Genomic DNA, 108,322 nt, shown 5'->3' on the forward strand with positions numbered 1-108,322 from the left:
ATGTCCAGTTTGAAAGTTTTTCTTTGATACGTGTGTCTCATACAACTACTAAGCTGTAAGACCTCTTCATGTGTTCACTACCCTTGTATAAAACAGGTGCAGCATAGTTTTGATGTTTCGTTTTCCCTTCTGGACAGTTCCGAGATATTCGTAGGGGATATTGGTGCTGCTGGTACCTGATGCCCTTGCTGGCCACACACCCATGTCCTACACACTCCTGAACAGTTCCCAGCTCCTCAGTTCCCCAAAGAATTGCCCTCTGCTGAAAGGAGGCAGCTTTGTCCTAGAAGCTGCCTAGGATGAGGGCACAAAGAGTGGCCCCTTGAATCAAGGTGGGGTCATCCTTTGGTGCAATCCTAGATCTAGAAGAGCTCCTAAAGGGACTAAGCTGAAACCAGACTCATGCTGAAATAGAATCTTGTTTAACTTCTTCCCTTGCCTTGCCCTGCTTCCCTTCCTTTCTTTCACCTGGAAGATTCGTTCTGCAAATCACTTTATCCAGACCTCATTAGGACTAGTGGAGAGGTTCAAGTGGTAAGAGTGCCTGCCTTAGCAAATATGAGGTCTGGAGCTCATGCCCCAGTACTACAAAACAAAACAAAAAATTCTCGTTAGGTTTTTCATCTAAGGAATCCCCTCAAGACGTAAGGTACTAATGTGGTAACAGAGTGTGAGGTAAGGACTGCATTAACTTTGTTGAGGTTAAAGATATCTCTGGGCCAGGCACAGTGGTGCAAGCCTGTAATTCCACCACTTGGGAGGTGGAGGCGGTAGGTTCATGAATTTGAGGCCAGCCTGGGCCACATAGTGAAACTCCACTCAAAAAGTACCGAGGGCTGGGGATGTAATTTGGTGGCTGAGTTCTTGTCTTGCATGCACTAGGCTCTGGGTTTTATCCAGCACCACAAACATGAATGAATGAATAAATAAATTAAATAAATAAGTAGGATAGCTCTGGGTCAGCAAGTCACTGTCCTACTCTGTTGCAATGTGCACATTTAGGAGGGACTAGCTCAAAGGAGGTGACAGAACAATGCAGAGAAGGGAGCCTTTTAATAGCAACAAAACAACTTGTCTAGAAAATGACACTCAGGTGCTTACAGTTGATTAGAAGATTATCAAAGCCTTGCTATTAATTTTCTTTCCCTGTAACATCTCTTATTTACAACCATTTTGCTCTCTTCAGTTCTTTTCTCAGTTACAGACAAGTTAAAAGAAAGGAGAGAGCATCCAAATGGCTTCTTAGGCACACATTTTTAAATGTTGGCTATTTTGCTGTATAAAATGTAATGAACACCTTTAAGTTTATGGGATTCTGTTGAAAGGCATGGTTTTGTAGACAAAATAAAATGGGGAACTATGAAAACTATTCCAGTGTCTTCAAAGAGTTCTGTGCACTGCTGGAGTGGCTCATGTCATAGTCCACAGGCTTAGCACCAGGCACTGAGTTCAACCTCCAATACTATAAAACAAACAAACAAGAATGACTTTAACATTACACATACTTTGTGACTATTAAAAGCATATTCATACTGGGTGTGGTGGTGTATGCCTACTTGGGAGGTGGAGTTCAGGGCAGCCTAGACAAAAAATTAGTGAGACCCCCCCCGTCTCAACCAATAAAAAGGTGGGCCTGGTGGTACACAACTGTAATCCCACCTACTGAGAGGCACAGGTAGAAGGATCAAAGTCCAAGGCTGGCCCCAGTCAAAAATTCAAGACCCTATCCAAAAAATAACTAAAGCAAAAAAGGGCTAAGGCTTTGGTTCAGGGGGTAGATTACCTGCCTAGCAAGCATGTGGACCTGAGTTCAAACCCCACTACTGTTTCCCACTCCTTCAAAAAAAAAGATGTAAAAGCAAATTTAGTACAATAGAAGGTAACTATCTTACCAATCATGTCCAATGTAGTTATATTTCAAATTCATAAGCCCTATGGAAGCAGCTTTTGGAAATGAGAGGTAAACTGCCTCATGGACAGTGTCTCTAAGAACAGAAGTCACATTGACTGTCATGTGGCCTGGCACAATATGCTAGTTATAAATAAACTTGGGGCTGGAATTCCTGGTCTCTGGGAATCATAGAGGTGCTTCAGGGAGTTGATATTATTCAAGGTGGTAATAATCCCACTTTCTGCATCTTTCTTTGCCTTCTCCTCCTCCTCTCCCTCCTCCCCCCACCTCCTTCTCCTTCCCCTTAGACAAGATCTCTCTATGTACCCTAGTCTGGCTTCAGCCTCCTAAGTGCAGCACCACACCCAGCTTGTTGGTTTCTTTTCTTTTCTTTTTTTCCTTCTTTCTCTTTCTGTTATCTTTATTTAGTAAGATCTTCACTTTCTATTTACTTATTCATTTGCTGTACTATTTTCTTGAGTTTTTGAAACAGTTCTTGCTGTTCAATGCTTGAACTCGTGATCCTCCTGCCTCAGCTCCAGAGTGCTGGAATAACAGGCATACACCACCACAAAGATCTTACTTTAGATTTATTTGCTTCTCTTTTCCTAGTTTCCTGAAGTAGAAACTTAGATCAATATTAGATTTTTCTTCTTTTTTTTTAAATTAGTGTTTATTAACACTGTGACCAAAGATTGAAGTTCTCCACAGGATGTCACCGTCACTCAACAGTGCTATTTTTTTCTTGAGGAGACATAAAATTGTCAATGTGGGAATGTAAATATCTCAAAGTTAAAAAAATTTGTTCCTAATAATTGTACATATTTATGGGTCACATACATATATATAGTGTGTACTTATCAAATCCAGGCAACTGGCATTTCCATCTACTTATGTCTTTATGTTAGGAGCCTTTGAGCTTCTCTTTTTCAGTTCTTCATCAAATGTGCAATAGGTTATTGTGGGTTATTGCCACATTTACAGAGTAAACCTGTGCTTACTCCTCCAGTCTGTTTTGACACCCATTTTCTAATTTCCTTCTTCCCTTTCTTTCTCAGCTTTGAATACTTACTATTCTACTTTCAGATAGAGTTTTTAACTTATGCACATGAGACAGAATATGTGGTGTCTTTGCTGGGAAGGACAGGAATTCATTCTTTCTTATGACTGAATAATATTCCATTCTGTATAAATGCATTAATTTTCTTTATTCATTTATCCATTGATGGACACCTAGGTTGATTCCATCTCTTGGTTCTTGTGAACAGTACTGCAATAAACATGGAAATGCAGGTATCAATTCAATACATGGATTTCATTTCCTTTGCATGTATACCCAGAAATGGAATAATTGGCTCATATGATAGATTTATTTTTAGTTTTTTTGAGAAAACACCATAGTGTTTTTCATAATGGGTATACTAATTTACTAATTTATACTCTTACCAACAGTTAATGAGTTCTCTTTTCTGCACATCCTTGTCAGCATTTGTTATTTTTTTATTTTGATAATAGCTCTTCTGATTGGAATGAAAGGACATCCTTGTTAAGGTTTTCATTTACCTTTTCTTTCTCTCTTTTTTTGGGGGGGTGTTGGTACTTGGATTTGAACTCAGGGCCTCAAACTTCTAGGTAGGTGCCTACCATTTACTTGAGCCATGCCTCCCAGCCCTTTTGTGTTTTCAGTTATTTTTCAGGTAGGGTCTTAGATTTTTACCCAGGGCTGGCCTTAGACCATAATTCTTTTACCTGTAGCCTCCAGAGTAGTTGGGATTAAGCCATGTGCCACTGCACCTGACCCTTGATTTGTATTTCTTTGGTAGCTAATAATGTTAAGCATTTTCTCCAAGTACCTGTTTCATGTATTTGTACTTTTTTAAGGGGATAGCACGGGGGTTTAAACTTAGGGCTTCATGCTTGTAAAGCATGCACTCTACCACAACAACTCAAGTTCATTTTGCTCTAGTTATTTTGGAGAAGAGGGCTTATGAACTATTGCCCAATTTGGCCTCAAACTCCCCCTGAAAATAGCTATTGTGAGTGGGATTACTGTCATGATTTCTTTCTCAGGAAGTTTGTTATTGGTGTATAAAAATTATACTGGTTTTCATATGCTGATTCTGTGTGCTGCAACTTTACTGAATTTATTTTTTAGTTCCAAGAGTCTTTTGGTAATGTCTTTAGGCATTGTATCATGTTACCTGCTAACAGTGATAATTTGACTTTCTCCTGTCCTGTTTGTATGTGGTTTCTTTCTCTTTTTAATTGCTCTGGCTAAGATTTCCAATAGTATGCTGAATAAGAGTGAAAAGTGGAAGTATATATCCTTGTCTTGTTCCAGAACACTTTCACATTTTCCTCTTTCACTATGGTGTTGGCTGTGGATTTATAATATATACCATTTATTGTGTGAGCTATCTTCCTTCTACACCTAATTTGTTAGGAGTTTTTATCATGAAGGCATGTTGAATTTTGTTTTGTTTTTTTGAGACAGGGTCTAACTATGTTACCCATGCTGGCCTCAAACTTTTGATCCTCCTACCCAGCCTTCTTAGTAAGGTGGATTATAGGCTTGCAGCACCATGTCTATCTGAGATGTTGAATTTTATCAATGCTTCTTCTGCATCTATTGAAAAGATCATATGATTTCCATACTTTATTTTGTTGATGTGATATATATCACATTTTTTGATTTGCATATGTTGAACCATCTTTTGCATCCTTGGGATAAACTCCACTGGATCATGTATAATTGAGTTTTTGAGATACTGATATGTAGGCTAGGGTAGCCTCAAACTCATGTTTCAGTCGTAGCCTCCCAAGTGCTGGGATTACAGGTGTGTGCCACCATAACCAGCTGTAAATGATGGTTTTGATTTGTTCCTGGATTTGATTTGCTAGTATTTTGTTGAAAAATTTTGTGTCTATGCTCATAGGGGATATTAGCCATATTTTTCCTTCCTCCCTTTTTTGTTTCTATTTTTGACTAACAGAGAAAAGAAGTTTATTTTGGCTCAGTTTTTGTGGGTGCAGGATAGAGCGGCTACATCTGGTGATTGCCTTCTTGCTAGCAGCATCCTGAAGTAGTGTAGGGCATCACAAGACAAGAGACAGTGAGTGAGTGTGTGTGTGTGTGTGTGTGTGTGTGTGTCTAGTTTTCTGTTTTTGTTGTGTCCTGGTTTTGGTGTAAGAGCAATGCTGGCTTAGTAAAATGAGTTTGGAAGAGTTCCCTCCCATTCAGTTTTTGGGAATAGTTTGAGAATTGCTGTTTGTCTCACTTTAAAATTTGATAAAATTTAGCAGTAAAGTCATTGATCCTGAACTATTCTTTATTGAGAGAACTCATTGCTATTTCAATCTCATTACTTATTATTGGTCTGTTCAAGTTTTCTGTGTTTTCATGTTCAATTTTGGTAGTTTAAATGCATCCAAAATTTTTCTATTTCTTCTAGGATTTCAAATTTATTCTGTAGTAGCAGTTGTAATGACTTTGTTTTCACCTCTGATTTTATTTATTTAGGTCTTCTTTCTTTAAAAAGATAATTATAGCACCAGAAGTATGGGTAACACTTCTACTGCATATAAAAGTATATTGGTTGTCTCAAAAGCACTGTGACCAGCTTGCTAACCTGCTAGGTTTTTTAAAGGAACACTATTTTTTATTTAAAGACCCTTCTAATGATGATTATTCAGACTTGAATATTTGGCATACATTTTCTTATGAATTAAAAAAGAAGCCTATCAATTCAAGGAAAACAACTGACATTTGTTGCCAGTGCTTAAAATCCAAGCTCTCAAGCACAGAAATTTGGAAGTATTGCATTCACTATTTGAATTTCACAACTTTCTGACTCATTAAGACGTCTGATGAAATTCCTAGTGATATTAGCAAATGGGATGGGGGAGTTGCTATATGATAAAGTCACATTCCACAATGCAACTAAGCTTTCAAAACTACTACTTGTTGAATTTAAATCAAATTTTCTTATACACATAAACACACGATCATAGATTGAGTGCAGACTCAATCTAGGACTCCTGGAGAGCGGATAAGCACATAATGCAAGTCGTCTTATTATTAATTTTGAACAATATAGTTTTCATTAAGATATTTATGCAATGGAGTTTTAAAATGAAACATTTTCCAGTTCTAACGTCCAATACAGTGAATATCGATATTAAGTCATTGAAACAAAAGGTTCTTTGAGTACCCAGTTTTTAAGAGCTTTATACAGTGACGTAAGTCAAAAGTTTGAGAACTGCGGTTTGTATGCCTACATGTGAATTGGGAGAACCTGAATCTCGGTGGGACCCTTCCCAATGTCAGAGCGACACAGGGCAGAATGTACCCGGGTACTCATCCGCGCCCTGGGCACCGGCGAGGAGAGCGCCGCCCACGAACCCCCGAGAACTGAGGGTGGAGTCGAGATCGCGTCCCGGGTCTCTCTGGAAATATCCTTCCGGGTCCGCAGGGCCTGGTTTTCGTCCCGCTCACTTCTGATTGGAGCAACCTGTCAGTGGGCGGTCCGTCTGGAGAGGGGCGGGGCCTTATCTTTGTCGGGAGGCCGCGCACGTGAGCGTGCTGACGTCACGCCGGGCTCTGCTTTCTTAAAGCGGCTTCTGTGTTTGCCCTCTCCTCGGGGCGATTGCTCTGGCCAGTCCTTTTGAAAGGACTGGGGTGGCCAGCAGGGACAGGCTAGAGGCCTGGAGCCGACGTCCTCTCGTTCCTCTTCTGGGCGGGTATTTCCCGGTCCATCCGTGCAGTCACCATGGATCTGATTTTAAACCGAGCGGATTATTTACAGGTAAAGCTGAACAGTGGGGCGGTAGCCGCGTTGGGCTAGTTCCGCTCCCATGAGAGGATTCGTTTCCCTGATGCAAGTCAGTTGGGGTCGCCCGGAGCAGGGACGGAGGCCGAGGCGGAGGCGGGCAGCCCCAGCTGGTCCGTGATGGTCTGCGGGATTTGGAGAGAAGCCCGCGTCCCTCGCTCCCGAGGTGCTCCAAGGGTCCCGACGCGGACCCCGGCCCTCCCCGCCTCCTCCCCGGCGCCCGCCCGACGCTTGGTTCTCACTCTCAACTGGACTGCACTAGCCATATCCCAATGGAAGCGATGGCAACCGTTTATTGAGCAGTTAATCCCATAATATGTACCATACATAAATGCCTACTCTAAATAAAATTATTCAAAATAGGTTATATTAGAAATGAGGATTCGGAAGCTCAGAAAAGGTAAATAATTTGCCGAATAGATAAAAACTACAGAGTTGCTATTTGAATCAAAGTCTGGGACTTCAGAGCAGTGACCTTTCTGTTACATCACACAGCCTTTCAGGGTTTCTTTCGGCCCTGGGATTATATCTTCCAGTTCCCCATCTCCGTTTTCAGCTGTACAGTTTTAGCTGATGGTACAGATGTTTGCCTACCCATAGGTTTTCCTAGGAGTTATACTATGATGTAGTTCCCACCTTAATATCTTCCGTACCCAACCACTTGCCACATCTTGCTGCTTTTATCTCCCAACTATCTCTTGAATCTCCCATTTTTCTCCATCTCCTTCATTTTGGGTTCTCATCTTGCTTGGAATATTGAAGTAGTCTAACTGGGCAAGCAGCCTCCATCTTCACCTTCCTCCAAGCCATCCTTCATATCACTTGCTAGATTGATGTGTTAAAAATGCAAATCTGAAAAAAATCATATCTAAACAGCTTACTTTGAACTTCAATACTAACTGAAATCCAGAATAAAATCATATATCTGTATTGTATGCAAGTTCTTTCATGATCTGTTTTCTTCAACTTCTCTCCCATTAGTCCCATCCTCCTTAACTGCTTACCTCCAGTGACATTTCCCTGATGGACAAGACATGTTGTTTTCATCCTGTGCACCTTTTGTAAAATCATAATCAGTAACAGCGTCATCACTTAGATTGGATGTTGTCACCATCACCATGTTTGATGTTTCAGCAAAATTTTTCTATGCTAGATTTTCAATAACCTATTTTCAAAGTTTTTAATTTTTTTTTGGTAGTGGGGCTTGAACTCAGTAGCACACACCTTGAGCCACTCCACCAGCCCATTTTTTTTTAATGTTAGGTATTTTTGAGATAGGGTCTGTTGAACCGTTTGCCCTGGCTGGATTGGAACCTCCTGATCGCTGCCTCCTGAGTAGCTAGGATTACAGGTGTGAGCCGCCAGAGCCTTGCTTCCAAAGATTTTAATCAGTTTACAAAAAAATCTTCAGTAACTACATGAAATTGGAAAAGACTTCTAAAAAATATTTTCTGAAGCACCTTACCAGTAATGCCATATATACATATAATTGCTTTTAGCCTGATAAATTTATAGAATAAATTTTACTGTTTTTGTTTGCTTTCTATGTTCTGACTTTTGTGAGAGTTCATTAGAAAATGAGTTTATCACTAATAGGAAGAACTATATTGCTTATGTCATTAAAAATAAAGCTCACTCTCCTGGTCCTTTTTAATTTCTGATATAACTTCAACTTACAGCATATCAGAGAGCATTCTAGGTGACTGGTGTGTTTCCTTAGGTGGGCGTGACCTCTCAGAAGACTATGAAGCTGCTTCCTTCCTCAAGACATAGAGGTACACAAAAGGTACTGTATAGGTATGATTTCTCTGCTTCTCCCTTGCTCTGACAGTGGAGAGGCTCACATTTCCTTCTTTATTGGTAAGTTAAATCTTTTTTTTTTTTTGGTGGTACTGGGGTTTGAACTCAGGGATTTGCACTTGTGAGGCAGGTGCTCTATCACTTGAGTGACACCTTCATCCAGTTTTGTTCTGGTTATTTTGGAGATAAGTTATCACTGTTTGTCCTAGCTGGCCTGGACTGTGATTCTCCTGTATTAAGCTTCTCGCCATCTCTGTAATGACAGACACATGCTACCATGCCCAGTTTTTTTCCATTGAGATGGGGTCTCACAAACATATTTGCCGGAACTGGCCTTGGAAACACAATCCTTCAAATCTCAGCTTTCCATGGTAGTTTGGGATGACAGATGTGCATACCTTGTTATTGGTTGAGGGGGAGAGGTTATTACTATTAATTTTTTTGTCTTTTCTTTTTTGGTGCTGGGATCGAACCCAGGGCCTCACGCATGCTAGGCAAGTGCTGTACCACCGAGCTACATCCCAGCCCTTTGTTATTGGTTGAGATGGGGTCTTGTGAGCTATATTCCCTGGGCTGTCCTGGAACCTCCATCCTCCTGATTTCAGTCTCAGTCTCTCACATAGCTAGGATTATAAGCGTGAGCTAAGTTAGTCTTTTAATAATACTAATGTCAAAAAAATAAATTTCTTTTAATTGATCATAAGTTTGAATACCAACAGACGTTTACACATAGTAATTTTCTTAGACATTAAAATTATTATGTACAATTAGTAAATTGTGTAAGTAAACTTGTTAAAAACCATACTCTTTGGGCTGGGGATGTAGCTTAGTGGTAGAACACTTGCCTAGCATATATAAGGCCCTTGGTTCAATCCCTAGCACAACAAAAACATGAAAAAACTGTATCCTATTTTTCTGGTAATAATTTGCTCTCTGTGTACCAAATTGTGTATATGGAAGAAGAAATATAAAACACAGCAGAATATAGAGAACACCGTTTCCATAAACTTTCTCATATTTTTTAACTATTTGATGTTGAACTTTGTGTTTAACTAATAATACTGATTTTTTTTAAAAAGAAATATTGGGTATGCCTCCATAAAACAATTATAATTTTGTGGTATACTACTGGATATTTTATTATTATTATTATTATTACTATTATTTTGGTGGTTCTGGGTTTGAACTCAGGTTGTCACATTTGCTAGGCAGGCACTCTACCACTTGAGCCAGCCCTTTTTCATTTTATTTTATTTTAATCTTTTTCTGGGATTCAGGGCTTCACTCTTGCAATGCAGTACTTGCAGATCAGGAGCTCTGCTACTTGAGCCACACTTCCAGTCCATTTTGCTCTGGTTATTTTGGAAATGGGGTCTTGAGAACTATTTGCCCAGGTTGGCCTCAAACTGTGATCTTCCTGATCTCAGTCTCCTAAATAGCTAGGATTATAAGCATGAGCCACTGGCATCTGGCAGTAGTAGGTATTTTAATTGCTGCAAAATACATTATCCTGATATATTAACATTTTTTGAGATGAATCAATATATTTCTGATTGTCATTGTTTTCAGTATACTAAATTAGTACTTTTCAAACTTTTTGGTCTTAGAACCCCTTTACACATTTAAATTATTGAGGCCTACAAAGAATCTTTGTTTATTTAGGTTACATCTATCAATACTTAATTGAGAGATGTAAGAAATGTTTAAATATTTTGTCTTAAAAATAATAAACCCTTTATGTTTTTACATAAATAAGACATTTTTATTAAAAGTATTATATTTTTGCAAATTCTTTAATGTCTTGCATAAGCAATGTCAGATGGGCTCTCATATCTGCTTTCTGCATTCACTCTGTTGTAATATGTGGCTTTTGGTTGAAATATATGAAGAATATCTAGGTACATAGGTGAAAAATAGGGAAAGGTATTTAAATAACTTTCTCTGGTAATTATGACTCTTCTGTTCCTATTTGATGCTACCTTTAAACTTGATGTAGTTTCTTAAACATTAGTGGAGTCTAAAACCATATTGATGAAGTTTTTGTAGTAGCAGTAGTAGTAATTTTAGATTCTTGTCAATCTATTACAGGTGGTTATTGGAGATCAAGACGGGGTAGTTATGTGCTTTGGTATGAAGAAAGGAGAAGCAGGGGTAAGTGTAACTTCTGTAGGAGGATAAAAAAGGTTTTCAGCAGGCAGATGCACTACTTACTGAATACTCCTAAGTTAAAAATTTCCTAATATAGAGACAATGGAAAGTGGTTTGTGAGGGAAGTATAGTCAGCTTGCTATATCTGTGGATTTCACATTTGAGGATCAAAACTATTAGAAAAAAAATAGCATCTACACTGAACATGTATAGAGTTTTTTCTTTTCATTATTCCTGAAACAATATAGTAGAGCAACTATTTACATTGTATTAAGTATTATAAGTAATTAGAGATGATTTAAATTACATGGGAGGATGTGCATAGGTTAAGTGAAAATATCATGCCATTTTATATAAAGGACATGAGCACCTATGGGTTTTGATATTTGGTGGGTCCTGAAACCAATCCCTATGGATACCAAGAAACAGCTGTGGTTGTATGAAGCATGAGGCTGTGGGCTAGCATAAGTCATTTTCGAGTTTGTTGAAAACACCTTTAGCAGCCCATGGTAGTTAGTTTTCTATGCTGTTTAACAAATGATAAAACAAACACACATCTATTATGTCACAATTTCTGTGGGTCAGGAGTCAGGGCTGCAATGTAGGTATCAGCCAGGCAGTTTCTTTCTTTCTACAGCTTAAGGGCCTGTGCTGGGCTCATGTGGTTCCTTTCTGTTGTAGTATTGAGAACTCCGCTTTATTTCTGTCTGTAAGCAAGGGACTGTTATCAGAAATTCCCACAGGGCCCTGACATGTGGCCTTCTTTTAGTCCGTCTTACAACATGGGAAACTAATTCTTTAAAGCCAGCAGGAAAATTTCTAGTGTATTAAGATGGAATCTTATTTATTTAGTAATATAATAAATCACAGAATTATTATACCTAACAACCTTTGCCACTTAATGTAACCTAATAAATGACATAATTGATTATTATAGCATTATCATGTTCACAGGTTATAGTCTGTAGTCTGAAGTATAAGCTCTGAAATTCATTGTACATTACATAGAATTTACAAAAAAGATGAAGAGAATTAAAACTACTGGAAATATAATGTGTCCATTATTCATGTATTCTCCTAGAAATTTTGTTCTGTATAAAGTCATGAGAGGGGAGAAGAAACTGGTGGAAATACTAAAGTGGAAAATAATCAGGAAAAAATTAGTGTTAAGAATAATAGTTTTTATTAAAGATGTGACTAAGGTATTAAGATATACATTCACATTTCCAATAAATTCTGTAGCCCTTTACTACTAAAATTTATAAACATTGTAAAAATTCAGGAGAGATTGTTTCAAAAACAATTGAAGCATACAAACATGTCCATTGAACTTAATTAAAGAATTTGCCAAGTGGACTTTGCTATAGGTAGGAGTATTAATTAAACCAGTGCTTCTCAAGCTAGGCATAATAGCACCACCTGTAATCTCAGCTAGTCTGAAGGAGGAGGCAGGAGAATCTTGAGTGCAAGGCAGCTTGGGAAAAGATAAGACCCGATCTCAAAAACAAAGGACAAAAGGTATAGGGGTACAGCTCAACTGGCAGAGCACTTGCCTAGCTGTGCAAGACCCTAGGTTCCCCAGTTCCACAAAATAAATAGACAAACCAGTCCTTCTCATACTTTAAGGGGTATGGGAACTACCTGGGGAATAGTGTTAAAAAAATGCACATTCTCATTTAGAAGATTTGGTGTTGGGCTTCAGATGCTGCATTTTTCTTTTCTTTTTTTTTTGTCGTTACTAGACTTTGAACTCAGGGCTTGTGCTTGCTAGGCAAGCACTGTACTACTTGAGACAAACCTTTAGCCCTTTGTGCCTTTTTAGGTTATTTTTCAGATAGGGTCTCGTTTTTTTGCCCAGGCCAACATGGGACCACAATTCTTCTACCTGTGCCTCCTGTGTACCTGGGATTACAGCTGTATACCATCATGTCTGGCTTATTTGTTGAGATGGGGTCCTAGATAGCTTTCTGCCCAGATAGGCCTCAAACAGTGATCCTCTCAGTCTCTGCCTCCTGAGTAGCTAGGATTATAGGCATGAGCCACTGTGCCTAGCAAGATTCTGCATTTTAATAAGTTAATGGTGCTAATGTTGCTACTCAGTGAACCCCTACTTTGCATTGCAAGAATTTAGACTTTAATGATATCATTAAAATATATGTGGAAATAAAATTTTGAAATTAAAGGTTATCTAGCAAAAAGCCAGAATGTAAAGGTTTTTCTATATAGTAGAACTATAATATTTTGTAAGTTTAAAATCATAGCATTTTTTTTATGGTAATGGAAAAATGTTAACGATAAAATAACTTGTATACTTACTTTTTTTCCCGATTGACTTTTGTAGGCAGTGTTCAAGACTTTACCAGGGCAGAAGATTTCGAGGCTGGAACTAGGAGGGGTTCTTAACACACCTCAGGAGAAAATTTTTATTGCTGCAGGATCTGAGATTAGAGGCTTTACAAAGCGAGGAAAACAGTTCCTCTCTTTTGAAACAAACCTCACTGAGAGCATTAAAGCTATGTATGTTTATTGTTCTCTTTTATTTTTACTTATCTATGTTTTGCATAGCTGTAGAACATCTGATTAAATATATCTTAATAGGTTTTCTGAAAAATAAAATTGGCTGAAGATATTTTATTGTCAGAAACTAAATTTGACCTAGGATCAACACAAAATTGATTGCCTGTTGAAATGTCTTCTTTTTAAGAACTTCACATTATATATATGTGTGTCTGTATGTGTATATGTGTAGAGGAAGTATACATAATATATATATGTGTGTCTGTATGTGTATATGTGTAGAGGAAGTATACATATGTATATACAGAGATATATATGTACAAATACACATATTCATATTTTATTTTTTGGCTTTTTTTAAAAATTGAAACAATGATCTATTGCTTGAGTATACCAGTCAAATTTATGTCACTACGGCAGAGGTTGTGAATGACTCATATTTCCAGTTGGGGTAGGACCAATTTGGTTTTAAAATACCAAGCCAATCAGCAAATTTGGCTGTCTGTCAGTGTCAAAGCTTAGCATCTTTATTCTTTTTGTTCCTCTCAAGATGCTTTTGGACAGCAACTGCCTTCTTATTTAGGAAGTCCTGACCTTCTAAGGAAGATCAGGACCAAGTTCCTTGAACTTAAAGATTTTCAAGACTTTGTTGCCCTGCACAAAATGTACTTGTGCAGTGCAATGTGAACCCCTCAAGATCGTATTGATTTGTGAGGGAGCCAGGCCCTTCTTGGCCATGTCCTCTGTCGTCAGAAGTCAGCCTCAGCCAGGTGGGGATAGGGCTGAACCAACTGGGACAGGCCATTACCAGAAGCATGCATGTGACCCATGATGGTGGCAGACTGACCTGGCATTTCTTTTTAAAAATATATTTTGTATTTTAAATAAATGTTTAGCAATTGTGCATATTTATGGTAGAGTGGCATTTCTATACATGTATATGGTGGGTAATGATCAGGTAATTTGCATGCCCATTGTCACCAACATTCATTATTTCTTCATGTTGGGAGCACACAAAATCCTCTATGAATGGTTTTGAAGTATAACTACAGTATACATTTGGTTGTGACTAAAAGATTCATGATCAAGGTATAGAAAAACTTCAAATATTAAGGTTCTTCACTCTTTTTTTTGTCACTACTGGGGTTTGAACTCAGGGCCTCATGCTTACTAGGCAGACTGCTTGAGCCACTCCACCAGCCTGATACTTAGGCTCCTGTTCCTTGGTTGGCATTTTTTGGTAGTTCTTATTTTGAGTTAGCAATTGTATGTTAAAAGACTAGCCATCAAAGTTGGTGACTACCAACATATTACATTTTCAGGTGAATTATGTAAGGCTCTTAAGGGAACAGTAGTTTTCCCTTTTGTTTTGATCATACTGGGTAAACAGGCCTTGCACTTGTTAGCCTCTAGCCCTTTTTGTTTTAGTTATTTTTTAGATATTTTCAGATAGGGTCTTCTGCTCTTTGCCTAGACTGGCCTTAGACCATGATCATCCTACCTACATCTCCCAAGTAGCTGGGATTACAGGTGTGTTAGCACCATGTCCTGCTTGTCTTAAGATCAGGTCTTACTAACTTTTTGCCTGGGCTGGCTTGAAACCATGGTCTTCCTATCTCTCTGCCTCCCACTGAGCCTTACCTAAAAAGCTTCCTTAATGACTTCCTGATACCTGAAATTTTTCAATTAGAATTTTAGCTTATGAATCTTTGGGGCTAGAAGGGCTTTAAAGTTCATCTAATCCAGTTTCTTAAACCTGCTACTTGGGAAGACTCATTGGGAAGCCTAAACAATTGATATCTTGGCTCACACCTGCTGAGTCAGAATAACCAGGAGTGGTTTTAAGTTCTTCCTTGAATCTAATGCAGCCAAGTTATACAAGCAGCCCAATCCCTGAGTTTGGAAACTACAGATTCAGTCCTGAGTTCTGCGTAATGCACGACGGTCCTGTATAATCCTGTATAATGCATAGTGTTTCTCCTGATGTTTAGGCTTTTAAACTTTAGCTTGGTGAGATTAGATAAGCATTAAACAATACCAAGTAGAAGTAATTGCAGGTGTTTTAACAAGAACTTAACATGTTTGCATTGCTTTTGTAGATAAGGCCAATGATAATTTTGAAATACTATTGACTTATAAGGAATACCTCTGTCCAGAGAGGTATGTGGATAGTGGTGTGAGGAAGATAAGGCATTTCTCAGCAACAATCTTTTGACCACTGTCTTAAATGTTTTTACTGGGGTATCAGAGATGAGATGGATAGGTTCATTGCTCAAGTTTTGCAAATTATCTGAATTCCCGTGTTTGTAGGAAAACAAAGATTATACCTTGATGATATTCAATAAGGAAACTACTTAGAAAATTATTTGGCCCTCACACATCTTTCTCTGCTTAATGCTTCAATCTGTCCCCACTCTTGTCAACAATAGTAATTGCTAAATAGTACCATTGCCAGTATAATGCAACTATAATGCAGTTTGATTTTAAACTTGGATTTCAAATCTTGAAAATGACACAGGTTTTCATGAGGTTGATAAAAATGATATTTTCTACATATGCAGAGACACAAAGTAAAGCCACTTAATTGGAGAAGTGAGGGTAATGTTGGATAAGCTCTTCGGAGAATAATTTTACTATCAAAAAATTTGAAATGCATCTCAGAGGTAACAAAACAGATGAAACCTTCAAATAAAAGTACCTTTTTCATGACCACATGATGTTAGCAGTCTACAAATATATGCAGATTTTAGTCTCCCTTCTCTGAAATGCTTGGGACCAGAAGTATTTCAGGTTTTGGATTTTTCATATTTTGCAGTATTTGTGAAGACTTTACCAGATGAACATCCCAAGTCCAAAAATCTGAACTCTGAAATGCTCCCAAATCTGAAAGTTTTTGAACATTGTGTTAGCACGTAAACAGTTTTGGACTTTGAGCTGAGAGTTGTGGCTGTGCCTGTGTCCTCGCTATTCGGGAGGCAGAGATCAGAAGGATTGCAGTTCTAGGTAATCCAAGCAGAAAACTTTACAAGACCCTATCTCAACCAATGGCTGGGCATGGTGGTACATACCTGTCGCCCCAGCTATATGGGCACAAATAGAGGATTGCTATCCAGGCTGGTTAGAGCATAAAGCAAGATCTTCTTTTGCATCCTATAAACAAGGTGTATTTCTCTACTTACAGGGTAAAAAGCAAAACAAAAAAAATCTAATGCAGAAAGGACTGGTAGAGTGACTGACTTACGTGGTAGAGCACCTGCCTAGCAAGTGTGAGACCCTGAGTTCAAACCTCAGAATTGCCAAAAAAACCCCAAGTTTTGGACCTTGGAATATTTTGATTTCAGATTTTTAGGCTAGGATTGCCCAACTTGTATTACACTAGTATATGTGGTGTAGACACATACTAGCATATAAATATGAATATGAATACTAATACCGCATATAACTTTTGTGAAAAAAAGTGTTAACCTTTTCAAGAAAAAACTGGTTTCAACCTAAGAATTACAACATCATTGTGTTTATTACCTAAAATTTGTTTAAAGTTACTTGAAATTAACTTATTTTCATTTCGTTTTTCAAGATAAGATCTAATGAAAGTACTTTTTGCACTGTATATCATTTAAAGTAGACTCACTTCAAATAGATTTTTCCAGGCATTTTAATGTAATATTAATAAAGCTAACTTCAGAGCTAAAAACTACCTGAGTTGTAGTCTTCTCCACTATTTACTAATTATGTGCCATGAGGCACATTAATATTTTCTTATTCACCTGTGAAAGCAATAATACTCTTCCTGAGATTATAGGATTATGTGGATTAATTGAGCTAATACATGTAGTTAGGACAGTGCTTGCCCCATAGTATACATTAAAAAAAAGTTTAGTTTTTGGTATTGTCTTCAGTTATAGACAACTAAATTAACATCTTTGATTTTAGTTTTTCTGAGCTTGGTTTTTATTGAGAAGCCTGAGGCTTACAATCCTCATTTTCCGCTTTCAAAATGAAAGTGTTATATCAAATATAAAGGCTAGAAATTAAGTGGAAGAAATGAAAAAAATGACGTTCTCTGTGAAAAAATGGTAGTAAACTGTATATTATAAACTGTTTTGTATTTATCTCTGAAGAATTTTGTTTACTGGTGCTTGTTTTTAAAAATACGGATGTTTTAAATTGCTGCTTTAATGTTCTCAGGTATATATCTGGCTCTGACCTCTTTCTCAGTGCAAGTTATATCTATAATCATTATTGTGACTGCAAAGACCAGCATTATTACCTTTCTGGAGACAAAATCAATGATGTCATCTGCCTTCCAGTGGAAAGAATACCTCGAATTACACCAATACTGGCCTGCCAGGACAGAGTGCTCAGAGTTTTACAGGTTGCTAGTATTTGCATTTTTATAACTTTCCATAATTTAGGCAAATGAGTAATTATGAATGTTGCTTACCTAAGATAAATTACTTTAGAGATTGCCACCTTAAGTGTCTTACATAAAGTTGTATCTAGAAAGAAATTTTAAATTAATAATTTTTTTTACTTGAAGTAAATGTGTTGATCTTTTACAGGTTTTTAGAAAGCATAAATGCAACCAAAAGGATACTTTTCTTTCTCTACACCCTCAATTTTTGAACTAGTACAAAGTGGAGTACTTTGGTGCAGAGAACCTTTATCAGAATTTTTTTCCCCTTTCTTCCATCATTTTCCTCTCCCCCAAATCAAATTAAAGGAAGAAATTGGGTTCAGGAGAGGGTGATATATAACTTAAGTTTATCCAGTGTTTATGACAGTATGTAGAAACATAAACACTCAGTAAATATTTGTGGGGTAACCATATGAGTGATAACCTTGTATCTCTAGTTTAAAAACCACAATTGGCAGCCAGGTGCCAGTGTCTCTCATCTGTAATTTAACCTGCCTAGGTAAAAAGCTTGAAAGACCCCATCTCAACCAATAGCTGGGCGTAGTGATAAGCATTACAGCAACAAAACCCAAACCCCAAAAAACAAAAACCAAAAAACCCTACATGTTTGGCTAAAACATTGTTACTAGTGATAATAGCTACCATTATCTCTTCTTTAGAGTGGCTTACAACACACACACACCTTTAAGTTTAAATAGTATGTAAGTAATGGGTTAATTGGATCAGAAATGTAGGCTGATGATAGTTGATGCTGTTGATCAAAATTCCATGTATCACAGGCTATCTCACTCTAGAATTCCATAGCCAGATGACTATTTCTTGGTGTCAGTTCTGTTTTAAAAGGAAAATCCAGTGATTCATTCTGAGGCCCTCCCCATGCTGCCACATGCAAAGTAATGTTCACGGTCAATCTCTAGAGGTGAGCAATTGATTTCTCCCTTAGCCTGTGTTTTCAGAGTTGGCTAGTATTCAATTAGAAATTCATCTGGCTGGATTCTAGGATTCTGCTTTGTTTAACAAGAAGAGATAAATATTGTTTAAAAAATTCACTAAGGACTTGTGGAATGTAAGGAATTGAACACTTCCCTCCGCCTTGCCCACTTCTTCACTGTGCATCTGCCTTTGGGGACAACCATTATCCCAGAGTTGTCTCTTTTTACACTTTTGTGTATATTCTTTTGTGTTCATATAGATATGTGTAGATGTCTGTAAATTTTAAAATGATAAAAAGAGAAAGCGTATGTCTTTCTTGTATATTCTAAATATACATTAAAATCTTTTAACATAGTACACCATATTTCATATAATTTTATAAGTTGTGGTTTCATTGAATTATATGTGGCAAAATAAAAGGACTCTTTTTTTTATTAAATATCAGGTGATTCTGCCTCTAATTGGAATGAGTTTGGGAATACACAAAGATAAGGCCAGAATTTTCTTAAGAAGAAACATTGGGACTGCTCAAATGTTTGAATGTACTATAAGCTAAACCCTCCAATTAGCACTAAAGAGGACAAAAGAAATAACTTTTTCTAGAGAGTTTTGAAAGGAAAATTTACCAATGTCAAGTTTTTCAGCAAACAGTTTGTTAAAAATGAAAAGTATTAAAAGTGGGGAATTTTTTACATATTTTTCTCCTTACTGTTTACATTTTATATACATTTTATTTCCAAATGTGTTAATATATGTGAAATTACTAACAAACGTAAATTGGTATTCATGACCTACTTTTTTTATAGTTTTATTCTAAATGTTATTATGAGTACTATATTTAAATATTGATGTTATCCATGAATGCCTTTATTTAAATTTGTATTCAGTTTTATTTTTAAATTCTTGTTCTTCCTTAGGGATCTGATGTAATATATGAAACTGAAGTTCCTGGTCCACCTACTGTGTTAGCACTATACAATGGAAATGGCGGTAATCAGGATTTCAGTTTTTCACAGTCAACTATTTGTTAGTAAAAATACTAGGTAAAAGTGGGAAATTGTAGAAAGAACATGCTCTGGAATTGAGACATTTGTCTTTTGATCCCTTTTTAGTAACTCACAATAATGACTTGCTGAATTTTTAATTTTCAGTTTCTTCATTTTAAAATTAGATGATAGGGAATACTCTTACCTCTTACGCTTATAAACTTCTGTGAATATAGAATACATAATCATTCTCCCCAAATTAAGTTTTCTTTTTATAATATTAAAAATGAAATTTTGTAATATTAAAAAAGAAATGATTTTTACATAAAAATATTTTAATTTTAGGGAGATAGTATTAAATGTTCACTTTAATTATAACTAGGTGACTCTGGAGAAGATCTTTTGTTTGGAACATCAGATGGAAAACTTGGGCTTATTCAGATCACTCCATCCAAACCTATACACAAGTGGGAAATTCGAAATGGCAAAAAGAGGGGAGGTATGCTTTTAATGTAGTTTACATTCTGAAATTTCTAATCTATTAAGTAAAATAGATTATATAATTCATTCAGTTGTATTTGTTCACATTATATGGCAGACTTAGCAATTCATAGAGCTACATCTGATATATCTACTATTTGTATATTTATCAGGTCTATTATATTATAGACATAATTTGTTTCATGGAATGTTTTATGAATTTGCATGTTATCCTTACACAAGGGCCACGCTAATCTTCTCTGTATTGTTCCAATTTTAGTATATGTGCTGCCAAAGTGAGCACAGACATAATTTTTTTAAAAGTAAGAAATGTTAATAGTAATTTGGGATAGATTTTTTTGTAAGTTAATGTCCATCATGCTATACTATAATCCCTTTTTAATTGTAGGGAATTAATTGGAATCTGAGAGTTCTGGACAGGATGCAGAGAAGTAGTACAGGGGGTCAGAGAATATTCCTATTTTCTAAGGAATTTATACCATGTTAAGGGGAATGTCCACCTGAGGAAGGTACACCTTGGAAGGTAGTTGGCCATTTATATGAATAGGATGTGTTTATATGTATGGAGCTATAGAGAGGCAAGAGCTGAGGGAAAGGAGATGGAAACTTGGGGCCATTGCCATATTTTATAGATTATATTTCAAGCCCTGGAAATAGCTGAATGTGAATGGAAAAGAGAGAGGCACCTGATTAAGCTTAAGTTGCTTTTTTCTCCAACCATTCTGAGTTACTCTATACACTTTTCGTTCTTATTTAGCATATACTTGACTATTAGTTTTCATAATAACTGATCACATCTTTTCTTAAAGGTATTTTGTGTATCGACAGCTTTGATATTGTGGGTGATGGGGTTAAAGATTTACTTGTTGGGAGAGATGATGGAATGGTGGAAGTATATGGTTTTGGTAATTCAAATGAGCCTATTCTACGATTTGATCAGGTAAGTTAATTAAAAAAAAAACTGTGGGGGCTGAGAATGTAGCTCAATGGTAGAGCATTTGCCTATCATGTATACAGCCTAGCACTGGAAAATGAAAAGAAGTAAGAAGACTGAATGTGTGTTATTTGTCAAATTATTATAGAGATGACTGAAGTTTTGAATTTTATTAAGTGAAAATATACGAAAATCTTGTGTTCATTTAAAATATTACTATTCTTGATGTTATCACAATCTTCTCTAGACTACACTCTTGTGTTTGAATAATAGAAAATTACTTCTAAGCTGAACAGTATATTACTTTTTCACTATACTTTTAAAGATTATAAATTTTTTAGGTATAAACTAGTTTGCCTTTTGCCTTAGTTTCTTTTTATTTGTGGCATTGGGAATTGAACTCAGGACCTCACACTTGCTAGGCAGGCACTGGTACTGCTTGAGCCACTCCATCAGCTCTGCCTTAGTTTCTGTAGTGAATAATAATACATTGTAGGAGTAAAACTTACATGTCTGTGTGTTGTAAATGACATTTTTTTTTAAAAAGAGTTTTAGCATAAACTTAATATTGTTAGGACAGTATCAGAAATATCCTTAAGCAGAGAGGAATAGTGGTTTCATTTAATGGGACATCTTGTGATGTTTTCATGCATATATACATTGTGTAGTATTTAAATCATATTAAGCATTTCTATCTCTTGAAGCATTTATTATTTTATGGTGAAAACATTCAAAATCCTTTCTTTGAGATTTTTGAAATATAAAGTACAGAATTACTATTTATCTGTAGTCACCCTGCTGTACAATAGTAAGAACTTTTTTGTGCCATGACTAAAGAATTTCTTACTCCTATCTGACTGTAATCAGATAGGAGTGATCTTTAGTAATCATTGATCAATATTTCCCTGTAGCAGCCTACCCCCTACTCTCCCGAGCCACTAATAGGTACTACTCTACTCTTTTAACTTTTGTGAGATCAACATTTGTATATTCTATATATAAGTGAGATCATTCAGTATCTGGCTTACTTGGCTTTCTATGCCTGGCTTATTTCACTTAGCATAATGTTTTCCAATTGCATCTGTGTTGTCACAAATGACACAGTTTCATTCTTTTTGTGGTTGAATAGAACTGCATTGTGTAGGTAGAATTTTCTGTTTTTATAAATTGGAATGTTAGTCCATTTTTTTGTTATTATAATGAAGTACCTGAGAAGGCTACTTTGTATAGCAGTTTAATTTGGCTCACAGTTCTGGAGGTGCAAGATCTAGAGGCTTCATCCGTGATGGTTTTCTTATTGGTAAAGTACCAAGGCAGCTCACAGTGCCACAAGGCAAGAGACAGGGTATGCATGGTATATGTGGTCTCTCTTCCTCTTAGAAAGCCACTAGAATCCAGTCAGGGGCTCCACCCTAATGACCTTAATTGATCACTTCCCAAAGGGTCCCACCTCTAAACACTGTAGTTAGATTAATTTTCCACCCTCTTAATACCATTAATATGACTTAGGGATTAAACTCTTCCATGAAAATGTGTATGTGGGAGGGGTACATTGGAAGCACATTCAAATATGGAACTGGTGTTCCATTCCAGGGTGTTCCTATCTTGCCTCATATAGGATATAGTGAGTCTGTTTTGAAAAAAAAAAACTCCATAAAGTATGTCGTATAGATAATATGGTAATTAAGCTGTTATAAAATTGAGTTTTATTTTATAGATTTAGTTCATATTTGTTCATCTTTGGTGTAAGAAGTCATTTACTAATGATGCAAGTAATAGTTTAGGCTTAAAAGTCTATAATCATAGTCCTTTGTTGATGATCTGCTTTCTCTTATCAGCCCTTGAGAAACTTTCCTATTTAGTCTTGAAGTCTCCTGTTTGACTTCTATTCCAGACTTCAGTAAAGACATAGCATTTACCTGCTCAACTACATCTAGCATTAAGAAGCCTATCTCCCAATTTTTTCTTATGTTTTTTTTTTAAATGATATAGACACTGCTTTCAGAGCTTGTATCTATAAAAATGAAAAAAAAATAATAGAACTTATGCTGAAACCGGTCTCATTCTAGCAGTATGTAATATGTATATGCTAATAATTAGGATAGAAATTTTCAATGCTTATAATTAGATTTTATCCTTTTAGTCTCATAGTAAATGTTCAGTTAAATATATGTTGAATAGACATCTGGAGCCAGGGAGATAAGTTTTGTGGCTTATTTTAACATACCATTGAAACTTAGTTATTAATGAAGTGCTTGGTCTTAAATTTATTTTAGATGTTGTCTGAAAGTGTCACATCCATCCAGGGTGGTTGTGTAGGGAAAGATGGTTATGATGAAGTCGTGGTGTCCACATATTCAGGTAAAGTAAAACATAATCAGTAGTTGAAAAATAACAAATCTTAGTAAATTTATTTTTATGACTTCTTTAAAGCTATTAATAGGTCACACTTACCTACAGCATTATAAACTTTATTGGTTAAAAAATAAGAGGAAGGGCTGGGAATATAGCTCAGTGCTTGCCTAACTGGCATGTGTGAGGTTCAGGATTCTATCCCCAGCACTGAAAAAAAAAAGAAAGGAGAAAAAGGAGGGAGAGTAGACTTGTTGATTTATAAAATAGTTAATATTTTTAAAAGTATTTAACATGTCTTTATTACCTTTGAAAATGAAAGGGTATTCTTGGGTTTAATTTGGTCTGTTTTAAATTAAATTGTAAATTCTTCGGACTATGTGCATTTCCTACAAAAACTTGCTTGCTTTTTTGCAGTCTTATAATGGTCATCTGAGATTTTAAATTTCCATGAAAGTAATTTTTCTTTTCTTTTTTTTTTTTTCTGAGATAGGGTCTTATTATGTAGAGCAGGATAGTCTATAGAGTTTACTTATGCAGCCCAGGCTGGCCTTGAACTTGAAATCCTCCTGCCTCAATCTCCCAGGAGTGTGCCATCACACCCACCATGAAAGTAATTTTTGAAAAGCAATTCTAATTTGTTAGCTATTATTAAGTTTTGTAGAATATGCTGAATTATTCCATACTTTAAAACTAGTACTGCTAAGAAATGAAAGACTCTTTTCTTTCTTTCTTCTTTTTTTTTTTGGTGACACTGGGGTTTAAATTCAGGGCCTCATGCTTGCTAGGCAGGCACTCTACCACTTGAGCTATTCCACCAGCCCTGAAAGACTCAGGATGCTTAAATATTTTCTTTAAGGTTTGACTATTTTCCAGCTTGATTTTGTGTTTTGTTTTGCTTTTTGAAAAAATCCTAGGACTAAGTTAGGTTGATGTTGGTGGCAAAGGGGCATATATATTGGAGTTTCTGATACATAATATATAACATATCTCTTACACACTAGTTGCAATAAATGGTACATGATTATAATTCATCTTTACAGGCTGGGTTACAGGTCTGACAACAGAACCCACTCATAAGGAAAGTGGGCCAGGAGAAGAACTAAAAATTAAACAGGAGATGCAGAATAAAATTTCTTCTTTACGGTAACTTTGAGTTTTTTGTTTGTTTTCATCTTTTGAAAGTATGTAGTTGTTGTTTTGTATTACTTATAGGTCTACTATATTGCGAAGAACATTATACTTATTTATCACTTTTTAAAGTGATAAATGGGTTTGAGAAAATTAGCAGTAAATGCTGATTAAATTTTGGAGTTCAAAATACACCTTTTCTATTCATTATTCTATGTTGGCTTTTTGTCAGATCCAGAATTGTATTTTTTTATGTTTAGTCATAAATAGTTATAGTGATTTGCTTTTGTTTTTCACAGACATTAGAAAGAAATATAACTCAGATGGTTATATTTCTCATCAACTTTAATGTTCATTGTCTTTGGGGACCCTTCTGAATTTGTAACTTTGGCTTATGAGTTTTCTTACTGGAACTGAATAATGTTGACTCTTAGATGTGGGGATTGCTTTCACAGTCTGTTCAGTTTGACATGTCCAGTGAACGTGCATCCCAGACTCATGGAAGGTTGCTTCATACAATGAGGAAGTGAACATTGCTGAAAATTTTAATGACCATTCACCATACTGCAGCCCTTACTAGCCTTTTTGGGGAGTGAGAGACTGATGGAGACTGGTATATTTTTGGTGTTAGTTGAAGGCTGTGGGAACTTTTAAGTCAGCAAATGCCCGAAGTACTAACATCACAGGCTAGTTCATTAAAGCCATTAGAAGATCAAACTTTGATGCTTATGTAAACAAATATACCAGATTCATTCAGGATATCCTACTTCATGCAGTAAGCATAGTAAGTAGCAGCTGGGCGTGATGGCTCACGCTACTAATCCCAGTACTTGGAAGGCAGAAGCAGAAGAATTGCTGCAAATTCAATGCCAGCCTGGTCTACATAGCAAGTTCTAGGCCAGCCTAGGCTACATAGGGAAATGCTGTCTCAAGAAAACAAACAACCTCCCCGCAAAAAATTGAAACAACTACCACCACCACCAGCAACATCAACAAAAAAGAATACTAGGAATTAATGGCTACTTTCTCACATCCTCAATATAATACCTTTTATTTATAACCAACTTTCCCATTACACTGGAGTGTGAGTTATGTGACAGACTTCTATCATTTTGTTCATTCAGCTCTTGGAACACTGGTCAATACATTGCTGTACTGTAATGTATATGTAATATTTATCAGTAAATACTTGTTGGATGAATGAATCTTTTCCTTTGTTCCTTAAAAAAATCCCTTTCAAGCTCTTTCCAGACCTTTTCCCTAAATTGGGAACCCATTTTAGGGAAATGTAACTGACTCAGATGTTTGTACACATTCTGAGGATCTCAATGTTTATAGGTGACAAAATTGTGTGTATTCTCCTATAGGAATGAGTTGGAACATCTTCAGTATAAAGTACTGCAGGAAAGAGAGAACTATCAGCAATCTTCTCAGTCAAGCAAAGCGAAATCAATAGTTCCTTCCTTTAGTATAAATGACAAGTTTACATTAAATAAAGATGATGCCAGCTACAGCCTTATCTTAGAGGTGCAGACCGCAATAGATTATGTTCTAATACAGGTAAGCAGAATGTCCAATTTCTTAGTTTGATGATTGCATCTGTTTTGCAAAACAGTCCAATTATTATTATAGACCATTTTTAGTTTTAGACAGCAATTTTAAGTGATAATGGCTTCTTAATCTTTCATTAGATAGTTTGCTCACAGGTTATTTGAATTATATCTTTATTTTTTTTTTATCCTATACTTAGCAATCTAACAAAGATGAATGAACTTCAGTTTCAGAAAGAGATAGAAAGGACAATAAGGATTTTCTTCTTTGGGTATCCTCTGGGAGAATCTTAACAGAGATGAATCCTAGAAAACTCCAGCATTTAATGCCCTTGTTACAACTTTAAAAAAATCTGCAAATACTACGATGATGACCTTATAGTATATTTTACTCAGTAACTGAGTAGTTTCTATGTATGTCAATAGGCAAAGTAGATAATTCCAAAGGGTGAAATCTAGGGATAAAACATGCAACTCCATCTGTTTGTTTGTTTATTTGTTTATTTAAATTGAAAGAGATTCAGGAAGGAGAAAAGAATAATAGTATGAATGGAAAGTAAAAATAAGATGAAGACCCATAAGAAAATGAGAAAATAATAAAATGGAGGAAGAAGACAAGATTTAAAAAGATGTGGTGGAGAGATCAGAATAACCCTTGAAGGTAGAAAACACTCTTCAGTAATGTTAGCTCAAGGCTATTGCATTGAACAACTCTAGGAGGTCCATTCGTATAGAACAGTGCAACTAGTAACTGCTTCTTTAGAGGAGACTACCAACTAACTACCTTCTTTCTGTGTAACAGATGACATTAAAATTGAAAAAGTGAGCTGATATAATCAGAATGGCCCTGTGATTATTTATAGCTCTAGATAATGTCTTAAGCACTGACAAAAATAGGAAGATTACACTTTTACAGGAATGGTAAAAGGTGATTGATATTCTATGCTTTCTGGTAATCAAAATTAGAAAAGGTAGATTTTAAAATAAAACTTATTCCTTATTAAATTTATTTTCTAGAAGTACAGACTATCAAGTATAAATTAGGAGAATTTATACTCTCAAATTAAAAAATGAACATAAATGAGAACTAAGAAAAACCTTTAGAGATAACATATTTTATGAATACTTTAGGTTTTCATCTGAACCTTTTTTTTTTTTCTAATAACTGTAGAGTGATGTTCCAATAGATTTACTTGATGTGGAGAAGAATTCTGCTGTTGTTAGCTTTACCAACTGTGATTCTGAGGTGAGTAGAAAATAAAAAACTTTCTGTCATGTTTTTACTTGCTATTTCAAGTAAAGTCTGAAAATACTATGAGGGCTTGGTGTTTCTTCTTTAGTCATTCCTTTTATAACCTTTCCCACAAAATCTGCTTCTGTTCTCTTTCCCTATCCTCAGGTAATTCAAAACCTGATGTTTCCTAGATTCCCTAGATTCTGCCACTTCTACCTCTGTAACTCTCATCATTCTGCTCAGCTTCCTTCCTCTTCTGTTAACTTAGTTTAGGCCCTCATCATGTCCTGCTGCAACAACTTATTCCATCAGTTTCTCCGCCTGCAGTTACGCTTGTCATCTCCAGATTGCTATATACTGCCACAAGAGAGGTCTTCCTAACACACAAACATCACAGGATCAATTCTCAAATATTCCTATTTCCTAATAGATATCAGGCTAGATTCCTCACTGTGGTATAGGAAACCTTCCATAATTCTGCTCTTAATTACTTCTCCAACTTATTTTTCACTAATTGCTACCTCCCTTCCTGTGTACTTTATCTTTGCCAAACTGAAGTTTTTCAGATTTCTTGAAGATGCTATACAGTGTCATATATACCTGCTGTTCCTCAGAGGTACCACTTTTTTGAGGGCTTGTTGAATGCTTAGCTTTCATTCAGGAGACAGTTATTGTGCATTTACTGTTTGCAAAGCACCTGTAATGAGATCATGCCAGTGCTTTGGAAAATGCTTACCATGTCACTTTATTCTGCTTGGTACTAGCAGAGCTTGGTGTTACCCCTGAAGAGAAGTAGGGAAAAGATAAAGTGCAGATTAGCTGCACTGGAGAAGGCAAACCAGTGCAGCAGAGAAGAGAGACCTTAAGTGGTGGATAGTAGCTCAGTGGTGGAGAGCTTATATAGCATGTGCAAGGTTTGATCCCCAGTGCTACTGAAAATGTAGGGGAGAGGGAGGAATAAATGTAGGGGAGAGGGAGGAATAAAAGAATGGATGAAGAAAAAGGTTGATATCTATATGAGGGACTTATATAGATTATAGTTTCATAGTAAGCATTTTCTTTTCATTAAGAGAAAAAGTTATGGTTGTTGTTTATGTTATCATATATGGTTTGTCATCCCTGTTTGAGGGTAAAACATAGAGCTTGTATTTGTTTGATCATTTAAAAAATCAAATTAGCAAAAGGAAAAAAAGAAAAAAAAACAAATTAGCATAAACTTTATTTATTTTTTTTTTTGATGGGATTAGGGTTTGAGCTCAGGGCTTCATGCTTCCAAAACAGTGCCACTAGTGCCTGAGCCATACTTCCAGTCCATTTTGCTCAGGTTATTTTGGAGATAGGTTTTCGCAAACTGTTTGTTAGGGCTGGTCTCAATCCGTGATCCTCTAAATCTCAGCCTCCCAAGTAAATAGGATTACAGGTGTGAATCACCAGCACTTGGTCATAAACTTAAAATTTTTGATGTGTAAGTTACTATGAAAAATTAAGCTATTTCATTTATATCACTGCAGAATTGTATACTGACTATTTTATACAGATTTAAAACCTATTTCTAGGACAGTAGCTTCTTAAAACAGAAAACTTATTATGGAGATTTCAAATATAGACCAAAGTAGAAAGACAAGAATAATAATGTCTACGTGCCCATCACTGATTTTTGACAGGTGGCTCTTCACCTTCTCCTTTTTTGCTTCTAAACATATTTCTTTTTATCAGTATAATTTTATCCATAAATACTTCAACATATAATGTTTGATTTTCATAAGAGTTCATTTATTTTTAAGTGTGATCCATCTTCCCTATTTGTTGAGTTTAAATTATTTGAAATTATGTTTGAACATTCTTTCTGATATCAGCATCCTTTTTATTTTTTTGACTATTTATTAAAAATGGGGAAATACCATTACATGAAAATTGCATATAAAAATATTTTATACTGCTTTGTCTTTTTTTGTAATTCATGCACCTAGACACATTTTCCTATTTTTAATATTTTAATATTCAATTTCAAGTAATCATAATATTTAGAGGAACCTCTCCAATTCAATTCAATAAACATGTATTTAGTGCCTACAGTTTACTAGGCATTGTGCTGTTTGCTGGGAGTATAGAGATAAGATATTCCTCTTTACTCTGTATTTGTGAAAATTAAAGACATTCAACTTCAAACATTAATGCCTTTATAATGTAAACATTTGGCATTCGCATTGTTAGTTACAATTTTAGAATAACTCATAATATTTATAAATGTTTTTGTAAAAAAACAAGGTGGAAAAAGCATGAGCTATAGGTATTATAGCTACAAATATGAATTCCAGTTTCATAAGTAACTACCTTTGGGGAAGTTCACCTAACCCCTCATAACCTCAGTTTCTTCATCTGAAAAGCTTCCTTGTAAACTTAGTGCATAAAGTTGTAGAAGTAAAGGAAAACATGTTTGGAAAGCACTTAGCACAAACGTTAAGTATTCAAGTCAATGGTAAACATTATTACTGATGATGCTTTTGTTGTTAACATGGATTTATCCTTTTCTTCAACTTTGAATTCTTCCTAGTCAAATGACAACTTTCTTCTTGCCACTTATCGATGCCAGGCAAATATGACAAGGCTGGAGCTCAAGGTAAAAATGTTAGAAATTGCCTTTACTTGAATGTTTGAACTTTCTCTTTATTCCTTCGTGTGTCCTAACATGTGATGTCGTTTCGTTTTATTGAATTTCTCCATGAAATGAATCATTTTGGAGTAATGACTTTAGAATGGTCAGCTGGGTTTTAATTTTTCCAAACCACTTTATCTGCTTTATCTGCAGTCAGTTACCTTCTCTAAAATTATTGATCGTAAAGTTTCCTTTATCTGGAAAATTTATTTCTAATTTTTATTATGTAAAGTCTTAAACATATATAAAAGTAATGAATGCTCATGGCTTTATCACCAGCTTAGTAACAGTCAACTCATGGCATTCTTGTTTGTACTATCACTTACCATCTTAGATCAATTTGAAGCAAACTCAAGGTATTTATATTTTCATTTGTAAGTATATGAATATGTATATCTAAAAGATAATTACTCTTTGTTTAACATAACTACAGTACTGTTATCAAACTGAAAAATTAGTAATAATTCTTAATATTATCAAATATTTAGTATTCATGTTCCACAGATATTTATGCTTGAAGATTAGTCCAGTTATGATTTAAATAAAACCAATTAAGTTATTAAAGTTATCTGGGCATTTCCCTTTATATTTTCCTACTGATTAGATTTTGCCTATTGCATTCCAGTGATTTAATTTATTACCACCTATAAAGAAAACTTTAAAAATATCAATTTAGCATCATTTTTATAATTAAATATTGAGCATAGCACACAAATCCATTTTAGTTTTTTTGTAGTGTGAGATTTTTAAAAAATGTTTAGTTTTGATATACATACCTATTATTTAAAGATTAAGAACTGTAATTTTTCCCTGGTATTGCTGATGTTCTGAAACTCAAAATATGTTTTTTTAAAGAGAGATGCTACTATACAATACTTTTTATACATTGAGTTAAGCAAGTCCCAATTAAAAACAACTTTTTCCCTAAACAGTCCACTTTGTGGACATAGCATTTTTGCTAGTTTGGGATAAAGATATCTGTAAAAAGAGATTCCTAGTGTTGCTTCCATGCACATGTGTATCGCAACCCACATTGGTTCATCTCTGCCAGACTTCTTCACTACTTCCTGGTACCCTTTCCATAGTGGCCTCTGCCAGTTTAAGATTACTATATTCACTCCTCTACAGTGCACACATCAACCACATTCAAGTATTAGGTTTCCTTCCCTTTCCCTATTCCTCCCGTGTGTGTTCTCCCCTTAGTGTGTGACCCATGTCCAATAATATTACTGCATTCGTTTTATAATCCCCATATAAGGGAGAACATAAAATTTTTGGCCTTCTGAGCCTGGCTAACTTTGCTTAAGATGATGTTCTCCCCTTAGTGTGACCTGTGTCCCATAATATGCTGCATTTGTTTAGGTCTATAATCCGCATATGAGGGAGAACATGTGATTTTTGGCCTTCTGAGCCTGGCTATAACTTTGCTTATGATGATACTCTCCAGTTCCATCCATTTACTTGCGAATGACAAAATTTCATTCTTCTTTTTGGCTGAGTAAAATTCCATTGTGTATAAATACTACATGTTCTTAATCCATTTGTCAGTAGTGGGGCATCTTGGCTGTTTCTATAGCTTGGCTACTGTGAATAGTGCTGCAATAAACATGGGTGAGCAGGTTCCTTTGTAATAACTTGAGTCACATTCCTTCGGGTATATCCCTAGGAGTGGTATTGCTGGATCATTTGGCAGATCTAGGTTTAGTTTTATAAGAAGCCTCCATATTGTTTTCCAAAGTGGTTTTACTAGCTTACATTCCCACCAGCAGTGTATGGGGGTTTCTTTTGCCCTGCATCCTCGCCAACATTTGTTGTTGGTGGTGTTGGTGTTGTCCCGTATGCTAACAGGAGTAACATTGAATCTTAGTGTGGTTTTGATTTGCATTTCCTTTATGGGCAGGGATGGTGAGCATTTTTTCATGTGTTTTTGTTCATTTGTACTTCTTCATTTGAAAAAAATTCTGTTTAGTTCAGTTGCCCACTTCTTTATTGGTTCATTAATTTTGGGAGAGTTTAGTTTTTTGAACTCCTATATATTCTGGTTATCAGTCCTTTGTCTGATGTATATCTAGCAAATATTTTTACCACCCACTCTGTGGGTGATCTCTTCAGTTTAGAGACCATTCCTTTTGTGCAGAAGCTTTTTAGTTTCATGTAGTCTTATTTGTCCATCCTTTCTCTTACTTGCTGGGCTGCTGGAGTTCTACTGAGGAAGTCCTTGTCTATACCTATTGCTTCCAGAGTATTCCCTGCTCTTTCCTGTTCTAACTGCAAGGTTTCAGGTCTGTTATTAAGGTCCATAATCCACTTAGTTAATACTAGTACAGGGTGACAGGCATGGATCTAGTTTCAGTTTTATGCAGGTAGATAACCCTTTTCCCAGCAACATTTATGGAAGAAGCTGTCTTTTCTTTATTGTATGTTTTTGACAACTTTGTCAAAAATAAGGTTGTTATAGCTGTGTGGATTCATATCCAGGTCCTCTGTTCTGTTCTGCTGATCTTCATATCTGTTTTTGTGCCAGTACCATGCTGTTTTTATTGCTGTGGCTCTGTAGTATAGTTTGAAGTCAGGTATTGTGATACCTCCAGCACTGCTATTTTTGCTCAGTATTGCCTTGGCTATTCGTGGTCTTTTATGTTTCTAGATGAACTCTATGGTAGATTTTCAATCTCTGTGGTGAATGTCATTGGGATTTTCATGGGAATTATATTGAAAATGTAGGTTGCTTTTGGTAGTATAGCCATTTTTATTATGCTGATTCTGCCAATCCATGAACATGGGAGATCTTTCCATCTTCTGTAGTCTTTCTTGATCTCTTTCTTCAGTGGTTTGTAGTTCTCCTTGTAGAGGTCATTTATATCCTTTGTTAAGTTTACTCCTAGATATTTGGAGGGGGGGAGTTGAGGCTATGGTAAATGGAATTGTTTTCCTATATTCTTTCTCAGTTTGTTCTTTGTTGGTGCATGAAAACGCTATGGATTTTTGTAAGTTGATTTTGTGTCTTGCTACATTGCTGAAGCTGTTTATGATGTCTGGGAGTTTTTGGGTGGAGTTTTTTGGGTCTTGAGGTATAAGATCATACCATCTGCAAATAGAAATACTTTGACTATTTCTTTATCTATTTGTATTCCTTTTATTTCTTCTTGCCTTAATGCTCTGGCTAGGAATTCTAAGACTATGTTAAATAGGAGTGGGGAGAGTGGGCATTCTTGTCTCATTCTTGACTTTAGGGGAAATGCTTTCAGTTTTTCCCCATTAAGTATGATGTTGGCTATAGATCTGTCATATACAGCTTTTATAATGTTGAGGTACATTACTTCTATTCCTAGTTTTCTTAGAGCTTTTATCATGAAGTGGTGTTGAATCTTATCAGAGGCTTTTTCTGCATCTATTGAGATGATCAAGTGGTTTTTGTCTTTGCTTCTATTAATGTTCTGTATTACATTTATTGCTTTGCATACATTGAACCATCCCTGCATCCCTGGGATGAAGCTGACATGGTCACGGTGGATGATCTTTCTGATGTGTTGTTGGATTTGATTTGCCATTATTTTATTGAGGATTTTTGCATTGATGTTTATAAAGAGATTGGCCTGTAGTTCTCCTTTGTGGATATGTCCTTGTCTGGTTTTGGGGTGTGTAATACTGGCTTCATAGAATGAGTTAGTCAGTGTTCCTTCCCTTTCTATTTTGTGGAAAAGTTTAAGGAGTGTTTGTATTAGTTCATTTTGGAAATCTGGTAGAATTCAGCTAATAATCCATCAGGTCCTGGAATTATGTTTTTGGGGAGACTCTTTATTGCTGCTTCACTGCTTCGATTTCATTACATGTTACAGATCTGTTTAGGTGGTTAATATCCTCTTGGTTCAGTTTTAGGTGATCATAAGTATCTAGAAAATTGTCCATTTCTTCAAGATTTTCCAATTTATTGGAATACAGTTTCTCAAAGTAGTCTCTGATGATTTCCTGTGGTGTTTGTTGTTATCTCCTGATTTTTGTTTCTGATTTTGCTAATTTGGTTCTTTCCCTTCCTCATTTTAGTCACATTTGCCAGGGGCTTGTCAATCTTGTTTATTTTTTCAAAGAACCACCTTTTTGTTTTGTTGATTATTTGTATGTTTTTTTTTGGTCTATATTTCATTAATGTCAGCCCTTATTTTTTATTACTTATCTCCTTCTTGTTTTGGGTTTTGCTTGCTCTTGCTTTTCTAGGAGTTTGAGATGTAACATTAGATCATTTATTTGAGTTCTTTCTGTCCTTTTGATATATGCATTCATGGCTATAAACTTTCCTCTTAGAACTGCCTTTGCTGTGTCCCATAGGTTCTGGTAGGTGGTGTTTTCATTTTTATTACCTTGCAGGAACCTTTTGATTTCCTCTCTTATTTCTTCTGTGACCAAGTGATTGTTGAGCAATGTGTTATTCAGCCTCCAATTATTGAGTTAGTCAACTCAATTTTTGAGTTCTAGTATTAATGCATTGTGATCAGATAGAATACATTGGGTTATTTATTTCTGTTTTCTTTAATTTGCTGAGGCTTGCTTTGTGCCCTAAGATATGATCAATTTTGGAGAAAGTTCCTTGGGCTGCTGAGAAGAATGTATATTGTGCTATTGTTGGATGAAATAGTCTGTAGACATCAGTTAGGTCCGTTTGGTTTATGGTGTCATTTAGGTCTAGGGTTTCTTTGTTGAGTTTTTGTGTGGATGATCTGTCTATTGGTGATAGACAGATCATTCCACTACCATTGTGCTTTTAAGTCTTTTAGTGTATATTTGATGAAATTGAGTGTACAGGTATTGGGTGCATATAGGCTGATAATTGTTATTTCCTTTTGATGTATTGCTCCTTTTATTAGTATGGAGTGTCCTTCTTTATCTTGTTTGACCAATGTAGGTTTGAAGTCTACTTTATCTGGTATAAATATTGTTACTCCTGCCTGTTTTAGGGGCATTGTCTTGGTCCATCTTCTTCCAGCTTTTCACCCTAAGCCAGTGTTTATTTCTGTCAATAAGGTGGTTCTCTTGTAAACAACAGATTGTCAGATCTTCCTTTTTAATCCAGTTTGCCAAATGTTGTCTTTTGATGGGGGAATTGAGTCCATTGACATTCAGTGTTAATATTGATAGGTATGTGGTGATTCCTGCCATTTAGTTGTTTTTGTAGTTTAGGGATTTGATTGTGTGGAGCCAAGTCAATGCTACTCTCTGATTCCTTGTTTCATCTTCTTGGTTTGATACTTCCCATCTTCTCATGGTTTTTTTTTTCTTTCATTTTCTGTAGTGGTGGCTTGGTGGTCATGTATTGTTTCAGTGTCTGTTCTATGTGGAAGATTTTTATTGCTCCATCAATTTTGAATAATAACAATTTTGCTGGGTAGAGTAACCTAGGGCTGAACTTATTTTCATTCAGTGTCCAAAATACCTCACTCCATACCCTTCTTGCTTTTAAGGTTTCTGCTGAGAAATCTGCTGTTATTTTGATGGGTTTATCTGTATACTTTATTTGTTGTTTCTCTGTTACAGACTTCAGTATTCTTTGTCTGTCCTGTGTGCTTGTTGTTTTAGATAATGTGTCATGAGAGGTTCTGTTTTGGTCAAGTCTTTTTGGTGTTGTGGAGGATTCCTGTACCTGAGTGGGAAAAACTTTCTTGATATTTAGGAACTTTTCTGTTATTGTGTTACTGAATATATTATGTATCCCTTTGGCATGCACCCCTTCTCCTTCTTCAATGCCCATGATTCTCAGGTTTGGTCTTTTGATGGAGTCACTTGAGTTCTTGCATATTCCTTTTATAGCTCTTGAGTTGTTTTACTAAGATTTCTTCTGTTTTTTTCTTTAACTTCTATTTTATCTTTGAGCTCTGAGATTCTGTCTTCCACTTGTTCTAGTCTGCTGGTGTGGCCTTCCACTGTGTTTTTGTTTGACTAAAGGGACTTATTATTTCCAGGATTTCTCTTTAATTCTTTTTCTGAGGTTTTCCATATCTTTGTTTAACTCCTCTTTTATGTTTATTGTTTATAACTTTAATTCATATATCTATCTTTTTATAGTGTCCTTTGTTTCACTTTGGTGTTTGTTGAAGTCCTCTCTGAGTTCATTTATTTCTTTCTGTGTGTTCTCATGTTCTTTATTTTTGGTGTCTTGAAATTTCTTGAGTGCATCTTGTACATCATGGTTAACCATGTCTGGTATCTTCTCCATTTATTTTTCAGTGATATCTTCCAAAATTGCTTCATTGAGGGTTTTTTTGTGGGTATCACAGGAATCCTTAGTGACATTTATCTTTGTTTTATTGAGGTCAGGAACTGGGTATCCGTTTTCTTCTTTTCCCACTGAATCCTGTATTGATTTGCTTTTTTGAGGGGAGTGGTTTCCATCCCTCCTTCTTGCCATTGCTCCCCTTGGTGTTGTGCAACTATGGTTTTGATAGGCTAGTTGGTGGTTTTGATTGCCTGGTTTCTTTCCCTGATTTAATTTTTGTGTTGTGAGTGACTTGGTTGTTAGTTAGGTTGATGTGCTCTTTCTGTCCCTGACTTAATGGTGTAATTTAGCAATAACAAAATCACAGGGTCAATGCCAGAGCCATTGTTTACATATTATACAGAATACCCCTTGATGATAATATCTGTAAACAGTGGGAGTTGGGTCAGGTGATGGTCATTAGGTTAATTATAGATTTTGGAGAACTGGTAAAGGTGGCATTAAAAAGGGGGAAGAGATATGGGGGCTGCTGGGTTTTGTGGCCCTTGTGTGTGTGTGCGTGTGTGAGTGTATCTCTGCTGTAGTGGAGGGCGATTGTGTCAGGGATTGCAGGGGACTGGAGTTGTGTACAGTTGGTACAGTAGGCTTGTCAGAGGGTGGTGAGTGTGTGGTAGGGAAGGGTAGTATGGCAAGAGATTGGGGAAGGATAGGTGGGGGAGGTGAAGCTGGGGGAAAAAGTGGATGAGGAGAGGTAGAAAGAGTAATTGGGCAGAAGATCGGTGAAGGAGGGAAAGTATAGAGGGTAAGAATAGGGATAAAATAGTGATGGTGATGTTAATAATACAGGAAGAATAAAAAATAAAATTTTAAAAACACCAGGGTCAGGAAGCACAGAAAGTTCAATCTTTGGTAAAAGTTCTGCAGTTACTCCTTATATATCCAATCCTGGTATTGGTGTACAAGCTGAAGCTCTGATCTGGTCTCACCAGGTGAATGGTTTGTGAGTAGTATTTGATTCCTTTTGTCTCCAAGATTAGTTGGAATTGTGGGGTAAGGTAATACTGCCAGCTTGTGTAGGGTGGTCAGAGGGACAAAAGAAATTTCTGGATGAACCAAGAAAACTATGAAAAAGGAGAAGTGTAAGGTGGACTTATGTTGCTGTATGATAAAATATACTGACACCACCATAATAAAAATAATGGAGGGTATTTCCAAGCCTGAGTAAATACAGTGTGCAACAGAATAGTGTCTAGAAATAGAGCACACATTTATGAGAACTTAATGCATGCCATACCTACTTAGGGAACATTTTTTATTCAGTTGCTACTTCTGTTTAAAAAATGGTGTTGGCACCACTGGCCTTCCTTTGGAAGAAAATTAAGTGAATTCTTTTCTTTCTTCACTTTCCTTTCCCTTTTTTTCCCCTCTGTCCTCTCTTCCCCTCTATTTTCCTTTCCCTTTTTCTTTCATGATGGAGATCAAACCCAGGACCTCATGCATGCTAAACAAGTACCTCATGCATGCTTTACTACTGAGCTACTCCCAGCCCCTACTGAGTTTTTATGACAAATATAATAAAGTCAGATAAATTAAGTACCTAGTTATTTAAAACGAAGAACAGTTAACTATCTTCCAGATAATAGGTAATTAACAATAAAATATAAAGATAAGCTGTGAATCGTTAATAACGAAGACCATTGAAATAAGGAATACAGATAGGCAGTTCATAGAAGAGGAAATCAAAACAACTAACAAAAATTTTTTCATTATTAGAGACATTAAATTAAAATAACCAATTTCTGCTTATCTAACAGTCTGGCAAAAATATTTAGGAACAGCATCATAGGTAACAGGATGGGTAAGAGGACATTGCCAATCAAAGTTGGTGAAAAAATTCTTAGTCATTTTGAAAAACAAGTAACAGTGCCATTTAGGAGTATCTGTTTAATAGCAATTAAGTCACAGTAATAAACACACAGATGTACATATAATTAATTGGAACATTGCTTGTAGAGGCAGTAAAGTGGAACCAAGAGACTACTCATTAGTGATTGAATGGTTAAATAAATAACTATCCCTACCATGCAATATTACAATATACTTGTGTCAGTCACTTTTTTGTTGTTGTTGCTGTAACCAAGTACCTGAGAGAAACAGTTTAAGGGGAGAAAGGAAATATTTTGGCTCATAATTTCAGAGGTTTCAGTCCATCACATGGTGGGAAGGTTGTGGCAGAGCAGAGCAGCTCACCCCATAGTAGGAAGCAGAGCAACCAACAGGACAAAATACAGCCTCCAAAAACTGTCCCTACTGACCTACTTCCTCCAACTAGGTCCCCCACCAAAAGTTTCCATGATCTAACAGTAATGCCATCAAATTATGAATCCATCAAAGGATTAATTCATTGATTAAATCAGTGCTCTCAGAATCCACTCACTTCCCCAGAATCCTCAGTTGGTCACCAGGTCCCCAATACATGATCATGTGGGAGATATTTCATCTTCAAGCCATACCAATATATGTTAGCATGGAGGGAATTCCAGAAAAGCAGAAAAATGCAGATAAATCCATGTGTGTTTGTGTGTATGTTTATAATGATATGAAGAAAGATATAAAAAGAAACATACCTGTGGGGTGTATAGCAGTTTATACAATATGAGAGAGACATGAGTGGTTGGGTAGAGGAGGGAGATAATGATAATAGAAGAGGCAGAGATAAGGGGAGAAAATTGAGTGTTAGAAATAAAAGCAAGATGTCCATGATATAGCTGGGCCCCAATGGATTATGCCATAATCCTAACTACTTGAGAGGCTGAGATTGGAGGATTGAGATTCAAGGCCAGCCCAGGGAAATAGTTTGAGAGACTCCATCTCCAAAAATAACCAGAACAAAAATGGACTGGAAGTGTGGCTCAAGCACAAAACTCCTTTGAGTTCAAACCCTGGTCTCACTAAAAAAAAAAAGTCTATGATATAAACAGAGTTCTTTCCTATGAATTATGTAGTGTCTGGTTTTTGTACTTATATATACATAGACATATAAAAGGATAACTACCAAAATAGTAATCATAATCATCTCAGGGTAGTAGGATTTCAGGGGGCTTGTATGCTTATACCAATTTTGCTTTATTGGAATTGTAAAATAATAAATGTGAATTATTATATTCATGATTAAAAATGCTTTTTTCTTTTTTGGCATTGGCTTGGGCCCTAGGCAGATGCTCTACCACTTGAACCACTCTGCCAGCCCCTTCTGCATTGGTTGTTTTGAGGTAGGGTCTTGCTTTATGCATAGGCAGGGAGGTAGCTGAGATGCCAGGTATATACCATCTAACTTAGTCATATATTGACATGGGGTCACTGAAACTTTTGATTGGGGCTAACCTTGAACTGTGATCCTCCTGATCTCCGCCTCCCAAGTAGTTAAGATCATAGGCTTGAGCCACCATACCTGGTCAAAAATGCTTTTTTTTTTTTATATAAAATTTTAGTATTTGTTTTGGAAGTGCTCTCTCTCTCTCTCTTTTTTTTTTTTTTTTCCGATATGGAACAGTTCATGAATTTGCACAGAAACTTGTGTGTCATCCTTGTGCAGGGCCATGCTAATCTTCTCTGTATCATTCCAGTTTTAGTATGTATGCTGCCAAGGTGAGCACTGAAGCGCTTTTTACTGTGGAAAAATTCTGCTTCCAGTGCAAGCCTACTTTTTAAAAATAAACCCAAAATACAGATTTATTAGGACTGTTCTGCTCCTTTATTTTTATTCATTAGCTTTTTAATCCTCTTATCTTTCCTCTTTCTCTATTTGTAAGACATCATAAAACATTTATTTTTCTCACATGCCATAAAAGGTATAAGGTAAAATATGGGTTAGATAAAAGAGGTTTATCTTTGTAGTTCACCAAGTGTTACAGTCTGCCTCATGAATTGGAACAGAGAGAGAAGCTGGACAGCTTTATGTTCCTCTTAATTTAGGTCTTCACAGTTTAATAAATCATTTTCTGTTAGTATTTTGAATTCTTAGAATATCAAATCAGCCATATTCAAAATAACCTGGAAAAAATTTCCAGTCTACCTATGCCATAATTAGTTATGATGTGCTTCTGTATTTTTATAGAAAGTTAAGAATTAAGTTCTTGGAAACATTTCTTTCTGTCAATAGATTTTTGTAACAACACTTCTATGGTATAATCCCATTTCCTAAGGAAATGAAGTCTTCATATGAGTTTTAGTTATTTTGAAAATTCATTTATGTTTAGATTTTAGCCATTTTCTTGTGAATCTTATAAAACATATTATGCACCTATCTTTTTAGAAATGACAGGATAGTACTTGAGAATATGTGTCTTGTCTTCATATGGCCTAGGATTATTAAGTATACACAAATCCACTGAAAATATGTGGTAGGGATAACTTAGAGATTGATTAATTTTGCTATTGACAGTGAAAATAATTTTTAGTATTCCTTTACTCTAGTGTCAGAAAGTATTTAATACAGTGCCATTATAACCTTCAAAATAGTAAAAAGAAATTAAGATATAAGTACTTGATAACTTGTGTTGCTCTTTGAAAAAATACTTACGCTGCTAATTATTATTTCCTTTTCTCCTTTATGCTGCATCAGATTCGCTCAATTGAAGGCCAGTATGGCACACTTCAAGCATATGTGACTCCCAGAATTCAACCCAAAACCTGTCAGGTCCGTCAGTACCCCATCAAACCTCTTTCACTCCATCAAAGAACTCACTTTATTGATCACAACAGGTAGGACGAAGGAGAGAACAGTTTATTTTATTTTACTTTTTTTTTTTTGGTTGACTGGAGTTTAAACTCAGATTTGTGCTTGCAAAGCAGGCCCTCTGCTACTTGAACCACACCTCCAGTCCATTTTGCTCTGATTATTTTGGAGACGAGGGTCTTATGAACTGTTACCCATGCTGGCCTCAAACTGTGATCCTCCTGATCTCAGCCTCCCAAGTAGTTAGTATTACTGTTGTGAGCCATTGGCACCTTGTTGAGAGCAGTTTATTTTTGTTATAGTACTCAGATGAACCTCCTTTTAACTTTTGTAGTATAAATTCTATACTACGTTTAATGCTATTTCTACATTTAAAATTTTAAGTAATTCTTATGTGTTTACTATGTAGTTATTGGCTTAACATTTTAAATAAATATAAGATTCTTTGACTTACTTTAGAAGCGGTATTGGGTTGTACTTTTCTGTCTTTCTCAAATATCACCATTCTGAAACTACTAGGTTAGTAGTTTTCTCAAACATCTGTTATGAGCAAATATTGTTTAGCATTTAGATTATACAGTAGTTCTCCATGAACAGGGATTCAGTGTATTAGCTTCAAACATATTTCTTTCTTTTTCACCTCTGTGAATACTGATAGAGTAATTGATTATCATAGTTCTTATTATTTTTGACTTCCATTCCAACTTAAGGATCCTCCTGTTCATAGGGAACATGGGCTTAAGTGAAAGAGAAGGAAAAGAAATGAACAATTTTTGAATAATTTTTCTGTGTTATATGCTTGTGTTTTATCAATTATTATTTTATCAGTAAGATAGGTCATGTCTCTATTTGCAAATGATGAGAAATCAAGGCTTGGAAAAGTAACTATCAGATTAAAAAAAAAAACAGAGTTATGATTTAAGGCCAAAGCCTTAGGCTGCTTTCTATTGCAGCTTATAATTTAAAAGATAAGTCATTTAAGCTATTCATGGTGGCTCATGCCTGTATTGCTACTGGAGAGGCAGAGGTTGGGAGGATTGTGGTTTAAGACAGCCCAGACAAAAAGCCCATCTCAACCAACAAGTCACCATGGTGGTACAGGTAGGAGGATAGCAGTCCAAGACTGGCCCTGGTCAAAAATGTGAGACCTACCTGAAAAATAGCTAAAGCAAAAAGAGTTAAGGGTGTGGCTCAAGTGGTGGAGGTCCTCAGTTCAAACCATAGTACTACCAGAATGGGGGTGGTGGTGGGGGAAGTCAGATATAAGGAGGAAAATTCCTAAAGAAGATTTCTGGAAAGCATTAAAAGGACTACATTCACAGAATTTTTTTTTTGCTAGGCAGTTGCTCTACCACTTGAGCCCTTTTTTGTGTTGGGTATTTTCAACACAGGGTCTTGAGAACTATTTACCTGAACTGACTTCTAACCGCAGTCCTCCTGATGGCTGCCTCCTGAGTATTACAGGTATGAGCCATCAGTGCCCAGTACTAGCGGAAGATTTTTGCACATGGTTTTGACTAAGTGTGGTTAATAAATAAATAAATAATAAAAAAATTTCAAAACCAAAAAATGTAAATTTCCATACACATTATGCAGCTTAGTGGATGCAGAGAAGCTCTCAGTTCTGTGTTACCCTCACTAGTGTTTAAAACATTGTGTGATATGCTCAGTGTTTCTCTGCCCTTAATTATGTGAAAATATGCCTCCCAAAAAAGCAAGTGGTACCCAAATACTAAAAGTTGTGGTAATCTTCCTAAGCCAAAAAGAAAATATAATGTGCTTAATTTAAACAGTGAAGTGAAAATTTGAGATTTGTCGAAAGGTGGTATGTCTTTAGCAGAAGTTGGCTGGCATTATGGGAAAAATGAATCAAGCATCCACAGTACAGCACTGAATTCTTTACATTCTGAGTATTTGTGGTGTTTACTCAACAGGCAGTCTCCTTGGAACCATATACACTTGGATACCAAGGGTCCACATAGATTCTTTTTGATGTGACTTCCTGCTTAAGCATGGATGGAGGCAGCATGCTGTACTAGAAGGAACAGCAAACTGCGAATCAGAGACTTGGGTTATAATATGTTCCTATGGGATTTGGGGGAAGTGATGTAATTGCTCTGGATTTTAGGGTTTTTATCTGCAAATGAGAGGACTGATCTGAACAAAAGATACTTCCAGCTATTTGATTCGTTAATTCTATATCTTATTGAAGTTCCTTCTGAACTTTTCATCTGATATACTTTATATTTCTTCAGTTTTTGCTGATTATCCATTTGATTTATTTTAAACTTATTTTAATTATATTTTCAAAATAGAATCTATTATGTATCCCAGGCTGGCCTTGAACTTGATTCTCCTGCCTCAGCTTCCTAAGTGCTATAGGTGAGTGTCACATCATCATGCCTGGTGTTGGTTTATTTTTCAACCTTTTTCCCCCTTGTTACTTTATTATGTGCTTTTGCAAGATAGAAAGTATTATCCCATATCCCTGCAAGAAAAAAGCTATTCTCTAACTTGCCTACTGGCACACAGCTGGTAAATAATTCAGCAAGGTTTCAGATCTATTCCTGCCTTACTTAAAGGCCCAGTTCTTTGCTCCACATTATGCTGGTTCTTCCCCTAAGGGAATTCATGTGTAAGTGTGTTTGATAGTCTTTACAGTAGAAATACTCAATGAAACTTAAAAGAATGTAGTTGGGCATGATGGCGTATGCCTTCTAGCACTCAGGAGGCTGAGGCAGGAGGATCTCAAGTTGGAGGCTAGCGTGGGCTACTTAGTGAGACAAAAGAAGAAAAAGAGAGAAAGAAAGAAATCTAAATAAACTTAATTTTATTTGTAAAGCATATTATCATGGAAAAAAACCTATTTATATGCTTGTAGCATTACATTTTTTTCATAAAATTAAAATGTTCATTTATTTGATATGATTAATTTGATAAAACATTAATATTTGTTTAGCTACTGTTGTGAAATGCTGCTTGTAAATATGCACATATACTACTTTCACATATTCAAGCAAATAAACACATGCCTGTGTTACAGACCCATGAATACACTGACTCTAACAGGCCAGTTCAGTTTTGCTGAAGTTCACTCCTGGGTGGTTTTTTGCCTGCCTGAAGTTCCCGAAAAACCTCCAGCAGGAGAAAGTGTGACATTTTACTTTCAGAACACCTTTCTGGATACACAACTGGAAAGTATCTACAGGTAAGTCAAACTTACGACTGATTCACAACTCTTGTCATATGTACATGGGATATCTTAAGTTTTTCATTCTTTCAAAACAGGAATAATTTCCAAACCCTATAACTAAAACCTAAAGTGTTCAAGAGAATCTATTGAAAAATAAGTAGAATTACTGAGTTTAGAAAAGTGATTAATAAAGATGAATATGCAGGGATCAATACCTTTTCTAAATTCCCAGCAATAACTGGTTAGAAAATAGCTTTAAAGACCCTTTCAGAATAGCAATAATGAATGTCCACATAAAGGCTGTAGTAATATTTGTCATTAGAAATATGCAAAAGCTTCATGAAGAAAACTATAAAATTTTATTGCTGTAAAACACTTGATTAAATGGCAAATATATTCTGTATATTCTAGTCACCAATATAAAGACATTACAATGGTGGCAGTCCTTCCCAAATTGATTTGAATATTAATACTGATTCTAATGCATATTGCATGCTATTTTTCAAGGCCCAACTTAAATAGCTACTTTTCTGAAACCTGAAATATGACTTCCTCTCTTTTCGTAGCTTTCTGTTTGTTTTTCAATGCTGTGGATTGAACCCAGGGCCTCAGTGCATGCTGACAGTGCTCTATCACTGAGCTACACCCCTAGCCCTCTCATAACATTCATAACATTTTATTCTTTTCTGTCTTTGGTGCTTATTTGCTTGAAGTATATAATAATTTTTATGTAAGCTTGTCTCTCTAAGTTAGACTGTGTCTTTATGAGGAGAATCTGATTTTTTGAGACAGTGTCTCGCCACTTATCCTAGGCTGGCCTCAAACTCGTGCAGCACTGTGCCCAGCTCAGAGTCTGTTTTTAATTATCTTTGTACTATAGTTCAAGTACCTAGCACATGACTCTGCACATAGTAAGTCCTCAATAAGTGTTTTTCAGGTTCCCAAATAAAAAATACATATTTGGAGGTAGTATAGGAACTTGTGCTCTGGTTTGAGTCTTGGCTCTGACTCATCAGATCTGTGACCTTAGCTGGTTGCTTAACTCCCTGAACTTTAGTTTTCATTTCTGAAGAACAGAAATAGTAACATTTATTTTTATTGAATTGTGATGATTAAAAGAAGATAAACCATGTTAGTCATACCATATTGCCTGGCACTGTATGTTTACTAAATATCATATGTTAAGAGGAAAGATTAGTGGAAATATCATGATTATTTAAACATAGTTGGGATAAAAATAGGAAGGTTCTATTATTCATCTTTCTAGAACAGGCAATTAGCATTTGCTACAACTAGTCAACATAAATGATTGTGTGTGTGTGTGTGTGTGTGTGTGTGTGTGTATTTATGAAAACCAAATGAAAAGGCAACATGGAATACATGAAAGACAGTGTGTATTAATTAGGAAATTTTGGTCATCATAAAAGGAAACCAAATGCAAGCAGGTTTACCCAAGTGAAAGGAATTTATTGGTTCACATAACTTAAAAGCCTAGCAATAATTTGTGTTAGGCAAAACTTGATGAGTGGTTTAACTGATGTCATATGTTAGCTCTTTCCATTGCTTAGTTCTGTATTTGATTTTTTACCATGTAGTGACATAGTGGCCACTACCAGCTCCTGGAATCCAGCCTTTTATCTTTTTCAGCTGCCATAGAGCCTCTGTTTTCTGTTAGGTCCAGTAAAAGTCTCAGGATTGAGTATCATTGTCTAGTTTGAACCGGGTGGTCAGGGATAAGCAATATACTGCTAAATGTTTATTCCTGAAGTCCCAGAAACTGAGGCCATTGCCTCTGAAAAGCAGGAGAGAAGAGAAGGAGGGTCTCCTAAAGAAAAATAAGGTCCTGGGGCCATAAGCAATGGCAGTTGATGGTGAGCATGGAAAAATAACAGATGTCACTCTTTCAGGTTTGGTATCAGATTTCTTTTAAGGATGAAGCATACAGTCATTTGTAATTTGTGTGATTGCATAAAAAATGCTTACTTGTAAATGTAAGTAAGCAATTCTAAATGCATTTTCTATATAAGAGTTTAGCTACTGCAAATATTAATGACAATGAGGAAAAAGATGGTTTTAAGTAATAATAATATATATTGTGATCTTTTAGAGGTGTGTCTTTAGTTTCATGAGTTCAAAAGCCGAATTAATGTAGTAGGAAAGAACTGCATGTTTAAGTATGCTTTATATTAATGATACAAAAAGAAATCTAGAATCAAATGCAATCTCAACAGTAAGTACTAGTTATAAAATATGTATTTATGGAGAAACTTTTGCTACAGCTTTTCTTTTTAAAATATATTAATTTTATAGAAAAGGACAAGGAGTTTTTAAGTCTGACAACATTTCTACAATATCCATCCTAAAAGATGTCCTTTCTAAAGAAGCTACAAAAAGGAAAATTAACCTCAACATATCATATGGTAAAAAAAGAAAAAGAAAAGTCTATCATTCTTTCTGATTTTTTGTAGTTGTTACAATAATGTTTCTAATGAAAGTGATTTATCTAATTGTACCTGGCCAACTTCTTCTAGAGATAAATGAAGTTTCAATCAAACATACTTTAAAGTTAATCCACCCAAAGCTGGAGTACCAGTTGCTTTTGGCCAAGAAAGTGCAATTAATTGATGCTTTAAAAGTAAGTACAGGTATTAAAGATTCATGATCATTATTTTAAATAATGAAATTTCCAAAATTATACTTTAATGTTATTTTGGGTTGAATTTTGACCATTAAGATCCTTCTGTTTTTTAACTTTAAATAAGGAATTGCAGGTTCATGAGGGAAACACAAACTTTTTGATCCCAGAATATCGCTGTATTCTAGAAGAGGCAGACCGTCTACAGGAAGAATACAAAAAGCAACCTGCACATCTTGAAAGACTCTATGGTTAGTGTCTGTTTGTCATGGACCATGTAAAAGAAGCCAGGCAGAGAGAGACAAAGATTATAATAGCTATGAACCAGTATTGCCAACTTACTGTACAGAATATTTGTGTTTTGCCAAGCTAGTTTTAATTTTTTTGATGGCACTTGGGTTTGAATTCAGGGCCTTGTGCTTGCTAGGCACATGCTCTACTTGACAAACTGTAAGTAAAAATTTAAAAATGAATTAAAACTGATGAATATGTGTGTGTATGTGAAGAAATGTGGTATGAGATGAATATAATCGATGAAGTGTAGTAATTTAGACTTTCCACACAAAGAATTTTCAGGTTTTATTGCTATTATAAAATATAAAAAATGCTTTTGTAATATTGGCAAAATTTTATTTATGTGCTGTGCCAATTTGCAGTTTAAAACTTGTTTTGCTTTGGTGGTAAGAAGGTGAATGTTTTACAAACTATAAAAAAAAGAGGAAAGGAACATAAAGGAAGAAAGGTGGTAGGGACAAAGAAAGGAACAGTTCAAGAGAAACAATTCTGTTAGCAGTATACATTAAGACCTGTTGTATGTTGCACACGGTACTATCTTTATGATCTAAGAATGCTCAACACATAGGTGGATTAGATAAAGCTTTTAAGAATAGATTAGATAAAGCTTTTAAGTGGAAAAGTAACCACTTGAGATATATGTATCAATAGAAATTCAAAAACTGCCAGCAGTTGATTGTCTGAATTAATAGTTTATATTTTATTAACATTATATCTTTAAAAGAACTTATCAGTGAAAAGAAATAACATTTTTCTTTTTAGGCATGATCACCGATCTTTTCATTGATAAGTTTAAGTTCAAAGGCACCAATGTAAAAACTAAAGTACCTCTTCTATTGGAAATTCTTGACAATTATGACCAAAATGCATTGATTGCTTTCTTTGATGCTGCATGTTCTGTTTAACAAAACAACAAAAAGTTGAAGTGTAATTATAAGGTAATTTTTCTCTCTTCTCTTTTTTTTTTTGGTGGTATGGGTTTGAACTCAGGGCCTTGTGCTTGCTAAGGAGGCACTCTACCATGTGAGTCACACCTCTAGCCCACAGGATAACTTTGTAATATTGGCAAAATTTTATTTATGTGCTGTGCCAATTTGCAGTTTAAAACTTGTTTTGCTTTACCATACCTGGGCATGGTGGTACAGACCTGTAATACCAGTACTTGGGAGGCTTTCTGGGCTACACACCAAGTTCAAGGGTAGCCTGAGTTATATAACAAGACCTTGTCTCAAAAAACAAAACTAATAAAAAAAATTGAGATATGACTTTTATGTAATGCTTCTGTTTCTTTTGACAAATAGGAATAAAAATAAAGATACTCTATTGTAGTGGTTAAAAAAATAACAAAAGTAAAGATAATTTTAATTTTTAACACACAAATGGAATGATTAGATATTAATAAATTTGGGGCAAGTGGATATTTTAATTTCTATAAATTGGGAAACATTTGGAAAATAAAAAGATTCAATTTTTATAAGACCCATATATAGTTTACACTGTGTAAACTATAGGCTTGAAAATGCATTTCTTATTTTTACATATTATTTGATCTTCAGAACTGTTCTATAAGTTTGTCAAATCATTACTGATTTTCAGTGAAGTTAATGTTATTAAGAGGACATGCTAGTATTTTATAAAGCTGGGAACAGAGCCCAAGTTCCTGATTCCTTTGTGTCATCAACCAATGTAGTAACCTATCTACCAATTATTTTTTTTTAGGAGTTGAAATTTGTTTGCAACTTACTTCTTTCTTATTTGGTGACATTTTATGACCCTGCTGAAGTTTGTGAAATGCTTAACTTGGATTAGTGCTTTAAATTGTGGCCGAAAAGTTAGCAGAGCTTGCTCAGACACAAGGGATCTTAACTGGATATGCCACAACCAGTCAAGCTACAGAAGAGAACTACAAGAGAATGGGGGCATCTAAGATTTTCTCGCCCTAGTCTCCACTAACTTCTTTTTGTTTTATATGAAGGAAAATAAGACTTTGAAGCTATAGAAGTTTGTTCATTAATCTTAATTCATATTTACTCATTTCAGGGGAATATCTTATTTAGGAGTTTTTAAATGGCATAGAGATAATGGAAAATAAGCTATTCTTTATTTTCAAGAAGGGTAAACTCATGAATTTTGCAGAAAACGATTCTCGATGTCATTTTATGTGCAAGTCTTAAATATTAAATGTAAAAATTTGTTAAAGACACATACGGTTGAGTTTTATTTTGATAGTCATTTTTTTTACCATATTTACTGATTTGGGAGGAAGGTGCTTGGGATTAATCCAGATCCTTGCACATGCTTACCTGAGCTCTTCCTCCAGTCCGTTTTTATTATAAATACTCTCATTTCTAAATGGAACATATAACTAGATCGCTGTGTATTTTTTTGGTGGGTGCCACAGTTTAGGGAAAAAAAATAAAAATGAGTATTTGAATTCCTTGTGATACACTACTCAGTTATATATTATCAGTAGATAAAGGTGGTATCGTGAATTGATGCATCTTCATTAGGGAAAATAAAACATACGACTGGGCTAGGGATGTAGCTCAGTGGTAAAACACATGGTTAGCATGTGCTAGGCTGTGTTCAACCCCCAACACCCCTCCCCCACCCCCAAAAAAGCATGACACAATTTCTATCTACTGTAATAGACAAAAGGGAGATGTTTACCATTGCTTGTGTGAACAGCATGGCAAATGAGATATGCAAATTAATTCTAACAACCGTATGACACGTAGATACTATTTCTCCTAATTAGAAAACTGAGAATTGGAGATAACTGAATTACTTGACCAAAACTAGTTAAGTCATTTTAGATCTTGGAAAGTAGTCAGAGTTGACTTAACCGAAGGTCTTCGGCGGCCTCAGTGGGCTCAAAGGCGGGGCGGCCGCTCGGCAGTGTTTGTCCAAACAGCCTAGACACAACCCTAGCCCGGAGCCCACGGACCGCTCGGTGCTCAGTTTAAAGTCGCATCCCCCACCCTTCCGCTTAGGCGTTTGTCCTCCCGCCGCGGTTCGACGTTTCCCCGCCCCGCCCCTCGTGGCCGCCTTCACTCGCCTGCGACCCTGTCGCTTCGAGTGACGTCACAAACCTCGGCCGTTTTCATTGGTCTATTTCAATAGTCGCGGGATACTTGAACTGCATGAACAGCCGCCGCACCGGCGGGCAGCTCGCTACATTTCGGGTAGCTCTTGGTCCTCCACGATCAGCATTGCGTCCTGCACGGGCCGGAGCCGGCTGAGCGGGCGGGTGGGCAGGCTGGCACGGGCTGCAGTGGGCGCACGGCTGGAGCGTTCGGCGGCGGCATCGGCGCAACTGGTCGGCTGGGCGGAGTGCACGCTGCTTGGCGCGGCTGACTGATCCCGCCGCCCGCCCCCGGGAGCAGTGATGTTAGGCAGCTCAGCGCCGAGGCCTGCGGCCCGCGAGGCGGGCTCGGCACTGCTAACATTGCAGCAGACCGGGCACCAAGAAGACCAGGAGAACATCAACCCGGAGAAGGCAGCACCCGCCCAGCAGCCGCGGACCCAGGCCGCTCTGGCGGTACTGAAGACCGGGAACGCGCGGGGTCCCGCGCCGCCGCAGAGGCCCAAGACGCGACGGGTAAAGGGATGCGAGGTGTCTGCAAGAGTGGGCTGAGCGCGAGGTGGGCCCGAACTTAGCCAGCAGAGGAGAGTGGCCAGAAAGCATCCTCTGTGCTTTCTAGGGGGTTTCGGGTTTGACCTGAGTTTCCGGTCAGGTTGCCGCTGTAGCTGCGTCTTGCATTATTCTTAGCATTGCACTTCTTACCGACGCTGCAGTCATGCTGCCTATCTGCTCTCCATTGAAGGCATCTTTCTTCACGCAATTGGGGTCAAAACAGGTCCCACAACAGAGCGCATCTTTGCCCCAGCTCGGTTGTTTTCCTCTCCACTTTCAGACGCCAGGCACCGCCCAAAGACCCAGATCCGTTTCCCCTCATCTACTTAAGTGATTACCTCTACTTTAGGAAAGGGTGTGAAGAAATACTTTGCTTTTAGTAAATTCCGCCATTTTAGCTGAATTTGCTCTGTTGCTCCACCCTGGGGCGAAAGTGGTGAATCAGTATTTTTATTTTCTTTTCCTAAACTTGTCATCTACAGGCCTGACATTCCACCCTGCTTGTAGCCTTGATCAGTTTGTAATTCCAATCAGTTCCATTTACAATTTTGTAGGAATGCCTGTGACAAATTGGAACACACCTTCTTTGATTACCCAAACTATTCTTTGTCTAGACTTTACCTCAGAAAGTTAAAATTTCCTGATAAGAGTATTTAGTTTAAAAGCAAAGCCTGAGACACATAAGGGGAAGAAGGGAAAACTCCACTTAGCAAGCTCAAAGCCAGTTATTACTTTCCCTTTAGGTTGCACCGCTTAAGGATCTTCCAATAAATGATGAGCATGTGGCTACTGTTCCTCCTTGGACAGCAAACAGTAAACAGCCTCCATTCACCATTCATGTGGATGAAGCAGAACAGACTCAAAAGAGGCCGGCTGAATCTAAACCAACAGTGCGTGAGGATGTCCTGGCTTTTAATGCAGCTCTTGCTTTACCCGAAACAAGAAAACCCCTGGTACCTCTTGATTATCCTATGGATGGTAGTTTTGGTAAGTTTTAAAGAAGATCTTGTCAAATTAAGGAAATTATAATATTTGATTGGGTTAATAACATTTTGCATTTTAAGACTCTTTAAGGTTTACTGTAATAGCTTAGAACGGGTGTGGTTTATCTCAGATTTTAAGGCTAACATTTGACCTGCTGACCTACAAAAGACCCAGATCCTAACCTGACACTCCTTGGGAGACACTGCTGTTCACATCAGTTTAACTAGCTCTTGAATGCTTATTTAATCAACTCCATGAATTTTTATTTTGGCTGGGACAATAGATTTCAGTTGTATTTATAAGACTCTTTTCTTACATACCATCTCAGAGAGTACTATTTGAGGATACAGTCTTAAATATTGTGATTATTTAAAATCTCTTTCAGTAAAACAAGTCTGAATAATCATCTCATATCAAAAAGTGATGCTGCCCTTCTGCAAGTTGATAGTGTAGCTGCTGTAGACAGTTCTGTTTACTTTGTGCTGTTTCTTTACCAGAGGGCTTTTGAGTCACTGGACAGCTCACCGAATCCATGTTAATTTTAGTTCTACTCATTGGTGGCAGGGGAGGGAAGAGCAGGAAGTCCTTTAGAAATTTTTTTATTCAAATTTTTAACCTCAAAGTGATCTTTGAAGTGAAAAATGATGGATATTTGCCTCAAAAAATAATATACTAGTTATCATATTTATCTTTTTGAACTGTCCAAAACAAACATAGTTTCTTTGTTATTAGAAACCTTTTAACTGATTCTAGTTATTGCCTGATTTTTGCTTTGAATATGTCAGACTATGGGATCTGTAATCTTTTAAGACAAATCTTAGATATTTTCTCAAAACTTGAATTTCAAGTACTGTGTCCTAACAGAATCACTGTACCAATCTGCTCTTAATCTCCCATGGAAGATGAACGATACTTTTAGAGAATACTGAATCCTGTTAGTGGATTCAGTATTTCTTTTTCCCTTTAATTAAAAGCATTCTAAAGCTATATGAACAGAGACACCAGAGTAAAATATTCTGTGGATTTTGACATGAATTCTTTTTAGTTGCATGAAATAAATGCTTTGATAATACTAGATTTCTTACAAGGATAGTCATTTTTTTGCTATTAAACCAAATAGAAAAATTAATCATATCTTTTGAATTGTCCCAGAATCACCACATACTATGGATATGTCAATTGTATTAGAAGATGAAAAGCCAGTGAGTGCTAATGAAGTACCAGACTACCATGAGGATATTCACACATACCTTAGGGAAATGGAGGTAAAGGCTCTCTGAATCCAGTTTGTATACTGTACTTATAATATATATGGTGAAATGAAATTGAGAGAATAATGCTTAAATATCTGAATTGCTTTAATGTGATAAAAAAGTTGATAGCATGTATCAACTTTGTTAATAAAGAAAAATGACCTAATTTTAACACTCTTAACACTACAAAACTTTTTCAACAGATTAAATGTAAACCTAAAGTGGGTTATATGAAGAAGCAGCCAGACATCACTAACAGCATGAGGGCTATCCTTGTGGACTGGTTGGTTGAAGTGGGAGAAGAATATAAACTACAAAATGAGACCCTGCACTTGGCTGTGAACTACATTGACCGATTCCTCTCTTCAATGTCTGTGTTGAGAGGAAAGCTTCAGCTTGTGGGCACTGCTGCTATGCTGCTAGCCTCGTAAGTCCAACTTGGTTTGTATGATTCTAAGTCATCACTACCTTTTGTATAGAAAAAGAAATTGTCATTTTTAGCTGTTACATTTTAATACCACACAGGGCAGAGTCAAGTGATAACTTTAGGGATGATGGTATGGGGGGTTGAGGATGAAATTGTTTTTGAATCTAGAACATTAGTTTTCTTAGATCTGGATTCTAGAATGACCATGGAGACTGGCTACAGTTTATGTCCTGAATTTTCAGCTACTTGGTGTACTTTGGTATTGCTCCCATCTTGAGCATTTCCCACCTCTTCAATTCCTTTGACTGCAATTGAGAGAAAACTAGGAAGTCCTCATTGATTTAAGCCTTTTAATTAGCAGTTAGTAGGAGAAATTATGGTCATGTATCAGTGGAAATGCAGTTGGTGAAGAGTGGATTTTGGAGTCCATGTATTCTCTGGCAGAACTTCAGAATTAGGACAAGGAAGCTTGTTTCTCTTTTGGGAGAACTTACTATTTAACCTTTTCATTGTAGAAAGTTTGAAGAAATATACCCCCCAGAAGTAGCAGAGTTTGTGTACATTACAGATGATACCTATACCAAGAAACAAGTTCTAAGAATGGAGCATCTGGTTTTGAAAGTCCTTGCTTTTGACTTAGCTGCACCAACAGTAAACCAGTTTCTTACCCAATACTTTCTGCATCAGCAGCCTGCAAACTGCAAAGTTGAAAGTTTAGCAATGGTAAGTTCATTTTGTTGGAGATTCTTAGGTTATAATTAGGGGCAAGCCCTACCCTTATACAGCTTTGAGAGACTTAGTATTCTAGGGTTAGTTTAATGTTGCCGTATACCACAAGCAAAAGATAGCAGTTAGGCCTCCGTTATCTCTGGGTTCTACATATACAGATTCAACCAACATGATTGAAAATATTCAGGGAAAAATAACCACATTTGTACTGAACATGTACAAACTTTCGTCATTATTCTCTAAACAACCTTTATAGCATAACTGTAACATCTGTATTTAGTAGCTATTAGATACTTAAAGTATATGAGAGATTATGTATACAAGTAGTACACTGTTTATATATAATGGACTAGAGCATCCACTGATTTTGGTGTCCATGTGCAGGGGTAAGGGGTCCTGAAAACACTCTTCACCTGGATGCATAGGGACAACTGTGTTGGGAAAACACTAAGTAGTGCTTTGCAGATAAAGTCTTGGAAGATGGTAGTCGGAAGAGTTGTTTTACGTTATTAAAGGAGGATGTATACATACATGTAAAGTATCACAATGAAACTGCTTTGTACAATTAATTCATGCTAATAAAAAGTTTAAAGGAGGGAAAATACAAGGTAAAAATGGAGCAAAAACATTTAGTGTGTATGTTTAAAGATGAGGTTGTGGGTTTTTCCATGGCTGGTCAAAAGGCAAGGATTTGATGTTTGAATTCTAGAGCTCTTGTGATCCTCAAGTATTTTTCATTTCAGTTTTTGGGAGAATTAAGTTTGATAGATGCCGACCCATACCTCAAATATTTACCATCACTTATTGCTGGAGCAGCCTTTCATTTAGCACTCTACACAGTCACAGGACAAAGTTGGGTATGTACTACAATTGCCTTCACACTTGCTTCACTGAAATGCTACTGCCAGGTTAAGTTAAATTGTCCTATAGAACTGATGGTTGTCTGGATGTTCTCATTTGGAGAAACTCTTCAAATATACATGTATAATATATTGGGCCATATCACCTGCTGCAGGGAAAGTAGTAAACGGATTAAAGTCAATATAAAAGAGATGGAATAGTGGCCCAAGAAATGGAAATGTTAAAGACCAGTGCTGAAATTTAAGTTAAACTTAAGGCCAACTCTAGTCATTGCCCTGTGTTGTTACTAACAAAACTCAGTGGTTCTCTACTCCCTTTTCTGTAGCCTGAATCATTAGTGCGAAAGACTGGATACACCTTGGAAAGTCTTAAGCCTTGTCTCATGGACCTTCACCAGACCTACCTCAAAGCACCACAGCATGCACAACAGTCAATAAGAGAAAAGTACAAAAATTCAAAGTAAGAATTGGATACCGAACTTGCTTTTCAGTGGTTCAGAAGTCTTTGACATTTTTATTAAGGAATGCACTGTAATCTACCACAGCCGTTTTCTTAGTCATGTGTTTGGAGAAGGTTGTAGTTAATGATGTTTTTCCTTTGCATTTGGGGGAAGATGGTAGGAAGAAGAGGGCCGGGATGTATGTTTTGGGGATCAGTCAGTGGTTCTAAAATCATCCACCTCATCAGAGAGAAATAGCATTGAATTCCTGATACATGTATTACTGTCTCCTTCACACAATGAATGTTTCCTTAAACTTTTTTTTCTTCTACTTAACAGGTATCATGGTGTTTCTCTCCTCAACCCACCAGAGACACTAAATGTTTAACAGTGAAAGACTGCCTGTTTTCTAAAATGTAAATCATTCAAAGTACATGGTGTACAGTTTTTATCTTAGGTTTTAATTTCACAATCATTTCTGAATGTTGTAGAAGTTACGGCCAAGGACAAATTATGGTATCTATCACTTTTTAAATGGTTTTAATTTGTATATCTTTTGTACATGTATCTATCTTAGATATTTGGCTAATTTTAAGTGGTTTTGCTAAAGTATTAATGATGCCAGCTGTCAGGATAATAAGAATAAATTGATTTGGAAATATTTGTTAAGTCAAAGTTAATTTGAGGTAAAAATGACTTCTTCAGGATGTCAATTAGCTTGGTTTGTTATATAGTGGGGAGCAGGAACCCTTTCTCTTTAGGAGAACAGACTCAAATTCAGAACAGTGGAAAACCTCAGCTCCACTGTTTTTCAGCTCTTTGCATACATTGTAGCCGCTTATGAAAATAATTTATTCCTCTTCACCTTTTACAAACTCAGCAATGATTATTGATGAGTTGAGCTTTTGTGCAAATTAACAGACCAAAAAGTTCTCCAGAAGGTTTATTTAAAAGCATAATGTTTAAAAGGTTTACAAAAATCTCAAGTTTTAAAAGGAATTTTGAATAAAAAAAAATACCCAGGGTTTTTTAGCATTAAATAAATATCCTTTTAATAGTATATACATAAATATACAACCATGTTAGCTTTAATTAGCAGGTCTCTTCTTTTTTCTCTTTTTCACTGGATTTTTACTTGGTGCTTTCTCTTGTTTTGCACTGATGGTCTGCATTCTGTGAATAAAGTAAATAAGAGTTCACCAACAGTGTGCTTGTTGAATTTTGGGTCACTATAATAGGTCACCTTTATTTTCTCCAATAGGATATAAAAGGTGGCAGCTCTGAGTAAAATATAGTAACTTTGAAAGGCATCCATTTTTATAGAATTACATCCTAATTTTTATAAATCACAGGATGAAGAATCCAGAGAAAGAACAGCTTAGATATCTAATGGAAAGGCATGTGTTTTTATAGTAGGGTAAGATGGAAGTAAAACCTGAAAGAGCCAAACCTCTAAAAGTCTGAGTACAATGTACACATTTAAAATAAAATAACCCAGAAATCTGTTACCTTATTTTCTTTGGATTCTTGTTTGGTTCTAAAATGATCATTTCTTCTTCTTCACTATCTGAGAGTATGATAGGGGCATCTTTAAGAAAATTTCAAAAAAGTTGTATTAACCTATTGAAAAATTTCCACATTTTATCAGGGGTCCCTGAAACTCATTTCCATACTTATAAGACAGCATAAGCTGCTCTTTGGCTGTAGGCTTACAGATATACTTTGTTCTTTCCAAATCTTTCCCTCTCTGAAGTAGCTCCTTAGAGTGGCTCAAGGGTAGTGCACCTACTTTGCAAGCGTGAAGCTACGTTCAAACCTCAGTCCCATCCCAAAAAAAGATTGTTTCTGTAAACTTTTACTACCTAAAGACTTATAATCACTTGATATTCATCATAATAGAAAAGTTAGGGGGCATATTTAATTTTTTTGGCAGTGCTGTGATTTGAACTTAGGACTTTGTGCTTGCTAGGTAGGTGCTCTAATTTGAAGTGAATATGCTAATTGGATTATTTGTGCTACTCTAAGATGGCACAGTTTTTCTCTTGCTGATTTTGCTTTTTCCTTATTGTAAACACTGACAGACTCCTAGAAACAGAATTAATGGATCAAAAGGCACATACAGGGTTGGGCATGGTGGTATGTGCCTGTAATCCCAGCTAGTCAGGAGGCACAGGTAGGATTTAGTCTTAAGGCTATTCTGGGCAAAACCATTGCCAAGGCCTTGAGTTCAAGCCCTACTACTACCAAAAAAAAGGGAAAAAAAATCCACATTAGAAGATACTTTCTGCCAAATCCTTCTAGAAATAATATTCCAATTTATACTTCAAGAAATGGTGAAGAAGCAATTTCCTTTATATATCTACCAATGCTGGTATTTTTAATACTGCCCAAAAAAAAGTAGCAAAAAAAATGTTATGTCATTATTTTCTTTGAATTTATTTCCTTATTACTACCAGGACTGAGCATGAAAAATGTTAAGACATTTGTATTTTCTTTGAGAACTGCTTCATATCCTTTGCCTATTTTCCCCTGAATATTAATTACCTATTTGTAAACAAAAATGCATTAATCCCTTTCCCAGTTGACTAGTTAGTTAGATATCAATTCTTTGTAGTTTTGTCTCTTCACATGTTTTGGAAAGGTTTTACTTTTCCCATCCTCCCAATTATCTTAGGTCTTCTTTCATTAACCAACTGAAAGTATTACTATTCAAACCAGAAACGATTAACCTCAGTAATCTTAGAAGAATATTAAACAAAGAGGTATATACAAATGCAAAGATGCTGTAGCACTGTAGTGAAGAAATGGAAACATTTATCAATAAGGGAACAGTTAGACCAATGAGGTACATTCAATGATAAAGAATTCTCTGTAACATTTAAAGTCCCTGTGTTTAAGCAGCACACTTCATTGCCCATGCAGTAAATAAATACTTGGAGTAAGTTTTGGAAGAAAACTACCAAATAGGTGGACAATGAGAAAACTGAATATTGGTTCCAATTACTGTGGATTTTTCTTCTTTACCTATTTACCTAATTAAAATTCAAAAAGCAGAAAAGGGGAAAAAAAAAAAGCCAGCAGGCTCTCAGTAATACTCATAAGCAATTTCTATGAAAGCAGGTGGTATGTGCAATACATGCCCTAGTTGAATCACCAGACTTAGTAAGTGCATCCTCTAGTTCTCTGCTAAACTAGTTCCTACATCATTTTGTGATTTCTGTTTTATTACCTAAAAAAAAAATCTCATGGATTTATTACATGGGCAGGCAAGAATTTGATTTTCTTAAAAGTAAAAATGGCCACAGGTAAAGATAAAGAATTTCTTCAGTTCTGCTGCTTTTAGAATACAAGAAACAAGCATTTTTAGAATTTTGTATGTTAATACTGCTATCTATTATGGTAGGCACTAGTCACATGTGGCCAATTAATTTTGTGTCACTAAAATAAAACTCAGTTCCTCAAACAAGCATTATTTCAAATGTTGCAGTAGCTACTGGGCCTAGTGGCAGCTATACTGCGGCGCAGATAGAGAACATTTCTTATCATATAAAGATCTATTGGGCAGTACTATATGTTATGATATGCACTTTTTATGTTTTCAGTCTAGAAACTACAAAAAAGACCTTGTTAGGAATGAGATCTTCAGGAAAATCATCTCCTTAAAACTGGCCCAGATATTGTATGTAAAACATTTAAATTACAATGTTACTATTATTTGCAGGCAAGGTGTACCACAAGTTCACAAAAATATAGCATATTCTTTTAGAATTGCTTATCATTTAGTTGAAACTTAAGTTACAAACTATTTAGCCTTTCTATATAATACATGTCTATACTTAATACATAATCTATTTTACCATAAGTAATTACAGATAATACATATTTCTTAGATAAACAGATCATGTAAAAGCCAAAAGCACCACCTACCCTGGCTTCCAATATCAGACACTTCTTCTCCAGTGTCCATTTTTGTATCAAGAATGACAGCCTCATGATTGCCATCCTCATCTTCCTTTTCAGACTCTTCAAGATCACCCCATGAGTTTTCTATTCCCTCTCCAATTTGGGCAGTTCCAGGAGTCCACAGCACAGGTTTAGAAACACTTACCAAGTTAAGAAAACTGAATAGCAAAAATACTGCTATGGCCTATTGAAAAATATCAAATTTTCTTGCAAGATTGATTCTTGGGGAGAAAATTCAATATAGCTATGCTATGGATGGTTGAATACTGAAGAAAAATAAAATTTACAATGTGGGCAAGATTATGGACATCATGATGTGAAAAACTGATAAGCTCTTGACATTTTTGTTATAGTAAATTTAGTTACTGTATAGTAGCACAAAAGTGCTTGCCTACATCATTATTAAAGTAAAGTTTTTGAAAAAAAAAAATGGATGCTGTAAGTTAGTTCTTATTTGGGGGATAGAACCAAGGGCCATACACATGCTGGGCAAGTGCTCTACCACTAAGCTATATCCCAGCCCCAAAGCTGGTTCTCAAAATAGACAAATTTCTGGGCTTTAGGGATAACTGAAGAGAAGCTGGGTGTTACACTATCAACTTAATATGACATCATTCTTTTAAGTGTTTTCTCTAACATTACAGTATTTCAGAAAACAAATTTTAGTATTCACTTACAGCCTTAACAAAGCCAAAAATGTTATGAATCTTCATTACTGCAAAAACCACCCAATAAAGATACACTTCTGAAGGAGGTTCAGCTTCTGCAATGATTTCTTCTGCTTTCTCCTCTATACTGGAGGTATCAATAGAGGCCTTTTCCATTTTAAAAGATGTGATCCTTTGATTTGGTATAGATTCTGCAAAGCCAAACTTCCCACCTTCTTTCCTGTGAGTTTTTGGTTTTGGTAGTGGGGAAAAGAAGATGGGGGAATGATGACAGCAAAGAAAGGAAGGAAAAAAAATCACTTTTATCCTTTGGTGGGCAAGAAATATTGGAATAGAATTTATTTGACTAACTTAACCAATTTATTATGGCTACCAGATATATAATAAAAGGTTAACCAGTTTATTATGAATATCAGATATACAATAAAAGGTTACCATAATTATTAAACCATGTGCTAGGTGCTCAAAGGATATTCTGGAATATCCATATCAGCTGTCTCAAGGAGACATTAGCCTTCCATAGGAAAGAAAAGGACACTGAAGTGCTGAGCTATTTATTTTAAGATAACACAGTTAAGACGTAAAGATGATAATCAACCTGTTTGTGTTCTATCCAGTAATTTGAGTTACTAGGTTCTTTTCCTAAGAAAGTGTTAACTTTTAAGAAAAATCTTACCGGCTTTTCAATATAGTTTATGCTTAAATTCAAATCTGAAGGTTATTAAAAAAATTTTTTTTTGCTGGTACTGGGAACAAGCACTTGTTAGGCAAGTACTCTACCACTTGGGCCACTTCCCAGCCCACTTTTATTATTTATTTGGTGGTACTGGGGTTTGAACTCAGGGCCTTGCACTTGCTAGGCAGGCACACTACCACTTGAGTCATGCCTTTAGCCTTTGATTTTATATTTGAGATAGGATCTCCCTAATTTTGCTCAGGTTAGCCTTGAATTCTCAGTCCTCCTGCCTCCACCTCCCAAGTAATTGGAATTACAGACATAGGCATAGGCTACCACACCTGGCTCCCTACTTTCAAAAAACACCCTAGAATATTCAACTGAGATTAACAAATAAGAACAATTATAAAAATTACATGGTTGCCCTTGTGTAAGAAAGGTCCTTAGAAAACATGCATAAAGGGCTGGGAGTGTGGTTCAGTGGTAGAGCACTTGCCTGTAATGTGTGAGGCCTGGGGTTTGATTCTCCAGCACCATAAAAACAAAGAAATGAAAATATGTATAAAAAGATAATCTAATTCTGAAAAAGTTAACTTACCTAACTTTCTGATCATTCTCCAAAGCTTTTTGTATTAGCTCTGTAATTTCTGCTACCTTCACACCAGCTATTTTACTGCATCTTAAAACCTATTAGTAAAAGTGAATTCTGTTAAAGACACAAATCAAATGGCTTTTTCTAGTGATACCAAAACCATGAGATTGATTTTTTCAACCTTTACAATTTAAGTTTTCTTTGCCAAATGTGAAAATACAATGTAAGCACAAATGAAGATGCAAGGCTCATTTTAAAATTTTTGATAATGGAGACTAACATTTATTGAACATTTACATATATGCTAGACACTGTGCAATGTACATTTATTCATCCTTAAAGAAACTGAGATCCAAAGATATGAAATCATTTGCCCAAAGTCAGTTAATACAAGGTCCAGCTAGAACTTGAACTAAAGCAGCTCCATTACTCTTAACTGCTCACACTATATGCTATATATTTTCTAAAAGCCTTTATGTGAATCTGATATATAGGTGGGTTTGAGGACTACTTCTAGTTGTACCCAAATTGTGAAAATAAAACTACCTGCCCTATCCTCATTTTTATCTTTTGATGCTTTTTTTTGTTTTGTTTTTAAATAGTGTAATGAATCTTTCTTGACTGGAATAAAAATAAAAAAGCGTCTTCTTCTAGTTGTGTCAATCTCTGGAGGGTCAAAGGTGGGAGCAGCAAGGGAGGAAGGAAGATATTTCATGGCTACCAGTCAACGGAACATAATGAACTGAAACTAGATTTTAATAATCTAGAAACCACTAATAGAAAGTCTCCTGGTAAAAGGAAGAGGCCTATTCTTACAAGGACATTAAAGTTAAAGCACTGACCTGATCTTTTAGTAGCATTATACCACCACTGGACTGGATGGTACAAATCTCTCGATGCTTATTCATGGCAATCACTAGCAAGCCATCCATTACGCGTTCTTCTCGTTCATTGGGATCTACCAATAAATATGTTCTGAAATGAACAGCAAAAATGATCCTGAGCAAGTCTGACACTGATGTGCATCATTTTTATAGAAACAGATTTTTTAAAATGAATGCGTAAGTGGGTATCTCTAGCAATTACAGTGAAATCACAGTAAGTTCAGACTGATTTTATTTAAATGATACATAATCTAAACCTATTGCTATCTCTGACTCAAGTCACTAATAAAAATTTACATACCAATGAGTAATTTAGCTAATTTTAAAGTTTTCCTAAAGTCTTGTACTATATAAGCTCTTCTAGTATCTGCAAAGGGCACATTAAAAAAAGTACTGCCTATTTTTACACCATCCAACATCTTAGCTGATGATAGTCATGTGGTTCCTGAGCCCTTATGTGGTTAGTCCAAACTACTGTGTAAAATACTAGATCTCAAAAACTTAGTAGAAAAAAAGGATTGTAAAATGTAGAATTCTCATTAAAGAATTTTTAAGATAATAATTACATAGTAAAAGAAAAAATTTTGCCTATTTTAATTAAATCAAGTACATAAGTTTGTTTTTTCACCACTTCCCTATAATAAAATTCTACACTACAATGACTAAAAGTTGAAATCTTTTGTTCTTATGCCCAAATTTGTTAAAGTACCTTCCTTATATTTCACCTTGTTTCTGAAAATTTAAGATTCAAGTTTTCACTTAAAAGCATCATTACATAGACCTAAAAGGCTCCAAGTTATTTGTTGTAGGATTTAGCAATGAGTTATAAAGAAACTGCTGGACAGCTGAAGGAAACTAAATTTTCCTCTTTGTGAACCCTTCTCCTTTAAAACCTACTTTTAGAACTACTACACCTAAAATGCTCCAAAATCCCTTATCTTCCATTAATCCACAGTATTTCTTACCCCCACTTTTCCAAATTAAAATCGTAGGTAACTCTCTTAACATTTGTACAACTAAAAAAGGTAAAATGTTACTATACCATAGTTAATTCATAAATTTGTAAGTACGCTATGAAAAGAAAAATGCTGAGACATAAAATTATACTTGTAAAGTTTTGTCACTTGTATTAATTGTTAATTAATGCCCTTACAAACAGAACTATAAGGTGCTTTTCTATTAAAGGAGGAGTTCATTCATTTGTACATGACACACTTGAATAGAGCAATAAAGGTCATTTATAATTTCAGCCCATAACAAGGTGAGACTGACCCTTGCTGGAAGAAGGCAAAACTGACACAAATGGGCAAGTGGTGGATGCTCAATGGTACAGGATCACGCTCTTCAGGTGTATACTGTTTCAAAAGAAAAGGTCCAATAATTACAGTCACTAAGTTATGAATACATAAAAAAAAAAATCTTGAGAATCAAATACTAAAATAAAAAGTGAAATTCCTTTAATCCTCAGTGAGTAGCTGAATCATCTTTTATAATTACCTGTTTGACTTTGCCATTTATGTTCTTCAAAACTGTACTTTCTTTGAAAACCTTCCTACACATTTAAAGCTTGAGTCAATTTTTTTTAGTAACTGTAAAGCACAATCCATCAGCTCAATCCACTGTTTTTAACATTTACCACTGCAGTCAACTGCAGTTAATTCTTACTCCCTCCTCCCCAAAGCAACCATTGATCTGCTTTTTAGTTCTATAAATCTGCCTTTTCTGCACATTCCACACAAATCAATTAAATGATCTGTAGTCATCTGATCTGGCTTTTTTCATCTACAAAGTAGATGATGTGGATGAAACATGGTAAGCAACCCATTCTGCAGATATATATTTTATTTATCTATTCACCAGCTGATGAACATATGGACTGTTTCCAGTTCATAGCTATTACAATTAATGCTTCTACAAACATCTGCAGACACACCTCTCATTCCTTCTGTACATTCCTAGGTATAGAATTGCTAGAATTTTTCCCCCTAGTCCTATTATAATTTATTCTAACATTACAAAGTAAAATGTGCTGAAAGATATACATGTAATAGTATTGTCCACTTTCATTGTTACTTTTCTGAATACAAAATGTTGTTTATGCTTAACTTTTTAAGAAAATGCCGTTTTCCAACTTGGCTGCATTATTTTACATTCCTACCTGCGATAACATACTATTTTTTAACTGATTTCTTTTTTCAGTCTATCATGCTCTACTTTTTTTTTTTAAACTTCCTGTGTCAACTTCATCCTCTGAAGGAAGATTGTCTCTATTGCTGATAAATCTTTGTCCTTACCTCTAAGTCTTTAAAGAGTCTGCTCTAGTCTAATCCCTCAAAACAGCATTATAGATGATTGCTCAAAAAACGGGCATTTCATGTTTCCTTAGGAAAACTTCAGGGCTCAAACTAATTACATAGCACTTTCATTTTTCTAGCTCATAATTTACATAAACCTAAATTTATCTACTCAACACAAATGAGAAAGACAACACAGACCAATGAGCCTCAGTATCATCTGGGGATTCTAAGAAGTGTGAATTCTTAGATCCTACATCTATCTTCCTCTGGAAGCAGAGCCTAGTAATGTCTTTTAACATGCCCTCCAGGTATTTCTGATGGCCTTCTGCCATCTACTTTGCTTAATGAACAGAAAGTCCTGGAAAGACATGTGAATCTGATGAACATCAGTCCTTTTCAATTACTGCATACCTTTCATAGGGTAGCATCTCATCATACTGACAATATGTATTTTTCACATGTGACCTTTAAACTAAGCCCAAACACTTCATCTAATAGTCAATCCAAAGAGGTAATCATTATTCTATTCTGGAAAACTAAGCTGGGTTCTTATTGACAGACTTTTCTGAAAAGGAAACAAGAGATTTCTAGGGCATTTTGACCATATGTAGTTTTACAGACTATTTAATTACCATCTACAACATGAGTTCTGCATATCTAGGATACTTATTCATTCATAGGAAGGATCCTGGTCCAAATCATGAGAACATACCAGTGTTACTTCATCTCCTTGGACAGAGACATCAGGTCTTCGGAAGTGACACAGGGCTACAATTGCAGCAATGCTAGCAGCATCAATAATATTTCCATCATGATTTAATAAATGTAGGTCCACACGTATTTGCCAAACCTGAAAGTAAATTTAAAATTTCTAACTGACCCAGTGGCTATTTATCAGAAAAACTAACACTGTGTACAAATAATTTTTTGCTTATAAAACATGCAGTCAATTCTAGTTTATCAATAAAAATGCCGAAAAAAATTAAGCCAAACATATGAAATAGTAATATAGTTCACCTTTATGTGAGTCATTTGACAAATTACGTTGTCTAAATAAATAAAATCATTCCAAAAGTTTCCTAACTCCAAACCTAATTATGTTTTACTGTGCCTGCTAACTTACAAATTTCAAATTCTTACATATTACATAGTATTTATAATAACCTTACATGGAATACAAACAGAAGTATTATATTGAGGTCAGAATGCGGAAAGCAAAGTGATTTTTCTGGAGTAAATATCCTTACCAAAACACCTTATTAAGAATACAGTTCAGATATCTTCATATAGCACAATCCATTGAGACTAAAATTTCCAATGTGAGCCTGATCAGTTGTGTGGCTCTGTGTAAATCAATAAACTTACACAAATGAAGGATTTAATCTGTTCTCCATCTATAAAAAGACACTACATTTTCCTATCAACTCACTTAAATGGCATTACAAAACAAATGAGAGGTTATATGAAAAAGCTACAAGTTCTGCAGCTAAAACATTTTTATATAAATCCAACTTGCTATTTTCACCTTTTTAAGATAATGTTTTTTTGTCTCTTCAGGGAGATTGTAAAAAAGGGTAGCACCCTAGAACATGTGAAGTGAGGTGAACCAGTACAGAACTAAATTAAGTAAAGCTTTGAGAATGAGAATAAAGACATAAGAACCAATGCATCAATAATATTCATCCTAAGATTAAGAATTTGGAGGCATATTCCCCACCTTTTCACCAGCAACAACACAGAGAGATTCAGTGTCTATACACTTCGAGTTTCTTAGACATCTTTCCAAGAGTCGGTTCAACTTCACCAAGAGATCTGACTGCCTATGAAAACAGAAATGGGCTAATGTCATGAAATACAACAAGAGATATTAAAATAACAGTATACTGCTGTAGGGTTTTCTATGGTTAAAGCAGCTTGAGAAAGATCCAAATACCTGCCAGGTTCAAAAGCTGGAGCAGCCATTTGAGACAATTCAAGATTAAAAAACAGAATACCTTCTGTTGGCCTATTAAGTTTTGGAGAAACAAGTTCACAGGAAACCTGTCCAAGAACTCTGCAAAGATAAAAGTACAAAGTAGTTTACTAAATATATTTCCTTTCCAATTAAAAAGGTAAAGCAATCTAAGGTCAGGAAGAGTGGCTCAGGTGGTGGAGTGCCTATCTAGCAAGTGTGAGGCCCTGAGTTCAAACCCCAGTACTGCCAAAAAGAAGAAGGAAAAAAAAGCAATTTAAAACAATTAAGTTTCTTTTTCTTTTTTTGGCAGTACTGGGGTTTGAACTCAAGGCCTCATGCTTGCTAGGCAGGCATTCTACTGCTTGAGCCACTCCACCAGCCCTTTTTCATTGTTTGGTATTTTTGAGATAGGATCTCCCAAACTATTTGCCAGGGCTAGCTTCCAACCACAACCTTCCTAATCTCTGCCTCCTAAGTGGCTAGGTGTGAGTTCCTGGTGTCCAGCTCAATCTTATTCTGGATATAGATAAAAGGCAGAAATCATATATTAAATATACTAGTAGAAATATATCAAGAACCTGTATTCCTCCTTTTTAAAACAAACATTGATGTCAGATGACATAAAGACTTGAGCTTTCTTAAGGGTTTTCATGTCATTGATTGCCATCATTGTCTGACCAGTCTCACAACTTTCAGATAAATACTAAAAACTTAATTCTCAAATTACTCAGGAAAAATAGGGAAGTGGACCCTGCAAGATGTTCAGGATCTCTACATTTCTCTCATTAGAATGTGAAAGAGAAGTGCTGGTAACAAATTCTTAGTCATCAGTGTTACCTGTTGAAATTTACAGAACTCATAAAGAACTACGTGACATTCCTATGGTACAAAATACGCTCATGATTAAAAAGTTAGTGAGACCACGGAACCAAAAAATTTTGCATTGAAGGAAACATAATCATTTTTGGCAGCTAAACGAAGTACTGTCCAGACGTCTAAGATGCTTTGTGAACAACAGAGACAAAGGTTATTTTCACCCCTCTCTGTTGAATTCTTATGAAACATGAAGCCAGTTACCTTGTTTTCCCAAGTTCCACAATACAGCAGCCATAATCTGTTCCAAATGAGATCCTGACGTTCCTATAATCGTAGGTTTGTCTGCCATCCAGCCGCTGTAAGCACAATATCCACTCATTTATTTCTTCAACAAATACTTATTAGTCAGCTACTATGTATGGTCCGGGGCTAACCTCTTGGACCAAAACGATTTCCTAACCACCCACCCCAGTGTGAAGTGGCGGGCTGGGGCGGCCTGCCGCCTAAGGCCTGAAAACAACCCGCCGGAGCTAAACAACCACCTGGGGGTTGGGGTGACGTGTGGGCGCTGCCCCGACCAGCGCAGGCCGCGCCTGAGTCCGCACCGTGTAACAGAGCGTGCAGGGTCCCACAGGAACCTTTTACCTTCTTCTCTTCGATGGCGCGGAGTAGGAAGCGGCGCTCACAGTTTGAGAGCGGCGTTTCCTTCATAGTGTCGGATCACGCGTCCCACAGGCACAAGAATTTGTGGAGAAAAGGGCACGGAGCTTTTTTACGCGCGCACCACTCGGTCCGCGGCGCAGAAGACTCGCGTCATCAAGGCGCAGTGGCTGTGGGGGCGGGGCAAGGCGGGAAGTCGTTAGTGCGCAGCCTCCAAACAAGGTTTGGGGTTGGCTAGTTGACAGGGAACCCTCTCAGAACGTGGGGGCTGTTCCTATGCCGGAACGTTTCCGGAGGCAGGACACCAACAACCATCGCCGTGAAAGAAGTTGGTAGGCTGCTTCCACACGTCGCCCTTTCTTCAATCCTGGCTGGTTGAGGCTTGACAAACATTGCTGTTTTGCAGACAAGAAAGTTGACATTTGACCACTAGAAAGCCCGGGAGGCGCACTGGAAGCGGGGCCGGGGGTAGGGGTGTCACATGGTAAGAAGGAGGTTGGGGCGACGCACTCGGATGCTCTTGCAGGCTGAAGGTAAAATCATGCAAGATTTGAGAAGCCGGCAAGAACTGAAAACGTTCTCACGTTGTAACTAATGTTGCCGTTACCACTCGGGCTGAAATCTGTTTGTTTCCTATATCTGTCCGATTATTTTAAGTCTATCGATTTATTTTTACAGGCATAACGAATCCTTAGTAGAGCCGGGATGCCTAACGCTCAGCTTTTTGGGGGAGAGGCGACATAAAGTCGTAGTTAAAAGCAGGAACTCTGAACTCCCCGGTTCAAATTCAGACTGCGGTTGACTGCTGCTGTGACCTGGGCAAGTTATTTAGCCTCGTGCAGCTTCACTTTACTCTCCTGAAAAATAGGGGTGATAAACCTATTATAAAAGATTAAAAATGAATTAATGCGTGTAAAATATTTAGAGCAGTGTCTGGCAGGGAGTAAGCATCTTTTGAGTGTTTGCATGTAATCGTTTTTCCTTGTGCTACAGAAGTGGTAGGCACTAACTGCTCAACTCCTTCATTTTGTTTCTTCTCTTAAATTTGTTTTCTACCAGTGATACATTTTAGTCTGTGTGTACCACCTGCAATTCATGTACTCAATAATTATTTGAAGAGAGGTTACTGTGTCCCAAGAATAATTCTAGTGCTGAGGAAATGGACTGAGCAAGGTCCTTTCTCACAAAGAATTTATATTCTATTTGGAAGAGATAAATAATAAGAGCCTAAATAGATGAATTGAACAGTTTCACACATTGATCAGTGTCTGAGAGAATAGGACTGCTATTTTTAGTAGCATTAGTTATAGGAAGTGGCAACTTAGAAACGTTTTTCAAGCAGAAGTAGTAACATACACAAACACTGGATTGGGATGAGCTCATACAGTATGTCTGGGAAAAGGAATTGTAAGTGAGGAGGAAAGTGGATAGAAATTATATCCACATACTCAGCTGATTAGATTTCAAAATGGACAGGGAATTACAGGGTACAAGCCATTCAAGACCTTTGATGAAGGGGGGAGAAATGACCCAAGCCTTGTAGGCATATATGAATAATAGAACAATAAAAAAAATTCTGCTAGAAAAAAAAAAGACCTTTGATGACATAAATTTTTGTTGCTAGTACATTTCACACACACCTCCTGGTTAAGTTAATCATTTAAATCTTTGGGCAGTTAGTAATTTCTCTTTCCCTTCAGAGATTAAATAGGCCTTTGTTGAAGTAGTCTATTCTTTTCTGCAAGGCAGCTAGGTAAGATTGAACTTTCTGAAATCTTACCCCCCTTTTTTTGAGACTCCTGCCTCAGCCTCCTGGGTGCTGGGATTATAGGCATGCACCACCATGCCTGACTGAAAATATCTGTGACAATTAGATTTCTACAAATAAAATCATACCTTAAAATTTTATTGTGGGTTGAACTCATTATAATGCACATAACTATTACAGGGTTGTGCAGTAGGCCAAATAGTGTTTTTTCCCAAAGATGTTCATATCTATCTCTGGAAATTGTGAATGTGTTACCTCATGTGGCAAATATGTTGTAGCCATGATCAAATTAAGAGTTTTGAGATGAGTGAATTATACTGGATTATTTGGGTGAGTCTATTGTAATTATATAAGTCCTTTAATGAAGGAGGCAGGAGAGAGGGAAAAAGAGTGTGTTAATTGGAGATTTGATGGAAGCAAAGAGAAGATGTTACACTATTGACTTTGAAGTTAGAGGAGGAAGGGGGGCCACAAGTCAAGTGATGTGGGAGTATGTAGAAGCTGGAAAAAACAAAGATAGATTTGCTCCTAGAACCTCCAAAGAGACCACAACTTAATAGACATTTTAGATTTTTGATCTTCCAAACAGTAAGATAATAAATTTATGTTACTTTGAGCCATTGAGTTCCTGGTAATTTGTTATAGCAATGTCTTAGTCCAGACGGCTATAACAATATTCAGTAGACTGGCTGGCTTACAAACAACAGGAATTTATTTCCCACTGTTCTGGAAACTGATCCCATCAGCAGCAGATTTGCTGTTTAGTGAGGACTTGCTTCTTAGTTCATAGACAGCCATCTTTTTTTCTTTTAAGGGCAGAGAAAAGAGATTTATTATATGGCCCCAGGACACACTGTGGAAAGGGCAGGATAAGCACTCAGCCCATCTTCAGCCATCTTTGGGGTACATATATGAGCTATAGGTTTAAATAGACAAAGAACTAGGCATAGAGGACAAAAGGTATGCATAAACAGTTCCAGTCACAGATGTGGCCTGGTTGGTCATTATCTCAGTCATTGTTTTGGAAGAAGTTACAGAGAAGTTATCCAGTCATTGTTGCCTGGCAGGTCCATCCTGAAGGGCTCTACTGTTAGGGGTAATTTTCATCTCTTATCATAAAGATGTTGTTAGTTCTTTCTTCCCTGGAATCCAAGGTGATTGCAAAATGCCTGCAAGGAGAATGGCTGAGAGCAAAGACAGATACAAAACTGAAGCAGGGATGCCAAGCTTTACTTCCTTGTGAACAGCCTTCTTCGTGCTGTGTCCTCACGTGCTGTGTGGTGGGACGGTAAGGGAGCTCTCTGGGATCTCTTTTAAAGAGTGCAAATCCCATTCATTAATTGTCCTCAGCTCCTGTGTCCTAATCATCTACCAAAGGCCCACTTTAATACTGTAACATTGAGGGTTAGGATTTCACAGGTAGATTTGGGGCTGCAAGTGACACAAACATTTAGTCTATAGCAAGCTAGAAATAAAAAACTGATATAGACTGTCAGATAGCACACAAGATGGTTAAAGTTGGACTTCAAATAAACAGTTTTTAGTATAAGTATCCATTTTATCTCAAATATTGAACAGGACATACATTAAAAAATACCTGAAACTCAACTGTAACTTGGCATTTTACATTTTTTCCTAACTCTGGCAACCTTAAATTATTATGTGCCTTACTGATTCATTTGTGTATTAATTTTGATCTCCATTTTTTATTTTTCAAAAGATATTTCATTACAGAATGATCTCCAATTTTTTAGTCAAATTTTCTTACAAGAGAATACCTGTGTTCATAAATTTTGCTGCTCTGGGGAATCACAGTATTCATTAGGAGACTAATACCTGTGAATTTCTCATTGTCAGGTAAGGATATATAGCTGAAAATAGTTACAATATGTCTTTTCTGAGTTAGTAGGAAAGTGTTCTTTGGTACAAAAGGGAAGTCTCTAGAGAACATCTACATTTTTAAAGCTACATAGGGTCTAAAATATCTAGTGCAGGACTTGCATAGCCTAATGACTTCAGGATCCAGGCAGATTATAAATGAGTGAAGCTGGTCAGTTATAGGACAATAGGAAGTGGATACTGGGGAACCACATAGCGTGTGCTCTGTCTAAAGGATTCAAGTATTGTTAAGACTCTTTGAAATACAGGCTGCTAGTTTATTTGGTCCCCTTCTCATAACCTCCATCACCCTCAATCCATCCAAATAAACTCATTCTAAACAAACACAGGCTACAAGTGCAGCCTCTGAGAAGTTCTTTAGTCCCTTTTAGCCAGATTGCTAAGCCTAAGCTCTTCCTATTTATAAATTCCGGAACTTCCACTGAGAATTCATCTTTAAAACTATCCAAAATTCTTACAGCTTCTCAGTGTGATCCATTGACCAGCAGCATCAGCATAGTCAGAGAACCAGTTAGAGATGCAAATCCCTAGGTTCCCATCCCTGACATTTTGATTCAGGAACTCTGTGTGGGGCCTAGCAATCTGTGTTTTAATAATCCCTTCTGGTGATTCTTATACACAGGAAAAAGTTCAGAGTCCTGGATCTAAATAACTTAGAGAAACAGATAACATTCAGTTTTGTCTAGCCTTAGGATTTCCAGTCTGCTTTGTGCACAGTGTGCTGGCAGGTGTACACCAGACCCCATCCATCCTACAACCCTTCACAGACACTGCTAGCTGCATTCTTACAGATCTCCAGAGTTAGATGGGACAGGAAAGGAATAATGGAAATCCTCCTGTGTGCTAGGCAGTGTAATTGGTGCCAGAGAAGTTAAGTAAGATTTGCTTTCCTAAAATGTTTCCAATGTAGAGGGGGCCTTCAGTTACAACCTAATCTTGAAGCATGTTTTAACACTATGATGTTTTAAGTTAATAGACTTAATGTCAAAAGCAATTTTAGGTGCACAGCAAAGTTGACAAGAACAGAGAATTCTCATATACCTTTCCTTCCCTCTACTATGGTCAGCCAGCCTCCCTTACCACTGTGGTACATTTCCTACAACAAGCCAGCATTTGTTCTTTGTTTTACAGATCCCTGTTTTACAAAGCTCAGAGCAATTGAGAATTTGTCCCAGTTTGCAAAGCTAGTAAATTGTACAACCAAGATTGATACCTTGATAAGTCTGTCTCCAGAGACTGTATTCATAGGTGCTATAGCAATGCTGCTTCTTGAAAATGGCAATCTATTTCTATGCTGAGTGTATTATCCTTAACACCAAACCAGCCTACTTTCTATCATTCTCTGAGCATCTTCACATTCCTCATTTGATTACTTTGCCATCTGACATCTATACAGAAAATAAAGCTGCTAGTATTGGGTTATCCAAACTCAGTTTATTATATAGAGACTTGACACACACAACTAGAAAGAAGTAGTACTCATTAATGCCAAGAGAAATAACAAGGTTTGACTATAATCCCAAAGCTAGTACACAGGCACGAATGAGATGAGTACTGAGCTCTTATGACAGGGCACAAGAAAAGTTATCTGTACAAAAGTGGGCTGGTTTTTGATTGAAAGACTCTTACAGAATTTGTCATTTATACAATCTTGACTGTTGTCCATCAGTCCCAGGGATGCTGTATCCATATCATTGGCTGACTCTTTATGCAAATTCATGACTTGAAAGGAAAAGTTTCTTTTTATTTCTCACTGTCACCTTGTTCACCTCTTCCTAAACTTACCTGGAGGGGAAGCTGAGGCTGTGTCAGAAGCAGCAGTTTCAGCAAAAGTGAGACAATGCCAGATGATGTTGACTCTTCAATGAGGTGTCAGTGGGCAGCCAAGCCAGAACACAGAATCATGTGGGCACATTTCCTAAGTAAGCAAAATTATGTGATGAGATGATACTTCAGTGGTAGGCAGTCTCCAAGAGTGTCCCCAGAGACCCTTATCTCCACTTACTTAGGTTTTTTTTTGGCTTCTAACCAATATAATACTTCCATCCTGAGGAAATGGTGCTTCTGTGATGAGATTACAAAATGTACGTATAACTTCTGTCATTCTGGCAGACTTCCTCCCTTGCTGGCTTTGATAAAGCAAGTTCCATGCTGTGGATCCGTGAGGCAAAGAACAGAGGTTGTCTTCCAGCCAAATGTCCAGGTACATACTGAGGTCTAGAAGGAGTAAATCCTACCAACATGCAAAAAAGTGAACCGGTTTAGCTTCCCATGCTGAATTTTCTGATGAGACCTTAGCCCTGGCCATGTCTTTGTCTTTTTTCTTTTGTTCGTTTTTAATGGTACTAGAGTTTGAACTCAGAGTCTTATATTTGCAAGGCAAGTGCTCTATCACTCAAGCCACACCCCAAGCCCTTTTTTGCTTTAGTTATTTTTCAAGTAGAGTCTCACTTTTTTGCCAGATCCTTCCTGAACCAAGATCCTTCTACCTATGCTTCTGGGGTAGCTGAGATGACAGGTGCACATCACCATGCTCATCCTTTTGATTGAGATGGGGCCTCACTAACCTTTCACCTGGACTGGCCTCTCCATCTCTTCCTCTCAAGTAGCTGGAATTACAGACATGAGCCACTGTGCCCAACCTAGCCAATGTCTTGATTATAGCTTAAACTGAGACCCTTAAGCCTGCTACTTAGGCTGTGCTGACATTCTTGGCTCACAGAAAGTGTGAGATAATAAGTATGTGTTATTTTAAGTTGCTAAGAAGCAGCAAACAATGCAACTTTAAGCAAAAACTCAGGTAGGCATTACTTCTTAATTTTATAATTCACTGATCCACTCCTTTCTTGATGATAGTGCAAAGAAAATCTCTACTTGACATTTTTTACAGCCTCTAAGGTCACCCACTGCTGCTAACATAATTTGTGAAGAATCTGTAGCTCACAAAATGCTAGATACGTATCCAATGAAGTGTGCTTTCTTTAATGTCCAGGAATTTTTGAATGACCTGTAAGAGGTTTGCCCCTAGGGAGATGGCAGGCATGATGGGATCTCAAGAGTATTGAGAAACTAAGGACTACTAGAATAGAGCTGTTATTTCTCTTTCCAGCAATATAAAATACAGGGGAATATGACTTCTAACACACAATAGGGAAGCTCGATCAACTTTAATTTAAAAAAATGGAGCCTGAAAGTATTGTCTGTCAAGTCATTGACAAATAAAAATTCAATCAGTAGTAAATTCTAAAAATCTGATCTGATAATGTTGCGGGAATCTCAAGCTGAGATACGGGACACTGAGGCAGTTTAGCAGGAAGCAATGTTTATTGTGCCAGCACAGACTCAGTGGACTCGTGTCCAAAAAGAACAAAGCCTTGAGAACAAAGGGGTCTCACCTTATATACCCTTGCAAGCAGGTTACAGAAGCAAAAAGCAAAGCTCAACCCACATATGGCTGCATGTGACTTCATTGGGTATTTCATTCCTCCAGTGCTATGTGACCTTCATGTTTTAATTTTTTTAATTTTATCTCTCTGCTTTGCCATCCCTTCTCCCTGCCTCATTATCAGAACACAGCCTGTCTGCTTCTCTTCTGGTCCTCCACTGTGCTACTTCATTCCCCTCTTTGATGCTTGGACCCACCTAGGGTCAAAGAGCATCATCTTGATCTAGAGGTTTGTATTTTTATAACATCATTACATGTGCGGCCGTTTTATTTTTTATAGTGGCCTCCATAATGGTCCTGATAGACCACAATACCAGCGGGATCAGGCAGGGTAATATCAAATATGTTCCCAAGATAAGACTGATTGCCCCATTTTTTAATGATAAATGTAACCTGTATTGTTTTCTTTACTCTGGGACTTTAGTATCATTTATCAGTAACTTTGTTAACATGGGAGTATATGAGCTGATGTAGCATCTGACATGTTGATGGGTGCATGATACAAAATATGGCTGTGAAGAGGTCCCAACAAAGGCTCTCTTATAACATTTAGTACATGGGAAAAACCTTGTAAGGGCCAACCCGAAAGGTAAGAGTCCAAGTGTGTAGGGGAGAGTAGGGGTGCATCCCATGTTTGAGCTTCCTCCGTGTGTAGACTAGTCATCTTCCAGAGTGACTAGAGCAAGGCTGTTGTCCTGTTGTTCATGGTCCCCTGTTGTCTCCTGGGAAGTAGAGTCCTGCCGAGGAAGGGTGCAGGTGTTCTGGACAGTGATCTTGTATGGTGAGGCTGAGTCAGGGATGCACTCCCACTTGGGAGAGGCTGCCTTTACTCGGCTTTGGTGGATCCAGGGAGCACTTTTTGTTACTTTAACTGTAGTGGAGATAGACAATACAACAACAAAAGGGCCCCTCTGATGGGGTTTTAATGGTTGGACATTTTGTTCTTTTACCCAGACAGTATTTGTTTTAACTGAGTAGAATTACCATGGCAACAATATATTATTAGTATATATGTCCAAGAAAACTCATTGTTTAAAAAAGTTAAAACTACCATTTTTAAGTATCAAAGGACATGTTTAGAGCCAGTAAAAATAGTAATTTTGTCTTTACGTAGAAGACCCTGTCTAAAAATATGAGTTTGTGTCTGGAAGGACTTTAATGTCAGATAGCCACATGTGTATAAGAACCACTTTCTCAATCCTCTCGGCCTTGGTTATTTTTGAGAGGTCTGGCACCAGTGACTCCATTTGAACTTTGACAGCATTCCCCCCTTGTCTCCAAACTGCTTGTCTCTGAACAGCCTCTTCTGAAGGTCTGTCTCCTATCCAAGTACTAAGCCAACCCTGCTTAGCTTCCAAGATCAGAGGAGACTGGGCGTTTTTAGGGTGGTATGGCCATAGAATGAAGATCTTTTTTGATTGGTCATTTTTTTTTTAAATCTCGGGGATTTGTTCTGTCCTGGATTTTGTTTGTTTGTTGGTTTTGGTTCCGCATGGTGTGCGGAGAATAATGAGCAGATCAGGTGGGAGCCTGTACCAACTAGACATTTTTGGCCAAATTTAAGTAACAAAGAGGCTTAGAAGGAGCGGCTCTTAGGCAGTGGGCTTTTAGAAAAGGACACTATATAACAAAATCCAACAAAAGCAGATGTCTAAAAAGCTAACCTGGTTGACATTTAAGTACTTACTAGAATCATTTTTTTATGGACTTGATTGTAAATGCCCCAGAAGGATCAGAACTGTAATGACAAAAGCTTAAAAGAGCCATGGTTAAAATTTTGATGGGACAGTTTAGCAACTAACAAAACAGTATATGAGTACCATTAACTTTTTGTTACAGTGTTTATCTAAATTTTGTATTTTAGAAGGCTTGATATACTTGAAAAACATAAATATTTAATATGAGGAACCAGCAACAGTATCACAGCTTTATTAGGCTTATGTGCATATTAATTTAGTTGTTCTTGAGATAAAATCTTAGATTTTTTTATCAGCTGGGGGGAAAACAGTTTAGTAAACCCAAATTATGCAGTTACGGACACATATAGGGCATTCACTTTATTAGAATCACCCAAGAGAACAGTTGTTTAACCATGAGTCATCTAGAAAGTTTTACATAAACTGTTAGAAAATAAGAGGCATGGAAGAGGCAGAGAGACAGCTCAAACACCAGCACAGGGTTTATTGTTCATGCAGGAGCCCTGTGGAGGGAGACCCCAGAAAGAGAGCCAGAGCCCACTGCCACATACAGGCTTGGGCTAGATATAGGGCGCTAGTGAAAAAGTACCATGAAGGTCACTAAGGGATACTGTTGCTGAGCAACCAAGAAAGATAAGTTGTAGTTAGGTCACTGTCTGCTCAACAGTCCTTAGCATCCATCTGGGAAGATAAAGGTTAACAATTGTCCTTTTGTTGGTCTTTGGGGTTGGGTGAGGAGTTTCTAGTAAGTCATCTGCAAGGGGGAAAGGGGTCTGGTCCTCACTGTTAACCCCAACATAAATCAACTTTTAAGTGAGCATGACTTAGTTACCTTAGTGGTTAAAACCCTGACAAAGATCACCAGAGAAAACAGGTAAATATTTACGAGGACTAAGTGTAGAGTTAGGAAACCTAATGGCCAAGAATCATGGCTCAGATGTTGATAAGGGATTGTATGCCAGATTGTTGACATTAGCAGATGGCTTGTGACATACAACAGGATCCCACCAATCTGTAGTCAATGGAGCCCCCCTAAAATAATAGGCCCAATCTGGCCATCCTAGGCCAAAAATTTCCGCCACCTGCCATGTAGAAGGAGTAGGACTAATATCTCCACTCTATTGACTCTTAATAAAACTGGAGGTCTTGACCTCCAGTTAGTGCTTTTTACTGAGGTTTTTTTTTTTTTAATCTGGAAGGTGTACTTTGGCTTTGCTTTTTTTTTTTTACTTTGTTTCACATAAATAAATTTGTCTCACATAAATAAATTTGTCTCAACCCTCACATCAGTGCAGCCATACTCCCTGTGTTCAGTTGTCTCTTGCCTCTCTGTCTTTTAATAAACTCTTGTTGTCTTGACAAATTTGTGGATTAACCTGTAGCACCAAAAATTTTTGACAGCTACCTTGAAAAAACAAAAAAACATTTTTAAGATAGTTTCTGTAAATATTATTAATAACAATATTTTTTTTAAGATAGGCTTGTTATGAGCTTAGAGAATTAAGTTTTAGTTTAACATCAGTACATTAAATTTTGACCTTACAAAAACCTTTAATATAACTGGATTTTAGTTCACTTACAGAGGCATTCATAAACTCCATCTTTTTATGACAACTTACTCGTATCTTTATGACAATTTATTTTGTTTCCCTGGGGAGCTTGTTTTTATCTGGCTTTTTTTTTAAATTTAAAAGTATTTTTTGACCTCTTATTTTTAAAAACCGTATCTTTAATATCATATATATATATATATAAATATATATATAAAACCTATAAAACCTTTTAACTTAGAGTCTTATGTTTGTATGAAAAAAACCAGAAAAAGCAACCTTAAAATTATTTTTATATAAAAACAATTTATAGAAAAGTCCATTTGTTAATAGACCCATGTATTATAAGAGAGATTTAAATCCCAGGTTTTATTTATGACAGAATGAAACAGGCTAAGGTCATTTTTAACTACCCAAATTTTAAGATTCCTGCTGCAGGCTGTGCCCCTCCTCTTTTATTTTTTTCCCCTCTGGTCTGAGCCAGAGTGTTAACCCATGAATGCCCGTATCCTAGTGAGACCTGATTGAAATAAGTTTGAAAACCTGTTTTCTTAAAAATAGCAGTAGAACAGAATAATAATTTTTTACATTTACTTTATAATAAGACCCATTCTCAAGATGTTTACATATTTATATGTAACAAGCTTCAGCAGTTTCTAATAGAGAGCTTTAAAACAAACACCTTAGTTTTTTTTTTTACCTTGAATATCACATTAACCTTACAATAGCAGTTTAAGAACCATTTTGAAGATGTTTACATATATACACACATAAAACTTTTATAAATTAAGTATGCCAGGAAAAATATATCAAGTGCCCATAAGATGAGCTGGAATTCCAGGTGCAAATTAAATTTTGCCCAGTGCTTTAAACAAATTCACACACACACACACACACACAAAAGTGCACTCTCAATAAAAGAAAAAAAACTTAAATTATAACCAGAGGGGTATCCAGTGGAATGGTGGATGAGGCATCTGTTCTCTTGTGAATCTCCCTCTTTGGAACTAAATTTTTGTAATTCATCTCTTAACCTCAGTTGAGGCTATTTCCTGGGAAAAGCTCAAACCCCCATTAGCTCTCGGAGGTGTCTTACACATTGCTCCCTGAACCTGAGAGACATGGTTTCACCCCCAAAATGTGGTTAGTAGCAGGCTCTGGGAGGTGATCAGTCTCCCCTTCTGCTTCCTGAGGCAGGCCTGAATTTGAACCCAGGTTCTTGCCAGTCTGACCAATGGCGCTTCCCTCCCCTCGCTGGTTCTTGTGCCTCACCGGGTTCCACCAGATCAAGCTGTCCATCGGTGCCTGGTGGGATCTCCTGGCAGTCCTGGGGATGCCGGTGACACCAGGGATGTCCCTGGTAACAAGGGAGGTGTCAAGTCACTGTGCGATCCCGGACAATCCCCCAAGAAATGTGGGAATCTCAAGCTGAGATATGGGACACTGAGGCAGTTTAGCAGGAAGCAACGTTTTGTTGTGCTGGCACAGACTTAATGAACTCATCTCCAAAGGCTGAGCCCCGAGAACAAAGAGGTCTCACCTTACATACCCTTGCAAGCAGGTTACAGAAGCAAGAAGCAAAGTTAAACCCACATATGGCTGCATGTGACTTCATTGGCTATTTCATTCCCCCAGTGCTATGTGACCTTCATGTTTTAATTTTTTAAGTTTTATCTTTTAAGCTTTGCCATCCCTTCTCCCTGCCTCATTATCAGAACACAGCCTGTCTCCTTCTCTTCTGGTCCTCATGCCTGCTGCATCAATAATGTTATCTGAAATGCAGAGTGCATATTAGCATCTCCATTATAAGTACACCTCTCTGAAAAGAAATGTCAGTTTCTGCCTGTAAAAAACTGAAAGGGAAAATTGAAATTAATAGAGATTATATATTAAGTTTGATGGTGGGATTTTTCTTTAAGTTTTGTTTTTGGCATTACCAATAAAATTTACATTTGTGACAATTCTAAAAATCTTTAAGAGTTTAATTATTTTTCTAAGGATTTTTGTGAACATACTGTGTGCCAGGCTAGAGTCTAAGCACTGGGATAATGTAGTAAACAAAAATTAAAAGCTCCTTGAAGCTTAACTTGTAGAGACAGATAGACAATAAAATAATCAACAAATAATAATGACTGATAGTGATAAACAATACAAAGAAAAGTAAAGCCAGCACAGATGAGACAGTGACCAGGAGCTTTCTCTTTAGATAGTGTAACAAGGAGAGAGGTCTCAAGGTGAGCAGGTATTTGAAGAAATCTGAAAATGTGGGGAATAAATGATTAAATTATTTATTGGTGTTGAGCCTTGAACCCAGCACCCGTGCATGCTAAACACATGATTAGCTATATCCCCAGTTTAGTAAGTGGACTTTATTTTTTTTAACTTTGTTTATTTGAAGTACTTGGGATTGAACTCTGGGCCTTGTGCTTGCTAGGTAAGCACTGTATCACTTAAACCGTGCCCCACTCCTGACACTTTTTTTTTAGCAGTACTGGGGTTTGAACTCAGGGCCTCAAGCTTGCTAGGCAGGCGGTCTACTCCTTGAGTTATGCCTCCAGATAGGTCTTTAGAGTTTTTAAGGACTATATTAAATTTTATACAAGTTTCCAATGGAGTATATATAATGAAGACTGAAATTATGTCATTCATAGGAAAATGATTGGAACTGAAGATTCAGACTCAGAAAGGCAAGTATTGCATCTTTTGTCTCTAACGTGGAATCTGGGCCTTTGCATTAGACAGCCTTTTAGATCCTAACTGGGGATCTGTAGTGTCTTGGATACATGATGTTACCTCTTACCTTAATGTGAGATAGTACCATAGACTGGGTGGCCTAAGCAACAGAAATTTATTTCTCTAAGTTACGAAGAATAAAAGAAGAATAAAAAGCCCAAGATCCAGGTTCTTGGTTTGCAGTATCCTCACTGGGGTACTGGAGAGAAACTAGCTCTCTGGCATGTCTTCCTATAAGAGCATCTTCATGACCTAATTTCCTTTTAAAGGCCCTCCCTTCATATGTCACTGCATTGGGGATTTAGGCTTTAGCACATGGATTTCAGGGGAGACACACACTCAGTCTACGGCACCTGCCTAAAATGGACTTGTTACAGCCAACACTCATAAGATAGTATGTGCCAAACACAGAGATTAAGTGACTTTCCCTAGATCACAGTTATTTATATGTCAGAGTCAGGACTTGAATGCTGGCTGTCTGGCTCTAAGTCTGTTCTGTAGCTTTGCACTCTGTATCCTCTTGGTAATAACGATTTTGCTTTATAGATAAGATTGCATTGTGGCACTCAGCACAGTGCAATACACCAAGTAAGGGCTCAAAAAAACATTTATTGAATGATTGACCTTCCAACTCATAGTAAATTACATATTGTTAGTAGACAGAATACCTGCATGCTTTGTTATGGCAAAATAACTCAATCATTTTTCATGTTTTTAAGTTCCCTTATGTGTTAATACACATAGATCAGCTTTTCAAATTTATTTTTACAAAATAACCTTGTTTTGCTAGGACATTAGATTATCCAGCAAAATTTATTTATACTGAACACATGCTGGTTCCTAATGGTCACCTTATACATTTCTAAATGCTTACAGACCATCTGTTTGAGAACCTGTTTTAGAATTTTGTCTTCCAACTGTGGAAAGCTCTTCATTCCCTTTAGTTTATAGTCTTTGCTTTTGCACTTTTAGATCTTGGGGAACTTCCATTCTCTTCAGGATAAAAGTCTGGTTTATATTCATTAGGAATGAAGACCATTAGACATTTTCTACATAATTTAAATTTTTTATGAAAAGAATGAAATGACTGCATTGTCCTTGAAGAGCATTTGAATTATACAACTAGCAACTGATGCTTATTTCAAACCATAACTCTGTATCAAATTATGGGGCTGATCCAACATAAAATTAGATTACTCATCTGTTAGAGGAAAAATTCCAACAGGAAAATGTAGGTAGGACGTGAGTCATATAATGTGACTTTCTTCTGCCCTGTAAATAAATCCTGTTTAACTAAACCATATGTTTTGAAGGAGCTAAAAAAATTAAAAATGTAAAAATTTTTATATATCTAACTTCTTGACCATTAGATCTCTTACACACTTGAATTTCTCAGAGTTATAATTGGATTTTGGAAGTAGTCATTTTCTTTGTAGCGAACCTTTCCAATTACACCTTTTCCTTAAATAATTAATGATCATTTAAACATAGCAAAGAATTAAGCTATGCATACTTCCATTCTATTTTTGTGTTGTTGTTTTGGTCTAGATAGTACAGTCTGAAGAAAAAACAGTAAAAGTTCTAAAATATTAAAATATAGAGCCTATGATCTCCCTTCTGAAATTTTCCAAGGACCAGTTGAATTGTCAGGAGATGAGGAGTAAACTTCATAAGTTTAGTTGGTCAACAGTTCATTTCAACAATTTAATTTTAAAATTATGATAATTTGCTTCCATTGGGAAGATTCAGTTCAACAACCAGAACCAGGGTACCTCTGGAATGGATTTAGCTTTGGTCACAGAACTTTTAAGTTGCACCCTACACCCTCTTCTCATTACTGTTTTACTTTTGGAATGCGGGGGGCTGTGAATGAATCACAGAACAACTACAAAGGATGGGGGCGGTAAAAGAAGAAAAATGGAGAATAGACTTGGGTGGATTTTGGAGGAACATTAACCAATTATATGAGGATTTAAAGTATGTATGTGTATGTAAGTGTGTGTTTGTGGAGTTTAGATTGGCTTTTACTTCCTAATTGCTCAAACTAATGAAAACTGAATCTCTTACTTGATTTTTCTGTATCATTTGTCTTTTTCAAATACTTTTCTTTCCTTGACTCTATTTTTTCCTTTTTGGTTCCTTTTAGGTGTATCTCTTCTCATTTCATCTCTTAAGTGCCAGTGTTTCATGGGATTATGTCCTAGAAAACATCACCTTTTATACACTTTCCTGGTTTTCTACTTCCATACTATCAGTTACCAGCAAGTGCCTACAAATCTATTGTAACAGTCCAGACCTCTCTTCTGGGCTCTGGATATCTCCAGATGTTTCATACACATGTCAGATTCCTTATATCACAACTGAATTCATGATCTTTCTCCCCAAGCTTGTTCCTCTTTGTGTTCCCTCTGATAAGTGACAACACCCCTGTAGTCAATAAATAAAGGTATCATTGTTCATTCTTCCCTTACCACACCTACCCTCTCCTCTTCTTCCTCTTCTTTTTTTTTGGTGGTGTTGGGGTTTGAATTTATGTCCTGGTGCTTGCTAGACAGGTGCTGTATCACTGGAACTACTCCTCTAGCACTCCCACCCTTTCTTAAAAATCACTAAGTTCAATTGAGGCTATTAACTAAACACTTAACCCTTGTATTTTTTTCAATGCTATCATCACTACCATAATTCAGCTTGCTACCATCTTTTACCTAAACTATTATATCAGCCTTCCAGACTCTAGTGTTGCACTCTAGCACTTCATTTTTCACATTATGTATGATATTTTCTTTGGGGAGAGGACAGGATCTCACATTGTAGCCCAGGCTGGTTTTGAACTTATGACCCTCATGCCTCCGCCTCCTGAATGCTGGTATTACAGGTATGAGCCACTGTGCCCAGCAGGTATGATGCTTCTAAACCACAAATCTAATGATGCTGTTTTACATACAACCCTTCTATGAATTCCCATCGTTTTAAAGATAAACTCCAAACTGTATACCATGGTTTATAGTGGTTTTCTGACTTAATCCCTGTTTGTTTTTCCCAATCCCACTGGCAAATACTTCTTTATTTACCTAATCTTGAGATTTACTGCGTTATTTTCAATTACTAAAAGGCACAAACTTCTCTCTCACCTCCAGTTATTTTATTGTGATTCCCTAACAACCTTTCCCCACATTTTCTCCCTGATCAACTCTTAACCAGTTTTTTTTTTAAGTTTCAGCTTGGAGATAACTAGAAGTCTTTCCTGAAATTACAGACTGAGTTGAGTCCCCATTCTGTGCTCCTAGAAAATTTAATACTTCCTCTCTCTTTACACTGAGTGCTTAGAGTTAAAGTGGTTTGCTTGACAGTTAGTTAGGCGGCTATATCTCCCACTAAACACCATAGGGAAAATCTCTTTTATTCACTTTGCCAGGGCCTACAGCACAGAAAAAAACTTGGTAAATATTGAATGAGTGAATGAATGAATAAATGAGAGAAGAGATGAGAGAGGATGAAGGTGGGAACATGCTTATCTGAACCAAGCCTAAATAGTATTACCTTCCACAAGTAATCTTCAAAGGCCCCTTTGATTCCTACTGTGGTCTTGGCACTGATCAAAGCAACTTCTATACATTTAATTTCCTCCAAAACCTCAAGTAGACAAGGATTCTGATGTTTAGATATGTAAGATAACTTGACTATTAGCTTAATGGTTTCTCCCCTTTGGTGGAGGAGCTGTGAACATTCTCTAACAAGATAGAATACTGATTGTATTTTGTGTATAAATACTACTAACAGGATTGATAGATTTCAGGTTGGAGGCTTCAGCATCTCTGAAGTAAATATATTAAATATTTAAATTAAAAAATACTTTATTTTAAATAATCATAAATCCTTGTTATGAGGAAACTGTTCAACAAGATTACTTTCCAGAACCTTCAGTCAACATTATGTAAGTTACAGAAAATTTCAATGAAACTGCTCTCCTCTATTCAAAATAGTTCCAAAACCTCCTGAGAAGGGCAGATGGTATTTTCATCTTCTTCAATAGCATGAAGGATACCAAAGTCATTTGAGGTGAGGCAAAAATACCAAGTACTAAAGAGTCAGGCTTATGATTTAAGATGCATAAAGCAATTTGTTCAGAATTAGGAAACCTCACACTATCCAAAAAACCCCCATATCTTAGCCATTCAAATTGTGTTTCACAAGATTCTCAGTACAACCAATTTTTCTTCAAGAGATTAGTCAATATTTTGATAACCAGGCTTTGGGGAAGTCAACTTAAAAAACTCTGCTTTTCACAGAGAAGGTGAGCAGTGTATATTTGTTGATGGGGTGGTTTTAAATGGCAACACTTGGGCTTTATCCTGAAGAAAACACATGCTGAGTGTTAAGATTGGGTAAAAATAAATTCACAGCAGCAATTACTGAGAAGAATAATATAAAATTTAAACTAGTGAATATATTACAGTGGTAAGATTTTTTTTCTTCCCTTGTGTTTTAGAGATGCTGTACATGCAATAGACAAAAATTTTAAAGAAATACAAGGTGTGCTTAGCAACTTGTGCTAGGCTAGCTTTAACATCTGGCTCTTGCCAAGGTAAACTCTGCAAAGGCAGCCCTGAGGACTATGGTAGATGTCTTCACTCTGTGGACACTCCCTTCAGGCTTTGTTAACTGTTTTGGCTCGAGACTTGTGGCACCATTTAGCAAGATTCATTCTTGCATAGTTTGCACAAAGCAAACTGTGATGGTCTGACTAGCCCCCGTACTGTAAAAACCCTGTGCTCAGTAACACATGGTCACATGGACGTACTTGGTTATGCATGTTGGGTATTTAAGCAACTCCCATGCAGCCCAGAGGCAGAAACTCCTGTGGCCATGTTCTCCCGCACCCATCTCTGTGGGCATCACACTGCTCAGGAAGAAATAGGGGGAACAGCTGGAGCGAGGCAGAGCTGTTGGCAGCAGAGTGTGGTATCAGAACCCACTTGGCAAAATGCACCAGTTGGTAGCTGCATGAGAAGTGCCAAGACTTTTTGAGCTGCCAAGAAAAAATGATTGTGGGTGGATGAGGAGAACAGAGAGGGAAAGGGAACAACACAAGCCCATTCCCATGGAGGAGTGGGAAATAAGCTACAGAGAAGGTGCCCTCAGAGATGTGACACAATAGTGGCTTTACTGGGGTGACACAATCTGCATTAAGTGAACTACAGACAAGGTAAGGTGGAGAAATTGCTTGAGGAGCCATGTATAACATAGTCAGGGATAAACTTCCTAAGAAGCCAAGATGGCATCATGGGCTTGTTGAGTTCACATAGGAGATTGAGAGAGGCAGGCAGGGCTCTCAGTTTCTCAGCAACAGCATAGTCTTAGCATAAGGAAAGAAATTGCCAGAACCACAAGGTTCCTGTGTGGCTTCTTGAGTTTCAAGGGGGAGGTTGGAGGCATCCCAGTGATGTGACAGACCCATGAAAAAAGTTCAAAGGAATTACGACAGTTCGGGGTTTAAAAAAGATCTTACAAAGAAAGTATAGTTTTTAGCTGACAAAATATAGTAGGTAGGCATGACAAAAAGTAATTTAAAAATTCCTCTATAACTTTCTTAACTCAAGTCATTTTGATGCACATCAATGTAAACATGCTGTTTTTATTTTTTGGTATCAAGTAGTTTGCATAAAGATCTTTAAAGCACACACAGCTCCATTCTTTCTTCCTTTTTTTTTTTTTTGAGACAGGGTCTTTCTATGTATCCTAGACCAGCCTCAAACTCTCAATCCTCCTGCCTCAGCCTCCCAAGTGCTGGGATTGCAGGCACATACCACAATACCACAATGCCGAGCTGTAAGCTGCACCCTTCCTGAGCAAGTGCATCTATTGATTCTACCATCATCCGTGGACATCAGACTCCAGCATCATCAGCCTTGTAATGCGGGCTCACACCAGTGACTCTCCAGGGAGCTTCCAGGCCTTCATCCTTGGGCTGGGACTGCATCCTTGTTCTGCCTTATTCTGAGACTTCCACCTTCTTGGGCTGAGCAGCTACCTGCTTTCTCTGGCTCTCCAGCATGCAGATGGTCATCATTGGACTATCCACTTCCAGTTGTATACTGTTGGGATTTTCAGCCTTGAGGAGGAGACCTGGTTTAGGACAGCTCTAATGATGAACACCTCTTGTCAGATAATCAGGATGAGGGGGCTCACAGTTAAGTGGTAGCCTTTAGTTTCAGTAAAGACTCTGGATTTAGACTTTTGAACAATTTTGGAACTATTAAGACTTTTGGGACTCTTGAAGATAGACTACATGCATTTTTTCATTATGAGATGTCTGTGAGACTTGGGGGGTTAGGGGTGGAATGTTATTTTGTATTTGAAATGTCCCCAACAGGATTGTGTGTTGAATGCTTGGTGCCTGCTTGTGGTGCTACTTTGGGGAGGTGGTGGAGACTATGCCAGGTGGGGCCACCTGGAGGAGGTGGGTCACTGGGGGCATGCATTTCAAGGTTATATCTTGTCCCTGGTCCCTTCTTTCTCTGCTTCCTGTCCACCATGAGATGAAGAACCTCCATTGCCACACACTCCAGCTGCTGGGATGTTCTGCCCAAATGGATGGGCAAAGCAAGCATGGTCTAAGTCCTCTGAAACCCTGTGTAAAATTAATCTTTCCTCCTTTAAGTTGTTTCTGTCAGGTATTTGGTCACAGTGATGATAAAACGAACACAGGATTCCAATAGATTCCTTTACTACCCAATCTTAAGAGTTTCCAACTCAATATCCTTATTGCTTTTTTCTGCCAATATAATGCTGACACAAATAAATGTACCCAGAGCTAAAAATCATCCTCTAAATTTTGATAGGTACTGCTTTCATTATAATTCATAATTCTACTCTAAGTATTTTATAATCTGCTTTATGACATTATCCTTGATGATAAATTATACTTTCTACTATTATTTTTTTTTTTGGTGGCACTAGGGTTTGAACTCAGGGCCTCATGCTTCCAAGGCAGGCACGCTACTGCTTGAACCACTATGCCAGAACTTCTTTAAGGTGTTTTTATTGAAATAGGGTCTCGTGAACTATTTGCCTGGGGCTGACTTCAGGAGGCAATCCTCCTGATCTCTGCCTCCTGAGTAGCTAGGATTAGAAACATGAGCTAATGGCTCCCATTTCAGTTTCTAGGAATTTATAATCCTCATTTTGATTATTTACTACTAAATTTATTACTTTATATATAATTTAAGATCACAGTCTATATTAATTACTTTGATTCTTTGGACGTTGTTGAGACTTTGTGTCCTAGTAATGATCATTTTATGTTTTAAGTGCTGTGTGTTCTCCTGAGTGTTTATAGATTACACTCTTACTATTTTTTAAAAAGAACTTCCTAACCCCTATTCTAACTTTTACTCCATCATTGATACGCTTTTCCAGTCATGTTAGTCCATTCATGCTGCTTGCTATAACAAAACACCTTAGACTGGCTGATTTAAAAGCAACAGAAATTTGTTGCTCACAGTTCTTTAGGCTGGGAGATCCAAGTTCAAGGTGCCAGCAGACTTGGTGTCTGGTGATGGATGCTCTCTACTTCCAAATGGTGCCTTCTAACTGTGTCTTCACATGGCAGTGAACAAGCTCCTTAGGCCTATTTTATAAGGGCACAAATCCCATTCAGAGGGGCTTACTTACCACCAAAGTCCTCATCTTGGTTTTACATTTCAATATATAAACTTTGGAGGGGGGGCATGTACACTTAGTCAAGAGCACTAGCCTGCTCCCATCCTGTGTTTTACCACAGAGGAGGATTCAGTGTGAGGAAGTCCATTCACATATATAGCCATGTATCACTTAACAGAGATGAATTCTGAGAATTGTGTTGCTAGGTGATTTTGACATTGTACAAACATAGAGTATACTTACATAAACTAAAATGGCTAAAATATCACTAGGAAATATAATTTTATGAGGCCGTCAATGATCAAAGTGTCATCATTATGCAGTGTATGACTATTATTAACAGAAAGGAGTTGAATAATTGAGAATTGTTCATATCTTTTTTTTATTTTATTATTCATATGTGCATACAAGGCTTGGGTCATTTCTCCCCCTGCCCCCACCCACTCCCTTACCACCCACTCTGCCCCCTTCTTTTCCCCCCAACCCCCTCAATACCCAGCAGAAACTATTTTGCCCTTATTTCTAATTTGGTTGTAGAGAGAGTATAAGCAATAATAGGAAGGAACAAGGTTTTTGCTGGTTGAGATAAGGATAGCTATACAGGGAGTTGACTCACATTAATTTCCTGTGTGTGTGTGTTACCTTCTAGGTTAATTCTTTTTGATCTAACCTTTTCTCTAGTTCCTGGTCCCCTTTTCCTATTGGCCTCAGTTGCTTTTAAGGTAACTGCTTTAGTTTCTCTGCATTAAGGGCAACAAATGCTAGCTAATTTTTTAGGTGTCTTACCTATCCTCACCCCTCCCTTGTGTGCTCTTGCTTTTATCATGTGCTCAAAGCCCAATCCCATTGTTGTGTTTGCCCTTTTTTTTTTTTTTTTTTCGGTCTTGGGGCCCTGAAACATCTTTTTTTTTTAATTTTATTATTCATATGTGCATACAAGGCTTGGCTCATTTCTCCCCCCTGCCCCCACCCCCTCCCTTACCACCCACTCCGCCCCCTCCCTCTCCCCCCCACCCCCTCAATACCCAGCAGAAACTATTTTGCCCTTATTTCTAATTTGGTTGTAGAGAGAGTATAAGCAATAATAAGAAGGAACAAGTGTTTTTGCTGGTTGAGATAAGGATAGCTATACAGGGCATTGACTCACATTGATTTCCTGTGTGTGTGTGTTACCTTCTAGGTTAATTCTTTTTGATCTAACCTTTTCTCTAGTTCCTGGTCCCCTTTTCCTATTGGCCTCAGTTGCTTTTAAGGTATCTGCTTTAGTTTCTCTGCGTTAAGGGTGACAAATGCTAGCTAATTTTTTGGGTGTCTTACCTATCCTCACCCCTCCCTTGTGTGCTCTTGCTTTTATTATGTGCTCAAAGTCCAATCCCATTGTTGTGTTTGCCGTTGATCTAATGTCCACATATGAGGGAGAACATACGATTTTTGGTCTTTTGGGCCAGGCTAACCTCACTCAGAATGATGTTCTCCAATTCCATCCATTTACCAGCGAATGATAACATTTCGTTCTTCTTCATGGCTGCATAAAATTCCATTGTGTATAGATACCACATTTTTGTAATCCATTCGTCAGTGGTGGGGCATCTTGGCTGTTTCCATAACTTGGCTATGTGAATAGTGCCGCAATAAACATGAGTATGTAGGTGCCTCTGGAGTAACCTGTGTCACAGTCTTTTGGGTATATCCCCAAGAGTGGTATTGCTGGATCAAATGGTAGATCAATGTCTAGATTTTTAAGTAGCCTCCAAATTTTTTTCCAGACTGGTTGTACTAGTTTACATTCCCACCAACAGTGTAAGAGGGTTCCTTTTTCCCCACATCCTCGCCAACACCTGTTGTTGGTGGTGTTGCTAATGATGGCTATTCTAACAGGGGTGAGGTGGAATCTTAGTGTGGTTTTAATTTGCATTTCCTTTATTGCTAGAGATGGTGAGCATTTTTTCATGTGTTTTTTGGCCATTTGAATTTCTTCTTTTGAGAAAATTCTGTTTAGTTCACTTGCCCATTTCTTTATTGGTTCATTAGTTTTGGGAGAATTTAGTTTTTTAAGTTCCCTATATATTCTCGTTATCAGTCTTTTGTCTGATGTGTAGCTGGCAAATATTTTCTCCCACTCTGTGGGTGTTCTCTTCAGTTTAGAGACCATTTCTTTTGATGAACAGAAGCTTTTTAGTTTTATGAGGTCCCATTTATCTATGCTATCTCTTAGTTGCTGTGCTGCTGGGGTTTCGTTGAGAAAGTTCTTACCTATACCTACTAACTCCAGAGTATTTCCTACTCTTTCCTGTATCAACTTTAGAGGTTGTGGTCTGATATTAAGATCCTTGATCCATTTTGAGTTAATATTGGTATAGGGTGATGTACATGGATCTAGTTTCAGTTTTTTGCAGACTGCTAACCAGTTTTCCCAGCAGTTTTTGTTGAAGAGGCTGCTATTTCTCCATCGTATATTTTTAGCTCCTTTGTCAAAGACAAGTTGTTTGTAGTTGTGTGGCTTCATATCTGGATCCTCTATTCTGTTCCACTGGTCTTCATGTCTGTTTTTGTGCCAGTACCATGCTGTTTTTATTGTTATTGCTTTGTAATATAGTTTGAAGTCAGGTATTGTGATACCTCCAGCCTTGTTCTTTTGACTGAGTATTGCCTTGGCTATTCGTGGCCTCTTGTGTTTCCATATAAATTTAACAGTAGATTTTTCAATCTCTTTAATGAATGTCATTGGAATTTTGATGGGAATTGCATTAAACATGTAGATTACTTTTGGGAGTATAGACATTTTTACTATGTTGATTCTTCCAATCCATGAGCATGGGAGATCTCTCCACTTTCTATAGTCTTCCTCAATCTCTTTCTTCAGAAGCTTATAGTTTTCCTTGTAGAGGTCATTCACATCTTTTGTTAGGTTTACACCTAGGTATTTGATTTTTTTTGAGGCTATTGTAAATGGAATTGTTTTCATATGTTCATTTTCAGTTTGTTCATTATTAGTGTATAGAAATGCTAATGGTTTTTCTATGTTGATTTTATATCCTGCTACCTTGCTATAGCTATTGATGATGTCTAGGAGCTTCTGAGTAGAGTTTTTTGGGTCTTTAAGGTATAGGATCATGTCATCTGCAAATAGGGATATTTTGACAGTTTCTTTACCTGTTTGTATTCCTTTTATTCCTTCTTCTTGCCTAATTGCTCTGGCTAGGAATTCCAGTACTATGTTGAATAGGAGTGCAAATAGTGGGCATCCTTGTCTAGTTCCTGATTTTAGAGGGAATGGTTTCAGTTTTTCTCCATTAAGTATAATGCTGGCTGTAGGTTTGTCACATATAGCTTTTATAATGTTGAGGTACTAACCTTCTATTCCTAGTTTTCTTAGAGCTTTTATCGTGAAGTGATGTTGGATCTTATCAAAGGCTTTTTCTGCATCCACTGAGATGATCAAGTGGTTTTTGTCTTTGCTTCTGTTAATGTGGTTTATTACGTTTATTGATTTTCGTATGTTGAACCACCCCTGCATTCCTGAGATACAGCCTACTTGGTCGTGGTGAATAATCTTTTTGATGTGTTGTTGAATTTGGTTTGCCATTATTTTATTGAGAATTTTTGCAACGATGTTCATTAAGGAGATTGGCCTATAGTTCTCCTTTTTGGAGGTGTCTTTGCTTAGTTTTGGGATAAGTGTAGTAGTGGGTTCATAAAATGTGTTTGGCAGTTTTCCTTCCCTTTCTATTTTGTGGAACAGTTTAAGGAGGGTTGGTATCAGTTCTTCTTTAAAGGTCTGATAGAATTCAGCAGAGAATCCATCAGGTCCTGGACTTTTCTTTTTGGGGAGACCCTTGATTGCTGCTTCAATTTCATTTCTTGTTATAGATCTATTCAGGTGGTTAATTTCCTCCTGGTTCAGTTTTGGATGATCATATGTATCTAGAAATCTTTCCATTTCTGTAAGATTTTCAAATTTATTTGAATATAGGTTCTCGAAGTAGTCTCTGTTGATTTCCTGGACTTCCATGGTGTTTGTTGTTATCTCCCCTTTTGCATTCCTGATTCTACTAATTTGGGTTTTTTCTCTCCTCATTTTAGTCAGGTTTGCCTGGGGTCTGTCAATCTTGATTTTTTGTTCAAAGAACCAACTTTTTGTTTCATTAATTCTTTGTATGGTTTTTTTTATTTCTATTTTGTTGATTTCAGCTCCTATTTTTATCATTTCTCTCCTTCTATTTGTTTTGGGATTTGGTTGTTATTGTTTTTCTAGGAGTTTGAGATGTATCATTAGGTCATTGATTTGGGATCTTTCAGTCTTTTTAATATATGCAGTCATGGCTATAAACTTTCCTCTCAGGACTGCTTTTGCTGTGTCCCATAGGTTCCAGTAGGTTGTGTTTTCATTTTCATTGACTTCCAGGAACTTTAAAATTTCCTCTTTTATTTCATCAGTGACCCATTGTTCATTAAGTAATGAGTTATTCAGTTTCTAGCTGTTTGCATGCTTTTTGTCTTTACTTTTGTTGTTGAGTTCTAGTTTTATTGCATTGTGATCAGATAGTATGCATGATATAATTTCTATTTTCTTATGTTTGCTGAGGCTTGCTTTGTGCCCTAGGATATGATCTATTTTGGAGAAGGTTCCATGGGCTGCTGAGAAGAATTTATATTGTGTAGAAGTTGGATGAAATGTTCTGTAGACATCAACTAGGTCCATTTGCCCTATGGTATGTCTTAGGTCTAGGATTTCCTTATTGATTTTTTTTGTTTGGATGACCTATCTATTGATCATAGTGGGGTGTTAAAGTCTCCCATGACCACTGTGTTAGAGTTAACATATGTTTTTAGGTCCTTCAGAGTATGTTTGATGAAATTGTGTGTGTTGACATTGGGTGCATATAGGTTGATAATTGTTATTTCCTTTTGGTCTATTTCCCCTTTTATTAGTATGGAATGTCCTTCTTTATCTTGTGTAATCAGTGAGGGTTTGAAGTCTTCTTTGCCTGAGATAAGTGTTGCTACTCCTCTTTTCAGGGACCATTGGCTTGTAAATGTTCTTCGAGCCTTTCATCCTAAGCTATGCTTATCTCTGTAGGTGAGATGGGTCTCCTGTAAGCAACAAATTGTTGGATCTTCCTTTTTAATCCATTTTGTCAAGCGGTGCCTTTTGATGGGTGAATTAAGTCCATTAACATTAAGTGTTAGTACTGATAGGTATGTGGTGATTCCTGTCATTTAGTTATCTTAGTTGTTTGAAGGTTTGATTGTGTGTCCCTAAGTTGAGGTTACTCTCTACTTTCTTGCTTTTTCTTTTCCTGTAGTTTGGTGCTGCCTGTCCTTTCATGGTTATGTTGGGTTTCACTTTCTGTGTGCAGAATCCCTTGAAGAATCTTTTGTAGTGGTGGCTTTGTAGTCACATATTGTTTTAGTTTCTGCTTATCATGGAAGACCTTTATTGCTCCATCTGTTTTGAATGATAGTTTTGCTGGGTAGAGTATCCTGGGGTTGAAGTTATTTTCATTCAGTGCCCGGAAGATCTCACCCCACGCTCTTCTTGCTTTTAATGTTTCTGTTGAGAAGTCTGCTGTGATTTTGATGGGTTTACCTTTGTATGTTATTTGTTTTTTCTCCCTTTGGCCATAGTAAACTATCGTATACCTATCTGATATAACTTGCAATTTTTTTTTCTGAGTGACTCAGAAAGGGTACCTCAGTATTACAGATTCTGCCCACAAATCAGTCAGCGAATATTTACCAGTCACTCTGATCAGAAATGACAAGTTGCTACATGAGTATCAATGAGAATAAGGCCCTTTGATTTCATACAGGTGAAATTTACAGATGGCTTCTAAGCGCACAAAGCGTTTCTTAGCAAAGAAGCATCAGTTCTAGTTTCAGCATGTATCCTTCCACTTTCTTGAACAAGTTCTTTGACCTCTCACAACATAGGACTATTATTTTTATAGGTCTAAATTTTTATGTTGTAGTAATGAACCAATCCTAAAAAACCTCTGTTGTATTTTTTCTAAATCTTTCTCGACCATAGTAACAAAATATATTTGAATGGATAGTACTAATATTATTAAATTGGAAAATGATTATTTGAGCTTAGAGAATGCTCATCTTTGACAAGTCAGGAGTTTCTACACTCTCTTCACATTGCTAGAACCAAATTTGTGTACTTTGAAGAAAGTGCTTTGTTTTAAATTTAAAGATTATTACCTGGATCAAATTAGATAATGTATGTAAAATGTCCCATTAGTTGGTGTATAAATATATGTCATTATCATTAATGATAATGATAACATAGAATAGCCAGGAATAGTTTATGTAGTGAGGACTAGAACCTCATTGGCTACAGTTGTCACCAATATCATAACTAGACACAACAAGTAAATGCTACCAATCTCATTCTCCTCCAACCTTAATGTACATTAGGATCACTTGGATATATTGCTAAAACTCTGCTTTTGATTTAAAAGGCTGACGTCAGGCCTGAGTATCTTCATTTCTAAGAAGCTCATGGATGATGCCAACATTGCTGATCAAGAGAACACACTTTGATAAGCAAGGGTCTAAGACTTCATTAAAGTTTTTGATTAGAAAAAAGGGGGGTTGAACAGGATAAAGCTAGGACTGTGCTCTTCTGAGTGCAGACCACCCATGAACTGCTATCATAGAAAAAAATTGAAAACAGTGAAAGAGAGACAGAGGGGAGAGGGATGGAGGGGGAGAGAAAGAGAGAGGGAGAAAGAGAATCTTTATAGTCTATTTTTCCTTCATTATGAATTTTAAACATTTCATTTTTCAATTCAATTCAGTCAATTTCAAGGAACATTTACTGAACAGCTATTAGGATACTTACGCCAATATTATACAATTTTTGCACTTTGCATCTCTAAACACACACACACACAACACACACACATACACACACACACACACACACACACACACACACACACACACACCCCTACAAGAGACTGGATGATTCCAACCAGGAAGTAGGATGGGACATGAAGTGCTGGAGAATGTAAGAAACAAAAGATGCTAGAATGGTCTTTAGAATTATTTAAATCACAATTTCCCTAAAAGGTCTTTGAAAAATGATACATAGTCTAAAATATTTTAAAATTGACGCCTGAACTATTACATGATAAAATTAAATAATAGCAAAGGATGTTGTTTATGGTTTTTGCAAATATTTATATTTTAAAATAAAGCTGTTTTATCTCTCCTCAGTGAAGATATAAATGCCAGACTGATTTGAAACCCATCATTGTCCACTCAAAACAATAAACTTCACACTGTTTCTTTTTCTCTTGCATCTATCATTGTTATTCTTTTTATAGAATATAGTTTTTTATACTATTGTATTATATTTATGTTGAAAGTCTTATTGATAATCATATGAAAATATATATGTGTGACTATAGCTATAAAACAATTTCTTTTGGACTGATTTATTACTATAAATGCTAATAGTGTACAGTTGATTAAAATAGCATAAATTATAAATCCTAATACACAATTATTATGGCTACTGGATGGCACAAATGTCCTGAACAATACCCAGAGGAGGCAATAACAATGTTTCTAGGAAAGTCAAGAGAAACCAGCAAAACGCACAGACTCTTTCAAGCTTATATCCTATGGAGAGGGGTCTTTAGGGTCAGAACTCTACTTATGCAGAGCACTGAAAGGGAATAAGGAACTATTTATGCACAACAATAGGGCTTCCTAGAAGTGAGATGACTTTCTTAGAAAAGGGAGGCAGCTGAAGATTAGCAAGTCTGAGATGGGCTAGAAAACTTGACAGCATATTTTGGAACTGGATCATTGCTCAGTTGACTAATGGATAGGGAGAAAGCTATGGAAGCCATCTGTGGTTCTCAGAGACTAGGGGGAGGGAGAGATGAATAGGTGAAATGCAAGGAACTTTTAAAGCAGTGAAACTGTTCTGCATGATGTCAAAATGGTAGTGTATTAGTCTGCTTTCTATCACTATAATGAAATACCTGACATACTGATGAAGTAAAGAGAGGTTTATTGTGGCTCACAGAGGTTCAAGTCCAAGATGGCATGGCCCCATAGTTTGGGCCTTTGGAAAGTATAGCATATCTTGGTGGAAGTGACATCATTCAGAGTGATTGTTCACATCTCCAGCCAGGAAGCAGAGAGGGAGAGAGAGAGAGAGAGAGAGAGAGAGAGAGAGAGAGAGAGAGATGAATTCCCACAATCCTCTTTGAGGGTATGCCTCCAATCACCTAAGGACCTCTCACAGGCCCCACCTCTTAAAGGTCCATAGCACCTTCCAACAGCACCACCCTGGGGACTAAACCTTTCATGTACATGGAGCTTTGGGAAATATTCAATATCTAATCTGCAACATGTAGATACATGTCATTATACATTTGTCACAATTTATAGAAGGTACAACACCAACAGTGAACCCTAATGTAAACTGTGGACTTTGAGTGTAACGTGACAAGGTTGGGTCTTCGACATATTTAGAACTCTGGTATGGGATATTGATAGTGGGGGAGGCTTTGGGGTGTGAGTAGGAAGGAACTATATGGAAAAATCTCTAGTTACTGTCCATTTTTGCTATGAACCTGAGACTGAAATGAGAGAGGGAGAGAGAGAGAGAGAGAGAAGCCAAAAGACACCTGATGACAAGCATCTCCCTTGGGCAAACAGTTTTAGGAAAATGATCTTAAACATGGAAGTTGAAGTTCTGAACATATCCATAAAACCACGATATTCATGAGCTCCTTAGAAAGTCTTTATATATTGTCAGGTGTACATGAAATCTGGTTTGAAGACCTCTCAGTTTGAAGAATGAATGGACATGGAAAATATATTAGGAAAGATGAATTATTCATTTACGGTTTGGATATGGTTGTGCACCAGAGGCTAATGTGCTACAAGATTGGTCCCAGTATGGCAATGTTGAGATAGTAGAGCCTTTAAGAAGGAGGACCTGCTGGGTACCAGTGGCTCATGTCTGTAATCCTAACTACTCAGGAGGCAGAGATCAGGAGGATTGCAGTTTGAAACCAGCCCTGGACAAATAGTTCAGGAGATCCTATCTCATAAAAAGTCATCGCAAAAAAGGGCTGGTAGAGTGACTCAAGTGGTAAGAGCACCTGCCTAGCAAGCATGAGGCCCTGAGTTCAAACCACAGCGCTGCCAGAAAAAGAAGTGGGGCCTGGTGGAAGATAGTAATTAGGTTTTAGAAGCTTTAATCACATGAATGGCTTAAAGCTGTTTTGAGAAAGTGGTTCAGGTATTGGGTTGGATTCATTCCTGAGAGAATGGGTTGTTACTAGCATTTCCTCCAAATCCTTCTTTCATATATACAGTTTACCATTCTTACACATACTGCTGCCATAATGATGCCATCTGCCATGAGGCCTTTACCAGAACTGAGCAGATCCTGGTGCTATGCTCTTGAACCTCCAGAACTGTGAGCAAAATAAACCTCCTTTCTTTACAAATTACACACCCCCACACATTTTATTATAACAACACAAAATCGCCTAAGACATCATTGAATAAATGGTTCTGGGAGAATAGGTAGTCATTCCTATTCCTAATCCACCCATATAGAAAAACATAAGAGTGGATTCCTACTTTATGCCTCATCAAAACTCCAATTCTGCATTTATAGAAAATTTAATCATAAAAATGAAATCATAAGTAAACTAATAGTAGGCAATGAAACATACAACTGGTTTATATAATCACAAAAGTGCTCACAGATTAGCACTAACATTGATGTCTTAATATCCTGAATTGTGAAGTAACAATAAGAGAAATAGTTCATCTTTACTGAGCACTTATTATGTTTTGGGCAATATTCTAAGCACTATATATGTATTAAACCGTTATCTTCTCAATAGCTCAATGATGAAAATATTGTTATTACTTCCATTTTAAAGATGAGGCAATTGTGTCACAGAGAATTGAGTTCAAATGCTAGTTAGGAGTAAAGCCAAGACATTAATTTAGGCAGCCTGACTCCAGAGTCCAGGGACACTCACCGTACTCTAATATGAAACAATATTTAATATTATGTGGTTTTTGAAAATACTTAATATTCCAGAATTACAACTATTAAATTTTGACAAAGTTACATCTTCAGTGATAAGTTTAAACAATTTTTTTGTACGACCTTTAGAAAACTCTAGAGAAAGATTATCTTTGTTTAATAGTTTGCTGAAAAACCATAACATTATTTTATCCTTTTTATATTTAATTAACTGGAGAGTACAATTTTGGCATCATTGCAAGGCTTATTTCACAATTTAATTTCACAATATTAAAAAAATCATACTGCATAGAGTAGTTTTAAACACACACTGCCATAAGGCATGAATTACTTCACAAATATAATTACAAATAGTTTATCATATGATGGCAGACAAAACAATTGTCTTCACCTTCATGTTTTATGAATGTTGAAGCAGAGAGCAACTGTTGCCACATTATTTCCTTGGCAGAGTAAATATGCTAACCTCATTAGAAACGCATGATTACCAAATAACAACACACTGTGAGACCCTGAGTTCAAGACCCAGTGCCTCCAAGAAAAAAATGTACTAGCTACGTAATACAGTTGTGACATGATTATTAATGGTAAAGAAGATATAAATAGCAGATTGCCAAGTGCTTGATAACAAAAGTGTTCTATTGATACTTTTAGTATATAAAAAGGAATCTGTAAGATGAGACAATTTTTGTTACAAATTAGTTGAACATGTATAGAAGCCTTTTTCTTATGTTGGTGGCAATATAAAAAGCTTCAGTCTTAAGCCTGTACATTGAATTTTTATTTAGAATAAAAACTGTACACAATTACACTGTGCATAATGCTGTGTCCTTGTAGCCTGGTAGGGAGATCTTAACACAGCTGTCTTTCTCATACCCTTCCCTACCAGGAAATGATTTGGGCTTGAGCCAGGGAATTGATGGGGCAGGTGTACACTAGTAGAATTCCTTGTGGACAACATCCATTTGACTTAAAAGAAAATTTGATAAGCCTACAGATACCAACTGGCTCAGGTTGGCACCCAGGTTTCAAGTATAACAAAAGACAGCAAAAGAGGGAGAAGTAATAATTTTGTTGGAGAATAAAGGGTTATAAGGAGAGCAAGCTTAAGTGCTTTCCACATCATTCAAGTGTGTGCATGGATGATTTTCCCATGTTGTGCTTAGTCCTGCTTCATGATCTTTACACAGTGAGGAAATAGCTGAGTTGGGGAGCAGCTGATATGTACACGCAGCTGAAGTTACATGTAAGTAACTCCTCTTACTTGAATTAAGAGGAGTAACTGTGGCTGGGGTGGGCAGCGATGAAGGTAACCTCTTCTGTTAATGTGTCAGAACAAATTGCTGGAACAAATTGCCCTCCTGAAAGAAGGCCCTGTGGGTTCCAAGCCTATCCTGTCATCATGGCAGCTGGGAAAAATTTGCTTGGATAATCTTGCTCTTCCACCACCCCAGGTTTTGGCAGTAAGAATGATAAACCATTTAAATTTTGGATCTAGAAGTGATATGGAGATAACTGTCTGTAAGTTACTAACTTAGGGAACAGAAGCATAGAGAATTTAGACATTCCCAATATTACATGGCTCATGCTGGCAGGGGAATGTTCAGAACTTAGACTTCTTAAGTTTCCAACTATATTAGAAACTCTCTACAGTCCTGGAAATCTGAAGAAATTTGGAAGAGGAAAAATCATACTAGTAAATACAACACAGGCATCAGCAAAATGATGAAACTGATACATTTTCCTTTTGTAAAAGAGTTTTCAAAACACAAGATAGAAGAAAATATGAAAAACCATAAAATATGTGGGTAGCAGGTGCTGAGTTTTGTATAATGAGTTGAGTGTTCATCTCTTCACATAGGTGAAAAATGGTTCAGTCACAGCTGGGTAGGTGGAGAAATATAATTCTTGTTGATGTATAGTGAAAATCATAGCCCACCAGCTCAGCCATACAACACACAAGGAGATCATGATTATGAGGGGCCACACAAGAGCCAGATGGGTACAAGCTGACAAGCAGTGTGCATTTTCTTTAGATGATGTAAAGCCTCATTTTCATTATTGAGTAATTGCTATCATAGTTTCATTTAGTTCAACCAACAGTATCTCAGATGGAGCAAAACTGCCACAAGACAGTATTAGTATTTGAATACCATTAGGTTCACAAACACCCTGAACATTTAAAAAAAAATGTTTCACTGATCACAGAGAAATCTGAATTCTTGAAAAAATGCTTTAAAGTTTGCTCTTTCTTTTTTTTTTCTTTTATTATTCATATGTGCATACAAGGCTTGGGTCATTTCTCCCCCCTGCCCCCACCCCCTCCCTTACCACCCACTCCGCCCCCTCCCTCTCCCCCCCAACCCCCTCAATACCCAGCAGAAACTATTTTGCCCTTATTTCTAATTTTGTTGTAGAGAGAGTATAAGCAATAAGGTTTGCTCTTTCTATGATGCTGATCATCTTGGTGTTTAGGTGTTCAGAAATATTAAGCTAAAAAAAAAAAAGCACATATGAGAGAAGTAATCAAAAGAGTCCTTGTTTCTCTTTCCCCAACTGGCAGCTCTAGCCTGGAATAATGATTTCAGTGGGAGATTTAGAAGCTAACTTGGAAGGAACCACAGTGGCTTCCACACAGCTGGTACAAAAGCCAGAGGGAGGCTGGCTGAGAAGTCATTTGTTGACTAGTTTTGGGTGGTGACAGCAAAATCAATATCCAGATATATTTACAAATGGAGGCCTTAGAATCTCTTGTTGAGGGTCTCTGCTGAAGATTCCAACAATGGATTTCCTAATATAGTATGACAGAGATAACAATGCCAAGCCTTTATCTCACCCATTGCAGCTTGTCCAAAGAAAACCCCAGGTGGAAACATTGTATTATTATTATTATTACACAAAGCAGCACTAACACCTTTATTCAAGTACTAGATGCTATCGGCTCCGTTTGACAGATAAGAAAAGTGATATTTTTGAATGTATCAGTAGGGCACTTCCGGCAGTTAATAACAACCACACTGAAACAGGACGTAGGGAAGTAGACAAGCCTTCAGGACAGATTGGTTTGCTAGCCCAAGATGCTGCCAGGATGCAGGTTCTTTCTGTTTTGGCATTTCTCAAGTGAGCTTCATCCTGGGGCCAGTTCCCTTGATGGCTGTCAACAGAAAGTAGGATGCCATTCTTATTTACTTTTATTTGGCATGTGTGAGAAAAAACCCTCATCCCAATATGTGGATCAAGGGAACTTTCTGTGCCTGATGGTGCCTGTTGTCTCTCAGCTTCACTGTTACCTCCTCTCCTGTACTCTAGAGAGAGCTCAAATGCCCCTCCCTTGCAGCTTTATGTTCTGCCCAAGGGCAAAAGAACCATATTGGTAGATGGGAAGAAGGAGGAAGGCTTCTGGTGGTGACTCGGGATGCAGCCATGACCCTGCTGGGAGACTTAGGTTCCTCAGGAGCAGGGGTGCAATAAGTACTTTGACGGCCCTCTTGACATAGCAACTGTGGGCTCTAGTAATACTGCCTTCCCCTTTGCTCCTCTACCCAGGGGATTATAATCTTGTAGTAACCTCATCTTCTCCATTTTTCTCATCCTTCCTATTTAGCAGCCTTAAAACAAATTTTACCGGTTTGACCAGAATTCAATTGAAGCTTATAGTGGCTCTCTCTCTTTCTTTTAGTACTGATAATACTCCTAATCTATTATATTAATTCAATTTATGCTCACTCTACAACCAAAAGTTTAAAAATCATCATATTTCCTGAATGAATTTTGGACCATTTGGGACCCACTTCCCTGGAATGGTTTTCTCCAAGTTACATGGGATGCCCAGGGAAGAGGTAGATTCCTGAATAGATTTGATTCAGGATTCTGTGAATAATGAAGAAAGAGAGAGTAGATGATTGGTAGGCAGCCAAAAGTGTCTAAGGTCACCGAGGTAGTAAGAGATGAATTCAGGAAACATATCTAAGTCTACAGGACTCAAAATATGTGCTGAAACTTACAGCATTATATGGTACAGTACAGGATAGAGCGTCTGGGTCCTGGACTGAGACCTGAGTCAGGTCACTGCCTGTGTGAACCACGGTTACCTGTGGACATCTGGATGGCTGCTAAGATCACCAGATCTGGGAGTGTAGGCTGCAGCTGTTGAGGTGTCAGACTGTACAAGCTGGTGTTTCATCAAGGATGTAGGGTTTACAGACAAAACCTATTTTTCCTCTTGGGGCTGTCCAATTTTAGTACACGCTCTCTCTCTAAGTGTGCATGCATGCATATATGTCTGTATGTCTGGGTGTCTGTGTGTGTTTGTGTATAGCAAGCCCACGGCTCACACAGAAGTTTGCAGACCATCCATTAATTTCACCACTATCCTCATTGAAGTTGTACTGAAAGGATATGTTGCTGGATAATGCTCCTGTTCTTTTTGCTATGTGATGCAACATTGATCGAGTCTGGAGTCTGCCATCGTCATATCCACTTTTCCAATGTTCCGTCTCACTTACCAGAAAGAGTCTAAAGAAATAGTGTTTAGCCATAATTACAATCTGTCACTAAATATTTTTCTTTTCAAGTAATGAATAGATTTAGAGCATCTTCTATTGTGTTTAAGATGTTCTAACCAAGGACAGAAACTAAACTATTTTTTGTAGAACTATTCTTAGTGGTGAAGTCTGGATTTCAAAGGCTACCCACATAGGGTGATCTCCCACATAGCCCTCAGATAAATTTCTCCCTTAGATTTCCATTCTTCCCTCCTTCTTTCCCCTCCTTATCACTGGAATTCCTAACTGGTTACATGGGATTTATGGAGCTTATCACATAAATTTTACTTATTCCTGAAGAGTACCTTATTTGGTAAACATGCATAAACCGCTGATGTTATTCTTTGGGGAATGGGATAGGGGAAGAGGGAAAGGTTTGGAAAACAAATTCTATTGCTGTGGCATTATCAGACTGTTTTTAATTTTACATGACTCCCTCAAGTAGAGCAATTCACTTTTCTGCTCTCCTATAGCAGTAAACATTCCCCTGGGTTTTCTAATTCTCATCTAGGATTGTAGGGGTAGAAAAAGTGTAAATAAGTAGTGATTCCATGAGAACCTAGTTTGAATCTACTAGAATGAACATGGTAGTAGACTTGTAGAAGAGACAGAAGCAAAGGAAGTGAGGCTATCAGAGACATGGACTGTGTAGCTGGTTACTTCTGAGCCATTAAGGGTCACATTGATTATTGGAATTGATTCAAGCCCTTACTAGCCAGGACACAGTATCCTGAGGCCTAGAAACTTCCAGAATGTGGACCCCATCTCCATAACATGAGGTGCTTTAAAGCATCCTCATCTAAGCAGAAGCCATCTGTTCTCCCACCCTCATCCTTATAAAGCTACTTCCGTTCTGCAGGCGCCCTGAAAAGGTAAATTCAGGTAGGTTTCATTCTGGGATTGTCATCATAAGTTTTTACCACCTTTTCTGTATGTTCTCTTGGGTGTTTATACCCTTAGGGGAAGCACTTTTACTAGCCAAATAAACTCTTCTATTGCTACTCTTAGGTCCTTTTCATGAATACCTGTGATGCTTGTTAGGATAAAAAGACCTCTCGGTCAGAGATAAGTGTGGGGAGGAACTGAGTAGGCAAAAGGAACTCCCCTGCCATGGAAGTCCATAGACCAGGACATTGGGCAGGACTGGAGTAGCATCCATTTGTTTTGACCTGTGAGGAGGAGACTAAGGGATTGAAAGATGCATGAGGTCTGATGGAGTGGTGGACAAGGCATGCTGTGTTAAGTGGGGTCCACTCTGTGGGAAGTAGCATGGATCATAGTGACACTGCTCCCTATACCTCATCTGTTTGTGCATCACCACAGTTCTCTTTTACCTACAGGAGCTAGCTGAAAGTGTCCTTTCAGCCTTTTAAAATGGTTAGGTTTTCTTTGCTTTTTGTTGGTAGTACTGGGATTTGAACTCAGGGCCTTGCAATTATTAGACAGTGCTCTACCACTTGAGCCATACTCAGCCCAGGTTTATATGTATATTTAGGAAGAGAATGATTGTTCCTTATTTCTATAGAATCATTTATATGATAGAATCCCAAACTCAGACCCTCTTTTGAGTTATGTAAATACTGCGACAGGCTAAAAAGCATCTAATAACTGTAATTATTTTTTATGGAAGCAATATTATTTTAAATATAAATTCTATAGCATAGATATGAGGATTTATTAATTACTTACTTATAAATCCATTTAAGCTGTTGAGATAAATGGACATCTATATAGTTATGATTAGGAAGGCCAAAGTGGGTTTGAACTTGGTTTCTTCAGGCAAACACTAGTACATTTGAGGTTTTGACCTTCAAGTTTTCAAAGGCAGGGGCTTAGATGTACGTAGGCAGAAGGTAGGTGTCCCTTGAAATTTGTTTCTTTTTACTTGACACTCAGAAGAAAAATGTGGTCATTGATTTGATGATTATGCACAAGAAAAGTGTACCTTTCTTTGTGAGGTAGTAAATCATAGGGGCTGTGAGTGCAGGCTCTGGAACCAAACTGTCTGGGTTTGTACCCAATTCTGCCACTTACCAGCTATGTGGCCTTGAGCAGTCACTTAATCTCTCTGTACTTCAATTTCCTTCCTCCAAGTTGTGGATATCTGGTTGGCAATGTGCCAAATGACAAATGCTTTTTCTACTAAATACCTTGTTGGTTATGAGCACTTATCCTGTGCAAAGAGTATAAGTGATGCTTACATCCTTACCCTCAAGCTGGTTAATCACTTTGTCCAGTCTCAATAAGAAGGTTTTGTGGAAATCCAGTGGCAGCTTACAGAATGGAAATGAAACCAGGAGGGCTCAGTTTGGGACAGGGGCAAAAATCAAGGATGCTGTGGAGGTAGGCAGCGGGAGCTGCATCCTGACTCCTGAGATTGTTCTGGTTCTCAGAGGACACTTGCAACTGGAATAGGCCAGATCACTTCAAACACTGCCACCACGTCTGTCAGCTCCCAAGTTTCAGGTTCCTGGAATCAAGAATATTTGGCTGGGTTTCTGGTGAGGCTCATGCTGCCCTCCTCCCCACACTGTTTCAGAGGTGTGTACAAGCTATATCCGATTTAGTTGGTTTCCATAATGGGAGGAAGCAACGGAAAGCATGCACTGGGATCTGTCCTCTTGCCAATTTCACATAGAATGGAGAATTCCACCAAGAGGAACATGTGGTGCTTAGGTTGGAGGCGTGTGGATTGTGGGAAGTCAGAAAAACTACAACATGGTTTTTCTTAAATGTGTATAAGACGTTGAATTTTCTTCAGAAGCTCTACAGACAGTGGTGTTTTCTACAGTTGATTTGTAGCATTTGTCCATTTCCTTGGGGTAAACACTCTGATGATGGCTAATTTCAAGCTACCCAACATAATATCACTGAATACATTTGGGAAGAGCTGTAGGAGCATGTAGTGTTTCTACTACTACAGTTCCGACAGATGTGCACAATCTCAAGTGCATAAATAGTGGTGAGGTATTGTAAAATAATTAGGAAGTGATGAGTTTGAGCATTTATTATCTTTGTTGTTAACATAATTTATTCATTTGTGAATTTATATAACTTAATTTCTAATACTAGCTGTATTTTAACAATTGGCTTGAAAAATTTAACAATCAGTTCTTGTGAGTCATTATGTACCAGCTCCAGCATACCACTACTAATGAAGTGAATCTAAAGATAATGCTGTTGAGAAAGAGAGGTGGGATGGGAGGAGAGATTGATTACATACCAAGTAAGATGCCAGGGAATTTTTTTTTTTGGTGGGATTGGGGTTTAGAATCAGGGTTTCCTAGTTACAAAATAGGGGCTCTACTGCCTGAGTCACACCTCCAATCCACCTGGAAACTTTTAACAGTAATGTATAACACTGGAGAGACCCTCAATAATTCAATGATAATGATATCTAACATTTATATGGTGAAACATATTATTGATCAACATCCTACTGATTTTTGACCCATATAATAAATCCAATAAAAAGATAAACAAAGTATATTACAGGTGAGGATCTGGGAGCAGAAGAGAAGAATTAGCCACTGCCAGGTGGAGCTGAGACTAGAAGTGGGTCCTTGGGATTTCAAGTTCACAGCTCTTTCCATGCCTACCTGTCTCTTTGATATCCCTGCCATCATTGGGGTAGCCCATTACATAATCTAGGATATGTTTGTCAGATGTCATTCCCTGAATTGAGTCTGGATGGTTCTCATGTGTCTTCACAAACAAAGAATGAAATAAAGTTAGAAGCCCAGTGAACGAGCAGTTACAACCTGCTGAGATAGCCAGACTCCAAGATGGCCTCCAATAATCTTTACTCCTGTTGAACACCCTGGTATTCATACCCTTGATCCTACACTGAATAGATATGACCTGTGTGACCATTTGAATATTTCAGAAGTGATGGTATGTGACTTCTGAAGCTAGTGGTAAGGGGTACTACAGATTCTGCCTTATTTATTGGATCACCTGTGCTTTAAGAAGCCAGTGGCTGTTGTGAGCACCCAAGCAGCCCTGTGGAGAAGCCGCAGAGAAGGGAATGAAGGCCTCCCACCAACACTCATCCCTACTTGCCAGAGATGAGGGACTGCCTTAGAAGAAGATCCTCTAGCTTCAGACCTACCCTCAGATGACTGTAGTCTGACAGTGACCCTTTTGAGAGTCTTAAGCCACAATCACACAGAAAAGTGCTCCCAAATTCTTGACCCATAGACACTTGGAGAAATACCAATGTGTATGTTGTTTTAAGCCACTGAGTTTTGGGTAACTTGTTACACAGTGTTATGGTTTGGATATGAAGTGACACCCTCCACCCCAAACCAAATCTCCTGTATTAAAGGCTTAATACCAAGCTAGTGGTAGTATTGTGAGTTGATTAAATTATGAGAGTACTAACTTCACTGGATTGATCAAATGGTGAGTTTATAGCTGAATGGGCTATTAGGAGATGAGGCCTAGCTGGAGGAAAAGCTTGTCCCCAATGTTTCCACACCCTCCTCCTCTCTTCTTCCTGGCCACCATGAGGTGAGCAGCCTCCTCCTTGGTGCCCTTCAACCATGATGTTTCCACATTGTCACAGCAAAAAGCAATGGATCCAGACAACCAAGGACTGAAACCTCTGAAACTGTGAGCTTTTTCAGTTGATTTCTCCTTTCAATTGATTTCCTCAGGTATTTTGTCATATTGATAAAAAATACTGTCCAACAGCCATAGTAACAGAGAACTGAATTTCTTTTTTTTTTTTCATTTTTCTTTTATTATTCATATGTGCATACAAGGCTTGGTTCATTTCTCCCCCCTGCCCCCACCCCCCCCTTACCACCCACTCTGCCCCCCCCCAACACCCAGCAGAGAGAGTATAAGAATAATAGGAAGGAACAAGGGTTTTTGCTGGTTGAGATAAGGATAGCTATACAGGGCATTGACGAGAACTGAATTTCTTTCACATCTTCACATGTGGGCCATGAGTGGTCCCGGACAAATACAGAGTCATCAGGAGTTCCAGAGAACACTTTGAGTACATTCCCCTTTCCTTTCATAAAAGAAATTGAATTTTCAGGCCAACATTGGAAAGCTTTGTACAAGGTAACTTTTGAAATATGTTTTATCAGTTAACTAATTAATTAAGGTTTTTTGTTCTGGGTTTTGGTTTTTTTTTGGACACAGGGTCTCACTATGTAGCCCAGAATGGCCTTGAACTTGCAATCTTC

General features: G+C 37.1%; 3 protein-coding genes, 2 non-coding genes and 1 pseudogene across 8 annotated transcripts; 2 read left to right on the forward strand and 4 right to left on the reverse strand.

The window, feature by feature from the left end:
• Positions 1-6,468: 6,468 nt before the first annotated feature.
• Positions 6,469-49,150, forward strand: Bbs7 (Bardet-Biedl syndrome 7). Of its 2 annotated transcripts, XM_020156707.2 has the most exons (20): positions 6,469-6,696; positions 8,441-8,506; positions 10,609-10,671; positions 13,010-13,185; positions 17,374-17,560; positions 19,453-19,525; positions 19,904-20,020; positions 20,832-20,962; positions 23,233-23,317; positions 24,352-24,454; positions 25,807-25,999; positions 27,161-27,235; positions 29,778-29,843; positions 40,712-40,851; positions 43,869-44,033; positions 46,329-46,438; positions 46,550-46,653; positions 46,781-46,904; positions 47,710-47,885; positions 48,667-49,150. In XM_020156707.2, the coding sequence occupies exons 1-19, from the start codon at positions 6,661-6,663 to the stop codon at positions 47,850-47,852; spliced, it is 2,157 nt and encodes a 718-aa protein (XP_020012296.2). In that variant the 5' UTR covers positions 6,469-6,660; the 3' UTR covers positions 47,853-47,885; positions 48,667-49,150. The 2 variants fall into 2 exon arrangements, with proteins under 2 accessions (XP_020012296.2, XP_073897745.1); XM_074041644.1 differs by lacking the exon at positions 48,667-49,150 and having other exon boundaries at positions 47,710-48,212.
• On the reverse strand, positions 13,589-14,015 carry LOC109681818 (small ribosomal subunit protein uS15-like; annotated as a pseudogene).
• Positions 20,199-20,305, reverse strand: LOC141411146 (U6 spliceosomal RNA). The gene has a single exon (XR_012435987.1). It is a non-coding gene; the product is annotated as a U6 spliceosomal RNA (small nuclear RNA).
• Positions 39,636-39,743, reverse strand: LOC141411151 (U6 spliceosomal RNA). The gene has a single exon (XR_012435992.1). It is a non-coding gene; the product is annotated as a U6 spliceosomal RNA (small nuclear RNA).
• A 130-nt stretch (positions 49,151-49,280) lies between the features above and the next one.
• On the forward strand, positions 49,281-56,790 carry Ccna2 (cyclin A2). Of its 2 annotated transcripts, none has more exons than XM_074041647.1 (8): positions 49,281-50,563; positions 51,328-51,571; positions 52,721-52,833; positions 53,025-53,248; positions 53,764-53,971; positions 54,721-54,834; positions 55,164-55,297; positions 55,617-56,790. In XM_074041647.1, the coding sequence occupies exons 1-8, from the start codon at positions 50,336-50,338 to the stop codon at positions 55,663-55,665; spliced, it is 1,314 nt and encodes a 437-aa protein (XP_073897748.1). In that variant the 5' UTR covers positions 49,281-50,335; the 3' UTR covers positions 55,666-56,790. The 2 variants fall into 2 exon arrangements, with proteins under 2 accessions (XP_073897748.1, XP_020012298.1); XM_020156709.2 differs by having other exon boundaries at positions 49,281-50,548.
• Positions 56,303-67,941, reverse strand: Exosc9 (exosome component 9). 2 transcript variants are annotated; one of them, XM_074041645.1, is made up of 12 exons: positions 67,773-67,940; positions 67,389-67,483; positions 66,291-66,410; positions 66,075-66,177; positions 65,070-65,207; positions 63,333-63,415; positions 62,019-62,151; positions 61,183-61,271; positions 59,982-60,128; positions 59,205-59,380; positions 56,787-56,865; positions 56,303-56,450 (listed from the first exon to the last, which is right to left on the reverse strand). In XM_074041645.1, exons 1-12 carry the CDS (start codon positions 67,836-67,838, stop codon positions 56,366-56,368), a joined length of 1,314 nt encoding a protein of 437 aa, XP_073897746.1. In that variant the 5' UTR covers positions 67,839-67,940; the 3' UTR covers positions 56,303-56,365. The 2 variants fall into 2 exon arrangements, with proteins under 2 accessions (XP_073897746.1, XP_073897747.1); XM_074041646.1 differs by lacking the exon at positions 56,787-56,865 and having other exon boundaries at positions 67,773-67,941.
• Between the last annotated feature and the right edge of the window lie 40,381 nt (positions 67,942-108,322).

This window comes from Castor canadensis, chromosome 9, assembly GCF_047511655.1.
Source record: "Castor canadensis chromosome 9, mCasCan1.hap1v2, whole genome shotgun sequence".
Lineage (NCBI taxonomy): Eukaryota > Metazoa > Chordata > Mammalia > Rodentia > Castoridae > Castor > Castor canadensis.

What these genes read in the sequence shown, in the direction of transcription:
- Bbs7 (XM_020156707.2), top strand. Translation starts at nt 6,661, where the DNA reads ATGGATCTGATTTTAAACCGAGCGGATTATTTACAG. An exon ending in TGAAGAAAGGAGAAGCAGGG is followed by an intron (nt 10,672 to 13,009) that starts GTAAGTGTAACT and finishes TGACTTTTGTAG; the next exon opens with GCAGTGTTCAAGACTTTACC. An exon ending in ACTATACAATGGAAATGGCG is followed by an intron (nt 19,526 to 19,903) that starts GTAATCAGGATT and finishes AATTATAACTAG; the next exon opens with GTGACTCTGGAGAAGATCTT.
- Ccna2 (XM_074041647.1), top strand. Translation starts at nt 50,336, where the DNA reads ATGTTAGGCAGCTCAGCGCCGAGGCCTGCGGCCCGCGAGGCGGGCTCG. An exon ending in GCTGCTATGCTGCTAGCCTC is followed by an intron (nt 53,249 to 53,763) that starts GTAAGTCCAACT and finishes TTTTCATTGTAG; the next exon opens with AAAGTTTGAAGAAATATACC. An exon ending in CAGTCACAGGACAAAGTTGG is followed by an intron (nt 54,835 to 55,163) that starts GTATGTACTACA and finishes CCTTTTCTGTAG; the next exon opens with CCTGAATCATTAGTGCGAAA.
- Exosc9 (XM_074041645.1), bottom strand. Translation starts at nt 67,838, where the DNA reads ATGAAGGAAACGCCGCTCTCAAACTGTGAGCGCCGCTTCCTACTCCGC. An exon ending in GTGTTGTTGCTGGTGAAAAG is followed by an intron (nt 65,208 to 66,074) that starts GTGGGGAATATG and finishes ATTTACTTTCAG; the next exon opens with GTTTGGCAAATACGTGTGGA. An exon ending in TTTGCCTTCTTCCAGCAAGG is followed by an intron (nt 62,152 to 63,332) that starts GTCAGTCTCACC and finishes TGTTCATTTCAG; the next exon opens with AACATATTTATTGGTAGATC.